Source organism: Aythya marila (assembly GCF_965140915.1).
Source record: "Aythya marila genome assembly, chromosome: 17".
NCBI lineage: Eukaryota > Metazoa > Chordata > Aves > Anseriformes > Anatidae > Aythya > Aythya marila.
Genome location: NC_139058.1, coordinates 5,192,059 through 5,323,024, shown reverse-complemented (window position 1 = coordinate 5,323,024; position 130,966 = coordinate 5,192,059). Strand labels below are relative to the sequence as shown.

At 56.6% G+C, this 130,966-nt stretch overlaps 5 protein-coding genes across 6 annotated transcripts; 4 read left to right on the top strand and 1 right to left on the bottom strand.

Moving 5' to 3' along the window:
- Positions 1-24,426: 24,426 nt before the first annotated feature.
- On the bottom strand, positions 24,427-30,976 carry PES1 (pescadillo ribosomal biogenesis factor 1). Its single transcript, XM_082774451.1, has 15 exons — positions 30,765-30,976; positions 29,971-30,050; positions 29,730-29,883; positions 29,531-29,640; positions 29,115-29,286; positions 28,891-28,980; positions 28,106-28,222; positions 27,865-27,942; positions 27,560-27,649; positions 27,260-27,390; positions 26,983-27,108; positions 26,630-26,814; positions 26,369-26,517; positions 25,263-25,430; positions 24,427-24,643 (listed from the first exon to the last, which is right to left on the bottom strand). The coding sequence occupies exons 1-15, from the start codon at positions 30,786-30,788 to the stop codon at positions 24,557-24,559; spliced, it is 1,761 nt and encodes a 586-aa protein (XP_082630577.1). The 5' UTR covers positions 30,789-30,976; the 3' UTR covers positions 24,427-24,556.
- A 144-nt stretch (positions 30,977-31,120) lies between these two features.
- Positions 31,121-34,057, top strand: TCN2 (transcobalamin 2). Its single transcript, XM_082774535.1, has 10 exons — positions 31,121-31,596; positions 31,887-32,070; positions 32,155-32,217; positions 32,290-32,438; positions 32,550-32,711; positions 32,799-32,974; positions 33,125-33,299; positions 33,383-33,575; positions 33,702-33,823; positions 33,930-34,057. The coding sequence occupies exons 1-10, from the start codon at positions 31,542-31,544 to the stop codon at positions 33,989-33,991; spliced, it is 1,341 nt and encodes a 446-aa protein (XP_082630661.1). The 5' UTR covers positions 31,121-31,541; the 3' UTR covers positions 33,992-34,057.
- A 134-nt stretch (positions 34,058-34,191) lies between these two features.
- Positions 34,192-38,017, top strand: SLC35E4 (solute carrier family 35 member E4). Its single transcript, XM_082774534.1, is given in 3 exon segments — positions 34,192-34,650; positions 34,653-35,567; positions 36,493-38,017. Coding segments are annotated over 3 exon segments (1,473 nt in total). The 5' UTR covers positions 34,192-34,520; the 3' UTR covers positions 36,921-38,017.
- Positions 38,018-45,131: 7,114 nt separating this feature from the next.
- On the top strand, positions 45,132-49,412 carry DRC10 (dynein regulatory complex subunit 10; the record flags this gene model as incomplete). Its single annotated transcript, XM_082774412.1, has 4 exons — positions 45,132-45,761; positions 46,902-47,135; positions 48,556-48,627; positions 49,011-49,412. 4 exons carry the CDS (start codon positions 45,132-45,134, stop codon positions 49,302-49,304), a joined length of 1,230 nt encoding a protein of 409 aa, XP_082630538.1. The 3' UTR covers positions 49,305-49,412.
- A 3,227-nt stretch (positions 49,413-52,639) lies between these two features.
- Positions 52,640-127,626, top strand: OSBP2 (oxysterol binding protein 2). Of its 2 annotated transcripts, XM_082774143.1 has the most exons (14): positions 52,645-53,029; positions 72,222-72,430; positions 104,596-104,846; positions 114,883-115,069; positions 116,318-116,435; positions 116,739-116,805; positions 116,900-117,064; positions 120,014-120,264; positions 122,207-122,322; positions 123,016-123,119; positions 123,302-123,397; positions 123,789-123,973; positions 124,626-124,846; positions 124,958-127,626. In XM_082774143.1, the coding sequence occupies exons 1-14, from the start codon at positions 52,722-52,724 to the stop codon at positions 125,098-125,100; spliced, it is 2,421 nt and encodes an 806-aa protein (XP_082630269.1). In that variant the 5' UTR covers positions 52,645-52,721; the 3' UTR covers positions 125,101-127,626. The 2 variants fall into 2 exon arrangements, with proteins under 2 accessions (XP_082630268.1, XP_082630269.1); XM_082774142.1 differs by having other exon boundaries at positions 52,640-53,029; positions 124,626-127,626.
- Positions 127,627-130,966: the final 3,340 nt, after the last annotated feature.

Sequence of the window (130,966 nt, the reverse complement as noted above, 5' to 3'; positions counted from 1 at the left end):
CAGCCCAGAGAATGACAGTGGCCCCTCTCTTCCTCTTCCAGGGCGACCCCCGCTGCTGCAGCGTCTGCACCAGGGAGCGCATCGTCACCTGCTGCTCCCCACAGCCCACCGCAGCTGGTGGCAAGCATGGCCGCGGCCTTGGACACCCGCTGCCCCATCTGCCTGGACAGCTGGGGCAGCCCCGCGTTCACCTTGCCGTGCTGCCACCAGTTTTGCTTCGCCTGCATCCAGCGGTGGGCTGACACCAAGCCCGAGTGCCCCCTCTGCAAGCGGAGGCTGACTTCGATCGTGCACTCGGTGCAGGCTGATGACAAGTTTGAGGAGCTGGTCATCAGCCCATCGGCATCCATCGCCGCCGACAGCTCCTCTGGGGCCCAGGCAGCCTGGCCGTGGGCTGCATGGGTGGCACCCAGCCCTCTGGTGGGCGGCCTCCCCGCGGACACCTGGGGCCGTCTCTTCCAGGAGCACCCTGCTCTGCTCCGGCCCCTGCTCTCCTGGGTGCGCCGCGAGCTCGGGAGAGTCTTCGGGGCACGGCGTTTGGAGGCGCTGCTCCTGGAGAACGCCATCAGGGAGACCCTGCGCCTGGTGGGGCTGGAGGAAGAGATGCTGCTCCAGCTGGTGGAGGAAGACCTGGGAGGGAACAACGCGGCGACGTTCGTGCGGCACCTCCTGGACGTCGCCGTGCAGCGGTGCAGCAGGGAGGCCCACCGCCTGCTGGGCCTCAACGTTCCTCCTGCAGCCGAGCATCGGGAGGCCAGCCCCGTGCCAGAGCCCATCCCATCTGGCCCCGACGGGGTGGCTCCTGCAGCCGGCGCAGTCTCCTCTCTCCATCCTGCCAGCTCCAGCAGGGATGAGGGGCCCGGCGCATCAAGAGATGCCCTTGGAGGGAACGCCAGCCGCCCTCACTCCCCACCAGCTGCGGTCCCCGTGGAGCAGGCAGCACCTGAAGAGGAGCCGCAGGAGGCTGCACCAGGGCCCTCCACCACCAGGCGGGGCAGGGGCTGCCCACCTCGGGGTCCCCGGCGAGCCCCCAAGAGGAAGAACAGCTCCTCGCAGGCCTCTCCACCATCCAAGAAGAGGCCACCCCGCCGGGGACAATAGAAGACCCTCCGAGGCCGGGGCCGGACACACTGGGACACACGCCGGCCCCAAAGGACCTGAAAGTCATCAGGGTCCTATTCCACCACACAGAAAAAATAAAATAAAATAAAGTCACAGAAAACCTGTCAGTGTCGCAAACACAGTGGTCATTGCCATCCCCACCCCTGCTGCTTTCTCCTCCCTTTCCCCATGCCGGGCCCACTCGTTGCCCTGTTGCGTTGCTGCCCTGACAGCACCCACTGCCCCGCTCCAGCCTGATTCTCCGCAGCCGCTCCCAGGAAGGGGTTTGCAGCCTGGGGTCTGCAGCCCAGCCCACACCCCGGTCCCATCACCCCACTTGGCCTGTTCATCCTGGAAAAGGAGGCTGAGGGAGACCTTATTGCCATCTACAGCTTCCTCAAAAGGGGGAGCTGAGGCGATCTCTTTAGTACCATTGATAGACCTGCGGGAACGGTGTCAAACTGCAACAGAGGAGGTTTAGGCTAGACAGCAGGGAGAGGTGCTTCACTGAGAGGGTTGTTGCACAATGGAACAGGCTCACCAGGCTAACCCCGTTTACAAGAACCCTGTGGGCCTGACCCTTTAGCCAATTGCTCACCCAACTTATTATGCTTTTATCTAACTGTATTCTGCTCATTCTGTCCAGAAGGATGCTGTGGGATGAAGCCCACCAGGCCCTATGCAAGCTCCTGCCCCTCCAAACACACCACCACATCCCACCAAGCTGAGCAACCCCATGCATCCTGCCTCCAAGCAGGCGGGCAGGGACATTTTGTACATCCCAGAGCTGTGGCCATGCAAAATGAACAACGCTGAAGAGAGATGCAAGAGCTCAGAGCAAGAAGTTCAATAAGACCTAGCGCAGGGCTCCTTGTCTCAGGGCATCCCTATCCTCATACCTCTCGTATTTTGCGTTTCTTGCCAAACATGATCTTCTTGTAGAGGTATTTCTCTCGATAACTCCTGGGGAAGCACCCACCCGAGTGGGGAGCAAGAGAGGTTTGCCCTCGGGCGGCAGCCATGTTAGGCTCCGGGGCTGCACACAGGTCTTTGGGGCGGGCAGGCGGGGGGGAGGTTGTGTTCTGAGGAAAAAAATGTTGGGATGTGGGTTTAGAAGAGAGGTGGAGATGTACAGATGGAGTGGGATAACACAGCTGTTGTTGATGAATCCTCTCCCAAAAGGAATCCTCTCCCAAGTTATGCATGGCGGTGGCCATGGCCCCTCTAGATTTTCCATACATTTTGTATATCTTTTCCAGATATTGCTTTAATTTAGTGATTAACCCCAGTGTAATTTCCTCTTCCCCAAGGTCACCATAACTGCTAGCACCACCAAGGAGGTGCAGGAGCCCTCGGGGCTGCTGGAAGGGCAGTTGGGTGCTCCCGCTGCCTAGACGTGTCCCTACAGCATGGACCAGCCCCAGCATGGCCACCAGCACGGGGTTTAAGCTTCCTGACAATCCCTGGGGAACATCTTGTCCAAACGGCCTGCTCCAGCAGGGCCATTCAGAGCAGGGGGCCCACGTCCAGGCCGCTTTTGAAGATCTCTCAGGAGGGAGCAAGCTGTGCAGGGCTCTGACACACTCAGAGCACAGCAGTGCTGGTGTTCAGAGGGAACCTCCTGTGCTCCTGCTGGTGCCCGCTGCCTCGTGTGCTGGCACTGGGCACCACTGGAGAGAGCCTGTCTCTGTCCCCTCTGCAGCCTTGAAGCTAAAAGAGGGTAGATTTAGATGAGATATTTGCAAGAAATTCTTCATGATGAGGGTGGTGAGGCGCTGGAACAGGTTATCCAGTGAAGCTCTGGATGCCCCATCCCTTGAAGTGTGTAAGGCAAGGTTGGATGGGACTTTGAGCAACGTGGTCTAGTGGGAGGTGTCCCTGCCCCTGGCAGGGGTGTAATGAGATGATCTTTAAGGCTGCTTCCAACCCAAACCATCCCACGTTTCTATGATTTGATGCTGAGCAGTTCTTTGAACACAGCAGCTGCTGAATCAATGCTTGTAAGACATTTGCAACAGGGAACAGAGCAACAGGGATTTTTCAGAGAAGGTCATGTCCTTTTAATGCCCTGTTGGTGTACTCTGTTACGTTGTTGTTGTTGAAACCTGATTTGGGTCTTTAGCTGGGAAATCAGGAAGCATACTGGATCATGGAGTTTCAGTTGTAGCAAACGAAAGTAAATCTGCAGAAGGAAAGGTTCTTCCATGAGCATGTCCTTCAATGCTCTGCTAAGGGTTGAGAAGATGCAAAAAAAAAAGGGATTGGGCACTTCTTGTGTAACCATTGGCACAGAAGAGTGATTTTGTGGTTTGTGTTTGAAACATTTGTAAATGAAAAGAAAGCATCAGAGTCTCACAGTGTGTCCTAGAGTCCCAGACTGTTAGAGAGCGTCCTGGCGAGTCAGAGCATCCCAGGACTCAAGGCGAGAGTGCCCCATAAATGCCATTGCTAGCAGCACCCACAGGCGCTGCTATGAGCTTGCTTTTGAGTCAGACCAAGACATTGTCTGTGGAACAGTCACGGCTTTTATTTTTCTTTTAATTGTAGCCTATGTAAGAACTGCTAGTGGCACTGGGCGAGCTACAGGCCATTCACTCAGGACCTATTGCTGAAGCACAGGTCACCAGAGGGAAGAGAGAGATCAGCACCTGCCTCTCCGCTCTCCCTCGTGGGGAAGCTGCAGACTGCAATGAGGTCTCCCCTCGGCCTCCTCCAGGCTGAACTATCCAAGAGACTTCAGCCTCAAGGGCTGATATGAAACACCAGTGCCAAGCCCACAAGACGCGGTGGATGGAGCAGGCGGTGGCACTGCGGAAACCCCAGAAACATGTGCTGGGGCTGGAGAACTGCTGGAGAACGTGCTGCAGGTGAGGAAGGTGAGGACAGTCCACTGTGATGTCGCTGTGATGGACTGGGACATCCCGGTGGCGATGTCCCCAGCTGGTGGGCGGCGATGTGCCCGGCCGCTGTCTGTGACATCCCGCTGATGCGCTTTTGTGACTGCGTGGCCCTCCCTGCTTAAATCTGGGCACGGCCGCTCAGCCCAGTGGCCTGTGCCTCCCCTCCAGCCGAGCGGTTGTGCGAGGACTGGAGCGCGGACTTTGGCGTGCCTTGGTGCTGGGTCGTGGCCTCGGAGCTGCTTCGTGGAGCTCTCAGAGGTTCACGTCCCCAGAGCCACATTTGCGTTTCTCCCAGCCCTGGTCCGACCAGGCAGCTGGGACATCCAGGAGGAGCACCTGCAGCAGCAGAGGTAGGCGGCACAGGGACTCCTCTATGTGCCCGCAGAGGCATCCTCCTTGAGGGACCCTATTTGAGGGACCCTCCCCAGCCCAGAGAATGACAGTGGCCCCTCTCTTCCTCTTCCAGGGCGACCCCCGCTGCTGCAGCGTCTGCACCAGGGAGCGCATCGTCACCTGCTGCTCCCCACAGCCCACCGCAGCTGGTGGCAAGCATGGCCGCGGCCTTGGACACCCGCTGCCCCATCTGCCTGGACAGCTGGGGCAGCCCCGCGTTCACCTTGCCGTGCTGCCACCAATTTTGCTTCGCCTGCATCCAGCGGTGGGCTGACACCAAGCCCGAGTGCCCCCTCTGCAAGCGGAGGCTGACGTCCATCGTGCACTCGGTGCAGGCTGATGACAAGTTTGAGGAGCTGGTCATCAGCCCATCGGCATCCATCGCCGCCGACAGCTCCTCTGGGGCCCAGGCAGCCTGGCCGTGGGCTGCATGGGTGGCACCCAGCCCTCTGGTGGGCGGCCTCCCCGCGGACACCTGGGGCCGTCTCTTCCAGGAGCACCCTGCTCTGCTCCGGCCCCTGCTCTCCTGGGTGCGCCGCGAGCTCGGGAGAGTCTTCGGGGCACGGCGTTTGGAGGCGCTGCTCCTGGAGAACGCCATCAGGGAGACCCTGCACCTGGTGGGGCTGGAGGAAGAGATGCTGCTCCAGCTGGTGGAGGAAGACCTGGGAGGGAACAACGCGGCGATGTTCGTGCGGCACCTCCTGGACGTCGCCGTGCAGCGGTGCAGCAGGGAGGCCCACCGCCTGCTGGGCCTCCATGTTCCTCCTGCAGCCCAGCATCGGGAGGCCAGCCCCGTGCCAGAGCCCATCCCATCTGGCCCCGACGGGGTGGCTCCTGCAGCCGGCGCAGTCTCCTCTCTCCATCCTGCCAGCTCCAGCAGGGATGAGGGGCCCGGCGCATCAAGAGATGCCCTTGGAGGGAACGCCAGCCGCCCTCACTCCCCACCAGCTGCGGTCCCCGTGGAGCAGGCAGCACCTGAAGAGGAGCCGCAGGAGGCTGCACCAGGGCCCTCCACCACCAGGCGGGGCAGGGGCTGCCCACCTCGGGGTCCCCGGCGAGCCCCCAAGAGGAAGAACAGCTCCTCGCAGGCCTCTCCACCATCCAAGAAGAGGCCACCCCGCCGGGGACAATAGAAGACCCTCCGAGGCCGGGGCCGGACACACTGGGACACACGCCGGCCCCAAAGGACCTGAAAGTCATCAGGGTCCTATTCCACCACACAGAAAAAATAAAATAAAGTCACAGAAAACCTGTCAGTGTCGCAAACACAGTGGTCATTGCCATCCCCACCCCTGCTGCTTTCTCCTCCCTTTCCCCATGCCGGGCCCACTCGTTGCCCTGTTGCGTTGCTGCCCTGACAGCACCCACTGCCCCGCTCCAGCCTGATTCTCCGCAGCCGCTCCCAGGAAGGGGTTTGCAGCCTGGGGTCTGCAGCCCAGCCCACACCCCGGTCCCATCACCCCACTTGGCCTGTTCATCCTGGAAAAGGAGGCTGAGGGAGACCTTATTGCCATCTACAGCTTCCTCACAAGGGGGAGTGGAGGCCATCTGTTCTCTTTAGTACCAGTGATAGACCTGCAGGAGTGGTGTCAAACTGCAACAGAGGAGGTTTAGGCTAGGCAGCAGGGAGAGGTTCTTCACTGTGAGGGTTGTCGCACAATGGAACAGGCTCACCAGGCTAACCCCATTTACAAGAACCCTCTGGGCCCGACCCTTTAGCCAATTGTTCACCCCACTTATTATGCTTTTATCTAACTGTATTCTGCTCATTCTGTCCAGAAGGATGCTGTGGGATGAAGCCCATCAGGCCCTATGCAAGCCCCCTACCCCTCCAAACACACCACCACATCCCACCAAGCTGAGCAACCCCATGCATCCTGCCTCCAAGCAGGTGGGCAGGGACATTTTGCACATCCCATAGCTGTGGCCATGCAAAATGAACAATGCTGTAGAGAGATGCAAGAGCTCAGAGCAAGCCAGTTCAATAAGACCTAGCGCAGGGCTCCTTGTCTCAGGGCATCCCTATCCTCATACCTCTCGTATTTTGCGTTTCTTGCCAAACATGATCTTCTTGTAGAGGTATTTCTCTCTATAACTCCTGGGGAAGCACCCACCCAAGTGGGGAGCAAGAGAGGTTTGCCCTCGGGCGGCAGCCACGTTAGGCTCCGGGGCTGCACACAGGTCTTTGGGGCGGGCAGGCGGGGGGGAGGTTGTGTTCTGAGGAAAAAAATGTTGGGATGTGGGTTTAGAAGAGAGGTGGAGATGTACAGACGGAGTGGGATAACACAGCTGTTGTTGATGAATCCTCTCCCAAAAGGAATCCTCTCCCAAGATATGCATGGCGGTGGCCATGGCCCCTCTAGATTTTCCATACATTTTCTACATATTTTCCATATATTGCTTTAATTTAGTGATTAACCCCAGTGTAATTTCCTCTTCCCCAAGGTCACCATAACTGCTAGCACCACCAAGGAGGTGCAGGAGCCCTCGGGGCTGCTGGAAGGGCAGTTGGGTGCTCCCGCTGCCTAGACGTGTCCCTACAGCATGGCCACCAGCGCGGGGTTTAAACCTCTTGACAATCCCTGGGGAACATCTTGTCCAAACGGCCTGCTCCAGCAGGGCCATCCAGAGCAGGGGGCCCACGTCCAGGCCGCTTTGGAAGATCTCTCAGGAGGGAGCAAGCTGTGCAGGGCTCTGACACCCTCGCAGCACAGCAGTGCTGGTGTTCAGAGGGAACCTCCTGTGCTCCTGCTGGTGCCCGCTGCCTCGTGTGCTGGCACTGGGCACCACTGGAGAGAGCCTGTCTCTGTCCCCTCTGCAGCCTTGAAGCTAAAAGAGGGTAGATTTAGATGAGATATTTGCAAGAAATTCTTCATGATGAGGGTGCTGAGGCGCTGGAACAGGTTATCCAGTGAAGCTCTGGATGCCCCATCCCTTGAAGTGTGTAAGGCAAGGTTGGATGGGACTTTGAGCAACGTGGTCTAGTGGGAGGTGTCCCTGCCCCTGGCAGGGGTTGTAATGAGATGATCTTTAAGGCTGCTTCCAACCCAAACCATCCCACGTTTCTATGATTTGATGCTGAGCAGTTCTTTGAACACAGCAGCTGCTGAATCAATGCTTGTAAGACATTTGCAACAGGGAACAGAGCAACAGGGATTTTTCAGAGAAGGTCATGTCCTTTTAATGCCCTGTTGGTATACTCTGTTACGTTGTTGTTGTTGAAACCTGATTTGGGTCTTTAGCTGGGAAATCAGGAAGTATACTGGATCATGGATCTTCTGTTGCAGCACACGAAAGTAAGGCGGCAGAAGGAAAGGTTCTTCCATGAGCATGTCCTTTAATGCTCTGCTAAGGCTTGAGAAGATGCAAAAAAAGGGATTGGGCACTTCTTGTGTAACCATTGGCACAGAAGAGTGATTTTGTGGTTTGTGTTTGAAACATTTGGAAATGAAAAGAAAGCATCAGAGTCTCACAGTGTGTCCTAGAGTCCCAGACTGTTAGAGAGCGTCCTGGCGAGTCAGAGCATCCCAGGACTCAAGGCGAGAGTGCCCCATAAATGCCATTGCTAGCAGCACCCACAGGCGCTGCTATGAGCTTGCTTTTGAGTCAGACCAAGACATTGTCTGTGGAACAGTCACGGCTTTTATTTTTCTTTTAATTGTAGCCTATGTAAGAACTGCTAGTGGCACTGGGCGAGCTACAGGAAATTCACTCAGGACCTATTGCTGAAGCACAGGTCACCAGAGGGAAGAGAGAGATCAGCACCTGCCTCTCCGCTCTCCCTCGTGGGGAAGCTGCAGACTGCAATGAGGTCTCCCCTCGGCCTCCTCCAGGCTGAACTATCCAAGAGACTTCAGCCTCAAGGGCTGATATGAAACACCAGTGCCAAGCCCACAAGACGCGGTGGATGGAGCAGGCAGTGGCACTGCGGAAACCCCAGAAACATGTGCTGGGGCTGGAGAACTGCTGGAGAACGTGCTGCAGGTGAGGAAGGTGAGGACAGTCCACTGTGATGTCGCTGTGATGGACTGGGACGTCCCGGTGGCGATGTCCCCAGCTGGTGGGCGGCGATGTGCCCGGCCGCTGTCTGTGACATCCCGCTGATGCGCTTTTGTGACTGCGTGGCCCTCCCTGCTTAAATCTGGGCACGGCAGCTCAGCCCAGTGGCCTGTGCCTCCCCTCCAGCCGAGCGGTTGTGCGAGGACTGGAGCGCGGACTTTGGCGTGCCTTGGTGCTGGGTCGTGGCCTCGGAGCTGCTTCGTGGAGCTCTCAGAGGTTCACGTCCCCAGAGCCACATTTGCGTTTCTCCCAGCCCTGGTCCGACCAGGCAGCTGGGACATCCAGGAGGAGCACCTGCAGCAGCAGAGGTAGGCGGCACAGGGACTCCTCTATGTGCCCGCAGAGGGACCCTATTTGAGGGACCCTCCCCAGCCCAGACAATGACAGTGGCCCCTCTCTTCCTCTTCCAGGGCGACCCCCGCTGCTGCAGCGTCTGCACCAAGGAGCGCATCGTCACCTGCTGCTCCCCACAGCCCACCGCAGCTGGTGGCAAGCATGGCCGCGGCCTTGGACACCCGCTGCCCCATCTGCCTGGACAGCTGGGGCAGCCCCGCGTTCACCTTGCCATGCTGCCACCAATTTTGCTTCGCCTGCATCCAGCGGTGGGCTGACACCAAGCCCGAGTGCCCCCTCTGCAAGCGGAGGCTGACGTCGATCGTGCACTCGGTGCAGGCTGATGACAAGTTTGAGGAGCTGGTCATCAGCCCATCGGCATCCATCGCCGCCGACAGCTCCTCTGGGGCCCAGGCAGCCTGGCCGTGGGCTGCATGGGTGGCACCCAGCCCTCTGGTGGGCGGCCTCCCCGCGGACACCTGGGGCCGTCTCTTCCAGGAGCACCCTGCTCTGCTCCGGCCCCTGCTCTCCTGGGTGCGCCGCGAGCTCGGGAGAGTCTTTGGGGCACGGCGTTTGGAGGCGCTGCTCCTGGAGAACGCCATCAGGGAGACCCTGCGCCTGGTGGGGCTGGAGGAAGAGATGCTGCTCCAGCTGGTGGAGGAAGACCTGGGAGGGAACAACGCGGCGACGTTCGTGCGGCACCTCCTGGACGTCGCCGTGCAGCGGTGCAGCAGGGAGGCCCACCGCCTGCTGGGCCTCAACGTTCCTCCTGCAGCCGAGCATCGGGAGGCCAGCCCCGTGCCAGAGCCCATCCCATCTGGCCCCGACGGGGTGGCTCCTGCAGCCGGCGCAGTCTCCTCTCTCCATCCTGCCAGCTCCAGCAGGGATGAGGGGCCCGGCGCATCAAGAGATGCCCTTGGAGGGAACGCCAGCCGCCCTCACTCCCCACCAGCTGCGGTCCCCGTGGAGCAGGCAGCACCTGAAGAGGAGCCGCAGGAGGCTGCACCAGGGCCCTCCACCACCAGGCGGGGCAGGGGCTGCCCACCTCGGGGTCCCCGGCGAGCCCCCAAGAGGAAGAACAGCTCCTCGCAGGCCTCTGCACCATCCAAGAAGAGGCCACCCCGCCGGGGACAATAGAAGACCCTCCGAGGCCGGGGCCGGACACACTGGGACACACGCCGGCCCCAAAGGACCTGAAAGTCATCAGGGTCCTATTCCACCACACAGAAAAATAAAATAAAATCACAGAAAACCTGTCAGTGTCGCAAACACAGTGGTCATTGCCATCCCCACCCCTGCCGCTTTCTCCTCCCTTTCCCCATGCCGGGCCCACTCGTTGCCCTGTTGCGTTGCTGCCCTGACAGCACCCACTGCCCCGCTCCAGCCTGATTCTCCGCAGCCGCTCCCAGGAAGGGGTTTCCAGCCTGGGGTCTCCAGCCCAGCCCACACCCCGGTCCCATCACCCCACTTGGCCTGTTCATCCTGGAAAAGGAGGCTGAGGGAGACCTTATTGCCATCTACAGCTACCTCACAAGGGGAAGAGGAGGCCATCTATTCTCTTTAGTACCAGTGATAGACCTGCAGGAGTGGTGTCAAACTGCAACAGAGGAGGTTTAGGCTAGACAGCAGGGAGAGGTGCTTCACTGAGAGGGTTGTCGCACAATGGAACAGGCTCACCAGGCTAACCCTGTTTACAAGAACCCTCTGGGCCCAACCCTTTAGCCAATTGCTCACCCAACTTATTATGCTTTTATCTAACTGTATTCTGCTCATTCTGTCCAGAAGGATGCTGTGGGATGAAGCCCACCAGGCCCTATGCAAGCTCCTGCCCCTCCAAACACACCACCACATCCCACCAAGCTGAGCAACCCCATGCATCCTGCCTCCAAGCAGGCTGGCAGGGACATTTTACACATCCCAGAGCTGTGGCCATGCAAAATGAACAACGCTGAAGAGAGATGCAAGAGCTCAGAGCAAGCCAGTTCAATAAGACCTAGCGCAGGGCTCCTTGTCTCAGGGCATCCCTATCCTCATACCTCTCGTATTTTGCGTTTCTTGCCAAACATGATCTTCTTGTAGAGGTATTTCTCTCTATAACTCCTGGGGAAGCACCCACCCAAGTGGGGAGCAAGAGAGGTTTGCCCTCGGGCGGCAGCCATGTTAGGCTCCGGGGCTGCACACAGGTCTTTGGGGCGGGCAGGCGGGGGGGAGGTTGTGTTCTGAGGAAAAAAATGTTGGGATGTGGGTTTAGAAGAGAGGTGGAGATGTACAGACGGAGTGGGATAACACAGCTGTTGTTGATGAATCCTCTCCCAAGAGGAATCCTCTCCCAAGATATGCATGGCGGTGGCCATGGCCCCTCTAGATTTTCCATACATTTTCTACATATTTTCCATATATTGCTTTAATTTAGTGATTAACCCCAGTGTAATTTCCTCTTCCCCAAGGTCACCATAACTGCTAGCACCACCAAGGAGATGCAGGAGCCCTCGGGGCTGCTGGAAGGGCAGTTGGGAGCTCCCGCTGCCTAGACGTGTCCCTACAGCATGGCCACCAGCGCGGGGTTTAAACCTCTTGACAATCCCTGGGGAACATCTTGTCCAAACGGCCTGCTCCAGCAGGGCCATCCAGAGCAGGGGGCCCACGTCCAGGCCGCTTTGGAAGATCTCTCAGGAGGGAACAACTTGTGCAGGGCTCTGACACCCTCGCAGCACAGCAGTGCTGGTGTTCAGAGGGAACCTCCTGTGCTCCTGCTGGTGCCCGCTGCCTCGTGTGCTGGCACTGGGCACCACTGGAGAGAGCCTGGCTCTGTCCCCTCTGCAGCCTTGAAGCTAAAAGAGGGTAGATTTAGATGAGATATTTGCAAGAAATTCTTCATGATGAGGGTGCTGAGGCACTGGCACAGGTTGTCCAGAGAAGCTGTGGATGCCCCGTCCCTGGAAGTGCTCAAGGCCAGGTTGGATGGGGCTTTGAGCAACGTGGTCTAGTGGGAGGTGTCCCTGCCCCTGGCAGGAGTTGTAATGAGATGATCTTTAAGGCTGCTTCCAACCCAAACCATCCCATGTTTCTATGATTTGATGCTGAGCAGTTGTTGGAACACAGCAGCTGCTGAATCAATGCTTGTAAGACATTTGCAACAGGGAACAGAGCAACAGGGATTTTTCAGAGAAGGTCATGTCCTTTTAATGCCCAGTTGGTGTACTCTGTGTTACGTTCTTTTTGTCTTTGAAACCTGATTTGCGTCATCAGCTGGGAAATCAGGAAGCATACTGGATCATGGATCTTCTGTTGCAGCACACGAAAGTAAGGCGGCAGAAGGAAAGGTTCTTCCATGAGCATGTCCTTCAATGCTCTGCTAAGGCTTGAGAAGATGCAAAAAAAAAAAAAGGGATTGGGCACTTCTTATGTAACCATTGGCACAGAAGAGTGATTTTGTGGTTTGTGTTTGAAACATTTGGAAATGAAAAGAAAGCATCAGAGTCTCACAGTGTGTCCTAGAGTCCCAGACTGTTAGAGAGCGTCCTGGCGAGTCAGAGCATCCCAGGACTCAAGGCGAGAGTGCCCCATAAATGCCATTGCTAGCAGCACCCACAGGCGCTGCTATGAGCTTGCTTTTGAGTCAGACCAAGACATTGTCTGTGGAACAGTCACGGCTTTTATTTTTCTTTTAATTGTAGCCTATGTAAGAACTGCTAGTGGCACTGGGCGAGCTACAGGCCATTCACTCAGGACCTATTGCTGAAGCACAGGTCACCAGAGGGAAGAGAGAGATCAGCACCTGCCTCTCCGCTCTCCCTCGTGGGGAAGCTGCAGACTGCAATGAGGTCTCCACTCAGCCTCCTCCAGGCTGAACAATCCAAGAGACTTCAGCCTCAAGGGCTGATATGAAACACCAGTGCCAAGCCCACAAGACGCGGTGGATGGAGCAGGCGGTGGCACTGCGGAAACCCCAGAAACATGTGCTGGGGCTGGAGAACTGCTGGAGAACGTGCTGCAGGTGAGGAAGGTGAGGACAGTCCACTGTGATGTCGCTGTGATGGACTGGGACATCCCGGTGGCGATGTCCCCAGCTGGTGGGCGGCGATGTGCCCGGCCGCTGTCTGTGACATCCCGCTGATGCGCTTTTGTGACTGCGTGGCCCTCCCTGCTTAAATCTGGGCACGGCCGCTCAGCCCAGTGGCCTGTGCCTCCCCTCCAGCCGAGCGGTTGTGCGAGGACTGGAGCGCGGACTTTGGCGTGCCTTGGTGCTGGGTCGTGGCCTCGGAGCTGCTTCGTGGAGCTCTCAGAGGTTCACGTCCCCAGAGCCACATTTGCGTTTCTCCCAGCCCTGGTCCGACCAGGCAGCTGGGACATCCAGGAGGAGCACCTGCAGCAGCAGAGGTAGGCGGCACAGGGACTCCTCTATGTGCCCGCAGAGGCATCCTCCTTGAGGGACCCTATTTGAGGGACCCTCCCCAGCCCAGAGAATGACAGTGGCCCCTCTCTTCCTCTTCCAGGGCGACCCCCGCTGCTGCAGCGTCTGCACCAGGGAGCGCATCGTCACCTGCTGCTCCCCACAGCCCACCGCAGCTGGTGGCAAGCATGGCCGCGGCCTTGGACACCCGCTGCCCCATCTGCCTGGACAGCTGGGGCAGCCCCGCGTTCACCTTGCCGTGCTGCCACCAGTTTTGCTTCGCCTGCATCCAGCGGTGGGCTGACACCAAGCCCGAGTGCCCCCTCTGCAAGCGGAGGCTGACTTCGATCGTGCACTCGGTGCAGGCTGATGACAAGTTTGAGGAGCTGGTCATCAGCCCATCGGCATCCATCGCCGCCGACAGCTCCTCTGGGGCCCAGGCAGCCTGGCCGTGGGCTGCATGGGTGGCACCCAGCCCTCTGGTGGGCGGCCTCCCCGCGGACACCTGGGGCCGTCTCTTCCAGGAGCACCCTGCTCTGCTCCGGCCCCTGCTCTCCTGGGTGCGCCGCGAGCTCGGGAGAGTCTTCGGGGCACGGCGTTTGGAGGCGCTGCTCCTGGAGAACGCCATCAGGGAGACCCTGCGCCTGGTGGGGCTGGAGGAAGAGATGCTGCTCCAGCTGGTGGAGGAAGACCTGGGAGGGAACAACGCGGCGACGTTCGTGCGGCACCTCCTGGACGTCGCCGTGCAGCGGTGCAGCAGGGAGGCCCACCGCCTGCTGGGCCTCAACGTTCCTCCTGCAGCCCAGCATCGGGAGGCCAGCCCCGGGCCAGAGCCCATCCCATCTGGCCCCGACGGGGTGGCTCCTGCAGCCGGCGCAGTCTCCTCTCTCCATCCTGCCAGCTCCAGCAGGGATGAGGGGCCCGGCGCATCAAGAGATGCCCTTGGAGGGAACGCCAGCCGCCCTCACTCCCCACCAGCTGCGGTCCCCGTGGAGCAGGCAGCACCTGAAGAGGAGCCGCAGGAGGCTGCACCAGGGCCCTCCACCACCAGGCGGGGCAGGGGCTGCCCACCTCGGGGTCCCCGGCGAGCCCCCAAGAGGAAGAACAGCTCCTCGCAGGCCTCTCCACCATCCAAGAAGAGGCCACCCCGCCGGGGACAATAGAAGACCCTCCGAGGCCGGGGCCGGACACACTGGGACACACGCCGGCCCCAAAGGACCTGAAAGTCATCAGGGTCCTATTCCACCACACAGAAAAAAATAAAATAAAATAAAGTCACAGAAAACCCGTCAGTGTCGCAAACACAGTGGTCATTGCCATCCCCACCCCTGCTGCTTTCTCCTCCCTTTCCCCATGCCGGGCCCACTCTTTGCCCTGTTGCGTTGCTGCCCTGACAGCACCCACTGCCCCGCTCCAGCCTGCGACTCCGCAGCCGCTCCCAGGAAGGGGTTTCCAGCCTGGGGTCTCCAGCCCAGCCCACACCCCGGTCCCATCACCCCACTTGGCCTGTTCATCCTGGAAAAGGAGGCTGAGGGAGACCTTATTGCCATCTACAGCTTCCTCAAAAGGGGGAGCTGAGGCGATCTCTTTAGTACCAGTGATAGACCTGCAGGAACGGTGTCAAACTGCAACAGAGGAGGTTTAGGCTAGACAGCAGGAAGAGGTGCTTCACTGAGAGGGTTGTCACGCAATGGAACAGGCTCACCAGGCTAACCCCATTTACAAGAACCCTCTGGGCCCGACCCTTTAGCCAATTGCTCACCCAACTTATTATGCTTTTATCTAACTGTATTCTGCTCATTCTGTCCAGAAGGATGCTGTGGGATGAAGCCCACGAGGCCCTGTGCAAGCCCCCTACCCCTCCAAGCACACCACCACATCCCACCAAGCTGAGCAACCCCACGCACCCTGCCTCCAGGCAGGTGGGCAGGGACATTTTGCACATCCCAGAGCTGTGGCCATGCAAAATGAACAATGCTGAAGAGAGACTATGGGTGAAGCTCCCTCCTGCAACCAGAGCCGGGGAAGCAGAAGGTTGATAGAGGCTGCTCCCTCCCCACGAGATGGGGACAGGACAGGATTCAATGATCCAGAGCTGCAAGCCAGTTTGGTAAGACCTAGCACAGGGCTCTTTGTCTCAGGGCATCCCTATCCTCATACCTCTCGGATTTTGCGTGGGGACATTGTAGCGTTATGGGGAGTTATGGAGGGGGAAATGGAGGCTTGAGATGGTGATGCGAATGGCGGAGCAGCAGCAGGGCTCTGCCACATCGCAGCATGCCATGGCTGTCTTATTTGCCACACCTGAAACCCCGCTGCTGCCCCGGAGCAAGGATCTTCCACAAAAACCCCACGAGATGACACAACTTCCATGAGGCACGCTCCCCTAAGCCCTCCTCAACCCTTGCAGCTACACATTCAAACCTCCAAACTAAACCAAAAAAAAAAAAAAAAAAGAATTAAAAAAAAAAAAAAAACAAATCACCACAAACTTTACAGGAAAATGAGCTCCTCCTCCCCCTGTCTTCAGGTTGCCACTGCCTCACCACCTCCCAACCTGAGCTGTGGCACCACGGGGCCGGGGGCTGCTCCCCATGGGGCTGGCTGCACGCACCAGGGGTGGCACCAAGGGCAGGGCTTGGGCTGGGCGGCCCCCTCGGGCCGCAGCCATGTTAGGCTCCGGGGCTGTGCACAGGCCTTCGGGGCGGGCAGGCGGGAGGGAGGTTGTGTTCTGAGGAACAAAATGTTGGGATGTGGGTTTAGAAGAGAGGCGGAGATGTACAGATGGAGTGGGATAACACAGCTGTTGTTGATGCTGTCAATCCTCTCCCAAGATATGCATGGCGGTGGCCATGGCCCCTCTAGATTTTCCATACATTTTCTACATATTTTCCATATATTGCTTTAATTTAGTGATTAACCCCAGTGTAATTTCCTCTTCCCCAAGGTCACCATAACTGCTAGCACCACCAAGGAGATGCAGGAGTCTTCAGGGCTGCTGGAAGGGCTGCCTCGTGTGCTGGCACTGGGCACCACTGGAGAGAGCCTGTCTCTGTCCCCTCTGCAGCCTTGAAGCTAAAAGAGGGTAGATTTAGATGAGATATTTGCAAGAAATTCTTCATGATGAGGGTGGTGAGGCGCTGGAACAGGTTATCCAGTGAAGCTCTGGATGCCCCATCCCTTGAAGTGTGTAAGGCAAGGTTGGATGGGACTTTGAGCAACGTGGTCTAGTGGGAGGTGTCCCTGCCCCTGGCAGGAGTTGGAGTGAGATGATCTGTAAGGCTGCTTCCAACCCAAACCATCCCATGTTTCTATGATTTGATGGTGAGCAGTTCTTTGAACACAGCAGCTGCTGAATCAATGCTTGTAAGACATTTGCAACAGGGAACAGAGCAACAGGGATTTTTCAGAGAAGGTCATGTCCTTTTAAGGCCCAGTTGGTGTACTCTGTGTTACGTTGTTGTTGTCTTTGAAACCTGATTTCCATCACCAGCTGGGAAATCAGGAAGCATACTGGATCATGGAGTTTCAGTTGTAGCAAACGAAAGTAAATCTGCAGAAGGAAAAGTTCTTCCATGAGCATGTCCTTCAATGCTCTGCTAAGGGTTGAGAAGATGCAAAAAAAAAAGGGATTGGGCACTTCTTGTGTAACCATTGGCACAGAAGAGTGATTTTGTGGTTTGTATTTGAAACATTAGGAAATGAAAAGAAAGCATCAGAGTCTCACAGTGTGTCCTAGAGTCCCAGACTGTTAGAGAGCGTCCAGGCGAGTCAGAGCATCCCAGGACTCAAGGCGAGAGTGCCCCATAAATGCCATTGCTAGCAGCACCCACAGGCGCTGCCATGAGCTTGCTTTTGAGTAAGACCAAGACGTTGTGTGTGGAACAGTCACGGCTTTTATTTTTCTTTTAATTGTAGCCTATGTAAGCACTGCTAGGGGCACTGGGCAAGCTACAGGCCATTCACTCGGGTCCTATCACTGAAGCACAGGTCACCAGAGGGAAGAGAGAGATCAGCACCTGCCTCTCCGCTCTCCCTCGTGGGGAAGCTGCAGACTGCAATGAGGTCTCCCCTCAGCCTCCTCCAGGCTGAACAATCCAAGAGACTTCAGCCTCAGGGGCTGATATGAAACACCAGTGCCAAGCCCACAAGACGCGGTGCATGGAGCAGGCAGTGGCACTGCGGAAAGCCCAGAAACATGTGCTGGGGCTGGAGAACTGCTGGAGAACGTGCTGCAGGTGAGGAAGGTGAGGACAGTCCACTGTGATGTCGCTGTGATGGACTGGGACATCCCGGTGGCGATGTCTCCAGCTGGTGGGCGGCGATGTGCCCGGCCACTGTCTGTGACATCCCGCTGATGCGCTTTTGTGACTGCGTGGCCCTCCCTGCTTAAATCTGGGCACGGCAGCTCAGCCCAGTGGCCTGTGCCTCCCCTCCAGCCGAGCGGTTGTGCGAGGACTGGAGCGCGGACTTTGGCGTGCCTTGGTGCTGGGTCGTGGCCTCAGAGCTGCTTCGTGGAGCTCTCAGAGGTTCACGTCCCCAGAGCCACATTTGCGTTTCTCCCAGCCCTGGTCCGACCAGGCAGCTGGGACATCCAGGAGGAGCACCTGCAGCAGCAGAGGTAGGCGGCACAGGGACTCCTCTATGTGCCCGCAGAGGCATCCTCCTTGAGGGATCCTCCTTGAGGGACCCTCCCCAGCCCAGAGAATGACAGTGGCCCCTCTCTTCCTCTTCCAGGGCGACCCCCGCTGCTGCAGCGTCTGCACCAGGGAGCGCATCGTCACCTGCTGCTCCCCACAGCCCACCGCAGCTGGTGGCAAGCATGGCCGCGGCCTTGGACACCCGCTGCCCCATCTGCCTGGACAGCTGGGGCAGCCCCGCGTTCACCTTGCCATGCTGCCACCAATTTTGCTTCGCCTGCATCCAGCGGTGGGCTGACACCAAGCCCGAGTGCCCCCTCTGCAAGCGGAGGCTGACGTCCATCGTGCACTCGGTGCAGGCTGATGACAAGTTTGAGGAGCTGGTCATCAGCCCATCGGCATCCATCGCCGCCGACAGCTCCTCTGGGGCCCAGGCAGCCTGGCCGTGGGCTGCATGGGTGGCAGCCAGCCCTCTGGTGGGCGGCCTCCCCGCGGACACCTGGGGCCGTCTCTTCCAGGAGCACCCTGCTCTGCTCCGGCCCCTGCTCTCCTGGGTGCGCCGCGAGCTCGGGAGAGTCTTCGGGGCACGGCGTTTGGAGGCGCTGCTCCTGGAGAACGCCATCAGGGAGACCCTGCGCCTGGTGGGGCTGGAGGAAGAGATGCTGCTCCAGCTGGTGGAGGAAGACCTGGGAGGGAACAACGCGGCGACGTTCGTGCGGCACCTCCTGGACGTCGCCGTGCAGCGGTGCAGCAGGGAGGCCCACCGCCTGCTGGGCCTCAACGTTCCTCCTGCAGCCCAGCATCGGGAGGCCAGCCCCGGGCCAGAGCCCATCCCATCTGGCCCCGACGGGGTGGCTCCTGCAGCCGGCGCAGTCTCCTCTCTCCATGCTGCCAGCTCCAGCAGGGATGAGGGGCCCGGCGCATCAAGAGATGCCCTTGGAGGGAACGCCAGCCGCCCTCACTCCCCACCAGCTGCGGTCCCCGTGGAGCAGGCAGCACCTGAAGAGGAGCCGCAGGAGGCTGCACCAGGGCCCTCCACCACCAGGCGGGGCAGGGGCTGCCCACCTCGGGGTCCCCGGCGAGCCCCCAAGAGGAAGAACAGCTCCTCGCAGGCCTCTCCACCATCCAAGAAGAGGCCACCCCGCCGGGGACAATAGAAGACCCTCCGAGGCCGGGGCCGGACACACTGGGACACACGCCGGCCCCAAAGGACCTGAAAGTCATCAGGGTCCTATTCCACCACACAGAAAAACTAAAATAAAGTCACAGAAAACCCGTCAGTGTCGCAAACACAGTGGTCATTGCCATCCCCACCCCTGCTGCTTTCTCCTCCCTTTCCCCATGCCGGGCCCACTCGTTGCCCTGTTGCGTTGCTGCCCTGACAGCACCCACTGCCCCGCTCCAGCCTGATTCTCCGCAGCCGCTCCCAGGAAGGGGTTTGCAGCCTGGGGTCTGCAGCCCAGCCCACACCCCGGTCCCATCACCCCACTTGGCCTGTTCATCCTGGAAAAGGAGGCTGAGGGAGACCTTATTGCCATCTACAGCTTCCTCAAAAGGGGGAGCTGAGGCGATCTCTTTAGTACCATTGATAGACCTGCGGGAACGGTGTCAAACTGCAACAGAGGAGGTTTAGGCTAGACAGCAGGGAGAGGTGCTTCACTGAGAGGGTTGTTGCACAATGGAACAGGCTCACCAGGCTAACCCCGTTTACAAGAACCCTGTGGGCCTGACCCTTTAGCCAATTGCTCACCCAACTTATTATGCTTTTATCTAACTGTATTCTGCTCATTCTGTCCAGAAGGATGCTGTGGGATGAAGCCCACCAGGCCCTATGCAAGCTCCTGCCCCTCCAAACACACCACCACATCCCACCAAGCTGAGCAACCCCATGCATCCTGCCTCCAAGCAGGTGGGCAGGGACATTTTGTACATCCCAGGGCTGTGGCCATGCAAAATGAACAACGCTGAAGAGAGATGCAAGAGCTCAGAGCAAGAAGTTCAATAAGACCTAGCGCAGGGCTCCTTGTCTCAGGGCATCCCTATCCTCATTCCTCTCAGATTTTGCGTTTCTTGCCAAACATGATCTTCTTGTAGAGGTATTTCTCTCGATAACTCCTGGGGAAGCACCCACCCGAGTGGGGAGCAAGAGAGGTTTGCCCTCGGGCGGCAGCCATGTTAGGCTCCGGGGCTGCACACAGGTCTTTGGGGCGGGCAGGCAGGGGGGAGGTTGTGTTCTGAGGAAAAAAATGTTGGGATGTGGGTTTAGAAGAGAGGCAGAGATGTACAGATGGAGTGGGATAACACAGCTGTTGTTGATGAATCCTCTCCCAAAAGGAATCCTCTCCCAAGTTATGCATGGCGGTGGCCATGGCCCCTCTAGATTTTCCATACATTTTGTATATCTTTTCCAGATATTGCTTTAATTTAGTGATTAACCCCAGTGTAATTTCCTCTTCCCCAAGGTCACCATAACTGCTAGCACCACCAAGGAGGTGCAGGAGCCCTCGGGGCTGCTGGAAGGGCAGTTGGGTGCTCCCGCTGCCTAGACGTGTCCCTACAGCATGGACCAGCCCCAGCATGGCCACCAGCACGGGGTTTAAGCTTCCTGACAATCCCTGGGGAACATCTTGTCCAAACGGCCTCCTGCAGCAGGGCCATTCAGAGCAGGGGGCCCACGTCCAGGCCGCTTTTGAAGATCTCTCAGGAGGGAGCAAGCTGTGCAGGGCTCTGACACACTCAGAGCACAGCAGTGCTGGTGTTCAGAGGGAACCTCCTGTGCTCCTGCTGGTGCCCGCTGCCTCGTGTGCTGGCACTGGGCACCACTGGAGAGAGCCTGTCTCTGTCCCCTCTGCAGCCTTGAAGCTAAAAGAGGGTAGATTTAGATGAGATATTTGCAAGAAATTCTTCATGATGAGGGTGCTGAGGCGCTGGAACAGGTTATCCAGTGAAGCTCTGGATGCCCCATCCCTTGAAGTGTGTAAGGCAAGGTTGGATGGGACTTTGAGCAACGTGGTCTAGTGGGAGGTGTCCCTGCCCCTGGCAGGGGTGTAATGAGATGATCTTTAAGGCTGCTTCCAACCCAAACCATCCCACGTTTCTATGATTTGATGCTGAGCAGTTCTTTGAACACAGCAGCTGCTGAATCAATGCTTGTAAGACATTTGCAACAGGGAACAGAGCAACAGGGATTTTTCAGAGAAGGTCATGTCCTTTTAATGCCCTGTTGGTGTACTCTGTTACGTTGTTGTTGTTGAAACCTGATTTGGGTCTTTAGCTGGGAAATCAGGAAGCATACTGGATCATGGAGTTTCAGTTGTAGCAAACGAAAGTAAATCTGCAGAAGGAAAGGTTCTTCCATGAGCATGTCCTTCAGTGCTCTGCTAAGGCTTGAGAAGATGCAAAAAAAAAAGGGATTGGGCACTTCTTGTGTAACCATTGGCACAGAAGAGTGATTTTGTGGTTTGTGTTTGAAACATTTGTAAATGAAAAGAAAGCATCAGAGTCTCACAGTGTGTCCTAGAGTCCCAGACTGTTAGAGAGCGTCCTGGCGAGTCAGAGCATCCCAGGACTCAAGGCGAGAGTCCCCCATAAATGTCATTGCTAGCAGCACCCACAGGCGCTGCTATGAGCTTGCTTTTGAGTCAGACCAAGACATTGTCTGTGGAACAGTCACGGCTTTTATTTTTCTTTTAATTGTAGCCTATGTAAGAACTGCTAGTGGCACTGGGCGAGCTACAGGCCATTCACTCAGGACCTATCGCTGAAGCACAGGTCACCAGAGGGAAGAGAGAGATCAGCACCTGCCTCTCCGCTCTCCCTCGTGGGGAAGCTGCAGACTGCAATGAGGTCTCCACTCAGCCTCCTCCAGGCTGAACAATCCAAGAGACTTCAGCCTCAAGGGCTGATATGAAACACCAGTGCCAAGCCCACAAGACGCGGTGGATGGAGCAGGCGGTGGCACTGCGGAAACCCCAGAAACATGTGCTGGGGCTGGAGAACTGCTGGAGAACGTGCTGCAGGTGAGGAAGGTGAGGACAGTCCACTGTGATGTCGCTGTGATGGACTGGGACATCCCGGTGGCGATGTCCCCAGCTGGTGGGCGGCGATGTGCCCGGCCGCTGTCTGTGACATCCCGCTGATGCGCTTTTGTGACTGCGTGGCCCTCACTGCTTAAATCTGGGCACGGCCGCTCAGCCCAGTGGCCTGTGCCTCCCCTCCAGCCGAGCGGTTGTGCGAGGACTGGAGCGCGGACTTTGGCGTGCCTTGGTGCTGGGTCGTGGCCTCAGAGCTGCTTCGTGGAGCTCTCAGAGGTTCACGTCCCCAGAGCCACATTTGCGTTTCTCCCAGCCCTGGTCCGACCAGGCAGCTGGGACATCCAGGAGGAGCACCTGCAGCAGCAGAGGTAGGCGGCACAGGGACTCCTCTATGTGCCCGCAGAGGCATCCTCCTTGAGGGATCCTCCTTGAGGGACCCTCCCCAGCCCAGAGAATGACAGTGGCCCCTCTCTTCCTCTTCCAGGGCGACCCCCGCTGCTGCAGCGTCTGCACCAGGGAGCGCATCGTCACCTGCTGCTCCCCACAGCCCACCGCAGCTGGTGGCAAGCATGGCCGCGGCCTTGGACACCCGCTGCCCCATCTGCCTGGACAGCTGGGGCAGCCCCGCGTTCACCTTGCCGTGCTGCCACCAGTTTTGCTTCGCCTGCATCCAGCGGTGGGCTGACACCAAGCCCGAGTGCCCCCTCTGCAAGCGGAGGCTGACTTCGATCGTGCACTCGGTGCAGGCTGATGACAAGTTTGAGGAGCTGGTCATCAGCCCATCGGCATCCATCGCCGCCGACAGCTCCTCTGGGGCCCAGGCAGCCTGGCCGTGGGCTGCATGGGTGGCACCCAGCCCTCTGGTGGGCGGCCTCCCAGCGGACACCTGGGGCCGTCTCTTCCAGGAGCACCCTGCTCTGCTCCGGCCCCTGCTCTCCTGGGTGCGCCGCGAGCTCGGGAGAGTCTTCGGGGCACGGCGTTTGGAGGCGCTGCTCCTGGAGAACGCCATCAGGGAGACCCTGCGCCTGGTGGGGCTGGAGGAAGAGATGCTGCTCCAGCTGGTGGAGGAAGACCTGGGAGGGAACAACGCGGCGACGTTCGTGCGGCACCTCCTGGACGTCGCCGTGCAGCGGTGCAGCAGGGAGGCCCACCGCCTGCTGGGCCTCAACGTTCCTCCTGCAGCCGAGCATCGGGAGGCCAGCCCCGGGCCAGAACCCATCCCATCTGGCCCCGACGGGGTGGCTCCTGCAGCCGGCGCAGTCTCCTCTCTCCATCCTGCCAGCTCCAGCAGGGATGAGGGGCCCGGCGCATCAAGAGATGCCCTTGGAGGGAACGCCAGCCGCCCTCACTCCCCACCAGCTGCGGTCCCCGTGGAGCAGGCAGCACCTGAAGAGGAGCCGCAGGAGGCTGCACCAAGGCCCTCCACCACCAGGCGGGGCAGGGGCTGCCCACCTCGGGGTCCCCGGCGAGCCCCCAAGAGGAAGAACAGCTCCTCGCAGGCCTCTGCACCATCCAAGAAGAGGCCACCCCGCCGGGGACAATAGAAGACCCTCCGAGGCCGGGGCCGGACACACTGGGACACACGCCGGCCCCAAAGGACCTGAAAGTCATCAGGGTCCTATTCCACCACACAGAAAAAATAAAATAAAGTCACAGAAAACCTGTCAGTGTCGCAAACACAGTGGTCATTGCCATCCCCACCCCTGCTGCTTTCTCCTCCCTTTCCCCATGCCGGGCCCACTCTTTGCCCTGTTGCGTTGCTGCCCTGACAGCACCCACTGCCCCGCTCCAGCCTGCGACTCCACAGGAAGGTTTTTCCAGCCTGGGGTCTCCAGCCCAGCCCACCCCCCGATTCCATCACCCCACTTGGCCTGTTCATCCTGGAAAAGGAGGCTGAGGGAGACCTTATTGCCATCTACAGCTTCCTCACAAGGGGAAGAGGAGGCCATCTATTCTCTTTAGTACCAGTGATAGACCTGCAGGAGTGGTGTCAAACTGCAACAGAGGAGGTTTAGGCTAGACAGCAGGGAGAGGTTCTTCACTGTGAGGGTTGTCGCAAAATGGAACAGGCTCACCAGGCTAACCCCATTTACAAGAACCCTCTGGGCCCGACCCTTTAGCCAATTGCTCACCCCACTTATTATGCTTTTATCTAACTGTATTCTGCTCATTCTGTCCAGAAGGATGCTGTGGGATGAAGCCCACCAGGCCCTGTGCAAGCCCCCTACCCCTCCAAGCACACCACCACATCCCACCAAGCTGAGCAACCCCACGCACCCTGCCTCCAGGCAGGCGGACAGGGACATTTTGCACATCCCAGAGCTGTGGCCATGCAAAATGAACAACGCTGAAGAGAGATGCAAGAGCTCAGAGCACGCCTTGTCCTCCTCTTCCTCAGGCAACCCTTGCTGCCCTGGGGCTGAGGAAGCAGAAGTAGCACCAGCACAAAGATGACACCTCTCGTGTCATGCCTGCGACACCAATCCCCCAGCACAGGCAGTGCTGCCGACATGCACTAACCCAGCATCTGTGTGGAGCGAGCCAGCCCGGGGAAAGGCACAGCAGGAGCTGCATTTACAGACAGGGAACGTTTTAATTTACAATTTCTGTCCCAAGAGCAAAGCTGAGGGTTTTTCACCCAAACACTACGGTCTCTGCTGCACATAGCCAGTCCAGCCCCTGGTGCAGGGGGCCAATGCCCCATCACGCTCGCCGCGCCTTCTTGTTTTTCTTCTTTTCTTCTTTGATGGCTTCGTCGTGGGCTTTCCTCTTTGCAGCAAGTTTGTTCACCTGCAGAGAAAAACCCCCAGACCCACGGTCAGGTCAGTCTGCCAGCACCGAGAGCTGCGCCACCCTCAGACCCACCAAACCCATTCTGCTCCCAGGGGATGGAGAGGAGCAGTGGCACCTCCTGAGTTTTACTTGCTGAGCACATGCTTTGGCCCTGGGGGAGAACAGGGAGACTCTGCTCTGTTAGGGTTGAGCGCCTGCAAGCCTGATAACCCCTGGCATGAGGCTTGTACAGCCTCAGCCCAGCACACCTGCGGTCTGTGTCCTCACCACCTCCTCAGGTACAGGGAGGAGAGAAAGGAGAAGAGCTGGAAACCCCCAAGTGGCAGCAGTGTTTGTAGGCTTGATAAATGTGGGACCAGCCTGTGACAACACAGGCTCAGCCCTGAAGAGCAGCTTCAGCTCTGCCCACACTTGCAGCAGGGCTGGGAGCTGCGTGAGGCACAGCTATGGGTGAAGCTCCCTCCTGCAACCAGAGCTGGGGAAGCACAAGGTTGCCAGAGGCTGCTCCCTCCCCACGAGATGGGCACAGGACAGGATTTAATGATCCAGAGCTGCAAGCCAGTTCAATAAGACCTAGCGCAGGGCTCCTTGTCTCAGGGCATCCCCATCCTCATACCTCTCGGATTTTGCGTTTCTTGCCAAACATGATCTTCTTGTAGAGGTATTTCTCCTTCTTCTTCATCATCATGATGGCCAGGCGCTTCTCCTCGTTTTGCTGTTCCTGCTCCAGGCGTTTCTTGTCCTCCAGCTTCACCTTGCCAGCGGTCACCTTCACAGGAAGCGCCTGCGGGGAGCCAAGAGCTCAGGACCCTGCGTGCTGGGTGCCCACAGACGTTTCAACAGACAGTGGGACCATGAATAACCTCTGCAAGCTTGCAGAAGACACCAAGCTGAGGGATGCACTTGGTACACCAGAAGGATGACACCCAAAGGGACGTGGACAAGCTCAAGAAACGGACTGATGGAAACCTGCTGAGGTTCAATGAGTTCAAGTGCAAGGAGCTGCACCTGGGCTGGGGCAATCCCAGACTTGAGGACGGACGGGGAGAGGAACTCATTGAGGATGAATGGATGTGGGGCTGTTTGAGCAGGTCCAGAGGAGGGCCATTGAAGTGACCAGAGGGCTGGAGCACCTCTCCTATGAAGAGAGGCTGAGAGAAGTAGGGGTGTTCAGTCTAAAGAGAAGGCTCCAGGGAGACCTCATTGTGGCCTTTCGGTACTTAAAGGGGGCTTAAAAAAAAAAAAAAAAAAAAAAAAAAGACTTTTTACACAGGCAGATAGTGATAGGACAAGGGGGAAGAGGTTAGGAGGAAACTCTTCCCTCACAGGGTGGAGGGGCACTGGCACAGGTTGCCCAGAAAGCTGAGGATGCCCCATCCCTGCAGCTGGTCAAGGCCAAGCTGGACGTGGCCCTGGGCAGCCTGGTCTGGTTGGTGGCATCGCCGCCCTTGGCAGGGGAGCTGAAACTGGATGTTTTTTAAGATCCCTTCCAACAGAAGCCATTCTAGGATTTCCACTCAGCAGGTGCTGGGTGTGAGCAGGAGCTACAGCCCATTAGCAAGGGCTCAGGACCCAGGGGCTGCTGCAGGACCAGCTCGGCCACAGCAGTCCCAGAGCAAGGACTTGGCTGGGACACGCTGCAGCGAGCTGAGCCCCGGCAGGGAGGGCACTCACAAAGGCTGCCCTCTCCTGCAGCTCCTGTCCCGCTGCCAGGCACCTCACCTTGTTGCTCTGAGTCTTCTGCTCTTCCATCTTCTTCAATTTCATCTCCTCTTCCTTTTCAGACTCTTCCTCTTCCTCCTCCTCTTCGTTATCGTTGTCATCCTCCTCCTCCTCCTCTTCCTCCTCCTCATCCTCCTCACTCTCTTCACCTACAGAGAGACCACTGCTGTCAGCTGGGAGCGAGCTGACACTGCAGAGCTCTGCCCAAGCAGCAGTGCTGCCTGGTTCCCCTCCTCTTCAGCCCCAGGAGCTGAGCATCACCTGGGTCCTCGCCCCGCTGCATGGCCAGCAGTTTCAGCTTCTCCGGAGGGATGTAGTCTCCCTCCTGCTCCGTCACGAAGGGCGAGAGGTGTGGGGGCAGCAACACACCAGGGAAATAATCAGCTACAGGGAGGCACAGCTTCGCATTGACCGAGTCAAAAACCCACTGAGGCTGCAGGTAATACCTGTGGGACAGAGCCGGGGGTCAGAATGCGTCCTCCTGCCCCAGGCTCTGGAGCCCAGGGGGCTGCAGGACTGCAGCAGAGCGGGATGTGAGGAGACAAGAGCATGGGGACAGCTCGGGACAGCCACTAGCCCCGGTGGCCACGCTGGGGACAGGTGACTTGCCTCACCTGCCCACAACCTGCTGCTCCACCCGGGGTCTGTCGACGATCTGGTGGGTGATGGAGGGGTCGCTCACGTCGTAGGTGGCACCGATGCACAGGGACTTGTCCCAGGACACTTGGCCACCAAAGCACCTGCCAGCCAAATACACCGAGCGGTCACACCGGAGAGGCCCCTCAGGGTCACCTCACCCGTGGGACACGAGGCAGATCAGCCTCAGCAGTCCCACTGGAAGGGAACGGGGAAGGTCGGGCTGCTGGGGAAGGCTGCTGCTGAAGGAAGTACCGGATGATGAAGGCCAGCGGCTCTCGAGGAACCTCCCTGTTGAGGAAGAAGCGCAGCCCTTCGAACAGCTTTTTGTGTTTCTCCAGGGCCTCTTGCTCCTTCCTCCTCGCGTCCATCTGCTCAGCGGTCTCCTGCTCAGAGCAAAGCATTCAGCCTCTTCCCTGCCAAGCCCCTCACTGCATGGGGGGCTCCTGGGTGCTGCCCCCATCCTCCTGCCTGTCCCCCCGCTCCCACACTGCACAGCCCCAGCCTTCACCCAGCCACGAGATGTGCTGCAGAGCCACCCTGCCAGGCTCTTACCCCCTCCACAGGGAACTCATCCATCTCCACCTCGTCCTCCTGGGCCGGTGCCACCACGCGCACCAGGCTGGCGCTCAGAGCCGACAGTTTCTGCAGCAGGAGACCGAGAAGACGTAAGAGGCAGGCCCGCAGAGGAAATCCCCCGAGGGCAGGCACCGATTCCCTCCTTTGGCCAGCCCAAAGGGGCGATCAGGCTCTGATCCTCAGTCCCTGCACCACAAGTCCTCCACACCAGGAGGGGTCAATGTGAACACCAAGGCCACACAGGTCCTAACGCTGACCCTGGTGGCAGCATCGTCCCTCACCTCCAGGTAGCTCTCCAAATCCATGGCGTACTCCTTGCCCTCCGCAGGCTTTAATTCAACCTCCGCCTGGCCATCGATCTGAGGAGAAACAGAGAGATGAGGAGACAGCTCCCAGGCCTGCAGCGCCCAAACACCCTCTGCTCCAGCCCTTCCACCACCCACACAGGTCCTGCCGGGGCTCTGCTCCCTGCAGTAGGTGCTGCCACCAGCCTGGTGCCCCCGGGGCAGGCAGCGGCCTCACCTTGGGTGGATAATGCAGGTTGAGCGAGTGGTAGAGGCGAAAGTTGACGAAGCCCAGCAAGGTGGTGTAGAACTCGGTGAAGGTGGCCATCACGCGGTAATCCACATCCGTGGGGTGCTGCAGGCAGGCAGGGAGGGTGAGAAAACGAGGATGAAGGACCAGATCCACTCATCAGGTGTAGGGTCCCGGTCTCCCAGCACCAGCTTGGGGCACGAAGCTGCTGGGAGGTCAGGCCACCAGCCCCGCTGCCCACTCGCCCCATCTGCAGATGGAGGAAGGTCCTGCCCTCTTCACAGCCAGGTCTAGAGATTTATGCCCACCTCCAGACACTGGACAGGGAGAGCTCTGCAGGCTGCATCACCCTCAGCTCCCACAGAGCCCTGTGGGGATGGCTGTGCCGTGAGCACGCTGCCTCGCCGCCCTGGCGAAGAGGGCGCGGGGTCCGACGTGCTTTGGCACCTCCAGATGAGGTAACTACCAGCTAATCTTTAATTGCTGGGTAAAATAATTGATAAAAGGAGGAGTGTAACAGCTGGGGAGATTGGTATGGCTAGGCACCAGGGCCACAGTCACTGCCATCCCTGATGGCAAGGGGCTACGTCCCCATAGGGCTGCCAAACCAGGCCTCGTGGATTCCACCACAGGCACTGCCCGATGTGTCCCCCTAGCACGAGAAGGAGGAGATGTAGAGGGAGGAGATGTCCCCGCCACCCCTCCTTGGCTCCAGGGAAGGGAAAAGCCAAGCAGCAGCAGCAGCACAGGTCCTGCTGTGCCCGGGTACTCACATCATGAGCGAAGGCATAAGGGGTGATCCAGGTGACGGGCTGCCCCAGCACCTCGGCCTGGTAGTAGATGCCCTTGATGGAGAGGAAGACCTGGCGGGGAACAGAGCGAGGGATGAAGGCCAGGGGTGTCCCTCGGTTCTCATCAGCCTTCCCCGGGGCAGCAGGGGGTGTGAGGGAGTGACGGGGACAGCCCGGCAGGACTCGTCCCTCGCTGGGGAACCCACCTTGCGCAGGGAGCGGGACGCCACGACGTAGTTGAGGAACTCGACGGCCAGGCGCCGGCAGAGCTGGATGGTCTGAACGTGGCACTTGCCCGTGCGGGGGAAAGTGGAGAAGAGGAAGCACATGGAGAGGGCATCGTCCAGGTCCCGCAGCGCGTCTACAAAGGTTGGGTACCTGCGGCCGGGCAGGAGGGGGAAGGTGGCATCACAGCCAGCCCCACAGCCACCAGAAACCAGCCGGGACTGCAGCAAATGGTGAAGACCTCGCTTGAGAAAAGGAACGGGCTCTCACAGCCACCCCGGGGCAGCCGGGTGGTCTGTGGGGATGGGGGCGACGCCGCTGGGCAGCCAGACCCTCACAGGAGCCCTCAGTTGATTTCTGCTGAGGAAAATCCCCCCCCCCGGTGAGCCGGGCTCACCTCTCCTTCACGATGTGGTCGAGCTTGTAGCTGGGCTTGTTGTCCTTCAGCCGCTCCGCTGTGCCCCACTCGCTCTTGCCGTACGCCTTCCGCAGCTTGCGGACGAAGATCTGCAGGCACAGAGGGAGCTGAGCACCGGGGAGGGGGGCCAAAACACCACATACCCCACCCCAAAAGGGCCCTCGGGCAGGGCAGGCACCTTGTACTCCCGAAACTTATTGACGATGGGCTCGTGGAGGAGAAACTTGATGTCCTTGAGGAGATAGAAGGTCCTGGGGGCCGTGGAGCCTTTGTTCACCTTCTTCTTGTGCCGGGGCTCGTGCGGGTAGATCCCCTTCAGGATGCAGAGGCGCCTGCGGGGGGGGGATCAGGGGCTGTGAGGCCAGGTCCCAGCCTGGTTTAACCCAAAGCCAGCGCCCCCCCGGCCCCGCACCACGCACCTGAAGTCGGCCAGGCTGAGCTGCAGCTTTTTCCGCGCCCTGTTGCGGGTGATGTAGTTGGTGGCCGAGCCCCGCTCGTACTGGGAGGGGGGAGAAAGATGTCACAGCAGTGTCATGGGGAGGGGGGCACCGGGACACGGCTGGAAAATTGGGGTGGGGATGGAAGAAGGGGGAAAAGGGGGAGAAGCGGGGGTATGAGGGGAGCCAGGGGGAGTGGGGGGGAGCCCTGGGGGGTGAGGAGGGGAACCGGGGGGGTGGAGGCAGGGGGGAAGGGGGGAGAACCGAGGGTAAAGGGGGGGGGGGAGCCCGGGGGAGGATGAAGAAGGGAACCCAGGGGGAACCGGGGGGGCGAACCTAGGGGGAACCGGGACCGGACCGAGGTAGGGGAGCTCTAGGGGAAATAAGGGGGAACCGGGGGCGGGGGGGGGGAACCGAGAACCGGGAGGGGGAACCGGGACCGGGACCGGGACCGGGACCAGCCCCTGGTGCGTCCCGTCCCGACCCCGACCCCGACCCCGACCCCGACCCCGGTCCCGGTCCCGGTCCCGGTCCCGATCCCATCCTCGTCCCCGACCCCGACCCCGACCCCGTCCCCGTCCCCGTCCCCGTTCCCGACCCCGACCCCGGTCCTGGTCCTGACCCTGACCCCGACCCCGGTCCTGACCCCGACCCCGGTCCCGACCCCGACCCCGGTCCCGACCCTGACCCTGACCCTGACCCCGACCCCGGTCCCCGTCCCCGGTCCCGGTCCCGGTCTTGGTCCCCGGTCCCGTCCCCTGTCCCCCCCCCGGTACCTTTCTCTTCTCCAACCCCCCCATGGCTCCGCCGCCTCCCTCGTGGTGCCGCCGCTCCGCAAGCCCCGGGCTGCCCCCACCCCGCCTGTGCGGGGCCGCTGCGCCCCGGGCCCGGCTGCGGGGTGCGGGGTACGGGACGGGGGGGTGTGGGGTGCAGGGGGGTTGTGAGGGGCTGGGGAGGGTCCGGGGGGCTCGGGGGGCTCCGGGGGAAACGGCTCGGGGCAGGCACGGCACGGGCAGCCCGGGGGGAGGAGGGGAAAGGGGCGGAGGGAATGGGGAGGGGCGGGCACCGGGGGTGGGGCGGGGTGGGGATGGGGGTGGGGATGGGGGTGGGTTGGGTTGGGAACCGGGGGGGCACCGGGAGGAAACCGGGGGGGCACTGGGGCACGGCCGGGATGGGGCTGGGGCTGGGGTGGCACCGGGAGTGACACCGGGAGTAGCACCGGGAGTGGCACCGGGAGTGACACCGGGAGTGACACCGGGAGTGACACCGGCACCGGGGTGACACCGGGACCGACATCAGCACGGGCACCGGGACTGACACCGGCACCGACACCGGCACCGACACCGATCCCCGGACCCTCCGCCCGTCCCCCCCCGCCCCGTTCCGCCCCCTCCATCCCCGTCCCCGCCCCGTGCCCTCCCGGTGCCGCCCGGTGCCGGCCGCCCCCCGCCTGCCGCTGCCTGGGGCGCGTCGCCCTGCGCGTCCTGCCCCGCTCCACACCCGGCTCCGGGCAAAGTCCCCCCCCCCCGCAGCCCTGCCGGGCCCCCTCCGCGATGTGGCTGCTCCTCGTCCTGCTGCCGGTGGCCGTGCTCCCCGCCCGGGGCTGCCGTGAGTAAAACGGGGACCCCCGGCTGGACACAGGGACCCCCCCCTTTTCCACGGGTTGGGTTGCGGGTGGCACCAGGCTGGGCCCCCCCTTTTCCCATTTCCTTTGGCTTTGCCTCCTTCTCCAGCTCTTTGGTGACTTTTGGGGGCGCACAGTGGGGTAGGGGTGTCCCGGTGGGGAGCGCGTCCCCACGGCCACGCCGCGTCCCCCGGAAAGGATGGAGATGGGTTGGGGGCTCGCAGCTGTCACCGCTGCCATCCTCACGCCTCGGGGGTCCCCCCCATGGGGATAGGGGCGCCGGAGGAGGCGGCGGTGAGGGTGCTGAGCGCACGGCTGCTGGGGCTGGCGGAGGAGCCGGGGCTGGACGCTGACCCTGGTGTCTACGTGGGCTTGCGCCTCGCTGGGGACCATGACCTGCGTGCCGAGCGGCGCTACCTGGAGCGGCTGCAGGATGCCTTCCAGGGACGCTATGGCCGGTAGGTCCCCTGAGACCCCCGTGTGTCACCAGGGGACGTTCGCTGACCCCCTTTCTGGTCCCACTTGTGCCGAATCCCTTGCAGGAGCCTGGGTTCGGACAGCCACTCGTCCCATGGTCATCGCCACCGGGATGCCAAGCACAGCAAGTAGGTGATGGGGTTGGGGACGGGGACAGCATGGGTCCCTCTGCTCCCCAACGCCGACCCCGCTGCTTGTAGGGACACCAGGGCAGCATCGCAGTGGCCGGAGACGGGGCGGCTGGCGCTGTACCTGCTGGGGCTGCGAGCCTCCTGCCCCCCACCAGACCCCGGTCCTCAGCGATTCCTGGTGACGTGGCTCAAGTACTACCTGGAGAAGGACTGGGCAGGTGGGGATGGCCCCGCAGGGTGGCCCCGGTGGTCACGCAGCTGGGCGCTGGCATCCCTGGCTCCGGCGGGGCCACCAGCTGGCCCCGGTGACAGTGGTGCCCCGTCCCCAGGTTCCCGACGGCACGGCCACCCCCTCACCAGTTACTACCAGTATAGCCTGGGCGTGCTGGCGCTGTGTGTCCACGGCAAGCGGGTGCGCGAGGAGGTGATCCAGCGGCTGCTGGTGGCCGAGCAGCGCCGGTGGTTCCGGCACGCGGGCAGCAGTGCCGTGGGTAAGGGGCCGTGGGACCCTTGGGGACCTAGGAGGACACACCGGGGTGGGTGTGCAGCACCCAGGGTGAGACGGGGCATCCCTGCAGACACGGAGGCGGTGGCGGCGCTGGCCTTCGTCTGCCTGGAGCGGGAGCAGCTCGTCAGGTCCAGGCTGGCGGCGGAGCTGCGGGCAGCCGTGCGTGGCATCAGGGCAAGGTTTGTGGCGGCACAGAGCGAGGATGGCTTCATCGGCAATGTCTTCAGCACCCCCTTGGCCATGCAGGTGGGCACGGGTGCAGGTGCATGTGTGAGCTCAGGAGCATGGGTGCCTGTGGATACGTGCAGGGTGCAGGTGTGGGTGCAGGTTTATGGCACCACAGCAGCACCGTGCCCATGTCACTGTGCCCTGAGCCCTTCCTCCCTCTCCTCCCAGGTCTTCATCGCCACTGACAAGTGCAGGACGCATACGGCGTACGGCCGGGCCATGGCCGCGCTGCTGCAGCGCCTGGACACCTTCACCAGCGCCGCGGCCATGGCCCAGGCACTGCCTGTGCTGCACGGCCGCAGCTACCTGGACATCGCCTCCATGCAGTGCAAGGAGGAGCCTGGTAGGAGCTGGGGACAAGGTGGGGACAAGGGGGCTGGCACCGGGCTGGCACCGATGCCACCGTGGTGGCTGTCCTTGTCACAGACACGCTGAAGCCCCTCGCCATCGAGCCGCTGCCCGTGGGGCCGGGGAACATGATGGTGCGGCTGGTGGTGGAGTGCCCGGTGGCACAGTGTCCCCAGCACCTGCTCTACGACCTCCCGGTGCCCGTGCCCACCGGTGCCTCCCTCCTGGACCTGCTCGGGGCAGCCCCAGCGCAGGGACCCCAAAATTTCACGTGCGTAACCCCCATGTGCCAGGCGGGGACCCAGATCCTAGCAGGGGGCTGCCACCCTGTCCCCTCCTGCTGCATCTCTTGGCACCCTTGAGACCTCGAGGCCCCTCACTCCCCTCTGCCCCCCAGGTTTGAGACCCAGGACACCCCCCAGGGCCCCTTCCTGACCTCGGTGCTGGGCCTGGCAGCGCAGCCGCAAGAGCGGCACTACTGGCAGCTGCTGGGCGGCCTCGGCAGCAGCCTGCAGATGGGTGAGTGAGTGCCTGGGGGGGTTGAGTGAGTGCCTGGGGGGGTTGTGGGGTTGTGGCTCTGTCTTCCTGACCACACCGCCACCCCGGCCGTGTCCTCTCTCCGCAGGCGTTGCTGACTACAGACCAGAGGACGGGGAGACCGTCATCCTGCGCCTGAGCAAGTGGTAGGCAGGGGGGGGACCCTGCTGCTGCCCCAGCTGATGGGGGCGATGACAATGAAACTCTGCAGCATCCCCCGGGCTGTGCTGTGCTTTCTCTGTGCGCCGGCGAGGGTGAGGATGGGGTCAGTGGGATGGGCGCACCCGGGCTCCCTGCTTGGGCACCGGCAGCTCCTCGGTGCTGTCCCCCGCTCTGGTGGCTGACAGCCCCTGTTTTTGGGGTGCGCAGTGCCCCCGAGGGTGCTTGTGGGGCAGCCTGAAGCCGGGAGCAGCGGGACAAGCCACGAGCAGGGAGAGTCCCCTCCACGCACCTCCTGATTTTAGACGCTGGGGGTGACAACATCACCCCCCACCCCAGGGGCTGGGGGCAATGGCATCGGTGGGGACCGCGGTGGCCCCAGCGTGAGGACCGGTGCCAGGGCAGTTCCATCTGAAACGTGCGTGGAAACCCCGTGAGATTTAATCCCCTCCTAAAACGAGACCAGGGCGGGGGCAGCTGGCGGGGAGCGGTGCCAGGGCAGGCGGTGCGCTGGGCGGGGATGCCGGTGCCCGTGCCAGGCCCGGCGAGCGATGGCGCCCGCCCCGGCGTGAGTCAGCCGGGGACACTGACGCAGCCCCACCGTCACCATGGAGGCCGCCCGTGCTCCCACCGCCTCCGGTCCTCCGGCTGCGGGCGGCTCCGGGGGGGAACACGCAGCCGCTGCCGCCGGTTCCCAGCTCGGTTCCCGGCTCGCCGTGCCGCTCCTCCGGTTTTCCGCAGGCCCGCACTGCCGGCTGCGGTGACGTGCGGCGGCCCGGTGGGGAGGAGCCTCGCTGCCTTCGCTCCCCGCCATCAAACTTTCCTCTCTCCTTGGTGCCGGCGCCGCTTGCACATGGCACCCCTTGGCTGACCCCTCCGTGGGCCCACCCTGGGCAGGTGACGCCGACGCCGACGCCGGGAGGAGCCGGGGACGCCGCACGCACCGGCACGGCCGGCGTGGCAGCGGTGCCCATGTGCCCGCGGTGCCCCGGCGGTGATGAAGCAGCGATGACGGCCGCCGGCGGGACCCTCCAGCCCCGCAGACCTGAGCCGGGGTGGCAGCTGTCGGGGCCGCCTCTGCCGCTGGCCCTCACCGTGCTGGCCTGGCTGGGCACCGGCACTGCCCTGGCCGGCCTCAACAAATGGATTTTCGCCGCCCACGGCTTCCGCTACCCGCTGCTGCTGTCGTCCCTGCACATGCTGGCAGCAGTGGCGCTGGGGTATCCGCTGGGGTGGGCACGGGGCCCGCTGCCATCCGTCCGTCCCCGTGCCAGGATCTACCTGCTGAGCCTCACCTTCTGCGGCAGCGTGGCCCTGGGCAACCTGGGGCTGAGCCTGGTGCCGCTGGACGCGGCGCAAGCAGTGCACGCCACCGCCCCGCTCGCCACCCTGCTGCTGTCGGCGCTGCTGCGGGGCCGCCGGCACCACCCGCTGCAGTACGCGGCCATGGGGCCCGTCTGCGCCGGGGCCGCCTGCAGCATCGCCGGTGGCGTCCACTTCCACCAGCCCGGCGGCTGCGTCCTCCTCGCCGCCACCGTCCTGCGCGCCCTCAAGTCGCTGCAGCAGAGTAAGTGCCGCCCGCGCGCCCCCGGGGTGTCCCCGTGCTGGTGGCAGTGCTGCGCCCAGGAGGTGCCACCAGCACCACGACCATTGTGGCGCTCTGGTCCCCTCTGCCACCCTTGATACCGGTGCCACCGCTGCTTCTGGGGATGGGGATGTACCTGTCACTGTCCCCTGTCCTAGCCTGGTGACACCGAGGTGTCCGCTCACCCCAATGTCACCACCCTGTCCCTGCTCACCCCCTGGCTTCCTGCCCTGGGGGCTGTCCCGCGATCCTGGCCCGAGGTGACCCCGGTTTGTTGGCAAGGAGCAAACACATTGGTGTCCCCGCGGTGGCACACCAGCCAGCTCCAGGGACACTGCGGGGTGGTGGCAGTGCCTTTGGCTGGCACAGAGGCACACACCGCTCCCCTCTGTCCCTGTCCCCTCCCCATGGGGTGCCCGGGTCTGCAGCCCCTACAAATCCCCCTGCCGGGTGGCATCATCCCTGTGCACCGAGCAGCATCGTCCCCACATGGGGCCCCTGGGCGCTGTGGGAGCAGCGGGGCCACCCGGGCCACGATGTCCTTGGCAGCAGCAGAGAGGAGCCGTCTGGCCCCGAGCTCACTTGTTTTTCGGCTGGGAAGGGAGCGTTTCCTCCGCCGCGGCAGCCGGAGCCTGTGACTCATGCAGGCACCGCAGGGTCGGGCACTGGCGTCAGGACGAGCGCTGGGCACGTGCTGTGACGTCCCTGTGGTCCCCGGGCTGGGGGACACCCCAGGACCCTGCGAGCTGCCTCAGCAGGGCCAGGAGCAGCCCCTTTTTCCCCCCGTCCCCACAGATGGGGCTGCTCCCCACATCCCCCTTTGCTGTGATTTTTGGGATTTCTTTCGGGATTTCTTTCAGCACTGGGCAGAGAGCTCCCGCTGACTGTCCCCCCCCCCTGTCCCCAGGCCTGCTGCTGCAGGAGGACCGGCTGGACGCTGTCTCCCTGCTCTGCCTCACCGCCCTGCCCAGCTTCTGGCTCCTTTTCGGGGCGGCCGTGGCGCTGGAGGTGGCCCCGGCCTGGGAAGGCGTCCTGCGCTACGACGGCTCCCTCTGGGGCTGCATCCTCCTCAGCTGCCTTGGCTCCGTCCTCTACAACCTGGCCAGCTTCTGTGTCCTCTCCCTCACCTCCGCCCTCACCATCCACCTCCTGGGCAACCTCACCGTGGTGGGCAACCTCCTGCTCTCCCGCCTGCTCTTCGGCAGCCACCTGAGCGGGCTCAGCTACCTGGGCATCGGGCTGACGCTGGCCGGGATGTTCATGTACCACCAGCCGCAGCTCGTCGCGAGGCGCTGGGCAGCGTGGCCGGGCCGTGCCCCCCGCAGGCGCGAGTAGGGATGGGGTGGCCACGGGGACGGCGGCGAGCACTGGGCACAGCCCTGTGCGTGTGTGCCAGTGGGCACGGCCCTGCGTGCACACGTATGTGCTGGTGTGCGTGGCACGGTGCACGTGTGTGCGTGCTGTATGCGTGGCTCCGTGTGCACATCTGTTGGTGTGCATGGTACTGGGCACGCATACGCCTGCTGCTGCTCAGAGCACTGTATGCACGTGTGTGTGCACAGCTCTGTGTGTGTACGTGTGTGCCGGTGCGCACAAGCCCTTTGTGCACGCGTGTGCTGGTGTGCACGGCTCTGCACGCACACATTTCTGCCGGTGCGCACGGTCACGTGCAGACCGAAGTGCTGGTGTGCAGAGCTCTGGGTGTGCAGGTGTGCGCTGCAGTGCGCAGGGTCTGTGTGTGCAAGGGGGTGTCTGTGTGCATGGGGAAAGTGCGTGCAGGTGTGCAACGGCTCTGCAAGAGTGAGTGGATCTCTGGCGTGTGTGCAGGGAGCACGTGAGTGTTGGTGCGCAAAGGCTCTGCGTGTGCAAGCAGGTCTCACACGTGTAGGTGTGTGTGTGCTGGTGTGCACAGGCTCTGCACGTGTGAGTGGCTCTCTCTGCACAGCTCTGTGCACGGGGCACGTGTGTGTTGCTGTGTACAGGTCCGGGAGGCACAAGTGCATGTGCAGAGCCTTGTGCGTGTGCGTGTGTGCACAGCCTCCGTGTGCAAGCACCTCTCCGTGCACAGCAGATGTATGCGTGTGTGTGCACGTGTGTGTGCATCACTACTGAGCTCTGCTGGGTGGAGTAAGCCCGGTGCACACGTGGGGCACGTGCACGCACGCCTCGTGCCCCCTGCACGAAGGACGGAGCGCGCCGGACCCTCGTGGTGCTGCGTGGTGGCGCGGTGCCGGTGTCCCCAGCGGGCGTTACGCTCCTCCAGGGCTCACTGACCTCTGACGGAGCAGTGGCACAGCACGTGCAAAGCACGTGAGCGCCAGCCCAGCTGCGTGCACACCGGGCACGGCTGCACACCCGCGGGTGCTCTGCCGTAGGAGCGCGGCCTGGCTCTGGTGGCACTCGTCCTGAAATAAAGCTCTATTTTTGTTGTACTCCTACCGTGGCTTCTGTGGTGACTTCGCACCTGGAACCGGCTGGGCGCCCCAGCTCCCAGGGGACGCCGTGCCCACGGGCTTCACCCTGCCCCCGGGGGCCGAGAGCACCACCCCAGCCCTTTTCCAGCCCCGTGACTCACCTCGGCCTCACCGCCAGCACAGCCCCTGCTCTTGCCAAGAGCTCGGCAGCCACAAGCTGTGCCCATTCCTCTGCCTGTTTGCTTTTAGGGTTCAGATTTCAGAGGTTTTCCCCTAGCAGGAAGGACTGGAAGGCATTTTGGGTTTGCTTCTGAAGGGCAAGCCATGCTGCGGCCCCCGGGATGAGGCTGGGCAAAGCTCCCAGCTCGGTGTCCCCAGGACCTGGCAGCTGTGCTGTCCCCTGCCAGGGGATGGAGGAGCGGGGCTGGCACCCACACCGCTGCCTGGATCCTGCTGAACCCATCCTTTTGCCTTGTTTGCCCTCTTTTTAGCGCTTTGTATGCTGGCCTGGTCCCAGAGAGGGGCTGGCTCCAGGCTGGGCACAGGGATCCCATGGGTTGCTGTGTGCTGGAGGGGCTATGCTGCCTGTACAGGGCCTGGCCTGGTTCCTGTCCCCCTCTCCGGGTATTTCAGGCCATGATCTCAGCCCGGTGGCATTCCCCAGTACCAGCTGCTTGGGTGTCCCAAAGGGGCACAGTCAGGTGGCAGCTCCTCCTGTCTGAGCTCTTAAACTGCTCCCCAAATCTCCCTGGACAAGCACCGGCTGAGCAAGGACAGCCCTCCCTCGCATGCTGCCTTGTGCTCCGAACCCCACTGCAATCCTAACGAGGTGTCAGGGCCGTCCTGGCTCTGCAGCTGAAATTATGGCAGGGGCGTTTTCAGGGCAGGCATTAAGAAACACGTCCTGCCTGGTGGCACAGCCTAACCGGGTAAATGCCACGCGGGGAGCAGCGTCTGCACTGCAGAGCAACATCTGGGGACGTCCAAGACTGGCTGGAGGCCTGGACACAGGCAGGCTGACCCTCGGGGCTCCCCTCCAGCGTGACATTTTCTGGTTCAGCACCCAAAAAGACTCCGGGATTTGCTGTGAAGCATCTCACTGGGCTCTCACCGTGGCACGGGGGCTCCCTGCTCTGCTTGGCGGGGGGGAGCAGATGATCTTGAAGGCCCCTTCCAACCCAAACCGTTCCGTGGTTCCGTGTGTGCACAGGGCTGTCGGCTGCCTGTAGCTGAGTCTGTAACAGGAGAAATGCAGGAGGATGAGGACATCTTGTAAACTGTGCTTTATTTTGATATATCAAAATAAGACATATCTGTACTTTTTCCTCTGCCTCTTCTGAAAAAAACAGCCGGGGGAATCAGGAGGAGGAAGAGGAGGGTTCAGGACTTCAGGCTCTCCCAGCGCTGGAGTCTGCACGCTTCCCGGCCTCTCTGCAATGCAGCAGATGACCGGAATTGGGGTTGTTGTGTCAAAACCCAGAGAAGTATCTCAGGAAGAGCAAACATTGGTCCCATTCCAAGTATCCTGAGCCACAGCTAGTTTCTGTCCTGCTTTATAAGCATGGTTTGTGCTGGAACGAAACACTCGGCACATGATACTTCACTTCAGACTTACCAACGGGACCCCGACACAAGCGATGCGAGGAACCCGGCTGCATTTACAGCAAGCACCAAAGCTTCTGTTCACATCTCCCACACCTTCAGCAGCACAGCCTCCACGCCACAACCCTGTTGGATAACAAGAATTTATTTCAGAGCTCTGGTGCAAATCCACGTTTCGCTTCCCCTCGGTTCCCGGGGAAGCCGTCCTAGTAGCCAGGCCGCGCTCAGCACAGCAGCACATCCTCGCTTTGGGCTTGTAAACGTTGGGTATCACCCCAAACCGTGGGGATGTGGGAGCTCCTCAAAGTTGTTGGGGGCTGCGGGACCCCCTCATGCAGGCGAGGGGTGGTGGGACCTCCTAGTACTGTCCCGGAGGTTGTGGGACCCCCTCACACACACCCACCCGTGCCAGCCCAGGTCCCCTTCCTCGCACCCCAAAACAGACCCGGGGGGTATCGCTTGCACCCCGTTTCATGTGACACCATGCCTGAAGCTGCTTTGTAGGCTCAGACATCGAGGTGGGAGGCCACAGCCCCGACAGCTCCCTGCCCAAATCACCCAGTCGCCGTGCCCTGCTGCTCCTGGAGAAGAAAGTGACGGCCTCCACCCCGCCCCAGCCCCGGGCTGTTGCCCCCCGCCTGACTGTGTTTGGGGTGCTGTGTTGTGGAAAAGCACAGGGAGTTCCCCTCCCTTGGCAGCAAGACCCGCAGATGACTCGAGGCTGGAGGAATGTCTTGGGCAAACGCTTTGGTCTCAGTTCCTCGGAACCATGAAATCATCGCTTTGGACCTTAAATCTTCAGCCTGCTGGGTCCGGATGCAGATGCCCGGGACTTGGCAAAGTCTCTGCTGGGGATTGTCCATGGGGAGGGCGAGAACCAAACGCCTGGGGGTGTTATCATGGGGGGGAAGGCCTCGGTTCTCAGGCAGCCTTCAGCATGATCTTTGCAGGTCAGCGGTGTTTTGGAGTCGTGAGCGACAGACCTTGTCGGTCAGACTTCACCTGCACTTCGATGTCATTCCTAAAATAGCTAAATGTTGAGAAACGGGTGAAGCGCTGACACGTGGCCTCCCAGGAACGGGGATGAGTCAAAGGTTTTGCAAGATTTCAGCAGCCTGATTGCTCCTTTAGTGCCTCCCACTCCAAGCCCCACAGTAATGGGTTCATTAGCTGTACCCTCTCCTGCAGGACCAGGGGGATGAATCCAGAATTAGGATTTAGGGTGTCATCAGACAGAGCTGGGCAGTCACACATTGATGAGTCCCCTTCAGCTCTCCTCTCGCCTCCTGTGCACCAGGCTTTTTGCCCTTGGGACCCATCAAGCACCACCCGAGTCCTCTCCCCTCACCTTACTGCAGCTGTGCCAGGGCACTTTGCCTTCCTGCTTTGGCCAGAAAGCCCAAGCATCGTGATTTCAGCAGTTCCTTGGTTTAGACCAATGTTTTATAAACCAGGGCTGTAAAGTCCACCCTATTGCTGTGAGTGCTTGCAGGATAAATTTATGGTGTGTGAGTTGCAGGGAACTTTCCTTGAAAAAACGTCTAGCCCACTTGTTTTCAAGACTTGCGGTGGAGGAGATGCTACAGTCTCAAGGTGCCTTTTTTTTTTTTTTTTTTTTTTTTTTTTTTTCAGTCAGATTCCTGCATTGCAGTGTTGGGATTTTCTTAACATAAACCTTTTTTTTTGCTTCAGATGAAGCAGAGCGATTTTTTTAATGTTTCCCGGTGGCCCTGAGGGAATAATTGGATGCTGGAATATTGCTGTCACATCCTCAGTCTCTTCCTCGCCGAATTAGAAAATGCTCAGTACCTTCAAACTGTCCCCTTTGGCTGGGATTTCTAAGGAGAGTTTTCACAGGATCCAATGCAGCTGTACAGCCCTCTGGTGTCAGGGCAGCACACTTGGCAAGTTACAGTCCAGTGCCCCAAAATCTGGAGGCATCAGTCCTTGATGATGAAACGTCTTCCCAGTTGATTGTAAGGCTATTTTTCAGTGAAACAACAAACTTTTCCCCTAATCTCTGGCTCCTGAAAACGGAGAGATCTTTTTCATCCTTCTTCCTTAGGAGAATTTCAGGTAATTCAGCCAGATTCAGCCACCCGAGTGGACAGACCCTTCCTTCTCGACCTCGCTGGTGGGCACTCTGCCTCCTCCACGCTGCCGCCTGGACCCTGCCCTGTACCAGTGGCGTTGTTAGTGGTGACATCCAGGTGGAAAGGAGAAATTCCCAGCAGAGGTAACCGCCAGGCAGCCCTGTTTCTGCAGCCTTTTCCCGCTATGGAAAGGAAAAATCTGGATCTGTGCTTCACCGTGACAGTCACCGGCTAGGACAGGCAGTAAATGTCTTCAGTCATGCTCACTGCGTCTGGCTTTAGCACTGAAACCTAAGATGAGAGGTGTTGAGGTGAAAAGCAAGGAGGTGCCACCAGGCAAAGAGCACAGGGCAGTTTTAGAAGAGCCTGAGGTGCCCCATGCTGGCCAGCCCCAGGTTTCCCTTGTGGGAAGATGCTGGGAGGAATGGGCTGGTCTAGCCCTGAGTAAGGGCTTCTGGGTTTGGTCCAGCCACTCGTGGGTCACCACACAGCACTGCAGCTCTTCAGCACCTGCCTGCATCCCCAGGGCAGGTGACAGGCTTGTGGAGCACGAGGAAAACAGAGCGAGGGGTCCCCAGGGGGCAGTGGAAGGAGAACCCCTCCCCCACGTGCTGCTGGGCTGCTGCAGACCTCCTGGGGCAGCGTTTAATGACCCGACGGGAAGAAAAGTCCTTTTTTTTTATTTTAAACCTACTGTCTGGGCAAATTCTCCTCATGCACCCATTATTATTATTTTTTTTTTTTTTTGCTTTAGGAGGAGCAGCGAATGATTGCAACCATCCATCCGTCTGTCCGTCCACCTCCGAAACATGTACTCAGTTTATGTACTCAGTTATTCTCCACAGGAGGAAGCAGCTGGGTGGGGAAAAAAAGCCCACAAAGCAGCGTTAGCCGCTGCCTGCTGGCTGCGTGACGCCTGCTTTGCCTCCGAAGGGAAAGCAGAGCTCTTTGTGCCTTTGTTTTGCTCTTAGGTCTTCACAGGATTTCCTGTGCCCCTGCTGCTTCACGGAGACAACTCCTGGATCCAACCTGTCCTCCTTCCTGAAGCCACCAGGAAGGCAAAGGGGTCAGCGTATCCTGCTGGAAATGGGAGCACGTGCCCTGCTCAGCAAAGCCTGGGCATCGCCACCGACAGCGTGGTGGGACCAGCTCCTTCCATTCCAGCTCTGCAAAGCCAGCAGCTGCAAAGGCCAGCAACCCCTCACTGCCCGTTCCTGCTGTCCCCGCTGCCACCCAGAGGTCCTGTCCCTTGGCTATGAGATCTCCCCTTCTTCTGGTTTGGCTCCTGGTTGATGCCCCCAAGGCAGGACAGCCCCGCTGTGGCTCAGTCAGGCTGCTGCGTGCGGACCAGCAGGTCGTAGGGAATTGGTTCAGGATGGATCTGAGATTTTTCTACGTCTTGGTTGAGAGGTTGGGATGACACAGGTTCAGTGACAGCTCCCACATTTGGCCTGGTTTTGTTCCTGGCAGTGGTGTGTGATGCTGCAGGATGAGCTGGGCTGCCCTCAGCCTGCTCTGCAAGTCTGGGACGGCTCCAGTTACCCAAGGCCAGGAGCGAGCTGCAGTGCTCCACATCTTTTCCCTAGTTTAGAGGAGGTTTGGATGCGACCCACCGCTTCTCCATCATCCCCCTGCTGGTATGTTCCAAGAAGCCTTCTGTCCCTCAGGCAGGCTGCGCGCTTGGGGCGTGCAGGATGCGGCTGGCAGCCTCTCAGCAGTCCATCTCAATCCCTCCTCGAGGTCACGGCTGTCAGGAAGCCTGAGCCTGCATTTCTCAGAGAGCCACGTCCCGTTTCAAACGGAGCAATCAAGAGGCTCATCAGCTTCGGAAGGAAACAACATCCTTTTCAAGATGGATTTCACTGCCAGAACGCCTCGCAGGGAAGGCGGCAGCCTCTCGCCTCTCACGGGGGTCAGGGTTCAGCCCTGAAGTCCCCGTTAGGCAGTGACAGCTCTCCACATCTCCAGGGCCCCTCTGCCGTGCTGTGCTGATGGGCAGGGGAAATATCGAGCCGAGGGCATGCCGCCCCCATTACCTGCCAGCCCTCCTGTGCCTCCTGCTCATCCTGCAGCAAGGCTGGGCTGGATCCAGTGTGGTCACAGGATCCCACCCACCAAATTAGAGAGCTGAAAGGTCTTCTTGATGAGCTCTGTGCTTTCACTAGGGGCTGAAGGACAGCAGGGCTGGCAGGGACACATCCAGCCGACACCACAGAGCCCACACAGGGCTCTGATCCCGCTGCAGCCCTGTCAGTGCTGCAGGTGCTGGCTCAGGGAATAAAAGAAATGAAGAAATAAAGAAATAAAGGTGCACAGAAATAAAGGTGCTGGGCTGGTTTGGGTGCTTCAGCTGGGTCCCACAGCTGCTGTGGGGCTGCTGTGTGCTTGCTGCTTCCCCTGAGGCACCGCCGGTGTCATGAGCGGCTCGCTGGGAATTCCTCAGCGCTGCCCTCAGCCGCCGCCTTCTGGAGTTTATTAGGTTACGGATTTATTTTCTGGAGTTTATTTATTAATTTATTGGTTTATTTATTATGTATAGCCCCAAATGCAGAGCGTTGTAATACCAGCCCTCTTTAACAGCACGCTTGGGGCAATTTCTGGTTGCTAATGCTCTGGCGTTCACCCCCCTTGAAGGGGCTACATCGTGATTTAATACTGCCGCAAGGCTCATTTTCAGTGTACGAAGTTTATGTTTATTTATTTATTTTTATTTCGCACGGCTGGGAGCTGGGAGGAGCCCAGCGGAGCCGGCTCCTCCCCTCCCCGCCCAGCCCTCCCGCCCCAAGATGGCCGCCCGGCGCCATCAACACCCCGGCCGGCCTCTGGCCGCCGCGAGGCCTTTCATTGGCCAGTGGCGCTGTCCGTCAAGCGAGAGAAGACGCTGAGTGGCTCGAGGAGGGGCGGGCGCGGAGGCAGGCGGGAGGCCCCGCCCCCGCGTTCGCGTTGCCTAGCGACCACCAGGGCCCGGGCCGGGCCTTCTGAGGTGGTGCTGTGGGGCTGAGGGGTTCCCCCCACAGCCATGGGGGCCAAGGGGTTATGGCTGCCCTCCCTCCTCGGGGGTCTTCTCATGGTCCTGGGGGTTCAGCAGCCTCTCTAGGACAGAGACCAGTTCTGGTGTGCAAGCCCATGACCTGCCTGGGTGCACAGACCCAAGGAGAGCTCTGGGGTAACCTGAAATTCCCAGCTTTTCCTGAATTACATCGTCCCTCTAATGCTCTTATTGTATTTTCCTTTCAGAAATAAAACCCACAAAGGAAGAATTTGTGACAGAAGCAGCAGAGGGACCTCTATATTATTGTACTATGAGAGCGTTGTGTCCCTTCTAGACCTTGCCACACTAAACCCGCAGGTGTTTAACTGAAGACATGGCTACGGCAAATCCTACCGAGCTCCAGGTGTCCTCTCAGGACACAAAGGAAAGCAACCAACCCCTGATAATGGGCATTGTGTCTCCAAAGAAGGCAGCGACCGTGTTAGATGCCACAAAGGTGTTAGATCCGCGTTGGTTAAAACCTGATAGCATTGAAACCGAATGGGTTATATCTGTCTTGGACGAGACGATTGCCAAGCTGGAGCTGAGCTGCTTGGTTCCACCTATTCTCGCCTCGCTGGATAGGTTTTCGGCTCTGCTGGGACCTGAGATCACAAAGAACCTAACTGAGCACCAAAAGCTTTCAAGCAAAATGGAGCACCTGCTTGCCAGCCCTGAAGAAGAGGAAGAAGAGGACACCGTGAGAGCTGAGGAGCGAAGGGTCTCTCTCTGCCTGCTCGAACAACAGCTGAAGTGTTCTGTTAGAAATATCCTGAGGCTTTTGCTGGCCAACCCTTCAATTTGTAAGGCTCTGAAATGCGAAGCTGGGCCACGAGAGCCACCAGCTGAAGTGTTTATCAAAGCCTTTAGGGAGTTTAGGAATTTCATGTTGGAGCGACTCCTGACTAATCCCACAAAAGAGGAAGAAATGGTTCAGTTCATGGAAGATGTCTCCCTCCGGATTAAGAAAAACACTGAAACAGTCACAGCTTCGCGGGCAGAACTGCTGGCAGCAATCTGTACTCGAGATGAGGAGGTACAATAGTGTGAGAACATGTTTCCTGATAAAGGGTCACTGGTGCAAAATTTTGATAAGCTAAAGATTGACCCCTTTCTTGGAGATATGAAAGTGGCGGTTCCAGAGATGATTTCTAAACCAGATCCTAAATCGAAAGATACTTATTTCATTGTGAAATATAATTTAAAAATTCCTACTGGATGCTTCATTTTTAAACTTGCATTTGGCATGTTTTGAACCTGCTCTCACAGGCCAACTTAAAGGGCACAAGTCACTGGGTTTACAAAGGAGCTGCAGGACAGGCACAAATTACTGCAGTGGTGTTTTGGCAGGGCCACAGTGTCAGCTGCCAGGGAGAGGCTCCATTCACTGCTGATGAAATGATGAAAAGTCATTTGGGGAGAGATTGCTCAGATTAAAATCCTTTTTTAATATCTGCTCTGCCTTCACTCTTGCTTAATACCAATATTTCTGTGACTTCCAACTCAGTAATACTAGCTGCCTTGGAGCATTTGTAATTAATATCTGATGGTATCATGTCTTCATCTTTTTCAGCGAAGGCAACTGAGGCATGGATTAACTAACAGGCATTTGCCAGGCTCTTTCTGTGAGCCCATGGGCTGTGCCAGAAATCAAGCCCTGGACTCCTGACAAGCAGTCCCTCATTTTCTGTGTGTGCCTTTCCTTCCACTTTCTGCGCGAGGGGTCAGAGGGGAAGGTTTTGTCTCGTGCTCCCCATCCCCTCTGCTCCCTGGAGATCTGTGAATTGAGATTTTTTACGTGCAGTTTGGCAGCTTGTCCAGAGCGTAACGAGCAAATCTGTTTCACTGCTCCCAGCTGAGGATTTCTCTTGCAGGCAGCCCACTGAGCTGCATCTCCCAGACAGTCACTGAGCCTCATCCGAATCCTGAGGGATGATTTTGGCTCTTGTTGAGATGAGAAGACTTCAGTGACAGTGGTCTTGGTCTGGCTCCTTCCTTTTCCAGCTTTATTCTCAGGCTCACAGGGGAGAAGCTGGTGGAAATCTGATTGTTCTCCCAGCCAGCTGTGGCAGGTCCCTATTCTTAGATCGCTTCCACCTTTGCAATGTGCTTTCTGCCTGCTTTATGCCTCACCCGCGAGTCTTGATGGTGTTTCTTTCTTCTTTTCTGGGTCTAGGTTCAGAAAAAGGACAATATGATCAAAGGCCTCAAAAAGAGCATGCAAGATCTAGCTGAAAACTGCAAGACCGACATTCTGCAGGTCAAGTGGGAAGGAGAAAAAGAGCAAAAAGAGGAGCTGCAAGCTTCTCGGGCCAAGTGTGCCAGCCTACAGCAGGACATTCAGCAGCTGAGAGCACAACTCAAGAAGCTGGTGCTGGAGCATCGAGCATCAGAGCTGGCTCTCAGAAAGGTGAACGGCAGGAGAGCTCCAGAATACAAAATTTAAGACCTGTTGTACTGCTGTTAGGTCTGGCGGCTGCCTTCTGCCACTAATTACTTGGTTCCTGCTAGTTCCTGGCAGGATGCACACGCTGTGTGTCAGTGTGCTGACGCTGGCCTCCTGCTCTGCTGATTCCAGCGGAAAGCAAGCCTGCAGCGGTGCCGGGGAAGCAGCCTGCTCACGGTCCTCCTCCTGTGCCCTGACCCAGCTCAGGAAACACCCGCGTGTAGTGCTGCGACACGGCTTGCTGGAGAGGCTGTGCTCTAGTCAAAGTTCAGAGCAGCAAGGCTACAGCAAGACATGCGGGTGTTAAGAAACAAGGGGTTTGGGGTGGGGTGAGCCTAGCAAACATGGTCCAGGCTGTGCATAAAAACATCTTTTATTGTTTGTAGCGTTCGGGGTTGAGTGCAGGTGGCCTCGGGAGATAACTGGGCGTGGAAAATCTGGAGCTAGAAAAAGATAGAGCTTCCTTTCTTTTAATTTTGTCTCCTTCTTGGTGTTTACCCCAAACAGGACTGCACACTCTGGTAACGGGACCTCTTTCCTTCATGCACTGGGCAATGTAGAACAGGGCAGCTGTGACAAGGCACAAATACAAGCAGAGCTGCAGTTCAAAACCCAAGGCACCCATTTACACCTCCCGTAGTGCAGTGGCTTGATCAGCTGGTTTCTTCTGAGCCTGCAGGCTGCTGCAGTAGTTGTCGTGACGAGTCGCTCGGCTCGGGCAGGGAGATTTACTGACTACAGACGTCTCCTTTCCCTCTCCTTAGCACGTGCGTTAGCCCCGGGTGGCCTGAGATTGTCCTTGCGGGGTGAATAGCTGGGGAGTGCCGTGTCTGACCTCGTGATGGCCTGGAAGCCCTTGGGACATCCTGGGCCAGTGTCATACAGGAAATCATGTGGCTTGTGATAGGCTCTGGCTGATTTTTTTCTTGATGGGGTTAAACCTGGTTAAACCGCCGAGTCAGGCCACTGTTGAACCATTGTTGAACCACTAGAAATGTCTCTGTTTTAGGAGGCTCTGTATTTGGGGGGCCTTCGTGTTTAGCATTTCTCTGTCGCTTCAGTTTTGGGGTGGCTGCCCCAGTTTGTCGATGACTTGTCTCATTCCACACACCTCTCAGACGCGTTCCAGTCCTCAGCCCTCACCCAGCTCTGTGCTGTAAAACAAACAAGGTGCTTTTGGCCTCGGGGAATGGAGGTCTGTCCCCTGAGACTATCCAAACCAGGGGCAAAATACACGTCAGCTGAAGGGAGCTTGCCACAAGGAGGAGGTGTTCTCCTCCAGGATAATGACTCTGGGGCTCAAAGCTCTGATGCTGTTTTCTAGCTCAGGCTTTTCACTCGACTTGAAGTGCCTGCAGGTAACCCACGGTATTTTTCGTTTCAGAGGAAGTGCAGAGCAGAGACAGAAATTCTGAACTGGGTCCAGAAATACGACGCAGACATGGCAGAAAAACAGGTATCCTCTCTGAAATGCTTTGCTCTCCCGTGAGGTGACACCTTCAGGTAGATCGCCGTCCACGTGGACGCGTGGCTCTCACACAGGAGGCCAGGGAAGCGAGGGGCAGCTCTCCATCCAGAGGAAGAGTTGTGAAGCTTTCTGTCGTTTTGGAGCAGGAGGCTGAGAATCACGTCAGCACCCCCTAAAGTTGCCCCTGAGATGGCCCTAGGTGCTTTCACATTCCTGCCCTTTCATGGAAATGGCTAAAAGCTGCTGGATTACTGGTAAAGGGGCGTAGGAGTTGGCTGCTAATTGCTAGCCATGCTCCTTCCCTTGCCAGGTGTTTAATAATGTTCAGGGAGGAGCTGTTGAATGTTCCGTGCTATCTGCTCTTTTGCTAGGCTGAGTACGAGGAGGTTCACGCTGCCTACACCAAGGAGAAGGCCGAGCTGTCCGTGCTGATGGAGAAACACGCTCTGCTTCTCCAGGAGTATTCCCAGATCGAGGAGGAGCGCAGGATATGTCAGGAGAAGAAGAAGAAGGCTTTGGAGGAGTTGGCCACCATGACCCTTGCTGCCACCCGCATCCAGGCCTTCTGGAGAGGCTACTTGATTCGGTCCACCTTCAAGTCAAAAAAGAAGAAGAAGAAGGGCAAGGGCAAAAGCAAGGGCAAGGACACAAAGGCTAAGAAATAATCACAGAATCTATTTTCTTTCCTCCATCCTCTCCTGGAAACGTTGCTGACTCCTCTGAGACTGAGCTCGTCCAGATAAATGCATTAGAGTTGAGATAATGTTTGCATTAAGGCTCCAGCTGTCCAGGGGTGGAGCTGCCTCTCCTAGATTGGGTCTAGCAGAGTGGTGGCATGAAGATGTCTCTCCACTTTAGGTTTAGCTTTGCTGCTCTGAAAAGGAGGAGGAGGTCTGCTGGTGAAGGGACTGGGCCAGGAGTGCAGATCCCTGGCTTCTTTCCCTTGCCCGTACTTTGCTCGTGTGTCAGCACCTGGTTTAGAACTTCACCCCTGACTTTCACCAGGTGCTGCCACACGAGGTGTAGGTGTCATCACGAGGTGTACACCAGGGTATCACTGCTGGAAATTCACATTTTTCACCGGGGGACATGCGAAGGGTGGGACGTGGCACAGCCCAGCCCATGCTGTGCTCCTGATCCTACAGGTCGCTCCCCAAGCCCAGCAGCAAGCTGTGCCCCATTTAATGCCTGTTCCCCTTTTGACAGCACGCTCTCCTCTGGATTTTCCAGGGCCTAATGCCCTGAGAGTGCTCTGCAGCCTTTCCCTTTCACAGGGTTGTGAGTCAATTTTTGAATTCCCCTCTCTGCTTGGTATTCTCAGTAACCAGGTAGAAACTTTGTAGCGTGGAGCTCTTTGCTCCTGTGCCAGGGCTGAAGCAGTGCAAGGGCAGAGTTACAGAGTGCTATGTCTTACGTGTTTCATTTCCTTGGGGAACTAGGCTGCTGGATGTAACCAGTATGACCCCGGCAGCTCCTCTCACGTATTCTTCACATTTAACAAGTCTCAGAGTAAACAGTTTTTTGATCCAGAGTGCCGGTGACATTGCTGCACTCCCTGACACCGGTGGCTCCTCACTGCAGATTCTTTTCTCAGGAGAGGGCAGTGGTGGTGGCTGCAAAGCCCCAGCAGCCCCCAGTTCTTGGCTGCCTCTCTACCTCTGCTCAAAAATGGGTACCTGCAGCAAACAGACTGTGCTGCAAACCAAGGCAGAGAGGGACCATTTTCCTCTGGGCAAAGAGTCCCTGGAGGTGCTCAAAGCCTCAACTTGCAGTGAGGGGATGATGACACAGCAGTGCCCTGTGTACCAAGTACACGGTCCTGCCAGATCTGCCCTGGATTGTTTGTTTGGTTAAAAGCACAGGGTCACTGTGACACCTCCTTCACACACTCAGTGCAAATCATGGGATTTTTGCCATCGTGTGTCCCGTCCTGTGCAGGATCCCAAGTGCCTGCTGCGATCACTCACACCTGGACCCAAGGTTCTGGCAGGCAGGATCAGGTGAGACTCAGCCCTCCTCAGACATGGCCAGAGGAGGTTTCTTCTCTTGTTTGCAGACAGAAGAGATTCCAAGGATCCATGGAGACTTTCACAAGTTGGTACCCACGTGGGCAGTTTGGGGTATGTTTATACCAAGAAGGGATGTTTCATCTCCAGAGGGGCTTCAGTTTACAAATACATACAGCCCTTGAGTTCTTGGCAAACCTAGGTTTGGACATACTTTTAAAAACCCTTAACAGAGAATGTCAGAGTGGTTGTTGGGCACTGATTTTGATGCCTTCCTGTCTGAGTTTCTCTAAAACCTCCACGTTACCTCCAGTTGCCAAAGCCTATCTGGAGAGATGTTCAGCTGGGTGGCAGTCCCAGAACACCTGATGGAAACATTCCAGCCTTTAGAGTCCAAATTTCTCTCAGACTGTTTCCAGACATGGGACTTACCCATATGAGCTGTCTCAATATCTGCTCATGCTGGCAATGCTGGCACTCATGGCTGAAGGTCTCTCGGGGGTTCCTCTTTAGAAAGCAAGGAAATGTTCAACCAGCTCTAGGAGAGCAGATGCAGCTCTGTACAGAGCAGTGGGTAGAGTTTGGCTACATCTTTTTTCACCCTAGGAGCTGCCTGGCCCAGATCCTTAGGCTTGGATCCAAATCCATATTTTTGGAGATGTTTCCGAGGCCTATGTCAGAGGCTGGGGGAACCTCTTTTCCTCTTGCTGCTCATCACTGGCTGGCCCCAGCCTCAGCATCTCTCTTCTGCTCAGCCTCAGACTGGCCACCCGGTGCTAATGGCACTTGTTCACGACACTTTTACTTACCGCCAGCCTACTGGGACCCTGTAACTGTTGTGGGGTCCCCTGTGGGCCTCATGTCACCCCACCTGCTCCTCCTTCCAACACAGCCTCGCTGCCTTGCAGTAGATCCATGGCCCAGCTGTCACACAACACCAACTTCTGCCTGCAGGGGCACCAGCAGGGACAGAAGCAGATCCTGGCTCAGGTGGCTTCAGTCACCACGGTTCATTTCTTTTTCTGAGGTGCTCTCCGGCGTGTAAGTGTTGGTGCCACCACAGCTTGCTTTTCTCCTCCCCCGGCCATGGATGGGCTCCACACCAAGGGCTGGCCATGCTGAAGCCCCCAAACAGCAGCTCGTTAGCACAGGGTGTGCTGACTGTCTCTATTTTATCTCTTATTTGGTGTATGAGGGGCTGGGCTGCCTGAGGTGGCCAGTCTCGTAGCTGTGTCGGTGGCCAGCATCAGCTGGTGGCCACCATGGCCCCGAGGGTGGTGGCACCTCCTGATTCGGTCTGTTGGTGCCGGCAGGGCTGCAAGTGAGAGGTGCACGCGCAGGTGATCGGCGAGCAGTGATGCGATTAGCGGGATAAGAGCAGATCAGCGGGATCAGGGAAAGGAGATCCCGGGGAGGGCAGCGGCTGCCAAAGCTCCTTGTGGCGCTTCAGCAGGCGGTGCCCCCGCCTCACCCAGCACCGAGCTGGTGACCGTGGGGTACCACAGAACTTCTCTCCTTGTGTCTCCATGCACATTTTTATTCTTCCATGGGCCGCCCTCTTTTTACAGCCACTTTTAAAGGGTGTCGGTGAGGTGTTTTGGGGGAACTGCTGAGCTGCGATGCTCCTGTCACTCCGGGATTGTTACAAAGAGCTGCCCAAGCTCCATCACCAGCTGCCTCTCGCCTCCCTGCCCCTCAAAGAGCCGGCTCCTGCCCGGGGGTGAGGGGGTCCCGGGGCTGAGGTGGGGGGGTCCCGGTGCCTCACAGCCACCCCGGTGCTGAGGGGGCGCCCGCGGCCGCGGGGCCGCAAAATGGCGGCGGGAGCAAAATGGCGGGGGGGGGGCGGCGGGATCCGGGCTGAGTGGATCCCAACCAGATCCCGCCCGGATCCCGACCCGATCCCACAACAGAGCCGCTGAGGCCCCACCGCCAGGGGGCTGCCGTTCCCATTCCCGTTCCCCGTTCTTCGTTCCCGGCCCGTGACGCACGGCGGTGCCGCCCCCCCCCCCCCTCCTCCTCCCTCAGCGCTGCCCGGCGGAGCGGAGCGGAGGGGAGCGGGGCCGAGCCGCGGGGTCTATGGGGAAGGCGGCCGCGCTGTGCAGCGGCAGCACCCGCGGGCTGGTCTCGCTGCTCAGCGCCGTCCCCTGCTTGGCCTGCCACGAGCTGCCGGGCTCCGGCCGCCGAGCCATGAGCAACGAAGCGGCGGCGGCGACGGGAGCGGGGAGCCGGGGCGGCGGCGGCGGTGGAGGGGGGTCGGCGGGGACAGCGCCCGCAGCCCCGGGCTCCGACACCTACAAGGGCTGGCTCTTCAAGTGGACCAACTACCTGAAGGGCTACCAGCGCCGCTGGTTCGTGCTCAGCAACGGGCTCCTCAGCTACTACAGGTACCGGGACGGGGCCGTTTGGGAGCTGGGGGCTGCCCTGGGGAAGCTGCTCCGCGCTGCCCTTCTCAGGGCTTCTCCCCGAGGGTTGGCCAAGGAGCCGGCGCTCTGCTTTCCCCCACGGCATCCCGGGGATGGAAACCGGGCTGGCTGTGGCCACAAACCCCGACCCCAAGGCCGGGCTCGGCTCCGGGCAGGCCGCAGCCCGGGGAGCTCCGTGCCTGGGCTCCCCCCAGCCCGCCTGGACACAGGGGGGGGAACCCGGGGGCCTGGCCCGGCCCGGCTCGGTTCAGCCCCGAGCCCTGCTGCGGGGTCAGTTGATGAGGTTCAATGCTCCGCTCGTAACCCTGACAGAATATATCTACCTATTTATTTATTTATCTATTTATTTATTTTGTACTGGGGCCAAGCCTGTCACGAGCGACAGAGTGCCTTTCTCTAGTGGTTATCGTAGCTTTGCGCCGGCGGGTTTGTTTTGAGGCAATCTGAGGTGATTTTGGTGGAAACAAACAAATGAAAACCAGCCGGGGAAATCAGGTGGAGTGGCGTCAGGTGCGGACCTGGAGAGATGATGCTGGAGGTTTGCGGGGTGTTTTTTTGGGAGGGTTGCTGCAAGCATCCCCACTGCTCAGGCTGGCAGTGGTGCCTGGCGGGAGCCACGTCAGCCGAGCTGTGAGCCTGGAGTGCAAAAATCACAGAACATGGGAAAGTTTTCCTTAAACAAATGGAAGAAATACCTGCCAGGCTCCTCAGAGCAGCTGTTACGTGGAGGCAGTGCCCACCCCTGAGTGTCTGCAGGGATTGCTTGTGGCAGAGAGCTCCGGTGAGAGAATCCCTTATAAACTGGCATTTATGCTTTTAAGTACTGCTCCTGGCTTACCGATAGAGCAAGGAAGCTGTAGCTGTCAGGCAGTGCCTTTCATCTGCCTCTTTTCCTTGAGGAAATTGCTGGAGAAATACTTGGGCTTCTGGTTGTTTGGTGCCGACGAAGAGTCTTTAAGAAGTGAGTTCTGGGGAGGTGTCTTGCTTTGTGAGCCTCATTTCCCACTGTCTGCTGGGTCTTGATGCTCGTCACAGCTCTGAAGAAGCGTGCTAGAATTTTCTTTTTCCATCTTTGCTGCTGAAGGCTGCACAGGTTAAATCCCGTGCTTCGCTGTGCTCTGCCCCCCTCTGTGGCTTTTGGCTCTTGTGCAATTTGAATTTTGGAAGATGGTTGTCCTGATGGACGGCCTTGTTGATTTAGCTGCTGATTACTCAGGGCTGGTTTGAGGAAGGTGAGAAAAACTTCATTTGGCTTGTGCACGAAGAGTCACCTCAATCGAAATGCCGTGCCCTGCCGCCTAAGCGGCCTCCTTGTGTGTATTGATCTAGTTGCAGGCTGAAGCGCTTCTTTTCATTTGAATTTCCTGCTGCTCACTGCTTGGCTTAAAAAAACAGAAATCAGAAAGCCTGTCAGGTTGCCTGGTTGCTTTTTTTTTTTTTTGTATGTCTGTGGAGTTGATCTCTTAAAGCCCTGCAAGGGCTCCAGAGCAGAGTGGAGGTGGGAGAACGCCTGTTTGCTGCCCCCTTGGCCGTACGGGGATGGTTTTCTGAATTAAAACTTCTACCTGGGATTCTTTCTAAACAACTTTGAGTCTTAAAAGCCTCCTGTATCCCTGCTGAATCAGTGAAGGCATCAAATCTTGCTGCTTGAGAAGCATCTGTGCAGGATGCGGGCTTTTGCTTCGTGTTCCTTACCCTGAACCTGTAGAAAATGGGCATAGCTGAGTAATTTTTATAATTTACCCTGCAAAACATTCATGTGGAGTGGGACGTGGGGGTTTGGGAGTTGCACAGCAAGCCAGTTGGCCAGGCAGCCTCCTTCCTTGCAGACACTGAGTGCTGCCTTTCTGACAGCTGAAACCCAGGGGTTGGGCTGGGGCGCTTCTTCAGCAACCTGGGCTCTTCCCTCTCCACAAGGTGCTTGCAGGCTGGTCTCTGACAAAGACAGGCGTGCTTTGCAGGCCAGTGCTTGAATAGCTACAAATGCAGCTGGGAACGGGCAGGGCTGGTGCCCAGGGCATGGCAGGGGGCACGGGGCATGTGCTTCAATTAGCATAGTTGGCACCTAATTGCATGGCAGCACCTGGAGCACTGCTGGCCCTCTGCAGCCAGGAGACTCATCTGCAGGATATTCCTGACTTTCTCATTGCTCGGGAATGACTGGCACTTGGAAGGTTGAGTAGCCCCTTGTTTTCTTCTACATTTTAATTGCCCTTGATTGTCCTTTTTTTTTTTTTTTTTTTTTTTTTTTTTTTTGGCTAAGTTTTCTGGCTGACTTGGAAATCACCTCTGTGCTGGAAAGCTGTGTTCAGGCACGGCACAGCTACTTGTTTCGTTAACGAGCAAAACTCTTCCTTGGCAGGCTGCCACTCACAGATTTATCATCATCTATAATTACTGTGTGTATGGGAGAACCTCATCACCTTGAACAGATACGGGTTTTCAAGGAGCTTAGAGAGGATCTTGAGGCAAGTATTAATTCACCAAAGGTTGTCTTTGGTTCTTGTGACCGACGTTCTAGACGTGGGTTGTCTTCTCCGGGCAGCTTGCTCATGTTTCAAGGAGCTCGAGTTTCATCTTGTCCCCTCTACAGGTTTGGTGCACAGCCCGGTATCTGAAGCGTCTTCTGCAGTATTTCAGTATTTACTGTGGCCACAGGAAGTCATGGTTAAAGCAGTGCCAAATAGAGAAGGAAAAAAATATTCTGTGCTGTGTCTAATTGCTCATGGTTGGGATGTGGAAGGCTCCCCGCCACCTAGCAGCCTCAGCTCCCCTCTCAGCTTCTGCAGGAGCGAGCTGTGCCTGGAGCAGATGAGCTGTCCTGCCTATGCTGGGGTGGTGGCGTGGTTCCCTGGAAGAGCTGAGTTTCCCAGAACAGGTTTCTTCCCCCAGCTCTCTTTACCCAGAGGTTAACTCTTGATTAGCGCTTTAAGTTCTCAAGTACGACCCAGAGGGGCTTTCTCCAGCTTGTGCTGAGGCTCCCGTTGAAAGCTGAGGCGGTGAGTTCAGGCAGGAATTTGGAATCTGCTGCTGACAGGAGCAGAAGAACTGAGGGCTTCCAGAAGCAACCTCTGGTCTCAAACCCATGTGCAACTCAGAGCCACCCCGTGAGGATACCCAGGTAATTTTCACGTAATAAAATGAGGGGAGAGAGATTTTCCTAGCATGTTTTTCATAACAGCTCATCTCTCCACAAAAATAAAGTAGCTTGACCGTTCCTCGTCCTCGGGGTGATGGAGCATGCAGGTTTTCAAGACAGCCCCGTGGCTGCATGGTAACTGCGAGCGACTTGTGTTTAAACAGCACGTAATGCTTGTTTCCACTCATCTTGTTTTCACACGGTGCTTGCTCAAGCCATATGGCGCTGTGCTGTTGATCGTTGTTCATCTCTCGCCTGTTTCTGAGGAATCTCGTCGTCTGTGCTTTGCAACCGGAGACACGGCGCGAGTCAAAGCGGCGCTCGAGCTGCTCGACCAGCTCGCTCTGTTTCCAGTTCACGCTGCACCCAGGGAGTTGCTCGACTCTTAAATCTAGCCTACTGGCCCACATGCCTTATCCGATGAAGCCGCAGCAGAAGTAACTGGTTGATCTTGTGCAAGTGCTCACTTCTGAGGTGGCCGGAGGAGCGGCGTGCCCTGGTTTTGTGCGGTGTAGCTGCAGCCCGTGTCGCTAACTCAAGGTCAGCTGCATCGTGAGCTTCCAGAGGGCATCACTCGTGCTGCAGTTCTAGTCCTGGAGGTGTTTGTGGGTATGAGGCTTACTTATGGGCTCAGCTGCGAGGATATCTATGGGGTGAGAAGACGCCTGTCACTCGTTCCTAGTCTCGAGTGTGCCAGCTTTTGTTGCTGTCCTCCACGAAGGCAGGGGAAGGTCGTTGCTCCGAGCCCTGCGTCGCTTCCAGGCGCTGCTGGGAGCTGCCTTTAGCTCTGCCTTTTGCAGCTGAGAGCTGCTACGCTCTGGCTGCAGTTTAGTGCCAGCAGTGGCCTTGCTTCCCTCTGAGAAATTGCCACCAGGCTCTGGGTTGCCCTTCCTCTTCTCCACCCTCTTGGCAAGGTGGAAGCCAGCGCGGGCGCCGCGTGCTGTGGTTGTCCTTGCTGCTCCAGTGGCATCCCTGGCCCTTTGGCTGTAATTCCTGCACCCATCTCTTCCCATATTTACTATTTAGGCGTTTGGTTCTGATTTCCCTTGCTCCAAGCACAGGTTTAAGTTTGTGTTTGCCCTGTCAGCCTTCCTCTGTGCCCACTGAGTCTGTGGTGAGGGAGCCGATCTCCTGCCAGAAGTAATGCAAGCAGCTGGCGCAGAGCTCCCTTGCTTGTGGTTGGTTTTCCTTGCAGCATCCCTCTTAAATTCTGCCCGATTCCCTCGCAAAGAAGCGTTTTCCCTCAGCAACTTGCAGCGTTTACTGCACTGTAAGTCGCTGCTGAGCCTCTCTGGCTTCCCTCACCTGTCGGCTGATTTCATTCTGCAGCAGGTCAGACTATCGAACCTTGCCGTATTGAGGTGTGCTTGTGTCTAAATTAGGTTGTAGCTAGGTAACTCGGGTAATTTCAGGCGACTTAAGCAGGCCGTGACATCGGAGCCCTCTGCTTCTTGCAGGTCTCCTCGGATCCAGCGCTGATGGCCAATGCTGGGGTCATCACCTGAAACGTGAGTTGTCCCGGCCCGCTCCCTGGCTGAGCGGGAGGTGTTGGGTTCCCTTCGGGCCTTTAATCATTCCTTGGGCACCTGGGCGAGGATCTTGGTACATTTTCTATCAACCTTTGTTTGGTTTCGATCAAAAAGCTGCTTTAATAATTCATCACTTCATTTTTCTTTGTCTGACAGCGGCAGGCGGAGGCAGCCGGAGTTAAAGCTCGGAGGATAACCGGGCTGGACGTGCTTGTTGCTGCTGGGTCAGCGGCTGCTGACTCACCCGGGTGCCTGCGGGCTGCGTGTGCAGCAACTTCAAAATTAAAAATGCAAATCGAGAGCGTGGTAGCAGGGGGGCTGGTGGCACGATCCGCCCGCCGGTGGCAGCCCTGGGAGCAACATCTCCTCCTCGGCCCCGCTCCAGGCTGTTGTGTGCTTCGCTTCACCTCTGTGAGCCCAGGCTCAGGGGGAGCCGTGGCTGTTGCCTGTGACTGTGGCATTTCTGAGCTGCTGGCCCTGCTGCTGGCCAGCCCTGTGGTGCCATTCAGCGCTTACGTGGGCTGCGATAGCATTTTGCAGCGTCAGTAGTACAGGCTGGCTGGCAGGCACGCGTTAGCAATGAGCTGTCGCGTTCGGCACGGCGCGTGCATGCCTCCAGCAGCCCTGCTTTCACGCTCCTTTGGGGCCACATGGTATTTCTGTCACCCTTCCTGATCATTTTTGCCTTTTTTTTTTTTTTTTGAATCTAGCCCTTCAAGATAGGATATTTGTGCTTTGAAATCACGCCTGGGTAGATGTATGTCCCCGCCGTGACTGTGGAGGAGGTCCTTCGTTTCCTAAAAATAGCCTAATTCTCCAAATCTTTCTAAAGAGCACAGTGCAGGCATGCAGAGCAGGTTAGGGTAGTTTCTGCAATGCAAGCAGGGATAAATACGGTGCTGTGGGAGTCTGTGCTTCTCCTTCCCTTCTTTAACACAAAGCAGCGATTCTTTGTAGCAGTTATTAATAGCTAAAGCTGGTTTCTGTAAGCACTTCATGAGAAATGGAGCAGAAAATGTCATCCTTCACCCCACTGCTTGCATATTCCTGCAATTTAGGTCGGGGATGGGTGCGGGCACCCCAGCAGTGTCCCTCCATCGCTGTTAACACGGGGCAAGCTGCTTGCTTCCTTGGCACGGCCGCCGAACTCATCGGTACCACGGATCTGCACGACCCGTGACGGTACGGAGCCATGCAGCAGCTGAGGGGTGCCCCCTACCCTGCAGCTCGCTGCGAGTCGTGAAGTTTCCAGCTCTGGTCCAAAGTCCTTGTTGGAGGCATCCTGACCTGAGCATCCTGACCTCCAGCTGGATACCGTTCAGCTGCAATTTATTGCTCCCTTGTCACTGCTTGGATGTTCCCCAGCAGAGCAAGAAGTGCTGCAGGTTTATAGCGTGTGCTCAGGTGAAACTAATGCGTGGCTCTGTCTTACCCAAGCAGCTTTCCCTTTCCCTCTTGCTCGTGTGTCTCTGTGTCGGTGGGATTGCTGCAGCCTCTCTAACTTGGAGCCTTTCCCGGGATGTAGTTTTTGGAGAGCAGGAGGTAAGGCAGTACTTGTACCAAAAGCTGTTTTATCCGAGGTGGTATTTTATTTCTAAACTGCTCGTAGGTTGCTGCATCTTGGAGGGAACTGGTGCAAAAGGTGACAGAACCATCTTCATCTTGTGTACCTCCAATTGAGCGTGCACAGCACGCTCTCAGCACCTCCTGTTGAATCGTGTGGTACTGCCAGCGTCTCAAGACAAGGTGTGGGACTCCCGTTGGAGCTGGTTGCTGCTCACAGCAGCTGTATCCTGTCAGGGAGCTGTTAGGAATATTGTGCGGCTTGGTGCGTGTCCTGTGACCAAGCACTGCACGCTAACTTCTTTTTTGTAGCCGTGAGATCGCACAGCATTATTCCCAGCATTTGTTTTGCTCTTCATCAGCGGGTTGGTGTGCACCAGGGAGGTGGGGAACCCCCGGCAGGCACAAGGAAATGTGTCACTGGGAGTGAGGCCAAATACTGAGACGGGGGCTGGAGGAAATTCGTGGTGGTGCTCAAACTTTGGCTACAAAGCATCCTGCGCGAGCTGAGCTGCTTGCTCCTGCTTAGGGCAGGTTGCACCTGAGGCTCCCGAGGGGCCTCCTGACCTCGCTTGGATGTTTGTGTCTGGGTATTTGGCTTCTGGTGCTTTACACACAGCACGCGTGCCTTCAGCTTGCTGGGATGGAGTCCTGGGTCGCCCGGGGCTCTCCTCTGCGCGTCGTGTTTGGAAATAAGCAGGATCCACCATAAATCTGAAAAGCCGCTTTGGTGAGGCATCAGCGAGGACAGTGGGCCTGAAGTGTGGTTCACACAACATAATCTCCGTGTGCTCTGCGCCGGCTGTCAGGAGAGTTTGGTTTTGTAAAAGCCAGCATTGCTCAGCAAACCATTCCAGCTCGAGCCTCGCAGCTCTGTTCCTGCGCTGTTTGCAGCTGAGTTACTTTTTTTCTTTAAAAAAATCAGCACAGTTTTATCCTCTAAAGTTACAAGTCAGCCCCTAAGTTTAGGGAAGCGCTCCTGTCCGACACGTGAGGATTGACAAGCTGATACAAACGTACCTCTGAAATCGAGGATGGGCTCAAACTGCTTTTCTGGTGTGTTAGGGTTTCCTTAGTTGACACGTGTACAGAGTGGCTTCGAAGTGGACAACCCATGGATGCAAGTTCCTTGGGAGCTTTAAATTTGGAGTTCTAGTTGCGGAGGCCTAGAAGATGGTGCATGAGTAATGTGCTGGGACTCCCTTTGTGCTTTTTCTCCCTGCAGCCTGCGGGCACCGAGCCTGAGGACCTGCAGACGGCGCAGCGCCGCGTCTCGGTGCAGGCGGGGTCCGAAACTGCTGGACTGAAGTGAGATCTGCTTCACAGCTCCGGCCTCACCTGCCTTGACAGCACCGTAATGGAACATCTCGGGCTTCTCCAGGCTGGGGGTGTTGCAGGTTAACACGTTCACTGTCACCCCTTGCTAAGCAGTGCTGTGATGTTGCTCAGTTACTCAGAGACAAGGGAACAAGATTACTTCACCCAGACTTTTAATTTCCAAGTGCGCAATGCCTGTAAACAGGTTTAAGGACGCGTGGGTTGCGTTCGCTCATGGGAGCAGGAGAAAGGTCTCCAGAATGATCTTGTAGGAGCTAAATGTGGTGTTTGGTGTAGCTTGGTGATGGGGCACCAAGAGCTTTGGGGAGAAATCCCTACAAAACCTGCAGGAAGGCTCTGGAGCACTCTGGACTGGGCTCTTGTGTGTGGCCTTTATCTGAGGTATGTCTGTGATGCAGGGTTCCAATTTCTGTAGTTTTAGGAAGGGAGTTTCAGCCCAGGAACTAATCTAAGCACTAACAGCAAGCTGGCCTCAAGGTGTAGCAGGGGTTATGAAGCCCCGCTGGTGCAGGGTGAATCCATCCTGGTCTTGCACCCAACATACCGGCCTTTAAATGTTTTCTTTCCTTTTTCTCTGCGTTGGAGAGGAGCTGTGTCAGTTCTTGCAAGGCCCGTGTCCCATGTATTGTGCAAGCGAGCTACGCTGTTGCCATTCGTGTGTTTTTAACTTGCAATTGTGCTTTATTTAAGGAATTGCCGGTTTATCTGCGCTGCTGATTTCACGCACGCCGCCATGCTGTTACTCCCCGGGGCAGGTATTACGGTAAACCCACGGCCTGCCAGCAGCAATACCTTTAAACACATCCCCTGCCCAGGCAAAACGCTGGGGGAAGGTTTTGCTGATCAGACCGACGTGCTGCCAGGGGGTTTCGCTCGAAGGATGCAGGCTGCTGTTGGGGGATGTCCTCCCTTCCGTCACCGCAGGCTTGGTGCCTGTAACTGCGTTGTGAAGGGGCAGTGCTGCCTTTTTTCTCTCTGCTCAGTGCATCTTTGATGGAAGGAGAAGGGTAAAAAACGCCTGATACCAGCCAGTTGTCGTGGGACTGATGGTTGAGGTGCAGCGGCACGATGGGGCTTGCTGTAGAGGCCGTGGAGCTGTCTGTTGCCCTAATTGTTTTTGCTTTAGTTGCTAATGGGAGAAAACCCAGGGAGGTCTGCTGGCTTTGTGCGAGGAAAGCCAACAGGGCTGCGGTAATGTGCGAGGTATTAAGGGCGAGTTTATAGCCCGAGGAATGTAAACCTGGCAGAAATGCTGAAAATCACCATCCAGCTTCAGCGTGCTCATGTGATTGCAATCCGTGAAGGCACATCATCCTGCTTAGTGCTAAGTGCACCTTTTATCTCTTTAATAAAACCTCAAGAGGAACGGTTCGGCTGTGCCAGATCTCTATAAAAAGAATCTGCTCCTGTGTGCAAGCGTTGCAGCGCTAACAGCTCAGTTTTCTCTTCCCATGATCTTCAGGCGTGGTTACCTGGCTCCCTTACTCAGGAAGAAGAGTTTTGCTGCTTTTCCACCGGTGTGTAATTCTCAGCGTGCTGGTTTGGCTCTGTGAGAAGGTTTCCTATAGCAGCCTGCCTCCTGTTTCACGTTAGGAGTTTCTTTTCCCCTTGAGGATTTGTCTTCCCAGCTCTGCAGCAGTGCAGCACTGCCTCCTTGGGCGCCTTTATTCCACACGGTTTTGCATCTGTTCTCCTCCAGTGCCTGGAGGACTGCCTCCTTGGATGGGAGACACCTGAAGGTGTGCAACAGGGAGATATCCCTTAACCTTTGGTGGGAATCTGAGCTTTTGTGGGGTGTTTTTCCGAACCTGAAAGACTTTTGGTGCTGGGTAAACCCTTTTATTGGGACTGGAGACTTTTCTTTCTCTTGTTCCTGAGCTGGTCGTGAGCTGCAGTGGCTCTGGAAGGGCCCTGGCATGGGACAGAAGTCGTCGTCTGGACTGTGCCTCCATGGGTCTGCTCAGATGGAGGGACGTGTGTCTGTGGAGAGGCTTTCTCGTGAAGTTTGGCTCTTCTTGTACAGGACCCGCAGCGACACATCCCTGTAAGCGTTTGTTCTTCAACGTGTTGTGCTCTAACGCTGTGCCACGGAGTTCGTCTCTTCTCTGTTGACTGGAGGAAACTTCAAGGCGTGAGGAAGCTTCAGGAGAGTGAGTTCCTTCCAGTGCTGTGTGTCTCGAGGGCTGTCTTCAAAGGTAATTGCCCATCGCCTCGTGACCTGCTGGAGGAGGCTGTATCAGGACCCTGCTACCAGCACGTGGCAAGGAGGCCGCAACTTTTCCCACTTCCACTTTTGTTTTTTCTGCACTGGCCAAATGATCTGGATGTCATCCTTGTGCACGACAGCACTTCGCTTGCTTTGGCCACTTAAAATTAGCAAACACAAATCTCTTTTTTTTGTTCTGTCTCGAGTGGTCCAATTTTGAGGCCGTTAGAAGAGCAAGGAAGGCAGGCTTTAAGGAATATAAGCATTTAATGCATCTCCTGCAGAAATGAATTCTTCTGAGGTCTAAAAATAATGTTCCTGCTCCCGTCCCTGAGGTGGGAAGTGCCGGACACACTCTGCAGTGCTTGGGGCATGAGGGCAGGAGCTGCAGAGGGCCTTTGGGACCTGCTGTCCGTGTGTCCGAGCTGCTGGGCAGGCTCAGGGGGGCGGATTAGCGGGGTGAAGCACCTCGGTGTGCAACGTGCAGCTTGCCTCCTGGGGGATGCATGCGGCAGGCATCTCCAGAGGCTCCTTGGCTTCCCAAAGTGGCTGCTGAAACAGAAGGCAGGGCCTTGGGATGAAGTTCTGGCGCTGGTTTTGTGGAGGGCAGGTCTCCAGCTGTGCCAAAGCATCTCTGATAGTTTTGCATCTGCTCCTGTTGCTCCAGGGGGTTTCTTGCAACACCGGGTGCTGAAGTACCACTGAAAGTCTGGTTTGAGCAGTTGGGAAACTGGCTGAAAGCTGCAACTCCCCCTGGTCGATGCAAGAGCCCTTCCTTAGGGAGCTTACTGACCTTCCCTTCCCTTTTGGCCATACACTGAACTTTTCTATTTCTGGTAACCCCCAATCAACATCCACGGGATTTCTGCAGCAAATATACAGCCCGCGAAGACTGCTCCCAGTGCCGAGTATTGACGTGACTCAGATTCCCAAGATAAATCTCTGAAAGCACATGACTTGTGTGTGCTCTGTGCAGTTATATATTCCTGCGTGGAGGCTGAGAGGGAACGTGGGTCTCGCTGGTGCCTGCGTGGTATCTGGGAGCTGTGTCGCTGATCAGTTAATGCCTTGCTCTAACCATCGCATCCCTTTTCTCCCCGTGCTTCTTCCTTGGTTGACTTGCTTTACCCTGAGGAGCAGAGGCCATCTGAGGAAGCTGATGGCAACGGAGATGTGGCTTCAGGAAGAAGTCTCAAGACACAGATGCTGAAAGATGTGTTCTGGGCCCTTGGTGTCGCGAGTGAAGCCGCTGAGGTCAGGCAGGTCTGTCCAGGAGGGGCTGCAAGACCCAAGAGCCCTACCAGTGCGAATAACAGGCCAGTAAGCAGTTAACTCCTGATTGCTATGTAAAAAAAAAAAAAGCCCTTGGCATCTCTAGTGGCTGAAAAGCCAGCTGTCAAGATGTTTTATTCTTTGGGTAGAGTCGTAAGGAATGGGAAGGATCTTGCCTTGTGTTACACTGCCTGGGGTACTTACATTGCAGGCGTGGTTTACGTTCCTGCTCACATTTTCTGTTTCTGTTTCATCAGTCCTGATGAAAAAAAGTGCTGTTCCTTGAATTGCTGTCCTCTGCACTTCCCAGGAGCGTGTCCCCAAAGGGCAATGGGGCGGGCCTGTAAATCTGAGCATTTTATAGAGGTTGTAACGGAGATCGTGGAAGTCACTTGGGTACGTCTCAGCTCCCGAGGTTGCTTGTAGGTCTGAGCAGGTTGCTGCAGGAAAACGTTTCCTGGGTGGGCACAGGAAGCCCAAGAAGTTACGGCTGTGGGTGACCCCAAGATACTTCACCCTCCTGAAGCATCCTTAAGAAATATCTCCCGCAGAAGGAAATTATGGTGTGACTTTGGCACCATTTGAAAGCTGGCAAAAAGAAAAAGGATGACTTCAAAGTACTCTTCGGTGTTTGAGGTCATGGGCCATAATTCATGCACAGCACCTCCAAAGAAAATTTGTTTGGTACTGAAAGCATCAGCGTTGGCTGTAGCTTGCAGGCAGCTGCCTGCAGCAGGGGAGATGTTCCTGGAACGAGCTCTTCTCTCCAGCTTTGACCTGAAAAGGACTGGTAAGGGCACGCCCTGACACAGGGCATCTTTTCACAACAATAACCAGGCTGGATGCACATCAGTGGGATAAGAATAGAATAAAATTGGTCTTAATGTTGCCTGCGCTGTGCCCTGCGCGCTCTTACGTTCTTGGACATAGTGGCTAGAAAATGCAAACGTGAGGTGACGGTGGCTGAGCTTCATTCTTACTGTTTTAACGCAATTTCCAGGGGCTGAGGGGCCAGTGGAAACTTAAAGGCAGAGGCGATAACAGACACAATGCTGCCTCAGGCTTGTGTCTGCCGTGTTGCATTTATGTCAGGCTTTCTGTGCAATTTGTCAAATTAACCTTGTGTGTGGTCATTTGTTCTTTCTTGCTTAGAAACCAGCCACCAGACGTGTAATTTGTGTCCCTTCCAGTGCTCAGTGTAAACTAACTTCTGCCCAGATGATGGGATCTGGACCAGACCTTCCATAAATCTCGCTTCTGCTCTAGATCTTCAGCATTTTTTGCTTAGGAAGTAATGAAAACAATAAACTGTGCTACTTGGGCATTCTTGGGAGAGGCAGTTGTGCTTTCTAGCAGCTCTCTCTGAAAGCTGTGATTTTGTGGAGCTGCTCTAGTCCCTGCCGAGCCGCGGTGTGGGCTGTGCCTGGCACACGCTGTAGTTATCAGAACACGTTCCTAAACCAGTCTGTAGGAACAGAGCTGGGCTGCTTGTAGCCTGGGGAGAGCCTACGGGGGAGGAAATTGGCAGTGCCATAATCCTGCACCATAACCAGAGGTGATCTTGGAGCCCTTGCTCGGGTGGAGGAGGATTTAAAATCCTAAGATCTAAAACGTTCTCTGAAAACCATACAGGCCCTTCTATTTTTTAAATTTTTAAAGGCCCTGCTGTTTTTTTTTTTTAAGTCTTATTTTTTTTAATTTTTCATCAAAAAACCCAGCGCAAAGTCTCCTTTCTCAGACCAGTTTTGCACTTGCTGATCTCTGAGTGATGGCATGCTGACTCTTTGTATCTCACTGGCTGAGGTTTCCTGGCAGAAGACGTGCACTGTGCCCCCCAGAGAGGGATAAATGTGTTATAAAAGCTACTTCTGAAGCATGTGCACCTGAACAGATCCCTTCTAGGGTATCCTTCGATTCGGGGTGGGAGCCTTGCTTGGGTTTCGTGCTGGAAGGGAGCGGAGGCACAGCCTGGCGTTCGGATGGTAGTGGTAAAAAGCACTTTGGACATCTGTGCCTATCCTCATCTTTGCACTTTGTCTTCTCAGCGAAGAGGCGACCCTGTGCTCCGTGTACCCTCCTCAGAGGAAGCAGGTGGCAGCCAGATCGCTTCTCCTCCTGCAGCCCCTGCTCGAAGCAGAGGTTTGGAGTCGTGCCGTGCAGATCCGACCCCTTCAGCGCAGCTCTTCTGGCTCGTTGGTGGCTGTGACTGAAAGCTTTGACACAACAGCGCTGAGAAAACAGCCTCGTTTTTTTTTTTTTTTCCCCTCCTTAAATCTGATTGTCACTAATCTGTACCCATCCTGACTGCAGCCAGTTGCAGATTAATCGGCCTGCAAATAGAAGCAAATTGAATCTTTGTGCAGACATCTCAGGGCAACACTTGCCATATGCTTGTTTGGGTTTTGTTTGCGACTCGGTAGGGTTAGTGAAAAGAAAAAGGAAGGAAGGAAAAAAAAAAATCTCAGCTGTTTTGTCATGTGGGGCTTGCGGTTTGTGTGAGAGGTGCTGAACAAGCTTGTAATGTGTTGAACGTGCTCGTTGCCTGCCGTGCCAGCTGGGAAAGCACCTCCTGGGGCACGCGCCTGCTTTCTCCTGGCTGTTCATGCCCTAGAATTAAGCTGTCGTAAAAAATCCTTTTTCCTTGTACCGAGGAGGGTAAAAATCCCAGGAGGTTTGGTGCCTGTGCTCGTATCCTCAGACTTGAGGCAGGGGAACTTTAGGCCTCAGAACGAAGGCGGTTTTAAATTGCTTTTTGGGATTCCTCGAACATAAAAGGGAAGGCAGGGGTCTCACTAGCTTCACAGCCAGCCGCTCCCTGGAAAAAAAAAAAAAAAGGATGCGCAAAATCCAAGCAGATGGGTGAAATGCCCCACGCTCGGTTGGTGCGCCTGGTTTCCTTCTCTGCTAACCCTGAGAGAAATTTCCCATCCCGAGGCTCGCCCCAAGGGGCATTTCCCAGCTCTGCAGCCGCTGTGAAGGTTTCTCTCTGGCTGCAGAGCCCTTGATTTGGGTAAAGCTGTGTTAATCTCCCGGCACGATGGGACGGCGAGTTGGATAAATCAGCAGGGCAGTGTTAAAATCAAACCGTGCTCAACTTCATCTGCGAAAGGCGCTGTAGGGAAAAATAGGTGGGTTTTAATCTGAGTCAGTGCGTGATCGATGAGGCCTTCCCAGTTTCTCTGTCTTACAGGGGCACTAACAGGCTGCTAACGTGGTTTGTCTGTTTTCTAACATCCATGCTTTGGCCATGGAGAATGGCCTGCAGGTTGCGTGCAAGGTTAATGGAAATCAAATAATCTGTTTGTTGTCCCATCGCTAGCGTGCAAGAATCCTGTGCACGTGACTTTTTATCCAGGCAGTTAAACAAGAAGGCATCTTCTGAAGGAAATTCCAGCCCAAGTCCTGGCTCTTCCCGTGGGTCAGTTCCCATCCCTCCATCCGCAGGCTGGACTTGGAGAAGGGGGGCAGGTTTATGAAGAAATGCCCCGAATGCTAAATGCCTTTCTGAAAGCGACCCCTCTCAATCCTTCTCCTCTCGCATCACGAGCAGCCACCACCAGCCTGGCCTGTGCTCTGCTCACTGCTCGGTCCCGAGCCTGGTGATGGCACAGAAAGCTCCTTGCTGGCAGGGGAAGCTTTGCTCGTGTTGTGGCTCAGGCTTTGTCCTCAAGAAAACCAGCATGTAAGAATTTTGTCCCTTTTGTAGGCTGCTCCATGTGCTGTCAGGAAGGAAAGGTGGATGGACAAAGTGCCAGCACAAGGCTCAGCTTGGGGAGCTCTGATTTTGCTCTTAGCTGGTAACAAAAACCTCCTTGGTGGCTTGATTTTCATTTCTGCTTGGGAAGTCCTTTCCAAACACATACTGAAGTTTCATAGTTCCCTGTGGAAGTGTTTTTTTTTTTTTTTTTTTTTCATTTTTCATTTTCTGCTTTCAAAAGCTGATGGATGTTGGCAATATCCCGGAGACAGCAAAGTTTCTCATCTTTGCGTAACCTCAGGCCATCTGCCAGAAAGTCTCATGCGAGTGCTGGAGGAAGGAGGCCAAGCAGCTGCGGGGCTGTCTTGCAGCCACTGCGCTGGAGTAACCACGTTTCTTCTACAGATCTCTGAAATAGTTCAGCCCGGTGCAGGCTTTCCTGCTGAAAATCAAGGTCTAAGTGGATTAAATAGTGAGAAACCTGCCAAGAGGTGAGCTCTATTTAAATAAGGAGCTGCCTTGATTTGTGAGCAATGCAGAGCGTGAGCAGGCAGCATTGGCGCTTCCAGCTTAGGAAAGAAGCCTCAGGTCAGTGTTTGTGGAGCATCTCACTCATTTTTTCTGTGGATAATCCAGTTTAAAGAAGTTCTGACTTGCTAGCTGGAGCATTTTCAGCACCCTCATGAAAGTCAGAGAGGCGAGAGGCTACTCAGGCCACTCAGAGACCGCTCAGCCTTGCTGACAAGAGCCCTGTGACAGAGCAGCTTAGCCCTAAGCATCCATCATCCTCACTTGCTTTAATAAAAAAAAAAACTTTCTCTCTGCTTTTCTTCCCTTTTAATCTTTGCTCTGTTGATAAACCTGTCTTCTGAGCTCTTACCATAAAACAATGAAATTCCTTTCTAAGATTCCTGTCGGTCACTGCCAAGCGGGAGCGTGCAGCTCAGGTATTCCCCCAGAGCTGGAAGCGGGTCCTTAAACAGCAGCTTGCTGTTCCTATTGCATCACGCCAGGCAGCTCATCTGTCAGGCAGTAGGATGCCAAAGATCAGACTCGGGGAGTTTTATCCTGAAGGCCTTTCTAAATAGCTGCAAGAGTTCTATTTAAATCTGTGGTATTTAAGTGGCTTCGTTAAATAAAGAGAGAAATGATGCAAGTAATGTTTTAACAACCAGAAGACGATGCAAATAATGTTTTCAAACATCTTCTGGTTGTTCAGCTTTTTGCAAAATCCAGCGTTCTGCGGATTGCTGTGCTTGTGGGCAGGGTGCCCGAGTAATGATGCTCGTCTGAAGCTTTGATTCCCATGTTCTGTGTGCTGTGGAGAAAACAAAGGTGAATGCTTTGATGCTGCCTCGTTTCAGGGTACGAATTGGAGCCGAGCTGTAACAGGGCAATGCTGCCCAGCTCCACTGCCTCTCGCCACGCGTGGACTCTGCCAGGCAGCCGTCTGCTTCACCTCTCCACCCAGCTGTGATTTTACATCTCTGAAGGTGAACCCGGTAATTAGCTCGGAGTGGGAGCAGCGGAAAATCCCAGGCACCCAGCAACGGGCACCTCTGTGTGGTCCGTGCCCACCCTCAACCCTTGGGCAGCTTTTTGCAGCCCGCCCACGTGTTCTCCCATCTGTGCGGCCCTCAGATTATTGCAGAAAGTCGAGAATCAGAAAATCTGCCTGGATCACGTTATGCAATAGTTGAGCTGCTGGCGGTGAATAAGCAGATCCAGCTGAGCAGGAGTGCTTCTGAAGGGCACCTCGTATTTTCCTGCATGCGGACAGGGGAAATGGCTTCTTGGCTCGGAGCTGGGTCAGGTGCCTGCCTTGCGTGTGGGTGCTGAGTGATGGGAATTGATTTCCCATGCAGATTTGCACCGAGAAGTAGCTCGAAGAGCAAAGTCCTATACAGAAACAGTTTTCTTGGGTGGGAGAGCAGGGCTGTTTTCATGTGACTAAATCGATTTAGCAAAGTCACCTTGGAGACCTTTGTTTTCTGTGTGAGAGAAAAATCATTTTAGCAGTTTGCTCAAAGTGAAAAGCAAGCCCTGCTGGAACCGTGCCAGTATGTGCTGCATCATGAGCTGGGTGACTCTGGAAATGAAAATCAGTGCTTGGTTTAATTTGGGGCCAAATTATCCCCTCCACAAACAAGCGTCATCACACTGAGTTGTGAGGTTGGTGCTCGTGGTCTTTCTGGGGCGGCTCGCTGCACCCCTGCCTGTGTGATGGACGTGACGTGGAGAAGGAAACAACTGGCAAACTGCTCTGAGCTCTTTGGGATCACGGGGGGATGCTCCTGGTGCTGGTGGGCATGGTCTTGTGCGTGCCACACTGTCACTACGAGCTGCTTCATGTGCCTTAGTCAAAGTTTCTGATGCTCAGCAGTCGGTGACTTGTTCAGCTCTGCCAGCTGTAAGGATGCGACTCGGTGTAAAATAATAGAAAAGCGGTGGCCAGTGATGACCCAGATCAGAATCAGGATCAGAAGGAGAGACCTGGCATTGCCCCACAAGGAGCAGCACAGGCATCTGCCCAGCTGGGGCACCTCAAATCCAGCAGAGGATGAACCAACCCTTCTGGGAGGGCTGTGCCTCGGCGTGCTGTGCTTCCAGGACAAAGCAGCTGGGTTAAGACAGGGAGGAACAGCGGAGAGGAGATGTTGATGCTGGCAGAGCTTCGTGTGCTGAGGCTCCCTCCAGTCCTGCCACTAAGCCTGGTGGTTTCTTACTGGCCGTGATTTCTCGTGCTGGTGCTGTCCAGGTGAGCATCTGCCCAGAGTGGTGATGCCCCTGTTGAAGGCTGCACGATGCACTCAGTGGCTTCTGATAAGCAAACACCCATGGGTTTTTCTAACAGGCCCCGGTCTTGAGGAGTTAAAGCTAATGATGACAAACTTTGAGGACATTCTTTAGTAAGGACTGTGCTGCTGGCTTGGGGGGAAATAAAGGAGCCATTAGTGGCTGAGAGAAATTCCTGCAGATTCTCTTGGTTCCTCCTGGTACTGCAATTCAGTGAGCAACTGGGCAGTAATGCATTTTGCTGAAATATTAGAAAAATGCATCTAATTATTATCTGACATCTGTCCCATTCCAACAGGTCTTTGTGTCAGGAAAAGAGCTGGAGAGAGGACTCTGGAAATGATTCAGGACAGGGGCATTGAGGAAAACGTGAGGCTGATTCATCCCATGACACTGTTGCTCTGCTCCCACCTTTCTCCAGCGTGATCCCCTGGGCCTGGGGAGGTTGAGGGTTTTTAAGAAACGTCACAGGACCTGGTTCACCTCATGGTGAACACGCTGGGCAAGATTAACTTGTGCTGGGGCAGAGCTGGACGGGATGGGACGAAACGGTTGGGTGGTAAAAGATGGAGGAGATGCAAAGAGGGTCAGAGGAGACCCTCTGATTTCCTCCTGCTTGCAGATCTCCCTTTCAGCTGCTCCAGGCTGTGTGAGAGGCCAGAGGGATGGGGCTTACGGCATCTGCAGCCCCGGCTGGAAAGCAGGCGGCCCCGTGGGGGTGGGCTGCGTGCCGGGGGTGGGCTGCGTGGGTGCTGCCAGCACCGCTGTGCTGTGGGCTGTGCCTGAGCTGGGTGCTGGGAGGGCTGTGGGGCTCATGGGCTGAGCTCTTGCTGAGCTATTTTAGGTGTCTGTAAGTGCAGCAGTGGGTGGAGAGGCAGTTTCAGGACTACATCAGGCATTTCTCTTTGTACCCGAGTGCCTTTGATACATCTAGTCTCTGCTTAAGAAAAAAAAAGTGCCTTTAGGTGCTGCTGAAAACATGCTAGGGAGTGTTTGGAGCGCTGGCTGTTGGTCTGTGTGCTGTTCCTGCACAGCTCTCGTGCTCTGCAACCAAAGCATCCCTGGGCAGGGGGGCAGCACCCAGCTGGTGCCTGGGATCCGCTGGGCAGGGAAAGCTGGGAAGGGCAAAGAGCGAAATGAATGTGAGATGAGTGATGGTTTCAGCTTTGGTAAAGTGAAAAGAAAAAAGAACACCCATTTCTCCTTGGTTGGCTAAGCTGGGGGTACAACGAGGGTTTGGTTGTTTGGAAAGTTTGGCTCCAGAACAGCCGCCTGCTCTTGGTGCTGATGAAACCTGCTGAAGTGTGCAGCAATTTTGCCTGCAGCAAAGGTGTTTTAACAGCCCCAGAGGAATTATGCTACGCTCGTTTGCTTTACAAATGAAGATCTTCGCGTGCAAGATCTTATCAAACTTGGACAAAAGAGAATGATTGAAGGGAGAGGGTATGGAAAGGCACAAAACTGGAGAGTAATAAAGGTAGGGTAGCAGGGAGAGAGATGAGCAGCAGTGCAAACGAGATGAGAAATGCCCTGGTGGTGCGTGGGTCCGTGGCCATCCCGGGGAGGGTGGGTGCAGAGGGATTCACGCTTCCTTGTCCTCTGTTCCTGTGCAGAACGCAGGCGGAGATGGCCCACACGTGCCGCGGAACCATCAACCTGTCGACGGCCCACATCGACACGGAGGACTCGTGCAACATCGTGCTCTCCAACGGGGGAAGGACGTACCACCTGAAGGCCAACTCGGAAGTGGAGAGGCAGCGCTGGGTCACGGCGCTGGAGCTGGCCAAGGCGAAAGCCATCCGCATGAGGAACAACCAGTCAGGTAGAGCGCGGCTCGGCGTGCACACGTGCAGCTGGATCCTTCTTAAAAACCTCCCTGTAAAGCAGCCCTTCTGGGCCTGCTAAATTGTGCAGAAACCGTAGCAGACACCGGTTCATATGCGATTAAAAGTAGCTGTCTGTTTCCCAAAGAGTCACGAAGGGTTTTAAGCAATACTGCGTGCGCCGAACGTCTTCTCAGCTGGTCACGCAGCCTTAAGCCAGTCTTTAAAGCCCCCAGGCAATGACTGTAAATTGGGGAAGAGCAAGTGAAAATGAAGTTACAGTGCTGCTTCTTGGAGGTAGGACGGGTGTGCCTTTCTCGGGGAGACTGAGGTGGTCAGTGTGATGGGGAGTGATGCAGGAGGCACAAAGCACAGCGGTGAGTGGCGCCCTGGGGAGCTCTGATTCACAACAAAATGCCAGAGCAGTGCCTCTCCTGTTCACCCCTACTGTAGGGGAGTGCTGGAGATGAATGATGCATAAATCTGGCTGCCTGTGTATATTCCCTGTCTCCCCTCTGCACACGCTAAGCTCTGGTTTGGTATTTATTAGTGTATATTTAGGACAACTGCATTATGTAAAGCTGTCAAAACCCCATGCGTGCTCCTCCCAAGAGCGTAGTTTTTACTGCTCTGTTGTGTAACAGATCTGATAAGTGCTTAACAAACAATATTTCTGAAATATTTGTGTTCATAACTCTTCTGGGATTCACATTTGGTTTTCTTCCACAAACGAGGATGGCTTCAAATCACAGCAAACAAAACCCATGAATGTATTGAAAAGCCAGCCAGCCACCCCTTTTGCCCTACAAAACCATTCTGCTCTTACTTTGAATGCTGGAAAACAAACCTTATGCAAGAGAGAAGATGTAGGGAACATCTGCTTTCATTACATTCTTTCATTACATTTTGGTTTGGTGTTTTTGTAGCGTGTTGCTCTCCTGTTCTGGGGCTGGGGCTTTGGGACATCTATAAATGCTGCTCTGTGGTACTGACTGCACTGAATATGCATCTGTGGGTAGTGCTCATGAGGCTTCCAGACTTGCCACTGAGGAAGGTTGTGGCTGGGTCAGTGCATCAAGGAAAAAAAAAAAAAAACAAAAACCTCTCCTTCCCTAGGGGAAGCGCTGCTGTGTTCAGCAAACCCACGTCGCGTTGCGGCGCTCTCGATGTGACTGCTGGGCACGGCTCTTCTGAGCAGCACTCGGGGCTGCGTGGATGTCTGAGCAGCACCGCCTGATGCTGCCGCCTCATGAAAACACGGAGTCAACAGAAAATTGGTTTGACCGCGTTTCTGGAAGGCAGCGCAGCAGCGTGTGCATCTCCGGGTCGGTGGGACGGTGCTTTGGGATGCCGGCTGCTGAGCGCAGGGCGGGCGCTCTGTGCCTAGCGTCCTGTTCTACAGAGAGCAGCACGGTGCCAAAGCATAACCCGCTCGGCTTGCAGGGAGTGAGCCCCCAGTCCTGGGCTCGCGTGGTCTGGCTTTTTGCATAATTAGCCGTCCCACAAGGTCATCTAGAAGTTGATTAGTGCATGAGCCATTTACTTGTTTCCCATAATGATTTAAGTGTGCTGTGTTCCATGGCACCAGCATCTATAGATTTAATTACAGAAAGCACCATGAACCCTCTGTCCCGCAGCTCTGCAGCTCTGGAGTATATGGAAATGCTGATGGGGAATGCAGCTGACTGAGGAGAAGACGGAAACTTCTAGACACGCCTGTTTGGCCTGGCTGAGCACGGCAGCGTGCAGCGTGCTCGCTGTCTGCCGGCCATGCGAGCGCTGCTGATCTGGTGGGGAGTTGAAGCTGAGGATTTGCAAGTCCTCTGTGCTGAATGCCCACCCAGCTGATGTTTTGTCCCAGTTAGGGACCTCGTAATTCAGGTGGAGCATGGACGTGTGTCAGGTTGGACAGTTCTGTTTGAGTCCAAGTAAAATTCCTCGTGCTGTGAATGGCACAGAGCCTCGAGCTGCGTGTTTGCAAGCAGAGGGACGAGGCTCTGGCTTTGCTGACGGAGCCCTCAGATCCTTCAGGCCTGCTCATGTGGGAGTCGTCTTGAGTCAATTCCTCTTGCCCTGAGTGATCCCAGCCCTGTATTTCAGCAGCAATCACCGCTCTCTTGCTGCTTTCCTGTGTCCTGGCAGCACTGAGGCACGAGGAGGTGCAACACGTGCAGCTCTTGGCTGCTTCCCCCAAGGGCTTTCTGCTGCTGGTGTAACGGGGTGCAGGTGGTGCTGCTGGGCTCTGCAGGTGCCCAGCTGCTGGGAGAATGTTTTGCTGGATGAAAGCTGCCTTTTTCCCCGGTAGTTTTCTTGAAGTAAACTTACCCAAAAACATTTTTACTGCGAGCGTTGGTGAGCTCGAGCTGTGTGTTGAGAAGAGGTGCTCTTTTCACAGAACGGGTTTTCGTTTCTATTTTTAAGAAACAGCGAACCCTATACCCAAACTGCGAGATGGGAGACATTGCTGCTGCTTCCAGGGTGTAGCCGGAGGGGATCTGGTTTCCTCTCCATCCAGCGCAGGGCTAGGACTATTTTGGTAAGGCAGCGCGAGCTGGGACATGAGCAAATACTCTCAGATGTTACGTGAGAGCTCGCTTTCCGTGTCTGTCCTCGCTGATGAGAAGCCTGACTGGTGTCACGAGCAGTACCGCGTGGATTAGCAGCAGGAAGCGAGAGCAGAGATGGGTTGCCATCGTCTATCTCTTCTCAATTACAATGTCACACTGAATTCCATTAAAATAAATGCATAACGTCACAGAAGGGGCCTGGACACAGCTGAGCAGCTTGCCGCCATTCATTGAAATCCCAAATTCTTATTTCTAGCTGCATTTATAAGGGGTTGGTGAACGTTTCTCTCTTCCTTAAGCTCGGTTTTCTCTCTGCAGATGTGGCTTGGAAAGCGTGAGTTAGATTTGGTGACTGTGATCGATGCCTGGGTTTTGAGGTAGTAAAATGTTGTTTTGTTTTAGGGCAGTGTTATGAGGTACGGGGATTAATTCTGTGAAATGGTGAGTGGTTTATTTTCTTGGCTATGTGAGGGAGAGGGTCTTTGGAAAAGCCTGCAAGGGAAGGGTAGAAATCTGTCCCTGGTGGCGTAAGCAATGACATTTCCAAAATGAACTCGGGCTGCTTGGTTGCTTGGAGAGGTGAGTTGGTAACTCCTTTTGACCCCCTGCTCTGGGGTTTATAGGAGGAAAAGGTGCATAATTAGCCACTCCAAAGCTTTTCTTCTAACTGCACTAGCGATAGCCTCGGTCTTGTTGCTTGAAGAATTTTGTCTGTTTTTTTTTCCCCCTCTTTCCAAGCAAGGGGTTTGCTTGCTAAACGCAGTCTGCCTTGGCGATGTGATGCTGCAAAGCATCTGCAACCTTCCCTGCCCAGCTCTGTGAATCGTCCCGTTGTTGACGTCCTCCCTTGCCTCGCAGCGAGCTCCTGCTCCGGTGGCTGTCCCTCGGGTTCCTGCTCCGACTGCAGCCTGACGAGACAATCGCCCTCGTTGTTGGCTGCGTGCTCCCGACGCCAGCTCGCTGGCAGAGCGCTGCTGTTCCCACCTCCGTCAGTGCCTTTCACAACCACGCTCCCTTTTCCCTTCCTCCTCGGGGTGCTGCTCCATCCCGCTCCTTGGGTGCCGTGCTCCCTCGGCTCGCGGGGCACATATTAGGAGGGGTGCTCGCTGCCAGCTTGCCCTTACCTCGCTCTTCTAATTAGCTTCTGATCTGCACAGCCTGGATTTTCCCAGCACTGCCGGCTGCTGTTTGCTCTGCCAGGAGCTGCTGACACGGAAAGTGTGGTTGGCAGCTCTGCTGGGACAGAGCCTTTTTCTTGGGTTTCCCACTCTTAGTTGTCCCTAATCAAGGTTTTGAACTTTGGAGACTCTCAGCCAGTTTTTTCTCCCCCCTTTCAAAAACAGCAAGTGGGATTTCTCTAAGGGTTTCACAGTGGTGCTTGGCCCTTGGGGTTTTCCATCTGTATTTTTCAGTCTCTGGGAAGCTCGTGCTGGCCCTCTGCATCTTTCTGGCGGTGTCCATAAAGGACTGATCCCGCTGGCGGTTCCAGTCCGTTCCTGGAGGTAATCCTGCGTGAGCCGTGATGTGTCACTAATGGAGCTGTGCTGATCTGATTTCGGAACGTTTATTCTCTGTGAAATAACATTCCGCTGTGCTCATTTAGAAATAATTACGCTTGTTATCAGCTGGGGCCCTGACATCCCGGGTCGGGTGCGGGCTGCGTTCAGAGGATGCCAGCCTCGAGGCACACAAAGCTTTCTGCCGGCCGCGCTTTGCAGCGGTGCCAGGGAGCTCTGTGTGTGCTTCTCCTGTCCTCTGGGCTCTCCGGGCTGCTGCCCTGGATTTTCTAACAGTTTGTCCTCACTGCTCAAACCTCACCTTCGGGGAGAGACCGAGACAACCCAACCCTCACCTCCCCAGCATCCACCCGGAGCTGCATTCTGATGGGATCCTCCTTTCTGGTGCCTCTGCCCCACCACGGGCATGATCCGGGGCAGGATCCATCCCTGGCTGTCACCGTGCTCGTGGGCATCTCGCACAGGGCTCTGGGGATGGTGCACAGGAGGTGGCCGTGTCTCTGGATCTCCCGAGGCTGCGTGCTCGGGTGCTTGGCTCCACCAGCAATTGCCCTGAATGGTTTGGAAGCATTGACCCACTTTAAATACGGGTGGATAAAGTAGGTGGCACGAACACATATTGCATGTTCTAAGAAATTGAGAACTGGCAGGAAAAAAAAAATAAAAAAAAATAGTGATTTCCTTTTTTCATTGTTTTTAGAGTGGATCTGATCAGCCTGGGGAATTTCTCTCCACCTGAGCGGTGTGTGGGCTGAGTCAGGGCATCTGCCGGTCCCAGAGGAGAGCCCCGCAGGGTTTCACAGACCTTGGGATGTGAGGCCTGGGGGGCAAATCCTTCATCGAGTCGGCTGAATTTCTGCAGCTGATGGATCCCTGTAGATGGATGCTCAGCTGAGATTCAGCCCGAAACCTGCACAGCTGGAGGCTGCTTCCCTGCTTTGGGCTGCAGTTCTTGCTTGCTCTGCATCAGATGAAGCTGAGTTTTAAAGCAGCAGAGAGCTTCTGTCTGCACCGTCAGGAAGATAGGGCAATCTTTTAGGATTTTCCTGTGTTTCCTAAGCTAGGAAAGGCCCCCCCCCCCCTTTTTTTTTACTAACTTATTTTTAATTCTCCTGCTTTTTTGTAAGGGAGGGGAAAAAAAAAGTTGTTTTCACCGTGATCTTAAAGGAAAGTCTTGAGTTTTTGCTCACTGTTTTTGTTTCTGTGAGATCTGTGTGTTTCTCGTTTCCTGATTTATTGGCCTCTCTTCTCCTGCGCCCTGGACAAACGCTGCTGCCTCTGGCTGAGGGTGCGTGTGTGATTTGAGGAAGTGTTAATTCCATTGTTTCGCGCCTGTCAGCTCTTTGTAAATAAATGCTTCCTTTGTCTAATGCTCAGTGGCCTTTTTGTGGATTGTTTGATTTTACCATTTTCGCACGCTTCCAGGAAAAAAAAAAAAAAAAACAACAAACAAAACCAAATTTATCAAGGGCACTTGTCAAGACTGCAAAGCGAAATCAATAAAACCCAGGAAGTTCATGCACGCATCTTCCTTAATTCACGATGAATTTCCTCACCTGGTGACTGACGAATGGTGTGTGGTCACTTCCCCCGGCTCGAAACATCTCCTGCCTGTCCCTTGCCTCCATCAGGATTCGTCCTCTGCCTGCGGGGGGCTCGGATGCGTTTGGGGAGCTTTGCTGTGCCTGAAGGAGCTGCTGCCCTGGTGCTGGTGAGGAGCTGAGTGGCTGGGCACAGAACAAGCCCTTGGGATGGCTCCAAGCTGCTCCCACACAGGTCCCAAAACCCCCAAAGCGCCTGCGAGTTGTGCTGGCTTCTGAGCACGGCTGTGGAGATTGGGATTCAGCGCCTGGTCCTTCTGCCTTGGGTTCATTCGCTGTTGGCTGCTTCTAAGCTGGGTTTCCTCCATTCAAATGAGGACTTCTTGGTGGGGTTTGGTGCCTGGGGGTGTCAGAGCAGCTCGGTGCTGCCCCCAGAGCATGTTTGGTGGCCTCCTGCTGGTGCTAGGCTATGGGGCTGCACCGGCCACACCGGAGGGATGTGCCCACGTATGTTCTTGATTTCTTCTGCCTTTTCATCTGATTATGGCACACATGAACTCTGTGTGACTGCTAGCCTTGTCACTTGTGTCACTTGTCCCTCCAGGCTGGCTTACTGCGTGTCCTGAGAGCAGGATGGAAACCAGGCTCCTTTGGCTCGTGTGCCCAAACAACTCCAGGGTTGTTTTACAATGTGTCTGCCTGCAGGTGAAGCCACGAGCAGCGAGCCAGCCCTGGCAGCTGTGAACCTGAGCCGTGCTGCTGAGATCTTGTTCGCAGGCTTCAGAGCAGCTGGTGTTGGGAATTTTGGGATTTTTAATTCATCTGGTGCGGTGGTGAGGTGGCCAGGGCTGCTCCGGCAGGAACCAGCTGCCCCACGGGAAGCTCCCAGCCAGGTTTCCTCTGAAACACCTGGGTGTTGTGTGAGCAGCTCCCAGCTCAGCGCAGGCTGGGTCTTCAATGCGTGCCTCTGGCCTTGCAGAGCCGCCCTCGTGCTCATCCCTGCTGCTTGTCTCCTCTTCCAGAGTCTGGGCTCCTCACCCTGTTCCCTGCGCTCTGAAAGCTGCTTCTCTGTGCCTGGCAGGAGCGGGAGGGATGTGCTGCTTCATTCGCTGTGCCTGCTAAAATTAGCTTGGTCTGTCATCTTGCTGCCTTACAGCTGCAGCTGGGACGCAAGTCGGTGAGGATGCTTCCTTGCTGATCCCCAGGGTCGGGGTTTGCTGGGCCCAGCTCTGATTTAACCTTACCCTTGGACTTCCAGGCCTGATGGCTGATGTCCTGCACCTACAGCAGCTCCTTCACGAACCCGTGCTGTGTAGGTTCACAAGCAGCAGCTCACCGAGCACAGCGTGTGCTGAGTGCAGGCTCTGTGCTTATTTATAGCAGGTAGGGGCTGGGGGAAGCCTGCGACTGCAGCAAGGAACGAAGCTGGGTCCTTTTTTTTTTATTTTCCAGGGAGGATGTGGTGAAGCTGCCTTGTGCTGCAGGTACTGCTGGCATCAGGTGCCCCGAGCAGCGGTGTCTGGAGATGTTTAAATCTGACACCTGGGCTTTTCTGCACCCATCCCATCGGGGGGGCTTTCCAGGTGCTGTTAGTGGCACAGTTCCCACGTCTGGTGGTTTCTCCCTGCTCTGAGTGCTCTGAGCTCTACCACAACCACTCTGTCCCCCTTTTTTTCCTTTCCTTTTTTTTTTTTCCTTCTTAAATCTGTTCTCTGAGAGGCCCAACCAACATCACTTACTGGCTTGGCTCAGGCCAGTGGCAGATCCCTTTGGAGCTGGCTGAAGCTGGCCCTTATCTAACATCTGGGGCTCATCTCACAGAGGCCACCCCTGCGGCCCCAGCTACCAAAACCTTACCGCATAAACTCGAGACACTACGTGGGGACACAATGCCCATGAAGTGGTGACAGGCGTGGCTGTCACTTAAAGGCTCAAAGCAAGCGAGTTGCACCCATAGGTGTTTTTTTTAATACCCTGAATGACATAGCAGGGGCTTTCGTGCAAGTGGGAGTGTGCCTTGGACATGGCAAGGGGGAGTGTTTCCAGCTCAGATACATGGCTCAGTGTATTTCTGTGTTGTTAGGCACTTACGATTTGCAAGGGCTGTTGTTTTTTTTTTTTTTTTTTTTTTTTTTTACTGGTATAGAGAAAGGCTATCGGAGGAAAATCAATTTCTAAGTCTGAAAATAATAACAATTTTAATTAGAAATAAGTCATTCGGGCATGAATGGCTGCGAGGGAGCTTCCTGCTTCACTTTTTGTCCACCTGAGCGCGTCAGCTTCTGCAGCACACCTGCGAAATGGAGAATTAGATTTGAGCTCAATGTGGGGAAGGGAAATGTTTTTATTCTGGGTTAGTCTGGTGGCGCTGCTTTGGTGAATTTCAGTGAATTGGGACTCATGGGGATAGGATCACGGGATTGTAGGGGTTGGAAGGGACCTCAAGAGATCATCGGGTCCAACCCCTCTGCCAAAGCAGGGATAGGACCTGACCGCATCAGCACGCAGGGAGCTGGAGGCTGCCAGGCTGTGCCTGGGGAGCACTGCTCGGGCTCCATCCTTGGGGGATGGATTGTGTCCCTTGGGATGGGTGAAGACGCCATTTAGGAGTTCTGCAGTCACTTAGGGCACTGCAGCTGCTGCAGGAGCCCAAGGGAATGAGAAACTCCACCAAAATGACCCTAAACCACCTAGAAAAAGGCCGTGGTGGTGGCAGCACGCTGCTCTCCGTGGCCGTAGCCATGTGGGTGCCGCGGCTGAGGCCCGAGCTGGGTGCTGGCGCTTTGCTGGAGCGATGCAGCGGTGGCAGGATGCCCTCTCCTGGCACATCTCCTCCACGTCTCCTCCACAATCCCCGTGTTCCTATTGCCCGGAGGAGGGCTGGCAGCATGAGGTTCTCGTCACCAAGGATCCCTCATGAGGTTCCTGGAGCTTTTGGGTAAGGGACAGCCCCACAGAGGGACGTGCTGAAGGCGTTTGCTCGCTGTCGTTGCCTTTTCAGCTATCCCTCAGCAGCTCCTCTGCCCAGCCTGTGCTGGCACCTTGTGGTGCTGCGCGCTCCTGCAGCCCTCCTCCTCCTCCTCCTCCTCCTCCCGGTGCTGAAACCCAGTGCCACACCGCAGCCGCTCATCCCAGCGACCCAGCAGGGTGCTGAGCTTGCCCCGCTCCCCACAGCGGGGATCTGGTGCTGGGAAGGAGCTGCTGAGCCTGCCTGCTGGCACGGATTTGGTTTTGCTCCCCCAGCTCAGCGATCAGCTCCCTGATTTCAGCATCAGCTCGGTGTGAGAGTGCACCAAGCACGTGTCCGACAAGCGCAGCGGTTGCTGCTTGTGGGGTAATTTCAGGAGAACCAGCACAGAGGATTAAAACAGGTGAGCTTTTAGCACGCAAGTCTTTGAAACAGATGGCTTGCTTGCAGGGCATGGTGGTCAGCAAAGTGGGAATTTACCATTCCCATGGAGTTTAGAAGGTTTTAAGCCAAAATTCTCACCCTAGGAAATGAAAATCAACTCGGTGACAGAATTTAATGCTGCCTTGATCCTCCTTACGGGCGAGGGGACAGAACTGCAGGCCGAGAGAGGGCTGGTGATGCTGCGGGTCCCAGGTGCATGACAGGGCTGCTGGTAAATGTGTAGGGGGGCATTGGATTTTAGTAGATTTGTGCCTCCCAGCCCTATCTGCTCCTTCCCGGGGATGGGAGAGGGTCTCCCAAAAGAGGTCCTTGGTTTTACTGCCTGTAAAGGGGCTCAGGCTTTGACATTCTCGCTTTTCAATGTGAAACAGAGTGGGTAAATCCCGTCCTGAGCCTGTTTTCAGCTGCACGAAGCCAGCAGCGATGCAGGACATCGCCTTGAGTGGACCTGTCCAATGGAAATGAGTTAGCCTTCGAGGGAAAAAAAAAATGACCATGTGCCCTTTTTGTTGGTACACCCTTTCTATCGAACTCCTCCTTTTGGAAGCGGTCTCCTTTCCGCTGCTAAAAATCCACAAAAATCTCCCTGAAGATCTTGGGCTGGAAACGTGGTGCCAGCCGAGGAGCTCGCAGCCAGCGCTGTGCCAAAGCAGCCTGTGGGCTGTTGTGTCCTCCATGGGCTGGAGGTGCCGGCTCGCCTGCCCTGGCTACTGCTCGTCCCTAATTTGGGACATGGCGATGGGAAGCTGTCCTCTCAGAGCCCAGCGGAGAGGTGTTATTTAAATCGTTTCATTTAATGCATTTCTTTTTCCCTGCTTCCTACCGGCGTGCTGGCAAATGTCCCGGCTGTTTTTAACATACATATTTAATGCCTTTTCTTTTTCTCGGTGAATAGTACTGGAAAAAAGCAGCTGTGGAACTGGACTGTAGCATTGAGCTCCTACCGAAGCCTCAGTACCCCTTCGGGTCTTCCAGATCCTAAAATGCCCAAACAGTTGGACGTGTACTTAATGGTGTTGGCACCGGAGACTGAAACAGCCTGAAAAAGAGGGAAAATGAGAAGCTCTGAGTGTTGTCAAAGCTGAATTACCCCAAATTCCTGCCATCCAAGGTTATGCTGAGTGCCAAGGCATCAGCAGCGTCGAGCGGTCGGTAGCGGTGCGGTCAGCTGGAGTTAGACCCCACGTTCCTGCTCCCCGTGAGCTTTGTGGCTTTTGGGGTCTGCTGTGGGGCTGAGTGACAAAACCCACTGGAGGCAGCTGTAATTTACATCTCTGCTTCTGAAACTGCTTCTGTTTGTTTTTGGTGACTCTGGGATCTCACTCAGCAGGGTTTTGACCCCCGTACTTGAAATTCCTGGAAAAAAAAAGCAACCCCAAATGACCCAAACCGTGCATTTCCTTGCTGTGCCGTACCAGGATCACCTGCGTCCTGCTGCTTTGCCTCGTCCTTTGTTATTTTTTTTTCAACTACTTGTGTATTTCTGATGCTTGGTGATGCGTCACAGTGAATAACTGTAAACAAGCAAAGAATAAATAGGAGATACTGCCTTGGTATGCCATAAAAAGTTATGAATGTCTTCGCTGGTGAGGATTTAGCTTTATTGTCAATTCCTATTTTTTTCTTGTGGCGAGCAGCAAGGTTTTATCTGCCTGTAGCAGTGCTGGTCGGGGCACAGTGCGTTCCCTGGAGGGGAAGAGGAACTTGGCCTTGTTGGATTTGTGTTTGCACGTGAGTGTGGTTTGGAGGAACAGCTCAGAAATTGGAGCTTGTTGCTGTGCACTTCATCTCCTGACTGGTGGACGTCTGCTTTAGGGAAGGAAGCTGTAGGAGCGCATGGTTTAAGCTGAGAAGTTTCCTGGAATGGTTGAGTGGCACAAGCAAAGGGACTGGAGCTCATCTGATAAAGCTTGCGCTGTTTTAAGGAAGTATCTGGGTTAAAAAAAACAAAACAAAACAAACACCAACAACCAGAAATGGAAAATAAATGCTGTTTTGTTTCCTGGCTGCCTTCCTGATGCTGAGATTCGAGAGCAACGAGCAGTAACTGATCAACCCTTCAGAGCGGTATTACTCCTAATTTTCTTGTTTGCTTTATCACGCCTGGGAAACCTTAAAAGCAGAATGATGATGTGAACACAAACTGCAAGTTTCGGGGCACTGCCAATTGTTCCGTGCGTTTCTCAGCGAGTGGTGCTGGTTTGATGCTGCAGTGACACCTGGGGGTGAGTGCTGTGTTCCCCGGGTAGCTTTTTGCTGTCAGCTTTAAAATTACCGTGGAAAAAGAGGTTCTGAGGCTTTTTCAGCGAGCAAGTAAGATGTCTTGTGTGCTGTAGGTGCACAGCGATGCTCACACAGCAGCGTGTCATTCCAACGTGTGGGGGATTTGGGACATGTTGGGCCAGAATGCTTCAAGGAGACAAATTTTTAAATCCATTCCTTGGGAAGAGGCAAGATGTTTTGTTTCCAGGGGTGGTTTTCTGTGTATTTTAATCCTCCTGTCAGGCTCTGCAATGTGAGAGGATGAACAGCAGCTTGGGGTAGCTCAGACACGGGGTCCCACCCGTTCCATTTCTGCGCGTTCTGCGTTAGCCCCCTCTGAGCTCTGTGCGAGTTGTTCCTCGCCGCCCTTGATGCGAGCGCTGAGAGGAGCAGAATCGGGCTAAAGGAGCAGAAATGCAAACAGACGAGCTGCGCATAAAACACGTTTGTTAACAGTTTGTTTCCTGCCTAGATGCCAGGCTGCGACGTGGTGACAGAGAGCCGGGGTTGAGCCGTACGTGGGCAGAGCCATCAGCGCCTTAATGCAAGGTCCGCACGCTAACTGTTCCAGCTGTTTGCACCAGGAGGTTATTTCCATCACTCTTTCTATCCATCTCCAGGGCAAATTGCATGGGTGTTGTTCGTAACATAATAGCATTGGGAGCACACAAACCCACCTCAACCCACTGTAAGCCTGTGGGTGTCTTCTCTCCGTCCAGCAGCGCTTCTTGAGTGAAATAAGCTAAAGGGAGGAAGGAACAAAATGTAAAGCAGCAGCAGATCCTTGGGCAGAGCCAAAGAAAGGGCTCCCGGGGGTCTGTTTCCTCCTGCATCACCTTGAGCGAGGGTTGTGCTCTCGCTTCTGGGTGTCCTGGTGTGACCTCAGCAGCCCAGGAGCAGCGGGATGGGGCTGAGGATCCAGCAGCGCTGATGGTGAGGGGCTGGGGAACCCCAGTACCAGATGCAGAGGTGAGGTTGCTTTTCAGGTGTTATTAAGAATGAGCTTGTGGCAGAAGTGCAAAATAATTCCTTGTGGAAAGAAGAGGAGTGAGAAAGTCTAAAGAACCAGAGGAGCAAAGCTGCCGTGTCCATCTGTGTACATAGTGTGCATCTTGTATTCCTCTTTACTTTTTAATTCTGAAATAACTTTTTCTTTGATGCACAGTACTTGTGAGAAAGTGCAGCAGGAGGTATTGTGTTACCTGGTTGGCAGGACAAAGTTTTAAAATGCTAATTGTGTTTTCCTTTTGAAAGCCTGAGGATTTTCTTGCTGCGTAGGCATGGCACAAGTGACTTCTAGGAGTGAGGATGGGAACGGCGGCAGGAGTCAGAAGAGGTGTTGGAAGTTGGTGAGTTGTCTGATATCAGTAAGGTGAAGTTTAGTAAAGCCAGGAGAAATGTAATGAGGGAAAAGAGAAAGAAAGAAGTAGTAATTAAAAAAAAAAAAAGACAAGGAAGGGGATTCCAGAGGTGTTACTGGTGTTTTCAAACACGCTGAAGGTTTTTGTGTGGGAGAAAGGCAACCAATTCTCTCTCATGGCTGCAGGGGGCAGAGGCAGCCCCGTTGGTGTGCAGCAGCAGGTCCCTGGGCTGGAGAAGGGTTTGAAGCGAGGGCTTGGGATTTGGCAGGGCGCCCGTCTTTGTGTGGCTTTTGTCCCTCCGAAAAAGCAAATCTGCCCAGCGCGCTCCAGAGGAGGCCTGTGACAAGGGGCTTGTGTGGGCTTATCCCTTAGAAAGCCTGAAGCCAGAACAGCTGAAATCCCCACGCCTCTGTCTCCTGTCCTGTTCCTATGGGTGCGGGGCGGCTGATGGCACCGCTGCCATCCCTAGGCGACCCCGATGTGCTGGACTGTGGCTGCTGGTGCACACTGAGGCGATATGGAGCATACCGAGGTGGGTATGGAGCCTGCAGGGCCCCTGCTGGCTTCACTTGGAGCTGTGTGGTGCTGATCTTTGGTGCTGATCTTCGGTGCTACATCCCCAGCCCATCCCGAGTGCTATGTGAGGAAGAGAGGGGCTGTGGAAACGCCGTGCGGAGCGCTGTGACGTCGGGGAGTCGGGCCGCTTCAATTTTGGTGCTTGTGGCTCGAGTGGCTGTGCTCGTTTCTGTGCGTGTAGTACGTCTGGAAGGGCTTTACCACCATTTGGTGGAAACCTGAAGGTTGTTGATACACCTCAACATCAGAGGTGGTTACCCCACACACCTCTTCCACCGTGCTGTCTCTGTCCTGTGCCAGACAGGAGCTGCCGGACCTGCAGTGTTTCTGATGGGCTAACGAATGAGCTGGAGTCGAGTTGGTTTTGTGCAACTAATCCCATTAGAGCTCTGGATTTTTTTTTTTTTAATTCATCTGATATTTCTAGTGGTTGCTTTTGTAAATAGATGTAGTGATGTGGAAGGATTAAGGGCTATGGATGCTTCCAGGATAGGTGAATAATGATGACAAATGGAGATGCTGAAGTACATAGCCCCTGGTGTCTGTTTGTTTTGGGTGTTAGCGGGCACATTCAGGTAAAGAATTCCTTCAAGGTTTTGAATTTCATCCAACGAGGATGAAGGGGTCAGGCTAACGGCAAAGCTGCCTTCATCAGCCCAGCTTTGCTGTGAGGGAAGCTGAACGTAGCGCCGTGGCCGTGGGAAGTGCCAGCAGGAGGTGAGTGTACCCCTCCTGCCTCCACCCTGGTCCGCCTGGGCTCACCCATGCCCACTGCCACCTTCTGCTGCACGCAAAACCAGGCACCTAATTCAGGTCCTTTGGGTGTTGCTCACGGAAAGCGAGCGAGCAGGAATTCCGCCTTGACGTGCGGCATTTCCCAGGTGCTTTTTGCTGAGCCAGGGACCAAGGCTTTTATTTGGTAACTTAGTTTTGAACAGAGTGAATTAAATGCAGGGATTAATCTGCAATCTGCTTTCAAGCATGGAACTTGCTTAAAAGTTTTAAGACTAATTCTTCAAGCATTCAGGTGTGTAGCTCTGCGGCTGTGACTTAACTATTTGCAGGAGGAGGCTCGCGGCAGCTGGCAGAAGAGAAGCAGAGCTGATTATAAAGCTTCAGTAACCTCAAGCTGATGGGAAGTATCTTATCTCTGCTTTCCACAATCCCCCCTTGCAGTTTCTGCCACGGGATTATAACGAATTTGTGCTTAAGTCACCCCTAGAGCAAGGGGGTTGCTTACAGGAGCACAGCAGGAGGAGTGTTGTGGTGTAACAAGCTGGGGTGCGCGGCTGCCGGTGGCAAGGAAAAGGCTTTGGTGGGATTGGGCACATGTGCCTGAGCCTGACAGTGGCCCTGACCTGCCAGGGAATGCCCTGGGGTAACGGGGGGCTGGGGGGCTGTAGGAAGTCCCAGCTCTGCTGCGGATAGGTGTGTACATGAGCTACTGCCAGGAGTTCAGATGTGTGTCCGTGTGGGCATGGAGCTGTCCAGGAGGCTCTCCGTGGCTGTATGTACGTGGTGGCTGTGCTCTTCGTGTCAAACCACGGATCCCAGCTCCATCTGGTTCTTGGATCCCATAGCAGAAGCAGGAGTGCTCGTTAGGAGCTAAATCCCATCAAGGCCCTCTAATTAAGAGTTGCTGTCCCTGTGTTGCTTGTGGGTTTTCCCTTGAAAAACGGCTGGTTCTTAGCCAATGCAGATGGATGCGTATGTTGGGTAAGCACACGAAGTTACACATTGCAGTGTGTGTGTGTTGCCAGCTTTATTTCTCCCTTGAGTGTGCAGCGTGTGCTGAGAGCTTCATTTTCCAGATTTTGCCCTCTTTTCACCCAGATTGCCTTGAAAGTCTTGGCAAGCTCTCGGTGCGTGCCCAGGTCCCCACGCCGTGCAGGTTTGAAGGCTCGCGGTGCCGCGCTGGCTGCAGCTCCTCGTGCCGCTGACTTGTGCCGCATTTTGCCTCTGGACCTGCCCCTGGGACCAGTAAAATATTAAAGGCTGGGAAAATCCAATCCTGCTGCAGCAGAGGGGCGAGAAAACGGCCGTCAGGGAGGCGTGCGTGCAAACCGTGGAGGTTTCATTATAGGGCTCTCGGGGTGATCTGAAACGGAGCTGCGTGAGTAAAATGTATAATGAAGGTTCTTAGAAAAATGAAGGAATTCTGGTGTATATTTTAAGCGAGCGTCCTAAAAATAACCTCCAGTAGCGTTTAAAGGGACAAGCTTCCAAATATCATCCTCTGCACAGAACAGCATCCCTTTGGTTTTTGGACTGCATCTCCCGCAGCCTGCTGTGCATCGTTCCGGAGACGGCCGCGGTGAATCCCGCCCTTGCTGCTACCCGGGGCCGAATTTTCCCCCTTTTTGGGGAGGAGGATGCCTCTTCCTGGCAGAGATGGAGTTAAGGGCTGCTGTGTGTACTGAAGCCAGCAGTGGTGCATGCCGGTACCACGGGGTCTGGTGGCTGCTGCGAGCCGGTGCCGTAGTGCTCTGCTGTCAGCGTGGGGCGAGAAGTGGCCATGTGAGACGTGGGGCTGAAAAAGGACGATCGCTGAATCAGGACAGTTTCTTCTCTTTTTTTATTATTATTTTTTTTTTCCTCCTCCGTCCTGAAGCTAACGGCCATGCAGCGTGTAGCCTCCGCGAGCGCAGCCCCGCTCTGGGCATGAAGGGCCGGAGCTGCTGGGAGTCAGGATCCGTCCGTTCCTTCTGCAACTCCGCCTGCCTCAACAAGTTCCCCAAGGGTCAGTGGCCATCCCGGCATGGTGGGGAGGGATGGGAGGGGGACACCGTGGTGTGGCAGAGCCCCTGGGAGCCGTGGGGACAGCGGTCTGCAGGGCTGCAGCCCTGGGGTCTGTGCGTCCTGGAGCGAGAGCTCCCCTTGCTTTTGGAAGGGGCTGTCAGGGAGGGCGTGCTGCACCCTGGTCTGTTTGGGGTTAAATTGTAAGAGATTTTGCTCATGTTGTGCGCTTTAAACATCAAAAAGAATTGATTTGTTTGTGGTGTCAAGTTAATTCCTGCCACAGACGGCCTGGCCAGCCTTATTACTTGGTTTCAGCAAATCAGACAGGTTTGCTTTGGTCTAGGAGAAACTTTGCAGCTAAGACAAAACGAGACCACTTGTGTGCAGCCAGTGCTTCGGCAGCTCGCAGCTCGCCAGCCAGAAGTGTCCTGCGGGTGTCCCTGTGTCAGCATCACCTGCTGCTGGGCAGCTGCGAGCCACCTGGTGCTACTGGGACCTGTGCTCATCTCCCCGCCTTCTCCTGGACTCATTTCAGCTGCGGTGTGAGGGCGGGGGGTTCTCTGGAGCTCCGCCAGGATCAGCTTTGGGTTTGTGCTGCTGGGGGAAGCCGGGCCACTAACAGCAGCAGGGTGACTCTCAGTGTGGGCCTGAAGTGCGAGCCTGATCTGGTGAACCTGGGCTTCCTTTGGGGGTTCGTAAAGAACTGGGCACCTCTGGAGAGACGTTTGCTTCCTTCTGAGATAGGTGCTGGGGTCATGGGCAGCTTGCCCTGTGCGTGCTGGTGTTTCGCCGCTGACCACAAGGAAGCCCCAGGACTTGCTCAGCCTTGGAATTTCTGTTCCTGGCTATCAGAAGAGAGGTGAGGTGTCATCTCGTCTTTGGTAGCTACAGGTGGTAAGGAAGCTACTGCTTCCTTACTGCAAACGCTGGCCCCGTTTTATTTTTATTAACGCACGGTAGGAAGGTGGCTGCAGAGCGCTGCACAGCTTCAGCCTCCCCTTGGTGTGGTCTCTGCTCATGGAGGTGTCTCTGTCCTGCTCCCAAGCCTCATTTCACAGTAAGTTATTTTGCCTAAATGTAATTCCCTTTAAAAAAAAAAAAAAAAAAAAAAAAAAAGGCATGGAAGGGAGAGATGCAAATAGGTCAGTTCAAAATCCTGGCATTTGCGGATTTACAGCAGTCTTCAGGCAGATGACAAAAAAGGTGTTTTGTTGTTTTTTATTAATCAAATCCAGATTGTCCCCTCCTTTCCTTTGGTTTTCCTCTCCAGCTGATGACGTGAGGACTGGCAGAGCTCAGGTGCGTGCGCCTGCTTTGTGTAAGTTGGCTCCAGTGGGGAGCAAAGTGCCTTAAGCCCAAATGAGACTCGTGTCCATCCCCAGGGTGCTTGCAGCAGCTGGGCATCCTCACAGTCTTCTGGGCACGTGGATCACAGGACAGCACATGCGAGATGTGAACCGGGTTGTATTAAACGTGCAAAATGCCCACGTGGTGCCTGACAGCCTCGGGTTGCAGGGGAGTGCTGCACAGGCAGGTGGTGAAGGAGAACCGGGAGAAAAATGCAGATATTGGCGTGGTTTAGCAACAAAAGCTGAACCCCAAAGGCTAGAAAACACTGGCTGTTCAAATTAATTTGCTGTAAAGATGTAATGTGCAGGCTGTGCAGTGAAGGAGTCCCTGGTAGGCTGGTTCTGCTTGGAAAAGGCAATGCTTTCTCCCAAAGTGAAGATATTTCTCAAGGATCCCTTGCTTCTCACTTAAAAATCATTGTATTGTAATAGCTGTTTTCTACAAAAAAAAAAAAAATAGAAAGGCTTTAACTCTGTTTGTCTCGCTGAAAAGGAGCCGTTTGAGGTACGATTAAAATGCTGATGGCTTCTAATGAGACCAGAGACCTTTTGGGGGCAGGAGACGCCTTCCGAGCAGTGGTTTCTGCTGGGTGTCCCTTGTGTCTGCAAGGCAAAACGAACGCAGACCTTGCAGGGCGACAGAAAGAGGTGGAAATGGAAGCAAGGAGATGTTCAGTGCTCTTCTCCATTTGTGTCTTGATCCTGTTCCATTAGAGCCAGGGAGATCGTGGCTTTGGCTTTGGTGACATCGGCCAGATCGAGGGGGGAGCACCGAGGCGCCGAGCACCCTGTCCTGCGCCATGGGAAAGGTGACGCTGCCTTGCACAGACACCCTGTGCTCTTTACAGCACAATCCAGCTTCCAAGGAAAGCTGCAGCAGAAACGGCCCTGCTGGGTCCTTTTGGAGCATTTGGTGACCCTGCTCTGAAATGTCAGCAGGAGCAGCCTGCCGTTAGCACTCAGTGAGGACACGGGCTGTCTCCTGATGGAGGTCAGGTCCCGGGCTGCTGCCGCCTGCACGCTGCTGGCCGGGCTCGTGGCACACACACACAGGTCAGTCACTTCTAACCAGGGCATAAGCTAAATGCAGGAAGGACACTTCTACAGCTGCACGGCAGTTTGTTTATTTTATGGCTGAGCTAGAAGCTGCTTCGACAGCTGTTTAGGACTGGTGCGCAGATCCCTCTTGCTATGGAAGTAAGGCTGCGTTGATGGCCACATGCAGGTGGCCAGCAGGAAGCAGTGCTGTACTCGCTTGGTGATGGACAGCGCTGTAGCCTGCTTCCAAAAGCAGAAGTGTTGATTCAGCCTTCTTCCAGATTTATTTAGAAATCTCCTAGGGAGGCTGTTGTGGGAGAGTTACGACACCTCTTTCCTTGTCATAGCCAGCCAAGAGCAGATGAAGCCAAAAATAGGCAGCAATATCTGATACCTGACGTGTGAAATTCACAGGCATGTCTCCATACCACTTCCCTATGCAATGGAGTCTCTCTGGGTAGCACGTTTGCTAGAAAGGCATCTCACTGAGGTGTCAAGGCACAAGGAGATGACAAATCCCCTGTTGCTTCCCTCTGAATGACCCCAGAAGGGTGATTCTCCCCTTCTTCTTGTGAGACCCCACCTGGGGCCCTGCGTTCAGCTCGCGGCCCCCAGCACAAGAAGGACAGGGACCTGTTGGAGAGAGTCCAGAGGAGGCCACGAGGATGATCAACGGGCTGGAGCAGCTCTCCTATGAAGACAGGCTGTGGACATTGGTATTGTTCAGCCTGCAGAAGAGAAGGCTCCGGGGAGACCTCATAGAGGCCTTCCAGTGCCTAAAGGGGGCTACAAGAAAGCAGAAGAGGGACTCTCTGCCCCTTTCCCGTTCATTTATAACCACCGTGGAGATCTCTTCCTGCACACGTGCGCGTGGCGTGGAGGAGCCCGAGGGCACGCAGGTGCCGGCGGAGATGTGTGAGCTCCTGGTGCCAGAGCCGTGCAGTGCCAGGCAGGAGATGTTCTCCTCGCCAGAACTAATCATCAGCAGCCACTAACAATGTGGGCTTATTAGCTGTGTCTTCCACACAAAGAGTAATTAGGGAGGAAGTGGCCGTCTTGACAGCCTGGTGCTGTAATTAGGGACTGGAAACGGTTTCTAGAACTGGAAGGAGCGGAGATGAACCCTGAGCTCCATCCACGTGGATCTGCAAATAGAGGCCCCGCGTACAGCCCAAATGGATTTATTTTTTGCTTCCTTACTGACGAGGCTGCGCTGAAGGCCAGCACAGCACTTCTGGGGGAGAAGATGCTGCGTCAGTGAACTGCCTGGCTCTGCGGGCGTGCAGTTCCTGGCCAAACACGGATCGGGGGCAGACGATGGAGGAGCAATTCCAGGGGCAAATTGCTGGTTTAGAGGATGTATTTCCACTAAGTCCTCGATAGTAACTGCTGTGTGGAGAGTAGCATGCGGCCAAACATTAGTGAGCCACTGCCCTTCCTGCCTTGTAGTCCAGTGGAGGTGAAATTATTGCTGCTGTGCCTGTAGGGATTAAAACTGGCTTCATGCTCACTCATCAAGCAGAAAACTAACCAGGCCACAAAGCGGAGGGTACAGAGTGGGGTTTGGTGAGTAATGCGGGCTCGTTGCAGGGGTGGACGAACCCTGAGGAGCCTCAAGCCCTCGGTTAAAGGGCGCTGTGCCTCGCCCCTTCCCAGAAGGGAACCGATGATGGGACAAGGTCACCGAAGGCAGTGATGAGCAGAGCAGCTCTGATGGGGTCTGGAGCTGGCTGGGTCAGCATCCAGCCCTGAGGGGACAGCTTGCTTTGCTCCTTCCAGCTCACGGGTAATGCCCTCGCCCCTTACCCAAGCAGTGCGTGGCTGCAGGGCTGGGTTCTGCCTGGAGGCAGCGAGCGTGGCTGAGCCGGGAGCACTTCGGATGCACCTCTTCTGAACAAAACCCCAAAGCACTGCAGCATGGGGCTGGGAAGGTCTCTCCATCACAAAGAGAGCATTTAATGGCAGAATTCTTCACGCCTGTGCCAAGCTGGCAGGTGACGCGGTACAGCAGGTTCTTGCAGGTGTTCTTGGCTGCTTAGGGCACGTTCCTGTGCTGGCTGCATTCCTCACCTTCAAAATATAAAGCCTCACGCTGGAACTGAAGGCAGAAACCTGCTCCAGGAGACAGAGGTGTTGGAGGCAGGCCCAGATAGTGCCGTGATGTCTGGCGAAGCCTCCTGGAGCCTCTTGCACTGGCTTTGCATCAGGTCAGTGAGGGCACCAGTGAGAAAGACTCTGCCTTCTTTAGCAGGTTGTTATTTTCTGATAAGACCAGAGGGTTTGGAAAGCTTTGGAAAAACATTTTCTGTCTCCTGGACTCTTTCCTTCAAGCAGCTCTGCATGTCCCCTGCAGCAGCACCGAGGCGATGGCACCCGCGGTTGTGAAAGATGGAGAGGCAGCCGAGAACAGATTGCTTTCGTTGCACCTTGCAAGCTTCTGGAGCGTCACCTTGCTGCTGAGGCTCTGTTGGGAGGGACCCCAGGTTGGCAGTTGGCTCAGGGGGTGGCAGAGAGGCTCCGACCACAGCCACGGGCTGCCAGGCTGCGGGGATGCTGAGCGCTGTCACTTGCTTTGAGCCTTGCCCGTGATTTGTCACCGAGCGGGACTGATGAAATTCTCTTTCTGTTTGTAGGAAGCGAGCTCTTAGGGCTGTTCGCCCATTCATGATTTTTCTTTTGCCCCACCCTTGAGGGTGCTTTGTTCCCTGCCTGCCCTGCTGTGTTTGGGAAGACTCGCTGCCCAGAAAGCGGAGAGAAGAAGGGAGGAGAAAGGGAAGGCAGCAGAGCTGCCCGGGTGCAAGCTGCCGTGTGCCTGCGCTCTGTGCCGCAGCCTCCTCAGAGGTGGTGTTTTAATCTCTCAGTGATATTTAGCAGAAACACGAAGCTTTAGAAAGGAAATAGGTGCTTCGTCTTCGTGCCACTGCCCTGGCGCATCGTGCACTCAGTGCTGGAGCAGGAGAGGCTCGGCAGCGAGCTGGGTGCGGTGCCACGCAACCCCCTCACCGGTACCTGCAGCTTTGCTGCGTTCCTCGCTCGGTGAAAGGTCTCTTGGGTGAAATTCTGTATTTTTCTGGGGTTTCAGCCTTTTTGCTGTCTGTTGCTTGTTCTTTATTAAGGGACTAATAAAAGCTTTGTCTTTCCTTCCAGTTCAAAGCCTTACAAAGTCTGTCCTGGCAGCCCAGTGCTCGCAGCGAGGCTGGTGGAGGTGCGTGCTGCGGGGCGTAGCCGTGCCTGCTTGTGAGTACTGCAGGAACAGGGCTTGAAACCAAAAGCAGGAGCAGTGGGAAGAGGGCTCAGGTCGGACTCCTCGGGACTGCTCGTGAGCTGCTTTCGCCCTCTCTGTGCCTGGGGCTTTCCGTTACGTGGGGGCAGTGGAGCAAAGGGGCTGAGAGATTTCCAGGTCGCTCACATCCCTCTGTTTCCACTGACCCTTCCTGACCTGTGTGGAACTGGAAGAAGGTGGGTAACTGACACCAGCTCTGATCCTCTTACACATGGGTAAGCTGAGCAGAGGTGGCTCAGGCAGATATAAACACGCATAAGGGCACACATTAACGGGTTGGTGTTCGTGTCGCGCCACCTGGCAGCTCTGCCTGGGCAGCTCTGTGATGGTTTCTCCAAAATCTTTGCTTGTGCAACCAGCTGAGCTGAGCTTAATAGTCTGTAGGGACACAACTGTGCGGGATGTGCGTTACCCATTGCGTTTGGCAGGAAAAAAGCTCGTCCTTTCCTGAGCCGCTCCGGACAGCACTGCAGAAGCAGAGGTTTCAGGACGGGCTGTGTCTTTGGGGTGAGCAGTTTGAAGCCCCCGGGGTTGACAAATTTTCCTGCCCTATTCCCGGTCCTGCTGCGGCCACGGTTCCGCGGGGACAGTGTTGTCACAGCCCCGTGACCTCCTCCTTGCTTCCGTTTGCATCGCTGCTCCCCTCCCGGGAGCACGGTCCCCTGTCACTTTGTTCATGTTACTGAGGGCTGGCGGGGAAGGAGAGAGCTGACGGGAGCGTCGGAGCGTCCTCTGTCCATCTCCGACCGGCTTTGGGAAGAAGAGAGAGCCTGGGGCAGGCTGTGTTTTCCCTGCTGACAGGAGACGGCCAGAAAAAGACTTTTTTAAAAATTATTATTTTAATTAACACCCAGCTGTGCTGCCAGCAGTGTTCCCCGTTCCTTCCACTCCTGGGTGCGAGAAGGGGAGGCTGCTCCTCGTAGCAGCTCTGCTCCTTGCTCTGCTGAAATTGTAGCCAGGCCTGCGGCTGGAAAACATCTGAACATCATTAAAAATGTACATTTGGTGACGTGCTTGGAGGCTACCTGAGACCTTGGGTGGTTTTAAATAGCTGCGTGCAGGGCGCTGGGGAAGAGGAGGCAGGGATGGGAGCCAGGGCACCCCCACGCTGTGGTGGGGCAAGGCCTGGCGACCCGTGGGTATGCGGAGGGAGCTTTCCAGTGGGTTTTCGTCTCAAAATAAAACCTCACAAAACAAAACAAGCCAACCCCAGTGGTGATTTTGCTGATCTGCTGGAATCCTGTCCACCTCTGCAACGGGGCTCCTGTCCCCTTGCTGGGGGCAACGCCGGGCTGCGGGAGTGGTGTAAATTCCAGACAGATGTGATTAAATAACAAAGTTTGGATGTTTTTTTTTCCCCCACGTGCTTTGTTGGTCAGTTCGACAAGAGCAAACGATGCTCACTTATTTATGACAACGCTGTTTGTGTGGCTGAGTGTTCAGCAGCTGGCTTGGCGATAGTCCTGAAGCCTTGGGGAGCACCAGTCCTCCCTGCAGAGCTGTCTTGGGTTGTGTGTTGGTTGTGAGCTTGGAGATTACCTGGAAATTAGAGCAAGGAGGCTTTAGTAAAGTGTAAATTAGTAACGAGCGTCTTGACACAGATCTTGTTGGCCCGAGACTGAGAATGGGTCACGGAGGTTTTCGCTTCCGTGTTGCTGATAGGAATTTAGCCCAAGAGTGGGGGTGCTCTGATGTGCATTTGGTAGATTTGGGATTTGGTAGAGCCCCGTGAGCAGGCATCTGAGCAACTTGGTCCATCCATCCAGGGGTGCTGGGGCTGGCAGGGCCATCCCGGCCAGTTGTTCAGGTGTGGATGAAGCAAAGCAGCAGCCTCTGGGGACCACAATTAGCGGTGTTGCAGACGAGGAGGCAGGCGGTAACACAGCAAAGCAGAGCGTTGTGCCCTGAGCTGGCCCCGCTGCTCAGGTCAGTACGCAGTGTGTCGATGCTGTTCCCAGTTGTATAACGAAAATTTTCTATTTTTATCAGGCCTTTTTTTTTTTTTTTCTTTTTTTTTCTTTCCCGGCGATGTGATGTGCAGTGTGAGCAGACAATTTCTTGGTAATGAATGGTTATTTCCCTGTAATCACACCTTCACAACCGTTCCTTTTTTTTTTTTTTTCTTTTCATTTTTATTCAGAACCGGCTGCTGGGGACAGGAAGGGGCATTTGGCTGTGCCCGACGCAGCCAACTTGCCACTGCTGGAACAATAGCATCGGCTGTGGGTTTGTTTTCATCTCCAGTTGTGCTCCCTGCCAGCTCTGCTCTTAGGGATGTTCAGCTCTGGTTCAGCAGGTCCAAGCTCAGCCAGGTGGTTCTGGTGGCTGCTGGCACTTTCCTCTGGCAATGGAGAGCGGGCCCTCACCCTGCCTCCTCCTAAAGCAAGCGTGCTGCGATCTGCTTGCAAAGAAAGTCCTCCTGGCTTCTCTGGAAGAGAGTTTTGGGGAGCTTTTTAAGAAATCTGCTTTGAAGACACCTGAGAAGGAGCCCCCTCCTCCCCTGAGGAGGAGTCTGGGGGGAGCTGCCACCCATGGGGGACCCGTGCTGGAGCAGTTTGCTCCTGGGGATGGACCCCGTGGGACGGAGCCGTGCGGGAGCAGTTTTTGAAGAGCTGATGCCTGTGGGCAACCCATGAGGGATCAGTTTGGGAAGGACGGCATCCCGTGGGAGGGACCCCACGGGGAGCAGGGGCAGAGAGGGACCATGAAGGAGCAACAGGGAGAGAAGGTGGAAGAAGGAGGATGGAGGGGAAGGTGTTTTTAGTTAGTTTTCTTTGTTTCTCACTGCTCTAGCGTGTTAGTGATAGGTACTGAATTACATTCATCTCCCTGTGCTGAGCCTGTTTTGCCTGTGATGATATTGTTGAGTGCTCCTTTTCCTTACCTCAACCCCTTAGCCCTCTTCATCATATTTTCTCCCCATTTCTCTCTGAGGAGGGGGAAAGAAAGTGATTGTAGTGGAGCTCAGCTGAGTAAAAGCCCCACATGCAGCAACCGAGGCTCTTGGCTTCTTCTCCATTCCGTTGTGGACATGGAGAACAGATCATTCCCTTCTGCTCTGCAGAAATTGTATTTCGGTCTCTCTGCAGGTTGTTTTCCAGCCCTGCTATCGTTTGCATGGATGGCTTTTTACGGTCACATCTGTTTTTGGAGTGCAGAATCCCAAACTGGGCACGGGCTGGTGGGGACTGATCGGAAAGCGCGGCACGTGTCTCAGATAGCACTGCTCTGCCCATGGAACCCTGAATTTATTCACTTTTTTTAGCTCACTTTTAAATCCTTTATTGCAGTGCCTGCTGGATTTATAGCCAGCTGCGATTGCTGGCTCCTTTTTCGTGCAGTATCTGCTGGGTTGGTGCTCTCTAGCTGGGGTAATGTGGCATCCTGCTTTTATCATGTCCTGTGTTTCAGTCGCCGTTTCTGCACTGTCTCCACACTCTTTTGAGCTTAAACCCTGTCTTGCTATGTGTTCTCAGCCCATCTTTGTTGCCTGACTTAGTGGTGTGTTGGAGTTGTTTAGGTGATGGGGTAATCAGACAATCCCATATGTGCCGGAAAGAGAGAATGACGGCAAGCCAGAGAGAGCTCAGCATTTGCTGCCCAGAGTTATTGACTGGTAACATCATCGTTTTCTAATTGCAGCAATAAAATTTTTGATGGCTGGACTGCAGTCATCATTATAAAAATACTTTGTGCTTTCCCAGTGCTTTCCTTTCAAAACAGCAGAGATCCTTCCCGTGCATTAATGGGCTGCATTGCCCGCTCTCCATGCAGGCTGGTACTTGAACGCTGCACAGGAAAGGGAGCAGAGAACATCAGGTGGGTCAAAACTCATCACACATGCACTGCTAGGAACCTACATGGCTTTGTGCTGCAAAGGGACAAGTAGTATTTGTTTCCCAATGGAATTTTGCAAACAAAACCTATTTCAGGTTACTCTTGGACGTGTGGTGGTGCCAGCACTGCACTGAGGCATCGACCTGAAGGCGGCTCTGGTTTTATAAAGCAGGTTTTGGGCCATGCTGATGGCTCAAAGGCGTTGCTCAGCACCCATGCGACAAGCAGCTCTGTTCACCTCCTTTGGAAATGGGTCCTCACAGCCCTGTCACAAGGAGACAGCGAGGGGCTGGTGCCAGAACAGGTCAGGACCTATTGATTGTTTTGTTTGCATTGACTTCCTGATGTCCTGGAAGAAATTCCTCTGCAACCTCCTGTCAGCAGCACCCCTCCTTCCAAGGAGGCACCTTGCTGGGCTCAGCCTCGCTACTTTTATTTTGGGGTCTTGGCTCCCTACAGTTTTCTTACCAGGGCTCATTTGCCTAGGGAGCTGTAATTGATCCTGGATGAGAGGCAAAGCCATTAATCCCAGCTGCTTTCTATCCCTTTGGTCTTTTTTTTTCCTGTCTTTTCAGTCCTTGTGTTGCTGTGGTGTTTGCTGTCCTAAAAAGAAACAAGCAAGAAATACCGGGCTGTGTAACAGCGTCACTTCTCATAGGTTTGGCTCCAACCAGTTGCAGCAGAGCAGTCGAGGAGGTTCCTGGAGTGTGTGGAAGAAAGCTTCCTGGCTCAGCTGGTTAGTGAGCCTGCTGGGGGCATGCCCCACAAGACCTGCTGTTGGTGAACCAAGAAGAGATGTTGTGGAAGCAGGAGGAAGCCTTCAAGGTGCAGGAGCAGGCTGTGCCCATGTGCTGTAAGACAGGGCAGCAGGGAAGAAGAGCGGCGTGGCAGAACAGGGAACTTTTGCTGTGACTCCAGAAGAAAAAGAGAGTTTATGTTCAGTGGAAGAAGGGACAGGCGCCTTCAGGAGAGTACAAGGAAGTTGCTTGCATGTGCAGGGAGACAATCAGCAAGGCTAAAGCCCAGCATGAACTCACCCTGGCCACTGTGGTAAAAACCAACATATAAATTTTTTCACAAATATATTTACTGTAAGAGGAGAATCTCAATCCTTTACTGGACGTGGTGGGGAACACGACTACTGAGAATAAGGAGGAGGCTGAGGTTCTCAGTGCCTTCTTCTCAACCTGCTGGACGGCCAGGCCCAGAGGGTGGTGATGAATGGAGTGAAATCCAGCTGGTGACTGGTCATGAGTGGTGTTCCCCAGGGGCTGGTGTTGGGGCCCATCCTCTTTGATATCTTTATTGACGACTTGGATGAAGGAATTGAGTGCACCCTCAGTAAATTTGTAGATGACACCAAGTTGGGGGTAAGTGTCGATCTGCCACAGGGTAGGATGGCCCCGCAGAGGGACCTGGACAAGTTGGGGTGATGGGCACTTTGTCCTGCACTTTGGTCACAACAATCCCATGCAACACTGCGGGTTTTGGGGCAGAGTGTCTGGAAAGCTGTGCAGAGGAAGAGGATCTGGGGCTGTTGGCCGATGCTTGCCTGAAAATGAGCCAGCAGTGTGCCCAGGGGGCCAAGAAGGCCAACGGCATCCTGCCTTGTGTCAGGAATAGTGAAGGCAGCAAGGCCAGGGAGGTGATGGTGCCCCTGTACTCAGCTCTGGTGAGGCCATACCTTGAGTAATTTGGTCAGTTTTGGGCCCCTTACTACAAGAAGGACATCGAGGCCCTGAAATGTGTCCAGAGAAGGGCTGCGAAGCTGGTGAAGTAGTGGGGTCACCATCCCTGGGGGTGTTTACGGAAAGGCTGGATGTGATACTTAGGGACAGGGTTTAGTGGGTGATAGTGGTGGGAGGGGGATGGTTGGACCAGATGATCCTGGAGGGCTTTTCCAACCTTAATGATTCTATGACTCTGTGACTGACAAAATCACAGTTGCAGAAATCAAGAGAAATAATATATATTTTTTTAAATCAGAACAGAAGAATTTGCTTTCCTTCTTTATTTCAACATAGTATGGTGGCAGATTGCTCTCTTGGCCAAGCTGTCATCCCGAGAAAGGCTCCAAAAATTTTTAAGCCATTTTTTTTTTATCGTGTTGGTGTCTAGCCTATTTTACATACTCATTTTCAATGCGTTTTTAACCAGATATGAATACGTAAATATATCTCTTCCCTTTGTATGTTAGATTCTCCTTTTTATTACAACCGTGTGCTATGTCTGATGGTTAACCAAAAGTGATTGTTAGAAGTGATGGAGTTTGGCCTCCCATGGAGGTTGGAGGGCACCTCTGGAGCTCTCTGCTCCAACCTTGGGCCAGCTTACACCGGCTCTCTCAAGTCCTCAGGCTTGAATTTCTTCAAAACTTGAGCATTTCGATTCTGTCCACAATCCTTATGGATTTCAGACGGGTCTGGTGGGACTTTTTTAAGGTCTTCAAGCTCTGGGTCTGTTCTGCAGAGCCCCGTGGTGGGCTCTGGTGCTGCCCTTGGCTCGCTCCCACCACCTGCTCCCACCGAGTGACTTGAGGAAATGTCGCAGCTTGTCCCAACGAGCCAATATTTGCTATTTTTAGGCATCCGTTGGCTCGAACAGCTTTCCATTTGCATTAGCAATAGAAGAAATCTCCCTGCCAGGTTGGTGATAATTGCGAAGCGATCACCCAAATTTGGAACGATTTATGACTGGTGATTTGCTCGGCTATTTTGATGATTAATTTCCAGCATAATTCTTTCCACCCCAAAAAAGCACCGCCTGGGCCTGCTTCTGTGGGTGCTGTGAAAATTCATCCCGCTTTTGGCAGCCAGGCCAGACTATTAAATATAGATGCCAGTTTGCATTTAATATTCATAGCTATTAAAAGTGAGGAAAGCAGATGAGTTTTTTGGAGCCAACGTGGAAATTGCTCCAGAATTGCTCCAGAGGAGTGGCCGGGGATCAGCACTGCGATAATCCCTGATGGGGAAGGCTCCCAGTTCTGCACCGGGGTGGTGGCAGCAGGGAGAGCAGTTTTAGGAGGACCAGAGGGACAGACAGAGCCTCCTGGTGCAGTGAGTGTGATTTCCACGGTGCTTTTTTGCCTGTCATCGCCCCCGCCAAGGTTGGCTTTGGTGCTCGCCTGCCCTCATGGACCTTCTCTGTACTGCCTGGGGAGGAGAAGAGGCTCCTATCAAATGGCGTGGGATTTCTGGGAGATGCTCCTATTGAAACACCTTAGGATTTCTCCTGCGTTTACCTACAAAGCACCTTGACAGGTACGGGAAAAGTCAGGAGCAACTGCACAAGGGGTAGAGCTGCAAAACAGAAGTCCGGGTCTGGAAAATCGCTCGCTTCACGTTGAGCTTTGCAGCATCATCCCCCGTCGTGTTTCTTTCTGCCCTCCCCAAACCCAGGAGACGTGGAAAGGAAAAAAGTCAAAACAAACATAAAATCCCACCAAGCTCAACATAAAAGCTTGTTTTAAGGAAGCCAAACCAAACCTCTCCAGCCCCAGAGAACAGCGCGGCTCCTGCAGCGTGTGCTCGGCAGGAGGAAAGCGAGGGACAGGGGGACGGGGGCTGTGGTTCTCGGGGTCGCCCCCAGGCAGAGGGGATCAGGGGCTGTGGCTGGTGGTGATTTGGCAGCCAACATCTCCCTGGGTGCTTGCTGCTGAGGCCAGGTGAAGGTGCTGGTGGTCAGAACCCCAAAATGAGGTGGGAGAAGTGCCCCTAATGCCCTGCCTAGGAGAGCACTGAGCTTTCCTCCTCGATATTGCTTCGAGCAGCTCGTTAGCCCTGCAGAGTTCATTAAAACCACTGACACCATTACACCATTCACTCCAGGCTTACTCTGTAATCCGTTGCAAAGTTTGAAGCCTCCACCTCAACGTTTTGGTGGTGTTGGCAGCAGCCAATGTGCCGGAGCCCCTCTCCAAGCCACGCAGGAGCAGTGCATTTGCTGTTTTAGCATCCTTCACCTGTCGGCGTGGTCGCTTGTGCCTTCAGGTTTCTGGGGGCACCCGGCTGGTGGGAAGGGAGCTGCATGCCTGGGGACACTGCCTCAGTGGCTTGGCTGCTCACAGCTCTCTTCTGACCGTGTTTTCTGACGCTGTTTGCTTTCGGGCTGTGGGCAGCTGGTGTTGGAGCAGGAGCACCCGTCCTGCTCCATCCCACACCTCCTTTCCCGTGGCAGCTCACCGACCAGCAGAGAGCCCGGTGGGATTCCCTGAGAAGGTAAAGGCGATGCAGGAAGCAGAGGCTGGTCTGGAAGTGAGGATATCCAGGTCCCAAAAGGCGAAGAGGACCGGGAGATCCATTCTCTCCTGGCTCCATGCATCCGTGGGAGCACCGAAATATCCTGGCTGTGAGCAGCAGCACCTTGGGTTGCTGTCGTGGCCAGCATGATGTGGCGGGGTCCCCAGCCACTCCCCTGCCACCTCCGGTGTCACCGGTGTCCCTGGAAGGCTGCAGCGTGGAAAAATGCCTCCGCCTGCAGCCAGCGTGCAGCTTTCCACCAGCACTGGGGAAACAGCAAGCGGTATTGAGCTGAGGGAAGCTCAGGGGGCAGAAAATAAGGATGTAAAGGGAGCCTTACCGGGCTCCTCGTGAGCTGATGCTGCAGGTGCCGAGGGCTGGTGTTGCTCTCCGGGGCTGCTGGGCTGAGAAACAGCCCGAGGGGGCTTACGGCCGCCGGCTGCTGATCCATTTTACGCAGCTTAAATAGCATCAGGGCTCCAAAAATAATCCTCCGAGCTTGCAGCGAGGCTGGCTGTTCCTATAGCAACTGGTTCATGCCAGTGCCCTACAAACGAAAAGCAAAACAGATTTCCTTTAAGTTCGGTCACAAGTCAAAACAAAGTACGGAAGAGGGAACGAAAGGGTTGTAGGGGGCCCTTTGTAGTGCACGAAGGAAGCACGGGCAGCAAAATGAAAGCTGCGTGTGGTCCTGGGGCAGGTGGGCTGTGAATTTGGGGTCTTGGCCATGCGGTGGTGAAGGCGCAGGGCTGCTGCCATCGCCCCACCTGCGCTCTGAGCTCCCCGGCACCCGGGGCTGTCACTTTCTGCTGCTCCTGAGGGTGTTTGTGAGCCCGGGTTGCTGAAATTGGGAAGCCCCCCATGGGGTGAGGTTGCTGGGCAGGTGGCGCGCGCATCCCTGCCTGCTGCTGCGGGTTTGGGGCAGTTTTTGTCCTCAGACGAGGAGACCTGAACGGTCTCTGTCTCCATGGGTGTTTCCTGATCCCCAGGGTGTCTCACCACGTACTTCAGCAAATCTGGGGCTGTCCTCCCCCAGGTGGGAAGCGATGGCTGAGAAGGGGCCGATGCCAGCACAGGGTCCAACCCTGTCCCCAAAACTTTTCCTGCTGGCACTGAGAAACCAGCTGGGAAGCGGCTGGCTTTGCCTGACCCTACTGCTTTTGGGTACCAGCCGGTACCCCGCTGGACTGGGGTCTCACAGGGCTTTGGGGGGTCCCAGTGACCACTCTGGTGAGTGCCAGAGGTGGTCTGGGGGCTCTGCACAAATTTTTGTCCTTTAGCTCGCTCTGATTTAATCGTAACCGTGCCTCCGTGTTTCCTTCTTCCCGTGCGCTGATTTCAGTTAATTACAGCAAATTATGTTGCTGGTGAGTGATGTTTGTATTTTACTGTGACTTAAAGGGTTCGAGCTGGGTCTCTCTGAGCTCAGGCACTCCCAGGTGCTGTGTAAGAGGGAAGGGGAGGAAGATTCCTCGAGGCCAGCCTTGGCTGAGGGGACCCCGGCTGAGCACAAGGAGCAGCACCGCAGGCGGCACGATCGGACCCAGGATTTGTCTGATTCTGTGCAGCGGAGAGAAAATGGGGATGGGAAGGATTTGGGGGTTAAATGCTGCCTGGGGGCAGGCAGAAAGATGCTTCCTGCTGCTCGGTGCTCCTACAGCACAGTTTTGGCAGTTTTTGTGAATAGCTGAGGTTGCCTTTGGGAAGTATCACTCGTGTCTGCAGACAGGAGAATCCCAAATCTGGTTCTTCCCCTGGAGCCATGCAGAAGTAACGGTGTTTTGTGGCAGCTGCCTGGTGTCCGTGATGGAAAAGCTTGGGAAATGGAAAAGCAGCCCCCAGGGCGAATTTGGTTACTTTTCCTTCCTGATGGCTTCAGTTTTGCTGCTGGCTCTGTTGAAGTTGGTTTTCTGGAGTTGCAGCTGTAACCATCCCCGTGGTACCTGACGGGTGCTGATCACGGCTTTCTGCCCGCCGCAGGGGGGAAGGTTTGGGGTAGAGGCAGTTTTTAGGACCAGTCCCTTGGGTGAAACAGATTTCCCTGGCACAGTGCGCTCCTGGCAGCGCCAGCGGCTCCAATTGGAGACGTGTACAAGGAGAGGGGCCGCCTCCCCCGGTGTCACCCCCATCCCTCAGCCTTAGCAGCCCTGAGAGTCCCAGTGGCAGCAGCAGGAGCCCTCCTGACACCTTGGGGTGCTGTCCCAGGTTGCTGTCGGTGCCGGGCTCCATGTCCCAGCACAGAGGGATGCCAGCGGGGTGGCTGAACAGGGGGTCAGGACTGGGCTCGTGCCCTTCCCTCTGCCCCGACACATCCCTGCCTGCGTGGAGGAGGCAGCAGGAGGCAGGAGGTCCCCCTGCCCGCTGGTACAGTCCGGGGGTAACCATGGAAACTGTTTTTTTTTTTTTTTTTTTTTTTTCTTTCTCCATCCCTCCCTTTGCAGATGACTCGGGCGACGAGGAGCCCGCCTCGCAGTCAGACAAGAGCGAGCTGCACGGCACGCTGAAAACCCTCTCGAGCAAGCTGGAGGACCTGAGCACATGCAATGACCTGATCGCCAAGCACGGGGCCGCCCTGCAGCGCTCGCTCAGCGAGCTGGAGAACCTGAAGCTGCCGGCCGAGAGCGGCGAGAAGATCAAGGCGGTGAACGAGCGAGCCACGCTCTTCCGCATCACCTCCAATGCTATGATCAACGTGAGTGCTGCCGCGTTCGCGAGCGGGCAGGGCGAGGCTTTTTCTCCTCCTCCTCTTCTTCTTTTGCCTTTCCCCTCTTGCACGGGCGCCGAACCCCTCCAAACTGCCCCCAGAGCCTGGCAAAGCAGAGGTTTGGGGTGCTGGGGGCTTTTTGGCCACTGCTGGCCGCGGCTTGCAGGCTGGCACGGCGATTCAGAGCCTGCTGCAGGTTCAGAGCCATGTCCCCCTGGTGCTGCTGTGGGTGAAGCTGTGCTCCTCGCTTTGCACGACCCAGGGGTTTAAGTGGTGGTCACGGGCTGCGTGGTGCCCCCAGCCTCCTGCTGGAGCTGCTCCCGGCCCTGCGCAGCACCGCTGGGCTTCCCACTTGCTTTTGGACAGCTTCTGGTGGGACGTGGGGCTCGTGGGGCTGTTGGAGCGAAGCAGCTCCTCCCGGGAGCGCCGGCTTCCCTGGGGAGGGGAGGAGAGAGCAAAAGGCCATAAAATATTGAAAGGGAAAAAGGAAATCAAAGCCTGACAGGCACGGAATAACGTACGAAGGCAGAGCTCGGGGAATCGCCGAGGGAGCGGCGCTGTCCCAGCCCTGATGAGCGGAAAGGAGGCCGCGTGTCACTCTGTGTGTGCTCAGAGGAATCATCAGCCCGGCGGCTGCACGCCGGGCGCTCGCTGGGGAGAGGCTTTCCCGAGCTGGGGTCCCCGTGCAGCGCTGCTGCTGCTGCTGCCCCGAGTTCCTCCGAGTTTCGGTGTGCCAGCAGGAGGCGAAGGGGTGCAGGAGCAGCTGGGGAGGGGGCTTTGGCAGCAGCCCCTGGGGAAGGGGCGAGCGGGGCGATGCCTGCTGCCTCGGCGTGGGTTGGTGAGTCCAAAACATGGAGTAAGAGGGGCTGTGGCTCTGGGGGGTGTCCGGGATGTGTTTCAGCAGCATCCTTTTCTGTGTTTGCTGGGCCGCTGGGGGAGATGCCAGAAGGGAGGAGGCTGTAACGGGGAAGAAGCAGGATGGGAGTGGGGTGGCAGCCTTTTGGGGGTGCTCGCGGCTCTCCCCGCTTTCTGCTGAGCCCATTGTTCTTTGGAGAGGGGACAGGGCCAGGAGCAGAGCCCAACCCCATGCAGCTGGGACCCTGGGACAAGTGGAAAGAGCTGCTGGCACAGCCTCTGTATGCACCCTGGGAGCATTTCTGCACCTCCATTTACCCTGTTGGCACGGGGTGATGCCCTCCAGGCTGTCAGCCCCTGCTACAACCTCTCCTGGGACAGGGGTGGCTCTGAGCACTGCAGAGCCACACCGAAACCTTCCAGATGGAAATGTTAAACCTCGCTGTGGAAAAGCACCCGGGACTAACCCATCTCCTGGCTGTAGCAGGGAGGATGCTCTCTGCGTGCCCACGTGGGTCCTGGCAGGCCCCTCGGGACCACGCGAGCTGCTTTCGGTGTATGAATGGCTCCGTGGGGTCTGTCTCTGATTTGGGATTGGGTATGGGATGGGGCTGGCCGGGCGTGTGTCCCGGTCCCGTTTCCACCCGGCCGCGTACGATGGGATTATGTAAATGTCCCCGCGCCGCGGGGGGCAGCAGCAGGCGAGTAGAAATAAGTAAATACATATGTAAATACAGCAGCTCTGCTGGTAAAAGGTGACCTCTGCACTGCAACCGTGCCGTGCTGGGGGTCTGGGTGCTCTCTGCAGCCCCCCCTTCTCCTTGGGAGGTCGTCCCCTGGGCTCCTGCGCGAGGGATAGCGGGGGGAGGTTGGGGCAGGGGGGAGCAGATTGCAAAGGCAGTGGGACAGCCCTCAAAATCTCCCAAATCAAAAACCTCTGGCAGCTGCCCGTTCGCTCCTCTCCGTCCTTCTTTTTGAAGCCTTGCGTAATAACGCACCGGGCGAGACACGTGGGAGAGCTCGGCCCAGCCGATGTGCCTGGAGCTGGAGGAGCCACAGCAACGCGGAGCCACAGAAAAGCGATCTGCCGTGGGGGAGGAGTGGGAGGTACGTCAAAATAAGAGGAAACAAACGAAAGGGGGGGTAATTGGAGGAGCAGAGACAAAGAGCCCAGTGCTGAGCGGTGCGGAAAGCTCCCGGCTCGGGATTCGGCAGCGGGCGGCGGCCCCGTGCACGCGGTGAGGAAGCGACTCGGGGAGCTCGAAATGTTGTGGGTGCTGCTGGAAAGAGGCTTTGAAAGGGAGTGGGTTTGGCTCCGGCAGAGCTCCGAGGCGGCTGAGCCACGTGGAAGCGTGCGACACCCGCTCTCCTCCTTCTCCTTTGTGCTTTTTTAGGGCTGGTGTGAGCACAGGGAGCGGCGGGGCTCGGCCGGGCTGCGTGTCACTGTGGGATTGGTGGCATACCTCGAGGCTGGGGAGCAGCCTGGCAGCAGGAGGAGGAGGAGGAGGGCAGAGGGAGGAAGGCTCAGCCATACGGGCACAGCCCGTGTGAGGAGGGCGAGGGTGCGGTGCTGGCTGCGAGATGCTGAGGTGTTGGGTTTGGGGACGAGATTTGTGTGGGGCAGGGGGACACGGGGACCCGAAGGACTCCACCGCTGTTCCTACAAGAGGCTCCAGGCTGACCCCCAGCACGGATTTCCCCTTCCCACAGCAGCAAAGCCACCCAGAGTGTTGCCACCCTCTCCGTGACCCCACGAAGGATGCGCTTCCCCAGAGCTGCTCTGTGCTCCGGAGCCAGCCCTGCCCAAATTCACGGCTGTTGCAGTGCCGTGAGCCTCCTGTGGCCCCGCGGGGATGGTGGTGTGATTAATCTCTGCTCCTAAAACTGTCAGCGTTAAAGCACTGATGTGGGGCATGTGCTCTGAGCAGCACTGGGCTCAGCCCAGCAGCCTCCAGCCTCGTGCTTAACCCCTGCCTGTGCTGCTACACACCAGGTACCTCCACACCAGCACATCCGTGCTCTCTTCCTTCCTTTCCCTGCCTCCTGGGCTGCCCTGGGTGGCTCCGAGGATGAGGGCAGCGTGCTGGGACCCTGCTGCCCCTTGGGATCCCCTAATTCACTGCAGGCACGACAGGAGGATGGATCCCACCTCCGCTCTGCCCTCCCAGAGCAGCTTTCCGGGCACCCGTGGGGCTGGAGGAGCTGCACATCCCTACAGAACTGGCGCTAACACAGGTGCAGCAGTGAGCACGTTGCCATCCTTGCTCCTGGGGCTGCTTCCTTATGGGCAAAAAATCACCCTCCTGCCTAAAACCCGAACCTAAAACCTGAGCTGCTCCCACCTGGGCCTGTCGCGGCGGCGAAGGTGCAGGAGGAGCCCGGTTAATTAATTATCCGTGCTGCGCCGCTCCGTCGGCTCTAATCGGCGCATCGAAAACCACGTCAGTGACCCAGAAAGCCCGTGGCTTTGCGATTAAATCCCTAACCCGGCCCTAATCCCGGGCAGACGAGGAGGCAGCGGCGAGGGGTCTGTGTCGCTGTGGATGCTGATGAACAAGTCACTGGGGGGGCTGCTTGTGTGGCGACCCTCTGGCTGGGCTTGGCGCTGTGACCTGGTTCCCCGAGGTCGCTGAAGCCTCCTGCCCTCTTATTTCACCCTCAGACCTTGCACGTGGCCGTAGGACTTGGTATAAATTCCGAGTCTGGGGCTTTCAGGCAGAGCTCTTGGAGCTGCTGCTCCCACAGGTGGTTTTGTCCTCACCACGGCGTGGGGCTTCGCGCCTCTCCTCCACCTCCTCTTCCTCCTTGCCGTGTCCATCTGACCTCACGTCTCTTGCAGCTCCTGTTTTTTTCAGCTCTGCGATAACTCCTCTCCTGCAGCTTCAGAGAAGGAGAGCTCTGAGCGTTTCTGCCCAGGCAGCTGGTGGGTGACAGGGGCTGATTTCTGCAGTCTGAGCACCTCAGAGACCGGCCTTACCCCGTCAGAAATGCCCCACATTGCTGCAGGACCACCCAGCCAGGCAGATCTGGCTGGAGACAAGTGCGACAAGGGAGGGAAGCTGCTGCTGGGCAAGCTGCTGGCACCCAGGGCTGCTCCTCATGGCTTTCATGCAGTTTTCTTTCAGCATCACAAATGCAAGCTCACTCTCCTACCAGAAGCTAAGCGGTCTTTCCTACAAGACTGCTTACATCTTCTTAAATTTCTTCTCTATTCCATCAGTTATCTTCATCCGTGAGAACGCAGTTTTAAAACTACTACAAGGAGAGCTGTGTGTGGGCGCACACGCGTGGCATGGGGCCGAAACCAAGGGATGAAATGAAGTGGGGCCTCCAGGGCCTGGGGCTGGAGCTGCCCGTGGGCAGTGGCAGCTGCTTGCTGCTACCCTGGCCGCTCACTGGGTGGTGGGGACCGGCGTCCTTCCAGTCTGGAGTTCTCTCTGTTGGAGAAAAGCAGCAGCCAGCAACAGGCAGGAGCTTGTTAGATCTGTCTGTGCGCACCCTCTTTGCAGGACGGAGCTGTCAAAGCGTGCTGAGGCTGGGGTCAGATCCCTGTGTGTGCTGAGCGCCGGCACAGGTCCCCCCTTTCCCTCCCTGCTGAAGCAGCAGTGTGACAGCTCACCAGCCTGGCTCTGTTTAACCATGAAGGCATTTGGGGCTGCTCGGAGGGCAGGGCAAGCCCAGGGGATGAAGTCTGGGATGGGATCTGGCCTTTCTGGGCCCTTTGGCTGAGGCTGGACAGAGCTGGGGAGCAGGAACCTGCTCTGGGGGCTGTGTCCCCACTCCGGATTTGGTGGTGCGGGTACCAGAAAGGAAGGAAGCGACCGCAGCGTGCAGCTGGAGGGATCTGGCTGCCGGGCAGTGAGAGCCTCTGGAAGGAAAGCCGAGGACGTGAGTGTTCCCAAAGGAGAGCAGCAAAGCCCTACAAGGGAGCCCTTCGTGGCAGCCCAGCTCTGCGGGGTCTCAGCTCCCCGTGCACCTTCCTGCCCGACACCGCGTGGCCCTGGCACGGCCGGCGGGGCTGCGGTGCTGCCTGGCTCGGTTCGGGGCCAAAGCATTGCGCAAATGCCTTCCTTGTTTTTCTGCCAGAGAGCAGGGCTTTGGAAAGCAAACCGCAGGGCTCCTGTCCCGCCGAGGACGCGGCGGTGATGGGCTTAGCAGCCTGCGTGCCCGAGGGATCGCAGGAGCCTCCGTTAACGCAGCTGCACCCAGGGATTTGCCACCGGCTCCACGCTAATCCTCTGGGCGGTGAGGGCTGGATTACACGGCCGGGGCTGCAGACAGGAGCCAGCCGTGGAGCCAGGGCCGGCCCCAGCTGCTTGGACCTGGGCTGAGGTTGGTTTGAGGGGCTTCAGAGGGGGCTTAGCGGAGGGGGTACGGGGTGAATGCTGCTGTTCACCTGAAGAGCAGCTCTTCCGCTTTATTGGGGCCAAATCAGCAGTCCTTGCGCCTGCCAGTCGAGAGCCTCGGTTGCCTTGAATTTCATCCGAGCTGCTGTGGGATGCGGGTGCTGGCAGGGACCTGCTGGGGGTCCTCCTGCAGGACCAGCAGCGTTTTGGGGCCACGTCGGGTGAGCGCTGGGTTCTGGCAGAGACGCCGCTGTTGGCGCGGTGCTGTGCGTGCTGCAGGGCTGGACCAGCTCTGGCTGCTCTCATGTCTCTCCCTGCGGCCCTTTTGGGGCATTAATGAGTTTTCCCGTGCCCGTGCATCCTTAATTGCATGGTGCCGTGAGCTGGAGGGGCTCAGCCCAGCACCTTTCAGGCTCTCCTCTTGCTGCCAGCCCTTCCCGGGGGAGAAGCAGCTCTCGGCGTGCCTGTGCCCTCCTCAGGCAGCTGGGTGGGCGGCTGAGGGTCACTCCAAGGGCTCTGGGGGGATTTGCTGTTGCTTCAGCCATCTGTGTCCCCTGGATGTCCCCCTGCACTGCTGCTGTGCTGCTGCTCTGTGGGCCTGGCTGGGGGCACCACCGACTGCACTTGACACCGTGTCCACCCTGTCTGGTTGCCATCCGGCTGCTTGTGCGAGCCGATTTGGGATTCAGGCCGGCTCTGTCCTTGCTTTTTTTCCCTTTTGCTTTGTGCTCAGTGTTTGGGGGGAAGAGGGAGGGAAGACAAATTACCCCTCTGCCTGTGCTAACGCTGTGCACATCTCCCTGCTCGCAATGCCGAGTGCTGAATTTTATGCTGCGCCCCACGACTGGGGCGCTGACGTGATGGTAATGTGTTCTGAGCTAAAAAGAGGATGAGAAATGGCCCTTCCCCTGGGATATTTTCTGGTAAGCAGCAGCAGCGCAGCTGTGTCCCTGCGTTTTGATGAGCCCAGGAAGGAAGGGAGCACTTATCTACGCAGCACCAGAAGCGTGCAGAGCAGCAAGATGCTCTTTCCTGCGATGAATGAAGCAGCCCTCGCTGCACAATGCACCTTTGAAAGGGAGATGATTGAGTGCAGCTGGCAGTTCCCTTCTCCCACGTCACGCCCGGGCGATGGAGCGATGCGTGTCCCGAGCGATGCTTTGTCTCCGTGCTCTGTGTCTCTCCTGCTGACCCGCTGAGGTCCCAGGTGCCTGCGGGTGTGTGGCACTGGCACCTCAGCAGGACGCGGGTGACCTCGGGTGGTGGCTTAATAAATCCTCTGCAGGACGTTAACGATGCTCCTGTTGGGCTGCAACAAGCTGTGAAATCTGGTGTGCGTGCTGTGACAGGCGCGTGAGCTGTGCTGGAGCATCCTGTCAGTGGCGGCATTCACCCCCTGCTCCATGGGGGGGTCTCGATGGCATCCTGCCTCCCTCCGCAGGGATCTGCAGAAGCCTGGAGTGCGCTTTTCCAGCGTGCCTTTATGGGGATTTGCAGCCCAGCACTGAGTTAGGATGGAGTGCCAAACCTTGTGCTAGCCGCGGAGGGAAGAGCCCGCTGCCCCTTCTGGGGCATTGGGAACGGGCAGTCCTCCTCGCCCGGCCTTCAGCAGGGCTGCTTCCTCCCTGGTTATTTTCAGACACGCTCGTGGAGCCCAGGGGGTGCTGGCTCCGTGCTGTGAGGATGCCAAGAAGCGATCGGGTCTCGGGGCTGCGAGGTTGGAGGCTGGGGCTGGGGCTTCGCGCCAAGCTTGCAGCGAGGATGGGGGCGCGGTGCGGCCCTTCCCACACCCCCCTTTGCCCCTTTGTAACCTGGAGGATTAAAATCAGACTCCTGGAAGAGTGTGGTTCTGCATGGGATGGGAACAGCAGCTCCTCTGTTGGCCTCTCCCTGCCTTGCTGGAGGTTTGGGCATCGGCGTGCTGAAACACAGCCGCTGTGTCAGGGCATATGGGGCACAACGTGCTCGGCCCCAGGCGAGCTCTGCAGATGGCTGTGATAGCCACAGGGCGCCTGCGCCCTCTGCTAAAGCACATCTTGTGCCTCTGCCCCGTTGGGGAATTGCTTCTGGTTTGCTTTCATCCTACAAACTCTTCCTGTGCTCTCCCATGCGGTGCCTTCACCCGGGGGCCTCTCGCCCGCTGACCTCTGTGGGAAGGGCTGCTCTCCCCGCACCGTGTGGATTTGCGGCTCTGTCTCGCTCACAATCCAGCTCAGGTTCAGCCCTAGCTAAATTTAGCCGCCGCTCTGTCAGGGTTTTTATAAGCTGGATTTCGTCGCGTTGCTCCCGAGAAAGCCCCGCTGGCTGCGATTGTCTGCACCTTCGGAGGGATTAACAAAATGAATGGGCCGTGACCCGGGCTGCTGGCACCTCGGGTTCATGTCCCCTGCGCTCACCCTGACCCGTGCCAGGACTGCTCCGAGGTGGCAGCTCGCTGCCCTGCACTGTCACCACGGGGAGATCAGTGACTGGGGCCACCCCTCTGCTCCCCGGCCACCTCCTCGCGTGGTGACAGCTCCATGAAGTCACCCCTGGGGGAGAGGGGACAGCCACCAGCAGGCGTGGAAGCGGCGATGTGATGCCTGTGAGTGGTGAAGCGCATGGTGCCAGCGCTGCCATCACCCGTTTGAGGTAGGGTAAGGACAGGGCAGGTAAGGACAGGGCACTGCTGGTGCGGATGGGGCTGTGGGATGGCTCCGTGGGGCAGGCTGGTGCCACCAGGGCAGCATCTCCCAGCCTTGGTGTCCTGCGAGCAGGGCGCGTCGAGCTGCACCTGCGGCTCCTCTGCCTGTGCCACCTCGGGTGCTCTCGGTGCTCTCCTCAGGGTCACATTTGGTGAGGGCAGATCCTCCCGGCACCCCGTCAGTGCTTCCCAGCAGCTGCATTTCCTCTGTCCTCACCCTCACAGAGTTGCTGGCTGCTGCTTTCTCACCCGTTTCCCTCTTCTCTGCTCCGCTGCCCTCCTCTCGCGCTCACCCCAGCCGTGGCTGCTGTCTCCTGGAGCCGCTGCGTCCCTTCGGGGCGTCCCACCCCCGGGGTCCTGGGGCACTTTCCTGGTGCGTGGGGCAGCTCCCACTCCGTGGCTTTAACCACGGGAAGGAAATCGGTTGTGCCACGTCCTTTGGCAGCAGGGAGTGGTGCTCGGTGGCTGCTGGTGGCTGGGGATTGCTGCAGCCTCGCGAGCTGCTTTGTGGTGCCCCCTGCTCGTGGCTCTTTGTCTTGGGGAGAGGCAGAGCTCCTCCGGGCTCCAGCCAGCGCTGCTGCCTTAACACAAAACCTGCACGTCCCTGCAGCAGCTGGCTTGTCGCCACCGAAGGTTTGGACAGCCTAAATGGTGACAAACGACCCCTGAAAGTGCTGATTTAGGGACTAGAGAGAGGCAGGAGGAGCCTGGGGAGACCTGCCCGGACTCTGCACCCGTCAGAGGCTCAGGGATGCGGCTGCCGGAGCAGCTTGGGCTCCGGGTGCCTTTTGGCACCTCTCTAAGGTGTAAAAGCAAAGGAATAACTTCAGTTTGCCTGGCTGCTGCTTGCAGCTGGGGGTGTGGGCGTTGGGTCGCAGCGGGATCATGCCTGGAGATCTCCTGGCGCATCGTTTTAAAGGGCTCAGCCCCTGAGCGGGGCCAGCTGGCACCTCCCTGCCCGTTGCCCACGATCTGGGATCTTCCGAGCAGGTAATGAGCTTTCTGTGCTGGCAAGGTCGTGGCCACTATCTGATTACTTGCCCTTCTGCTTTCATCCTCTTACCGCAAGGCATCAGCGTAATAAAAGAGGCGAGCCTGCCAGCTCGGGGCACGGCTTGGTTTGCACTGGTGCCGGCGAGGTTTGGGAAGGTGCAGGGAGGGGAGCAGAGGGATTTTCTTGGAGGCTTCAGATGTGGGGATGAGGAAACCCAGAGCGAACCCATCTGGCTGGGGTACATGGGGTGGGAGCGTGCCTGGGGTGCAGGGGACCTGCACGGGGTAACATTTATGGAGTTTGGGTGCGTGTGGGTCTGTGTGGCTCTGCCTGAGGCTTTATAAATCCCCTCCAGGTGGTTCAATGCTGTTGGGATGTTGGCACACGTGCCTGTCCCCTGCGTCTTCCTAAATAGCCGTGGGACGTTTGTTCCCTCTGCTTTGGGCTGCTTCACCTGGAGCACGAAAGCTGCTGCTCCGTGCTGCATCGTTTCTGATGCTGTCAAACTTCTCTCCCTGGATGAGACTCAAATCCCATTCGCAGGTTTGCTGGAAACCTGCAGAGTCAGAGCTTTTCTTGGGCAGATCCTGGTAAAACCTGGGGCCGCGTTACGGGAGCTGAAGCCCTGCTGTTGCTTGGAGGTAACTCGGCGTTCAGGTGCCATCTGCCAGCCCGAAAGAGCTGAATAAGTAACCTGTGAAATCCGAGTGGATGGAAAGGTTGTAAATAACCAAGGCTTTGTGGGTGGTTGAAAGGCAGACCCTCAAAATTCCCCGCTTTGTCATCGAATTGTTTGGAGCTCCTGCGCGGTGCTGAGCACGTGGTGGGGCCAGCGGGGCTTTTGGCCTTGGGCAGGGGTTGTGGCTCCCTGCGTGAGCGTCCCCCGCTCTGTAGTTGTCACCCATCGCCCTGCCTGCAGGAGTAGGGTCGGAGGCGGCTGCTTAGGGTCTGGGGGAATCCCTGTCCGTGTGAGCCCAGCTGGAGCTCCCTGACCCCAAGGACCCCGTCTGCATTGCCTCCATCTCCAAGGAGGTTCGGGTTTGGGTTCGGACGCTCAGGGCCGGACTGTTTGCAGCCCCAAGGATGCAGGGATGATGTTTTTCCCATGACAAGCTCCCAGCTGACGTCTCCCTTCCTTCCCTCCAGGCTTGCCGCGATTTCCTGGACTTAGCGGAGACTCACAGCCGAAAATGGCAGCGGGCGCTGCAGTATGAGCGGGAGCAGAGGATCCGGCTGGAGGAGACCATCGAGCAGCTAGCCAAGCAGCACAACAGCTTGGAGAGAGCCTGCCGCGGGGCCCCGGGCAGCGCGGGCAGCACCGGCACCGCCAAGGGTGAGCCAGGACAGGGCAGAGCCTCACTGTGGGGAAGAGGAGGATGCGTGCCCGTTGTGTTTGCTTTTACAGAGCCCGTCGCCCCGTAATTGTCCTTAATTGTCCCGTGGCTCCTTGCTTGGGGACTTGGATCTCCCCAAACCTCAGGATGTGGTTGCAGGAGAGCGCTGTGCCCCCAGATCTTGGCTTGTTTCTGCTATCTCAGGCTGGCTTGGCAGCCTCCTCCCTTACCCTTGGGAGCATTTCAGGCTGTTGCAGAGGAAACCTGGGGTCCCCAGGGCCACCGAGGGCACGGCTGTGGGGTGGCGCTGTCCCAGTCGGGACTCTACTGTTGGCAAAAGTTGTTTATTGGGCAATAAAATCTAACAGCTTTGGCTAGTAGTGCCAAATCTCCTTCCCTGCAGGAGACGTTAGTTACAGCCTGGTAGCCAAGAGCTGCAAGCAGAGCCCTGTCTTATTTTAAAAGGATTTATGGCCCCGAGGGAGAAGTGAGCTGCTGCTGGAGGGGCGAAGGTGGTGCCGGGGGGTGTAGGGGAAGGCACAAATCCATCCCAACCCCCTTTGGGATGGTCCCAACCCCTGTTTGGGGTGGTCCTGTTCCTTTGGAAGGACATAGGGAAGGTGTAGGGAAGGAAGGTGCTGTCCCCTGCAAACAACCCAGCCCCATGGGGCTGGGGCATCCGTCCTGGTCCCTGCACACAGCCTCAGCAGCACTTAATTTTTGGGGGGTGAGTGGGGTATGTGTGGCTCAGGCTGTGGCTCCTGGCTTCCTGGTGACCTCTCCCCAAGCAGCAGGGAAGAGAAATGTTTATAACTGCGTGGCTGGAAAACGCAAAGGCCAGGAAGTCTGTCTGAGCAACACCTGAAACATTTGGCTTTTTTTTTTTTTTTTTTTTCTGTTTTAACCCAAACCGGATTTCCTGGCAGATGCTGGAGCAGGAGCTGGCTGGGCGGCCTGGTGACACTTTGGAGGTGGCCCTGAGTGTGGCAGGGGAGCCTTGTGTGCCTTGACCGGGGGCAGGATGCAAGCTGGGGGGCACATTCTTGGTTTTAGGAGCTGGAAACCAGCAGGACAACCTCTCCTTGTGGAGGGGAATGGAGGCTGATGTGAGATTAGCTGTGAAGGAAGCCTGTGTTGGAAGGGACACAGCAGGAGGAGGACACTGGGGACAGCGGTGACACTTGTGCTCGATGGGTTCCAAAGGGGACTGGCAGCAACTGAGCATCTCAAACCTTTTGTGCCCACAGGGAGTGTGCAGTCCTCAAAAGGAGAGGCCAGTGACGAAGATGAAGAGACGGAGTATTTTGATGCCATGGAGGATGCACCAGCTTTTATCACTGTAACCGCAGACCCCAAGCACCACAGGTACGAGCCCCTGCCCCGGGGCATGGCGAAGCCCCCTGAGCATGTGGCAGGAGTTTGCCTGGTGTTTTGCTTAGGCTTTAGAGCAGCCTCACCTCCTGAGGGGGAGTGACCCACGTGTGCACATCTCTCAGCCCCCTCTGATGCCCACACTCGGCCTCTATCACCCCGTTGCCTTCCTGGCAGCACCCTGGGTGGTGGAGGGAGATGCCCATGCTGGTGGTGGCTGAGCAGCACTGCCCTGGCTCCTCTCTCCCCTTCTCTGCCCTTTTTCACCTTCAGCATTTGGCCTTTTTTTCCCCGCAGGCGTTCGGGCAGTAACCTGAGCGGGGCCAGCGAGGGGCACCCCGAGGACTGGAACCTGGAGGACAGCGTGAGTTGGCTGGGCAGGGTGGGAGATGAAATATGAAACGCAGGGAGAGGAGGAGTGAGCCTGGCTTAGACCTGTGCATCCGTTGCTTCTGCAGGTCTTTGAAAGCTCAAATCAAAGCAGCTACAATGAGTCTTGCAAAGATCTCCTGCCGAAGAAAAGGAGGCGGACCCGCATCCCCGACAAACCCAACTACAGCCTTAACCTCTGGAGCATCATGAAGAACTGCATCGGCAAGGAGCTGTCCAAGATCCCCATGCCCGTAAGTGAGCCTCGAGAGCTTGCTGCCACGACGCAGGGGCCAAGCTGAAGGTTTGGTTTGCTGCAGAGAATTTAAATTATTGCTCCAGGTGGTGCTGCAGGGGTTGTGGCAGCACAGCAGCCTCCGCGCAGGCTGGAGAGCATGTCACCAACTGGCACACCCGTCCTGGCTGCAGTTTGGTTGCTCTTGAAATTGTCCACTGCTATGGGGAGCCAGCACAGCCAGAAAGCACAAGCAGCCAGGCAGGAGGAGTCTGTCCTCAGCAGCATGGAGCTGTGCTGCTAATTGCTTTGCGGTAAATGGCTCCGACGTCATGGCTGTTGCATTAGGGTCTGTTTGAACCTGGTTGGGCCTGATCCCTTCTCCTGTACTGGCTGTGGAGAGCCCTGGAGTGCCCATGTGGTGCCCTGAGCAAGCTGGAGCAGAGAGACATTGCCTGAATGTCCTCTGCAAACCCAACCAGTGCAGAGGCAAGGAGAAAACTGGGGCATCTTGAATCCCCGTGTGCTCAAGCATTTCACCCAGGGGCCAGGAGGAGAGACCTTGCTGCTGATCACCCTTTCCCCTTTGTGAGTCTGGGGACATGATGCTGGGTGAGCAGCCCCGCGTACCCTTCTGTGTTCTGCACCAGCAGCGTGTTTCATCCAGGGACTCAAAGTACCTTTATTTTCCTTGCAAAGAGCTCCCTTGCAGTGAAGGAGGTGGAACCTGTGCAGAACAGCCCTGGACAGGCTGCTGCTTTGCCAGCAGGTCTCGGCCAGCCCCGTAAGCGGCATGGGTGCCACCGCAAGTACTCTGCTTCCCCAAACCCCATGAAATCCTGGCAGGCTTGGGAGAATACATCTTATTTCTCAGAACAGTACCTGACACGCTCGGAGAAAAAGACGGGTTCGTCTCTTCCTTGGGCCATGTCCAGCTGAGATCCGCAGCCCGGTGCTGTCCGTTAGCATTTCTGCCAAAACATCAATATCAGATAGAGGCGTGATGGGCACAGAAATCAGTTCAGGACGTGGAATACCAGCAGCTGCGGCGCCGACAGAGAGGAGCTAGCTACCTCCCCTCCCCATCGAACCGTTCTGGGAGCTGCTGAGCAGAGCCAAAGCCTGCTGGAGGGCTGCAGCTCCTCCGTCCCTTTCTGGGGCAGGTGGGTGGGTTTCCCAGCAAGTGTTCAGCAGAGCCACGAGTGGGAAGGGAACGGCTCAGCCCGGTGTCAGCTCGCTGTTAGCCCCTCTCTCTGCATCCCTGCCCTCTGCCGTGGGGAAGCAGTGATAGGAGGGAGCTCGCAGGCTGATGGGAAGACGAGGAGGGAGCAGAGCAGTCAGCTGGGGAAAGGCTGTTGGGAAAGCTGGTCAGTTCCAGTACAAACCAGTACAAACCACTGGTGAGCCCGCTGTGCTGCACTCCGTGGCGTGTGGTGGCTGTAGCAGGAGCTTCTCCTGCCGTGTACTTCAACCGATTCTTGGCCTTTTGGGAACGTTTCTGAGACCCCCTCTCCCTCCCTGGGGACACAATGGATTGGAAAACCTCCCCCTGCAAGCTCCACGTTCGTTCCTTTGTTTTTCCTGTGAGTGAACAAATCCGCAACAGTGAAACAGAACAAAGCAGCTGTTGGGATTTTGTGTTTGGAGGGGGTTAATCTTCATTCCTCCCCCAGGTTTGGCTTCGTGGCTTCCCGAGCGGTGCCCATGGGAGGCCGCAGCTGCTGGCTTTGTCCTCAAGCTGCCTGCTCCAGCGGTGGCTCTCAGAGTTACCCCGAGCTGGCAGCGATTCGCTTCTCTGTGGATGCGCTGCTGCCCTTTCTGGGTGCCTCTGTCTTTCTCGGATGCTCTAAGATCCCCCTTGTTTACAGGCTAAACCCCCGAGTGGAATGACCTGAGGTTTGTTGTCTTTAACACGGAATGTGTAACTGGGCTTATAGAAGTGGTTCTCCCATCCTTCAACCATCTGCTCATTCTAAAATACGTTTTTTGATCTGAAATGAAAGTGAAAAGTGAATTTTGGATGGTTTTGAGGCAGAACACTTCCACTCATGCAACAGAAAACATCTCACTTTCTGTTCGTTCTTTTTTTTCCTTCGTGATTCTAATTCTTTTCAGAACAAATAGATTGCTAAAACCAACTGCTTTTTTTTTCCCCCTCTTTTTTTTCCCCAAAGACATTTGCAGTGAGAATCCTGCCCAACCTGGTGACATACTGCACACTTCTCCAGTTGACAAAGCGATGATTTGGGGCTGGAAATAAATGCACTGGGGGCTCTCCTGGGACAGAGCTGCCTCTCTGCCCTTTGCCCTGCGGTGCATCATGGCTGTCACTGCCTGCAGCTCATAAAAGCACTGCGGGTGCTGATGTGGGGCTGTAATCCCAGGAGCAGGGATACCCCAGGAGCAGGGATGCCCCTAAATCAGGTTTTTGAGGCTCTCCCAGTCACTGTGGTGCAGCCCAGAGGTGATGGAGGTGGCTGAAGGATGCTCAGGGATGCTCACCTCTACCTCTGTGCCACCTCTTGCTCCTGGCCTGATAGATGCTGGCCAGGAGAGAGCTGGACACTGCTGAGGCTCATTTTGGGAGACATTGGTGCCCAATTTGGAGCATGCGTGAACTGGGATGGTGTCTGGTTAGCCTGCGGGGCTGCCAGCTCCCTGCTGGGCTGTTCCTAGCTCAGCCCAGCTGGGCTCTTCAAAGCCTTCAGGCTCTCGTGGCATGGTTCAGGGAGCACATTACAACATGAGTCTCTTGCTTTATTTCACAATTGCGTGGCTCTGCAGCGGCAGCATGTGTGCAGGGCACCCTGGCACATCCAGTCCCGTGCTGTGAGCCCCGTGCTAGGACAGCTGACAGCGTGGGGTGCTGTTGGGGAGCAGGACACGGTGCTGGGGTGAAAGGCAGATGTTGAAGTGCCCAGCTCAGCCCCTGTCCTCCTTTGCTGCCCTCCCTCCTCTCTCCCTGCAGGTAAACTTCAACGAGCCGCTCTCCATGCTGCAGCGGCTGACGGAGGACCTGGAGTACCACGAGCTGCTGGACAAAGCCGTCAAGTGCGAGAGCTCCACGGAGCAGATGTGTTTTGTGGCCGCGTTTTCCGTGTCTTCCTACTCGACGACGGTCCACCGCACGGCGAAGCCGTTCAACCCCCTGCTGGGGGAAACCTACGAGCTCGACCGGCTGGAGGAGTTTGGTTTCCGTTCCCTGTGTGAGCAGGTGAGGTGTGGGCTGCGTGCCTCTGCTCGTGTCCAGTCCAAGCAGCCCCTTCCCCAAAGGAGACCCAGCAGCTCCTGGTGCTGAGCCTTCCTCCTGGCCGAGACAGCCAGCACGCTGCTCCTGGCACTGGCAGAAGCGGCAGCAAACACAGCCTGAGCCATCTGCAGGAGCATTGTGTGGCCGTCCCAGCATTGCAGAGCAGGAGTTGGGGTTGGAAAAAGGGAAGGAGAAGAGCATCTGTCACCATGGCAGGTTTCATGGCAGCCTGCTTGGGTCTGGGGTCTCTGTAACAGCTCAACACTTGAGCAGACAGGGAGAAGACACATCAGTGAAGCCTGAGGCACAGTTCGTCCTTGTTTCTTTCTTGTTACACTGAAAAGTTTTAGTTTCAAAGCTTGGGAGCAACCTGAGAGCCTCTGACATCCTCTTGTGCTAACCACAGAGTGCCTCTGACGCGTATCGGTCAAACAGCAGGTCTTAATTAAAAACCTGGAGCGTTTAATGGGTTGAGACCTGTGAAGAAAATTGACTCTTTAATTATGTAGCATGCTTGGCTGGTGCGTCCCACCCCTCCTGGGGATGGCCGGGGCCGTTTATCACCATTGCAGGAAGGACATCGTGTTGGTGGGGGCTCCAGGAGGTGGCTGTGCTGTATCGGGAGCAGAGCAACCATCACGTCTTTCAGCTCTCAGAAGCATCAAACAAAGCCACAAACCTCCATCGCTCTGCAGAGGCCAACGTAGGTCCAAGACCTGCAGCAGCGTTGAGCAGAGCGTGCCCACTGAGGGCTGTGGGTCAGTGATTTTTGTGGGGCTGTGCTTGCAAGCCACGTCTTCCAGGTGCTCAATCCCTTTTGGCAGGGCTTTGGAGATGCTGTGCTTTGTTCATACTGGGGCAGGAGCCTTTTTGGTCTGGCCGAGGCCATTCAGAGAGCTCCTGAGAGGGGCATAGTACAGGGAAAGAGCTTTGCTGCTAATCTGGACACGGAGCAGCAGCAGGAGGAGATGCTAGGATCTGCGATCAGCTCCTACCAGGACCCAGAGGTGCAAGCAAAACCACTCCATGGTAATGGCTGCTCCTTACTCAGTGCTTTGCTCATGCAAAGCTCCAGCCAGCTATGAGGGTGCCTCCCCGTTGTGCTCTGTCTGGTGCCACTCCCAGCATTAATTCACCCCTCCTGCCTCACAGCCCAGTTCCCAAACTGGCTTTATGCACAGCTGAGGGAATTGGGGGTCTCTGTTCCCCCTTGGGCCACTTCAGCCCTGCTCAGCCTCGTGGTAGGAAGCGGGTGGGTGCCAACACTGCGGTACCAGGATGCTCGATGCACCCCTTAGCCACAGGCACATCTCATCATCGTGTTCTGTACAGTCAGTTTAGCAAGTTTGGTTTATTACCCCAATTTGGGCTGCGATGATGAAGCCCAGTGCTGCCTGTCAGATACCACCAGAGCGCCCCGACATCACTCCCGTGCTTGTCATCTCTTTTCCTGTTTCTTCACCCTCCTTCTCACCACACTTCTTCGTCCCTTTGTCTCCACCCTCATCTCCCAAATAAATAACCTGCCCTGAATTACAACCCCTGCCCCGGGATGTGCTGGCATCATGGGGTGGACGGACGGATGGACGCTGGTCGCGCTGCTCTGACTGCTTCCATTCCCTTGGGAGCAGCGGGTGCTGCTCAGCCCGCCGACCTGCTGAGCAAAGCGTTGATAATCCCGTGCCTGAAATCCAGTTATCCAAATAGGATTTCCTCCCGCCGGTGACCGTGGGGTTTAATGGAGAAGTTTTGGCTCTGCTCACGGTTGTAATCCAGCTGCTCAGGGCACTCAGGCTGTGATGACACCGGTGCGTGCAGTCTCTGAACGCAGGGGCGTGCACGTCAGCCCCAGGGTCGGACAGAAAGGATGGCGGGCACCTCACAGGCTCTTTCTTCTCTCTTCCAGGTGAGCCACCACCCACCGGCGGCTGCCCACCACGTCTTCTCCAAGCGAGGGTGGACGTTATGGCAGGAAATCACGATCGCCAGCAAGTTCAGGGGCAAATACCTCTCCATCATGCCTCTGGGTAGGTGACTCGTGCCGAGGGGATCGGGGCTGGCTCCTGCAATACCCAAGAGGTCCAACCAGCATGCCAGTCCCGTGGGCTCGTGTAGGGCTCGATGAATCCCACCCTGAGCATTGTAGGAGTGGTCACAGACAATTCTGAAACTCCAGCCATAATCATGGAGGTGAAAACTATGCCAGCTGCAAAGGGAGAGTGCTTTGCTTGCTGATGAGGTGCTCAGGAAATATCCTGGCTTAACTCGTGCCAAGGCGGCACCCAGACTGGCCAGTGGGAGGTGGCGGTGGCCAGCAGACAGCCAATTTTGTACTCCTGCTTGCCCATAAATTGATTTCTCCTTAAATGCTGTTTAAAGGTCGACTTGCTGCCTGTTCCAGCCCTCTCCCCAGCAGCCAGAGGCCAGAAGCTGCCTCCCTGCAGGGCTGTGTTTGCCTTCCCCCCATCCTGGGGCTGGGCAGCACACTGGGGGCTGGTCCCCTCTGCGTGGTCTCACGGCACATTCCCAAACAGCTTCTAAAATAAGAGCTTTTGGGATCAGAAAGCGGGCACTGGACCTGGCGGCTACCACAGCAGCTTCAGCGGGGAGGGATGGGCGCAGACCCCGAGCTGTTTTGGGGCCGATGGGTGGGCACAGGCGCGGTTCTGGGGCCTCTGGTCCTGTCCCCACCCTGAGCCCGGGGCTCTGTGCTCCTGCAGGCGCCATCCACCTCGAGTTCCACTCCAGTGGGAACCACTACGTCTGGAGGAAGGTCACCTCCACCGTTCACAACATCATCGTGGGCAAGCTCTGGATCGACCAGGTGGGTGCTCAGGCCGGCCTCGGAGGGCCGGGGCCGGGTTGGGTTCAGCCGTGGGGCTGCGGCGGGGAGCAGAAGCGGTGCTGCAGCTGAGGCTGCCGTGCAGCTGCACAAGCGGTGACTAACGGCTCATTTGTCTCCTTGCAAAGTCTCTCACTTGCTGTGGTTCTGTGTCTTTTATCTAGTCTGGTGAAATAGAGATTGTTAACCATAAGTCAAAAGATAAATGCCAGCTGAAATTTACCCCCTACAGCTACTTCTCCAGAGACGTCCCCCGAAAGGTACGTGGCCAGAAATCTCCCTGCTCCTTCTGGTGGCCTGGCTCTGCCCTCTGAGCTGGGCTTGGGCTTGTCGGGTCCTGGCCCGAGGGTGGGAGGGATCCTAGCACGGGGTGAGGATCTGCACTGGCACCTTCATATGTGGTGCAGCTCAATGGGGAGGGCTGGGAGGGCAGTGCTGAAATCCGTGTCTGGGAGCTGGGCAGGACTGGATGGGCTGCAGGACCAGCTGCAGGGGCTGGGGTGGGATGGGACCTGCCTGCTGGGTGCTGTCCTCACGTCTGAGGACACGCAGCACCACTTGAGTCACCAGGTCCAGCTATTTCGCTCCTGGATTTGCCCCCTGGGCACTTTCAGAAGCCACCTCCTGCACTTTTGTCTCTCCTTCTGCCAGGTGACGGGGGTGGTGAGCGACGCCGATGGTAAAGCCCACTACGTCATGTCTGGCACGTGGGACGAGAAGATGGAGTGCTCCAAGATAGTGCACAGCAGCCACGGCAGCACCAGCTCGGAGGGCAAACAGAAAACCGTCTACCAAACGCTGTCTCCAAAGGTCCTGTGGAAGAAGTACCCCCTCCCGTGAGTCCCGTCCTGCGGCGCGACGTGCTGGGCAGCCAGGGTTTGGGCAGCCAGGTGCTGGTTTGGGCTGAGGTTTGCTTCTCCTGGCTGCTGGCTATGGCAGGGCGAGGTGCTGGCTGCTCTGCCTCGCCACCAAGTCCCCGTCCCATGGGTTAGTTCAGCTCTCTGGGGACCAGCCCTGCTGTCGGACACAGAACCAGTGTCCCTTCTTCAGGCTCTGGTCTGGTAGCTCTTGGGTTGGGTCATTTCCTGCTTTGGCTGTGTGATACTGGAGCTCGTAGGCTTTGCTTTTAGCTCCCCCACACCAAAGATTTATTTAGATTTAGAGCTTAGTGATATGGTTTAGTGGAGGACTTGTTAGCATTAGGTCAGGGGTTGGACTAGGTGATCTTGGAGGTCTCTTCCAACCTAGATTATTCCGTGATTCTGTGAACACAATAGAGGAGGGGTCTGTGCTCCCCCCAAGGCATCCCTGACATCTTCACTTTGGGGGTGGGATGCAGGGCTCCCCTTAAGCGTGCTCTACACATGGTGTTTTGGGGATCAAAATAATAGATAAAACAGCTTTGCTGGGCTGGGGTGCGACACCACCACCCAAAGGGATGGGAGCTCTGCTCGAGGCAGGCACCAACCTCCGCGGTCCTCACTGCAGGGAGAACGCCGAGAACATGTACTTCTTCTCCGACCTGGCCCTCACCCTGAACGAGCCCGAGGAGCGGGTGGCCCCCACGGACAGCCGGCTGCGCCCCGACCAGCGGCTGATGGAGAGCGGCCGCTGGGACGAGGCCAACGTGGAGAAGCAGCGGCTGGAGGAGAAGCAGCGAGCCGTGCGCCGCAGGAGGGAGGCCGAGGCCGTGGAAGCCCTGGAGGAAGGTGGGATGGGACGGGATGGATGTGGGACGGGGTGGAGGGGGTGCCGCGGTGAGAACCCTGCTGGGTTCGGGGAGGAAGGACCGACCCCTCATCATCTCTGTCCCTGTGCAGGGAAGGACTACGAAGGCTACATCCCGCTGTGGTTCGAGAGGAAGGTGGATCCCATGACGGGGGAGCTAATCTGCGCGTACAAAGGCGGCTACTGGGAGGCCAAGGACAAGCAGGACTGGAGCGTGTGCCCCGATATCTTCTGAACTGCTCTGCTTGCTCCGGCCTGGCCGGCCCTGGGCGCCGCTGCAGCAGGACAGACAGAGGGACAGCGAGGACATGCTGGCAGCATCCTGCCGGCAGGTGACAGTGCAAATAAACACACACACACACACACACTCATGCAGAAATCTGAAAAAAAAGAAAATCTAAACAGGGATTCCAAACCTATTTTTTTATGCACTAATAAATAGCATCCTTTTTTTTTTTTTTTTTAATGGTGGCTTTTTCAGCTACTGATTAGGAATATGGACACGAGAACCTGATTTGTTTTTAGCCTAGTATATTTATTGCTATCAGGAGTTGCTGCCTCTATCTTTCAATGCCTCAGCTGTATCGGCTGAGACGTCGACTTCCAAAGATGCTCGCGTCGTGGGGATGCTGTGCATTTGTGTGAGCTCTTTCTTTGACATTTTTTTTTTCCTCATTTGTGCGTGGACTTTAAGGAGATTTAAAAAAAAAAAAAAAATCTGCTTCTGGTTCAGGTTCCTTCAAAGTCAAACACAAACAACTCCAAATCTGCTCAGAAAACACTGGGGGCTGTGGCCGAGGCGCTTGTTGCTGGAGGCTGCTGGTGGTTCCCGCAGCGCCCAGTCATCCCAATAATACCAATCAGGATATTTCAGCTGGTGACCATTTTTCCTTTTTGTTTTCACTTTAAAGAAGCCTTTGAGCAGATTCCCCGTGGTCTGCTGTGTTTAGTCAAGGTTTGGGACTGTCTTTAACGTGATGCTTTGTGATTGGAGTGAGGTTTGGTTTGGTTTTCCCGTACCTGCATCTGAAGGGGGCTGAGACAGCGAGCTGCTGGCGGGGTGTGAGGAGGTGCTTGAGCACAGAGCGAAGAGATTTGTCGTCCAGCGAAGCTCTGGGGCTTGCAGACCAGCTCTCAGCTCCGAGTTGCTGCTGCAGGACTGAGGGGTGGCAGGAGCTCTGCTGTCAGAGCGGCTCCCAGGAGGCAGCGTTTGTCCTGCTTTCCCCGGCCCGTGTCTTCCCCAGTCTGCAGGTTGCAGGTCACGGCTGGAACACCCCTCGTGCTGCTGGATGGAAACAGCGGGATTCCTGCAGCTCTTCTCCTGGGAGAGCTGAGCAAGCCCTGCAGGTGATGGGTGAGGACCAGCAGTGAGCGATGCCTGGGCACTGGGTGTGCCTGGCGCAGAGTGAGGACCCAGGAGAGGACAGATCCGGTGGATCCCGCCGGGACAGAGGGAATTGGAGGTACCTGTACACCTGCCTTTGCCTCCTTAGATTTCATTTTCGGTGTCTTCTTCTTTGGGTGTTCATCGTATCACGCTGCCTGCTCCCTCCCGCGGGTCAGAGGCCACCTGTAGCCGGACTGTCACATCCCCATCGGAAGATAATTAGCAATAATGAACTTTGAGGCAATGGGAACTGGAAACCCCAGGCTGCACACGGAACACTTATGCAATCAGGTTCCTCTTACCGTCAGTCTCCTCCTGGTCAGCTTCTCCAGCACCTCCGTACCTGTTATTTACAGCAAACCCATGTGTACAGTATATATAGACCCTGTATGGCGTAACAGTAGTGAGTGGCTATTGGAGTGGCAACACCCGCTGATCTCAATGTACCCCTTAATCTTATTTATTTGCTTCTAATTTATATATATATATAAATATATATATAAAAAAAATTATTTTGCTTAAATTTCTATGGTACACAATAGATAAAAAATGATGAAGACAGAAGCGTCTGTCTGAGTTTTTGTAGTACGAGTACGGCCATTCCCCTAGGCGTGTCCCGAGGTAGGGTGTAGGGGTGATGGTGATTTGTTCCCGAAGCAGAGAAGCAACATTTTGCTCCGAAGCTCTTCAATGACCCAAACTGCCGCGTGAGGTTGGCCACAGCTGGCACGAGCTGTGCCGTGTCCCGTCCTGGGGCCGGGAGGAGGCTCCGTGCCCGGCTGCGCTCGGGACAGCAGCAGAAGTGGCACCGGGATGGGTTTTGTAGAATGGACTAAAGATTGAGCACTTCCAAATGCCTTATTTTCCTTGTGTTGTCAATGCAAGCGTTACGCCAGGGCTGGGAAGGGCGAGGAGCTCCGGGCTGTCCCGAGACCTGGACCCGAGCGTCCCCGTGGCAGAGGTGACGTTGCTCAGGGAGTGTTGGCACCGAGTGTCCTGCTGGGCTCCGGGACACTGGGAGCTCCTCTGCGATGTTCCCTCCCCCCATGTCTCTCCAAAAATCACCATCACGGACACTACACAGCTTAGCAGAGCCTGGGGAGTGTGAGGAGCACCCCCAGAAACAGCAGTCCCCCCCTTTTTTTAGGCTAATTTTAAAAATTGCAGTATCTTCCAGAGATCATCTAGCGGCAACGCTTAATCTGAGTACTATCTCCTGGTCTTTCTACCCACCTCACCCCCCCAAAAAAAAAAAAAAAAATTAATGTCATTCTACTGTAAATGCTGTTGAATGTATTTCTTTTTGAACAATATGTTGTGAGTGATCCCTCTTCTCCTACACAGTAATAAAACTTGGATTCAGGAGTTTTAAAAGGCGCAGTGCTGAGGTTATCGCTCGCCCTCCCCCCAAATCTGCAGGTGGAGGGAACCCCGAGGTGGGCGCGTGGTGGGCGAGGGGGACGGGGAAGGGACCACAGGAGGTGGCCGGGAGGAGAAAGTTGTCCAAGGGGAGGAGGACGTGGGGTGGAGGCCCAGAGATGAGACCCAGGGAAGGAGGAGGATCAGGAGGGAGGCTGCCCTGGAGAGGAGATGGTCCAGGGGAGGAGGTGGCCCAGCAGAGGTGGTCCAAAGGAGGAGATGGCCAAGGGAAGGTGACCCAGGTAAGCAGGGACAGGAGAGGTGGCCCCGGGGAAGAAATCCTCCAGGGATGGTGGCCCAGAGGAGGAAGAGGAGCAGGGAGGAGGTTGCCCAGGGAGGCAGGAGGGCTGGGGGAGGCGGGGAGATGGCCCAGCGGAGGTTGTGCAGGGGAGGAGGACCAGGCTGGGAGGGACGGGAGAGGAGTCCCAGGGGATGGCTCATAGGGAGGAGGCCCCGGGACAGGAGATGGGGAGGGGAAACCCTGGGCAGGCCGAGACTTGGCCGAGTCACCGGGACGTTGCCAGGTGACAGACAACAGCGCACAGCCCTGCCGGTGCCGTGCCGGTGCCGTGCCGTGCCGGGAGGAGTCCCCTGGGTGCAGGCAGCGGGGTGAGGGGCCAGCAGGGTCCCTACACCCTGGCCCTCAGCTCCAGCAGGTGGGTGAGCCTGGCTGCTTCGTTCCTGGCATGTTCGGTCTGGGCTCGTGTAGACTTCGAGTGCACAAGCCGTGCAGCGCAGAGCTGAGGTGTGGGGGTCTGGAGGAGACCACGAAGCACCAACACTGGGGTGCTCCGGCCCTGAGCCACCCGCAGCCCCAGGGCACTGGGGCACGCAGCAGAGCCCGCGACACCTCTCCCGATGCCTTCGACATCTCCAGGATGGCCGGTGAGTGGGGACAGGGATCCTTGCAGCCCCCTGGTAAGGACGTTGCGCAGAGCATTATGCAGCTGTCACCATTTAAATAAACCAACAACGCACCACGGAGCCCAAAATAGCAAAAGCTAGAGGGCAAAAGGGCACCCCGGGATCCTGCTGACACGCAAACGTTGCTGGAGGGGCGAGCGCTGGTGCCAAGGGCACGGTGGGGCCGGGAACCTCACACCCAGCGGTCACTTCCTTGTGGCAGCAGTGGAGCTTGCAGCATCCTGCCCACGCACCCTGCGCCGAGCTGTGCTGCTGCACAGTGCCTGCAAAATTAGCCTGACCCCCAAAAAAGCCATGTAGCAGCACTTTCTTTGTCTCTATTTTGGAAGCAGCCCAGGGTCGGGCTCTGGCTGGGGAGGCTCAGGGTGCTCTGCTTTCCGCAGAGCCGGCGGGACGTGGCTCCTGGAGGCAGTGTTGGGGTGACGGGAGCAGCTCCAGCTCTGTCTGCACTGAGGACTTGGCTGCCACTTTTTGGGAAGGCATGGTGGAGCCCGCGGTGTTCTCCGAGGACCTCTATTTCCCTACTGAGGATGATGGCGATGGGCAGGATGCGTCCCTCTCCGTGGGACCAGGCTGGCCCATGCGGGACACATCCCCGTGGGTGACAAGGAGGGACAGCCTGGAGTCCCTGGGAGTGAGGATTTCCAGGCTGAGCCAGGTCAATGCTGGGAAACCCTGGGAGGAACCCTGCCTGGCTCCCTCTGAGGAGGACACGGGACATCCCCGGAGACCCCCATGCAGCTCAGCCAGCAGGAGCAGGGCTGGAACCAGGGGACACCCCAGGAGGAAGCCCACGGAGAGCAGACATCAGCAGCCAGCAGCTGCCCGGGGGTGGCAAGGAGGGGATGCCGCCCTCGCAGTGGAGAAGGAAGGAGGTGGCAGCAAGCAGAGGGGAGCTCACCGCTCATCTCACCGTGAGTCGGGGCTGGCCCCGGGGTACAGGGGCTGGAAGAGGACGAGGGGACTGGGGCCAAGCAGGGCACAAAGGGTCTGGGGTGCCCACGCAGGAGATGTGCTGGCAGGAACCAGCCCTCACTTGCTCATGGGGTTTGTGGTGTCCCCCCAAAACGCCGTGTGGTCCCGCAGGTACCGAGGCAGCAGCGGGACCCTCCGGCAGATGCAGCCCCCACTCCAAGGTGCTGAGCTTTGTGTCCTGCCCTGTCCAGCCCCAGGGGCAGCGCAGGAGGCTGGCAGCCGTCCAGTCCCACAAGGTACCCGTGGGCACAGCGGGGTGGTTGGGGTGGCTGCTGCCATGTGGGGGGGGGACACGGCTGGGATGTCCCCGTCCCCGAGTCCCACGCAGGACCTGGCAGCAGAGACCTTGCTGGTGGCCATAGGGAGGGTCGACATGGGGACATTTATCAAAGAAACAAATAATTGCAAATGGAGACCTGAAGGAAAACCTTCCAGCACTCAAGAACAGTTCGTCATCATGAAAGTCGTTACCTTCATCAAGTTAATTAGCACGTCCATCTCCATCCCTCCAGCTGGTGTCACTGCGCCGGGCCCTGCGGAGGAGCCAGGAGGGGACTCAAGAGCTGGAAGCTGGTGCTCGGGGGACCTGGAGAGAAAGGGAGAGGGGCAGGTGAGCCCTCGGGGACCCATCCTGCTCTGAGGCTGGAGCCACAGCCCTGAGGATGGGGCTGAAACCCCACAGGGAACCATGGGTGGGCTCTGGGGTGTCCCGGTGGGGACGTGGGTGATGCTGTCCCTGCAGCAGGGCTGGCTGGGTGCTGCTGGCATGGACACAGGGCCAGGTGGACCTGGAGATGGTGGTGGGCACCCCAAGTTGGGTAAAGCAGGGTGGGGGTCAGGGGACTCTGGGTGAGCTTGGGGACAGCAGGGAGAGGGGCTGGGGTGGCCAGGGCTGCGGCTACACGGGGAGGGAAGCGCGGAGCTGCTCCTGCGTGGAGGAGGTGGGAGGTGGAGAAGGGGGATCCTGTCTCAGCAGGGGCTCTCAGAGAGGCCGTGATGGGGGCACGGGGCAGGCACGAAGGGAAACGTCGGCTCTGCAAGACGAGAAACTGGAGCTGCAGGAGGTGGGTGCGTGCCGTGGGTCTGGGGCTGCGTGGGACAGACCCAGGGAGGGAGGGAGGGAGCGGGTCCCTCGTCGAGGCCAAGCCCCTCACCCAGCCACCTGCATGTCCCGTGTCGGGGTATGGCCAAGTTCCTAAAACAGTTTAAAGAGAGAGGATCCGTGGGGAAAAGCAGCTCTGTGGCTGTGCCCAGGCCTGGCTGGTTGGGCTGGGAGGTCCCTTGGGGTGCAGGCAGGGCAGCGGTGTTGGCACGATGCTGGTCGCCGCCGTGCCCACGCTTCCCACCCAGCCTGAGCCTGCATCAGGGGGACTGAATGTGGGAAATAACTTGCTGG

Coding starts and splice junctions, on each gene's coding strand:
- OSBP2 (XM_082774142.1), top strand. CDS start 52,722: ATGGGGAAGGCGGCCGCGCTGTGCAGCGGCAGCACCCGCGGGCTGGTC. Junction 72,431..104,595: donor CATGAGGAACAACCAGTCAG/GTAGAGCGCGGC, acceptor CTCCCTTTGCAG/ATGACTCGGGCGACGAGGAG. Junction 122,323..123,015: donor CCTCTCCATCATGCCTCTGG/GTAGGTGACTCG, acceptor GTGCTCCTGCAG/GCGCCATCCACCTCGAGTTC.
- TCN2 (XM_082774535.1), top strand. CDS start 31,542: ATGTGGCTGCTCCTCGTCCTGCTGCCGGTGGCCGTGCTCCCCGCCCGG. Junction 32,218..32,289: donor CGGGATGCCAAGCACAGCAA/GTAGGTGATGGG, acceptor CGCTGCTTGTAG/GGACACCAGGGCAGCATCGC. Junction 32,975..33,124: donor GCACCCCCTTGGCCATGCAG/GTGGGCACGGGT, acceptor CTCTCCTCCCAG/GTCTTCATCGCCACTGACAA.
- PES1 (XM_082774451.1), bottom strand. CDS start 30,788: ATGGGGGGGTTGGAGAAGAGAAAG. Junction 30,051..30,764: donor GGGGGTTGGAGAAGAGAAAG/GTACCGGGGGGG, acceptor CCCCCCTCCCAG/TACGAGCGGGGCTCGGCCAC. Junction 29,287..29,530: donor GACCACATCGTGAAGGAGAG/GTGAGCCCGGCT, acceptor GCCCGGCCGCAG/GTACCCAACCTTTGTAGACG.